The 139,522-nt window shown below is 40.9% G+C and overlaps 24 protein-coding genes across 24 annotated transcripts; 10 read left to right on the forward strand and 14 right to left on the reverse strand.

Moving 5' to 3' along the window:
* Positions 1-5,478: 5,478 nt before the first annotated feature.
* Positions 5,479-6,020, forward strand: K441DRAFT_703622 (60S ribosomal protein eL39; the record flags this gene model as incomplete). The annotated part of the gene is made up of 3 exons (XM_067653487.1): positions 5,479-5,484; positions 5,550-5,650; positions 5,785-6,020. 3 exons carry the CDS (start codon positions 5,479-5,481, stop codon positions 5,831-5,833), a joined length of 156 nt encoding a protein of 51 aa, XP_067507601.1. The 3' UTR covers positions 5,834-6,020.
* Positions 5,563-6,400, reverse strand: K441DRAFT_655052 (uncharacterized protein). Its single transcript, XM_067647777.1, has 2 exons — positions 6,328-6,400; positions 5,563-6,269 (listed from the first exon to the last, which is right to left on the reverse strand). The coding sequence occupies exon 2, from the start codon at positions 6,114-6,116 to the stop codon at positions 5,850-5,852; it is 267 nt and encodes an 88-aa protein (XP_067507602.1). The 5' UTR covers positions 6,117-6,269; positions 6,328-6,400; the 3' UTR covers positions 5,563-5,849.
* On the reverse strand, positions 6,237-7,239 carry K441DRAFT_685100 (N-terminal asparagine amidohydrolase-like protein; the record flags this gene model as incomplete). The annotated part of the gene is made up of 3 exons (XM_067651848.1): positions 6,237-6,269; positions 6,328-7,037; positions 7,101-7,239. 3 exons carry the CDS (start codon positions 7,237-7,239, stop codon positions 6,237-6,239), a joined length of 882 nt encoding a protein of 293 aa, XP_067507603.1.
* A 458-nt stretch (positions 7,240-7,697) lies between these two features.
* On the forward strand, positions 7,698-10,460 carry K441DRAFT_545113 (ubiquinone biosynthesis protein-like protein coq-8; the record flags this gene model as incomplete). Its single annotated transcript, XM_067642796.1, has 3 exons — positions 7,698-8,939; positions 9,007-9,286; positions 9,337-10,460. The coding sequence occupies 3 exons, from the start codon at positions 7,698-7,700 to the stop codon at positions 10,458-10,460; spliced, it is 2,646 nt and encodes an 881-aa protein (XP_067507604.1).
* Positions 10,461-13,705: 3,245 nt separating this feature from the next.
* Positions 13,706-15,094, reverse strand: K441DRAFT_343761 (uncharacterized protein). Its single transcript, XM_067641279.1, has 3 exons — positions 14,201-15,094; positions 14,064-14,147; positions 13,706-14,002 (listed from the first exon to the last, which is right to left on the reverse strand). Exons 1-2 carry the CDS (start codon positions 14,899-14,901, stop codon positions 14,132-14,134), a joined length of 717 nt encoding a protein of 238 aa, XP_067507605.1. The 5' UTR covers positions 14,902-15,094; the 3' UTR covers positions 13,706-14,002; positions 14,064-14,131.
* Positions 15,095-16,839: 1,745 nt separating this feature from the next.
* On the forward strand, positions 16,840-18,672 carry K441DRAFT_741089 (uncharacterized protein; the record flags this gene model as incomplete). The annotated part of the gene is made up of 4 exons (XM_067654371.1): positions 16,840-17,782; positions 17,835-17,897; positions 17,962-18,048; positions 18,098-18,672. The coding sequence occupies 4 exons, from the start codon at positions 16,840-16,842 to the stop codon at positions 18,571-18,573; spliced, it is 1,569 nt and encodes a 522-aa protein (XP_067507606.1). The 3' UTR covers positions 18,574-18,672.
* Positions 18,673-20,260: 1,588 nt separating this feature from the next.
* On the reverse strand, positions 20,261-22,177 carry K441DRAFT_604932 (DUF89-domain-containing protein; the record flags this gene model as incomplete). Its single annotated transcript, XM_067645358.1, has 6 exons — positions 20,261-20,700; positions 20,761-21,628; positions 21,686-21,802; positions 21,852-21,982; positions 22,035-22,105; positions 22,156-22,177. The coding sequence occupies 6 exons, from the start codon at positions 22,175-22,177 to the stop codon at positions 20,467-20,469; spliced, it is 1,443 nt and encodes a 480-aa protein (XP_067507607.1). The 3' UTR covers positions 20,261-20,466.
* Positions 22,178-22,991: 814 nt separating this feature from the next.
* On the reverse strand, positions 22,992-26,454 carry K441DRAFT_655059 (uncharacterized protein). The gene is made up of 5 exons (XM_067647778.1): positions 26,110-26,454; positions 24,304-26,048; positions 23,505-24,249; positions 23,249-23,366; positions 22,992-23,181 (listed from the first exon to the last, which is right to left on the reverse strand). The coding sequence occupies exons 1-5, from the start codon at positions 26,321-26,323 to the stop codon at positions 23,097-23,099; spliced, it is 2,907 nt and encodes a 968-aa protein (XP_067507608.1). The 5' UTR covers positions 26,324-26,454; the 3' UTR covers positions 22,992-23,096.
* Positions 26,455-27,133: 679 nt separating this feature from the next.
* Positions 27,134-27,418, forward strand: K441DRAFT_545388 (uncharacterized protein; the record flags this gene model as incomplete). Its single annotated transcript, XM_067642811.1, has 1 exon — positions 27,134-27,418. A coding segment is annotated over one exon (285 nt), but the record flags the coding sequence as incomplete, so codon positions are not given.
* Positions 27,419-30,647: 3,229 nt separating this feature from the next.
* K441DRAFT_545012 (benzoate 4-monooxygenase cytochrome P450) lies at positions 30,648-32,369 on the forward strand (the record flags this gene model as incomplete). Its single annotated transcript, XM_067642789.1, has 3 exons — positions 30,648-30,795; positions 30,948-31,399; positions 31,464-32,369. 3 exons carry the CDS (start codon positions 30,648-30,650, stop codon positions 32,367-32,369), a joined length of 1,506 nt encoding a protein of 501 aa, XP_067507610.1.
* Positions 32,370-32,626: 257 nt separating this feature from the next.
* On the reverse strand, positions 32,627-37,039 carry K441DRAFT_693928 (uncharacterized protein; the record flags this gene model as incomplete). The annotated part of the gene is made up of 8 exons (XM_067652682.1): positions 36,690-37,039; positions 36,615-36,638; positions 36,371-36,563; positions 35,944-36,324; positions 35,277-35,858; positions 35,111-35,222; positions 34,789-35,049; positions 32,627-34,724 (listed from the first exon to the last, which is right to left on the reverse strand). Exons 1-8 carry the CDS (start codon positions 36,957-36,959, stop codon positions 32,627-32,629), a joined length of 3,921 nt encoding a protein of 1,306 aa, XP_067507611.1. The 5' UTR covers positions 36,960-37,039.
* Positions 37,040-37,179: 140 nt separating this feature from the next.
* K441DRAFT_693929 (uncharacterized protein) lies at positions 37,180-41,601 on the forward strand. The gene is made up of 11 exons (XM_067652683.1): positions 37,180-38,021; positions 38,093-38,697; positions 38,757-38,861; positions 38,924-39,144; positions 39,440-39,473; positions 39,523-39,701; positions 39,754-40,594; positions 40,666-40,851; positions 40,910-41,060; positions 41,116-41,214; positions 41,274-41,601. Exons 1-11 carry the CDS (start codon positions 37,263-37,265, stop codon positions 41,298-41,300), a joined length of 3,207 nt encoding a protein of 1,068 aa, XP_067507612.1. The 5' UTR covers positions 37,180-37,262; the 3' UTR covers positions 41,301-41,601.
* A 1,712-nt stretch (positions 41,602-43,313) lies between these two features.
* Positions 43,314-44,749, reverse strand: K441DRAFT_703630 (NAD(P)-binding protein; the record flags this gene model as incomplete). The annotated part of the gene is made up of 5 exons (XM_067653488.1): positions 43,314-43,449; positions 43,485-43,607; positions 43,680-44,024; positions 44,108-44,360; positions 44,700-44,749. 5 exons carry the CDS (start codon positions 44,747-44,749, stop codon positions 43,339-43,341), a joined length of 882 nt encoding a protein of 293 aa, XP_067507613.1. The 3' UTR covers positions 43,314-43,338.
* Positions 44,750-46,341: 1,592 nt separating this feature from the next.
* On the forward strand, positions 46,342-48,873 carry K441DRAFT_630096 (vacuolar protein sorting-associated protein 45). The gene is made up of 6 exons (XM_067646258.1): positions 46,342-46,540; positions 46,599-46,663; positions 46,717-46,847; positions 46,905-47,413; positions 47,464-47,784; positions 47,835-48,873. Exons 1-6 carry the CDS (start codon positions 46,427-46,429, stop codon positions 48,474-48,476), a joined length of 1,782 nt encoding a protein of 593 aa, XP_067507614.1. The 5' UTR covers positions 46,342-46,426; the 3' UTR covers positions 48,477-48,873.
* A 1,158-nt stretch (positions 48,874-50,031) lies between these two features.
* On the reverse strand, positions 50,032-50,986 carry K441DRAFT_655065 (uncharacterized protein). Its single transcript, XM_067647779.1, has one exon. It carries the CDS (start codon positions 50,789-50,791, stop codon positions 50,183-50,185), a length of 609 nt encoding a protein of 202 aa, XP_067507615.1. The 5' UTR covers positions 50,792-50,986; the 3' UTR covers positions 50,032-50,182.
* A 475-nt stretch (positions 50,987-51,461) lies between these two features.
* Positions 51,462-52,582, reverse strand: K441DRAFT_674757 (uncharacterized protein; the record flags this gene model as incomplete). Its single annotated transcript, XM_067650790.1, has 2 exons — positions 51,462-51,629; positions 51,764-52,582. The coding sequence occupies 2 exons, from the start codon at positions 52,580-52,582 to the stop codon at positions 51,462-51,464; spliced, it is 987 nt and encodes a 328-aa protein (XP_067507616.1).
* Positions 52,583-52,785: 203 nt separating this feature from the next.
* Positions 52,786-57,030, reverse strand: K441DRAFT_343996 (filamentation protein-like protein). The gene is made up of 6 exons (XM_067641280.1): positions 56,919-57,030; positions 56,715-56,838; positions 56,334-56,660; positions 55,625-56,271; positions 53,562-55,550; positions 52,786-53,504 (listed from the first exon to the last, which is right to left on the reverse strand). Exons 1-6 carry the CDS (start codon positions 56,922-56,924, stop codon positions 52,989-52,991), a joined length of 3,609 nt encoding a protein of 1,202 aa, XP_067507617.1. The 5' UTR covers positions 56,925-57,030; the 3' UTR covers positions 52,786-52,988.
* Positions 57,031-57,211: 181 nt separating this feature from the next.
* On the forward strand, positions 57,212-59,665 carry K441DRAFT_546251 (uncharacterized protein; the record flags this gene model as incomplete). Its single annotated transcript, XM_067642849.1, has 2 exons — positions 57,212-59,471; positions 59,541-59,665. The coding sequence occupies 2 exons, from the start codon at positions 57,212-57,214 to the stop codon at positions 59,663-59,665; spliced, it is 2,385 nt and encodes a 794-aa protein (XP_067507618.1).
* On the reverse strand, positions 59,624-61,320 carry K441DRAFT_655068 (uncharacterized protein). Its single transcript, XM_067647780.1, has one exon. It carries the CDS (start codon positions 61,246-61,248, stop codon positions 60,070-60,072), a length of 1,179 nt encoding a protein of 392 aa, XP_067507619.1. The 5' UTR covers positions 61,249-61,320; the 3' UTR covers positions 59,624-60,069.
* Positions 61,321-62,819: 1,499 nt separating this feature from the next.
* On the forward strand, positions 62,820-65,637 carry K441DRAFT_655069 (sodium/hydrogen exchanger 8 /H(+) exchanger 8). The gene is made up of 6 exons (XM_067647781.1): positions 62,820-63,140; positions 63,210-63,239; positions 63,301-63,447; positions 63,498-63,631; positions 63,682-64,210; positions 64,264-65,637. The coding sequence occupies exons 1-6, from the start codon at positions 63,101-63,103 to the stop codon at positions 65,370-65,372; spliced, it is 1,989 nt and encodes a 662-aa protein (XP_067507620.1). The 5' UTR covers positions 62,820-63,100; the 3' UTR covers positions 65,373-65,637.
* Positions 65,638-66,563: 926 nt separating this feature from the next.
* Positions 66,564-67,057, forward strand: K441DRAFT_344095 (uncharacterized protein). Its single transcript, XM_067641281.1, has one exon. The coding sequence runs from the start codon at positions 66,778-66,780 to the stop codon at positions 67,024-67,026; it is 249 nt and encodes an 82-aa protein (XP_067507621.1). The 5' UTR covers positions 66,564-66,777; the 3' UTR covers positions 67,027-67,057.
* Positions 67,058-67,742, reverse strand: K441DRAFT_741139 (uncharacterized protein). The gene has a single exon (XM_067654372.1). It carries the CDS (start codon positions 67,446-67,448, stop codon positions 67,089-67,091), a length of 360 nt encoding a protein of 119 aa, XP_067507622.1. The 5' UTR covers positions 67,449-67,742; the 3' UTR covers positions 67,058-67,088.
* Positions 67,246-67,752, reverse strand: K441DRAFT_655070 (uncharacterized protein). The gene has a single exon (XM_067647782.1). The coding sequence runs from the start codon at positions 67,722-67,724 to the stop codon at positions 67,461-67,463; it is 264 nt and encodes an 87-aa protein (XP_067507623.1). The 5' UTR covers positions 67,725-67,752; the 3' UTR covers positions 67,246-67,460.
* Positions 67,753-87,806: 20,054 nt separating this feature from the next.
* K441DRAFT_655071 (acyl-CoA N-acyltransferase) lies at positions 87,807-88,616 on the reverse strand. Its single transcript, XM_067647783.1, has one exon. It carries the CDS (start codon positions 88,388-88,390, stop codon positions 87,854-87,856), a length of 537 nt encoding a protein of 178 aa, XP_067507624.1. The 5' UTR covers positions 88,391-88,616; the 3' UTR covers positions 87,807-87,853.
* Between the last annotated feature and the right edge of the window lie 50,906 nt (positions 88,617-139,522).

Raw genomic sequence — 139,522 nt, forward strand, 5'->3', positions numbered from 1 at the left:
GGATTTAATTAAGGGTTTACTAGAGGGGCGCCTAAGGTTTACTAGACTAGCGGAGCCATTTTACTAACTATATTAGTTTGTTATAGCTAACAGTTACTCCCCTATAATTCTAGATACTAGATATGTCTAATAGGCTTTATATTTTATTAGATGCCTTCTTAATAAAGGTATTTCCGCTTTATAGTGTAGTATTCGCCTATCTTTATTATAGAGGGCCATTACTAGGCATAGTTCTAGCGGTCACGCGCGAGTGCAAGCCACCGTCGTTTAACGTGTGCCTCCCCTGCGATGCATATATCTTAGGGGGATTCTCTAGGTGTTTTTTAGGGTTCTTTTAGTTGGTTTTAGTCTTTTTGGGCCGGGTGCAGCAAGAGCTCCTTTTGACGTTTGTTAATATAAATACTCTATATATAGTAGAATCTAACGTATCTAATCCTACGGTTATAAAACGAGTAGTAGCTCTTATAGCTATATATATACTTAATATTTCTATACTATTACTTATCTAGCGCCTAATATATCCTTATAGAGTATTTCCAATTCTTCTCTTTTGGATTCTTATATATTTTATATATATTATCTACATATATAATCTATAATAGCGTATAGTATACTAGGTGCTTTAGGTTAACTTTTAACTTATCTTTATTTTTAAGTTTAAACCTCTGCCATATTAATCTAAACGTTATAACTTTATTTATAGGTACTAAAATATATTTCTTACTTCTCTAGTCCTCTAATTATTCTTCTAAATCCTTTAATATTATAATTAAGGCTCCTTTAATATAAGTTATAGCCTTCTCTATAATTAGGTGGTCCTAAATAACTTATTTATCTAACTATATATAGAAATCTTCCTACTTATTATTATATCGTTGTCTATACTACTTTTAGTATAGCTATTAGAGTATATACGGCTTATCCGTAAGAAAGTATCTTCTTATTACTATATTATAATAGCCCTTTATATATTATTCTTTAAACCTAGTAAAGATTCCTAGATCCTCTTTATTTTCCAGTTTAGTAAGCTATTTAGCTCTTAGTATACCTGCCCTAAGCCTATTAGTAATTCTTTATACTAGTGCTCTATCCCTTATATAACTTATTATACTAAATCTCTTATCTAGTTTCTATTCTTACTATATAATAATTCTTTACCTAAATTCTTTTATAGTTTCTTTTAGTTCGCGTTTTATAAATAGATCCTTAAAGTCTTCTTACTTCTTAATTTTAGTATTAATATTTTAATCCTATTACTAAGCCTTACTCGCAATTTCTTTAATAATCCTTATTCTATTGCTAAAATCTTAGTCCTATAAGATTCTTAATCCTAAGCTTACTTCTATCTTAAGCTTAGCTCTAGCCTTAGTCCTATTAGGCTTACTTAGTATTCTTATCTTATCTTAAAAGTCTTAAATCTTACTTATCTTATTTTAAGAATCTTATACCTTTAGGAAACTTTATCCTAAGCTTATTTATATATTACTAAACTAAGCTATTACTCTGCTCTATTAGTTATCGTCTATTATAGGTCCTTAAGCTTACCTTATTTTATCTTAAAAGTCTTAGTTATCTTATATCTTATCTTAAGAGTCTTAAGCTTTTAGCCTTTTACCTTTATTAAGTGCCAAAGTAGTTCACTATTTTACTTCTCTTACGTCTTATAAAGCAATAGATATTATATCTAGTAGGGTCTTAATCCCTACTAATATTCCCTATTCTATAGTGGAATTATCCTCTACCTCTTATATAACATTTTTAAGGTCTATATATTCCTAGTAAACCGCCTTTATTACCTTATTATTATAAAATGTTTCGCCTTTATTAAATTTATTATCTTTAATATCCGATCTATAAACTAGTTTATTAGTTCCTTTATATTCCGCTAAATATAGCTTTTATAGCTAATAGCTTACGCTATACTTAGCGTCCTTATAAATTTGGTATATATTATTATAACAAAACGCAAAACTTTTAATTAAATATTCTTTTATTCCTTATAGTATATTATTATCCCTTTATATATATATATTGTCTACTAATTTTATCCCTTTTACTATATAGTAACTCTAACTACTTTTATAGTCTTTAATATAATAACCTTATTTCCCGCAATTTATATAAGCTCCCTTTTTAAACTATTTTTCTTATTATAGAGTCCGCCTAAACGTCTTCTACTACTAAGATCCCTAGTTTAGCCTCTGCTCCTTAGATCTTTAATTACTTAATCTTTACCCTCTAGGTTTCTATAATTTCTTATTTTATCTTTTAGATTCTTTAGTACTACTTAGGTTTATTAGCTCTACGCTATACTATAGTTTTTAACTTAGCTTTAGTTGTTATATACTCTATACCTTATATAACTATAGAACTCTATTCTAACCTCTTTTAGCCTATTCCCTTTAGTAAATCTAATTATTAATCTTAATCGCCTAATTTATTAAATTCCTTAGGGTTTCCGCATCTTCTATTAGGATAATTACGTCCTAGACTTTAGCCTTAAGTCCTTACTTATACTATGCTATAAGCGCCCTATTATTTTACTTAACTTATATTACTAGCGTCTAGAACTACGTTATATACTTAATTACTAAAGTTTATTATATAATATCTTAGAGCTTTCTTTCTGCTATAGTTACTACCTCTAGATCTCTAAATATTTATATAAGTTGCTCTATAAACCCTTTTTAACTTATAAATATAAACCATACCTCTTAATTAGTAGTTATTATTCTATTTACCTATATTTCCGTAAGGTAAGGTTTAAACTACTTAAGTGCTCTTCCTAATAGGAATAGTCCCGCGTATACTATTTAATCTATAAGTATTAGTAGCTTTACTCCTTCTTATATAACTTTAAAGTATATCTATATAAGGAATCCTTTAAGCTTTAACCTCTCTCCTAAGAACCTTTTAATTAATAGTAACTTAATCCTTACTATACTAACCCTATTAATCCTTTCTTCTAACGCTATATTATTTATTATTAACTAGTTAACTATCTCTTATAGTTGCCTAACTGTTATAGGTTGCTATAAGTTAGTATCTACTATACTAGTGTTACCTAACTTTAAAGTAGTTGCCGCCGTTAATAGTGTTATAGTAGCTGCTTTTAGCGGCATGTTATTTAACTTTCTATATTTAATACTGTAACTAGGTAGTAATTATATAATGGAACCTTATAATAGGGACTATAATAGGCTTATTAATAGGCTAGGTATATAGGTAATATAAATTAAAGTTAACAACGTAATAATAACTAGTGGAGTAGTTACCTAATAGATTAACTCTAATTATATTCTAAGAATTACTATAAGGAAGGAACTATCTAGGTAGGGACTAAGGGTCCTTAAATATATAACTATACTCCTATAAAATCCTTCTTATACGTAATATACGTATACTCTATTTACTTTATTACGGATTATATAGATCCTATAGATTATATAGATTACGTTACGTAACCTTAGTTACTATTCCTCGTTATATAGCTCTATCGGCTCCATCTTAGACCATGCTTATATTAACTAACTAGCTTTTTTTAACTCTTCTCTAAGTAGTTGTAATATTGTACTTAAAGCGTCTGTAATAATATAGCGCCATCCTATAACTAATAAGCGACTCTATCTACTAGGTAAGCATGTAGTTTAGCTTAATAATCTCTTTAGCAGCGTAAAGCTCTTTAAACGGCTATATAAACTTAGAATTGGGGTAGTAGGAATGGTTTAAATAATATATATATGTTAAAAGGAGCTAGAAGAGGAGGAATATAATATCTAAGAAGAGATAGTTAAGGTTAAGTAGCAAGCCCTAGAGCGGTTTAAGCTGTCTATAGCTTATACTAATCCTTTTAAGAAGTGTATAAAGATAAAATAGAAGGTGCCTATAGAGCCCTTTTTAGTATCGCTTTTAGACCTTAAGCTAAGCCATAATACCTAGATTCCATAGGGTACGCTCTATAGAGAGTTATTTAAGAGTTACTAGGTAATGGAGTTTGCCCAAAAGGATGCTATAATAGTTTTATTTATATCTACAGTCTATAATAGTAGGTGTTTTCCTTAACACCGTGTTATAGAGCCGCTAATATTATATATTACTAGGTTAAACCTACTTTATAAAGCTTTAAAAATGGCCCTCTATAATAGCTATAGGCTATAAATAGACAGTTAAGATGTTTAGAAATAAGCCTAGAGTAGAATTAGATATACTAGAGTTTATAAAGGAGTATAATTTATAGATATATAGCGTGGACATTACTAACTAGCTGCGGTTTTACTATAATACTAAGAGAGTCTATAAGAAGATATAGAAACCGCTCTTCTCCTTCCTACTTAATACTATTATAGGTAACAGCTATTTACTCTCTATGTACAAGGCCCCGCTCGGTAAGAGAGGGCTTTAAGTAATATTATATCTATAGTTCCGTCGCGACCTTTGAGACGCTCTCCTCTACGCCTTTATTAGAGCCCGTAAGCCAATTTATAGTAAGAAGAGGAAAGGGACAATGGATATAGTATAGCGCCCGGTTAAGAAACATTAGTATAAGAAACTGTGGAAGAAACAGGCCATCTGCTCTGGCTGTGTAGAGGTTAAGCGCGGGCCTAAAATACCACATACTGGCCTTTAAAAGCCACTGGCCGACTTATCTACGAACACTATAATAAAGAGGAGAGAGGATAGTACAGGCTGGAAGCGCCGTGTGAGGCCTTTAAGGACGAGTTGGGGCTATTCTGTGTGTAATATTCCGTTCTGTATAAAGGGACTATATTAGAGTAAATATCTGGCCAAGCTTAACACTAAGGACTAGCTCTATAGATAGATATATATATATTAATCACGAATTCGAATAACCTTAGGTCGCTGTAGCTCTTGTCACGGCCACTGGAACAAGAGCCTCCTATTGGCTAGAGCCTTATCGATAACAAGGCGCCAGAAACAACGGGTTAAGGGATATAGTCATAATCACTCTTTTTGAGCGATCGTATTGATTATGTGCATCCCCTGGCCGACTCTAGTTATCTGGTAAGTAGAAGAGGTGCAATCTTGGTTCAGCACTGCTACTTTTGGTAATAGGGAGGCTGTTTGGGGCGAGAGGAAAGGCGTAAGGTGCGGGGAAGTCAGGAGTGGAAGATTGATACCGCAGTGATAAATTTTGATCGGGTCAGAATCCTATATTATACTCACCGATCATTCTCATTAGGTTTCTCGACACTTAGGCTAGACATGCATCTTTTGACCGTGTTGAAATCTCTAATGATGTCAAAAGAGTGAACAAAGCCGTCGGTTGAGAGGTTAAGACAAGAAAAATATTTGGTCGGTATGGTGAGTGCGTGATTAAGTTAAGCCACCCACCAACGCCGAAAGCGGCTAGTGACCTCTCGTTTGCAGCCGCACACACATGCGAAATTCCTTGCCTACAACGACATTCCACACCACAACCAACCTCTCACGTCTTCACAGTCGACATAGACATTCACGATGCCGGTATGTCTTGTTACTCCTAGTATAATCTCACGAGGAGCAGGATGTTGTACTGACTCAGACCGCAGAGCCACAAGTCATTCCGAACCAAGCAAAAGCTTGCGAGAGCGCAGAAGCAGAACCGCCCAATTCCTCAGTGGATCAGGCTGCGAACGGGCAATACCATCAGGTGCGACATAACCCAGCCACCTAGCTTACCACTACACAATGGATTTGCGATTACCGAAGGCAGCTGAATATGCACTCTTCTCCGCAAACAGCTCGAAGGCGGTTTTACACAGAACCTGACATTGAATTCTTTAGATACAACGCTAAGAGGCGACATTGGCGCAAGACCCGCATCGGCATCTAGATCATTTGCTCTCTTCTCAATTTCGGTCTCTTACAAAGTCAAATGGTATGGAAATGAACTTCATGGCGGGCGAGTGGTCACGGAGCTGGGTTGTAGCGGAGAAAAAGGCGTGAGAGTGGAGCGGAGACAGTGGATGGAAGGCATTTTCTTCGGGCACACTAGCGCTTGGGCTGAATCGGATTGTACGCAGTGAACAAAACACTTGCCGATCCACACGATGAGCTGCTGCAACATAGTGTAATGTAAGGCACGAATAAGTTGTGATTGGAATTGGGAATACCATGGCTGTGGGTACTGGTATGACCTGATGCAAATGATGGGAATCTTCAAGGTGCCACAACGCCTGGAAAATTTTACTCCACAAGCCACTATACAGCAATTCCTTCCCGACAGTCCTAGCTCCTTAGCCCTCCGCCCTCACCATAAATCTCGGTCGCTGTGAACATTAGTCAACCTTTAGAATAGCCGGTATGGACTTTGAAACGACAACTTACCTCATTTAAATCCACAACCAAGCATCTTTCTTCCGCCCTCCCTGCAGTCTCATAAAGACTCACCCCACCCCCTTCAATCCTCAATACAGTACTACTGCCCGCATAGCAAACTTCACCCTCCATCCCAGACCTATTTGCTAACACTACGATCACCGGCCCCTTACCATCTCGTCCAGCCCTCTCCACCAGTGGCCGGAACCGCTCTACCCAATACGCGAGTGTCGTCGTATCAGGCTCATAGCAGTTCTGCGCCAGTTCATCGGGCTCAAGACGACTAATCCAGGCCATTGACACGCATACAATAGGCGAGTTAGCAGCCAGCGCGGTATTGGCAAATTCGTAGTCCGTCCACGACGCAAGGAATCTGTACGGATTGATATCCATGCAGATCCCCAGTGTCACATTGCCTAGCGTACCGAGCTGTCCGCTGAAGAACTTTGAAGGGCCTTCGGAGGCCCATGTCTCGTCCGTGTAGTACAGAAACGTTTTCCGGTAATTGGCTAGGATTTGGCCGGTGGGTGAGACGGTGACGGTCGAGTTGAAGTGCTGCGGTGGCTCATTGGGGTTGCTGGGACGGGCGATTTCTGGATAGCCGACTGTGACAGTGCATGAGAAACGAGCGGCAGTGCGGATGGCCCAGGAAGTACTGGGGCCGGCTGCGGTAGGCTCCAGGAAAGGGGCTATGGAGGTGAAAGATTGGAAATTGTAGCCTATAAACAAGTCAGCTCAAATGCAAAAAGATTGACAGGGCGAGCCCAATGGTCATAATATACCTGTAAAGGCGAGCTCAGGTAGAACAAGCCAGTCCAAATTCGGAGGCAGGTTTGATATAGCGATGACATCGTCTGCCCTTTTCATATTCCTGTCGAACTGGCCCACTTCTGGGGCAAATTGTAGACATGCAATTTTCATATTGGGAGCTCGTTGAATAAATAGAAGAATCACGAATGGAACGAGCGGAAAGATAGAGTTTGAAAGAAAATGAGATGTCTCTCATATAGAATACCTGAGCACGTACGTGATTGAAGCTTGAAAGCTGATAACAGGGGTTGAAGCAAACTTTAACGCAGAAAGTTTAGATCAAAAAGAAGCCATGATATGATACAGTACTAATAATCAAATCCGACAGCTGTGAGGTCTAAGAAAATATGAGATTTCGACTTACCAGGGAAGATAACGAAAGGTGGGTTAAGGATCAAATAAGGATGTCTATTCGCGATCACGTGTGCCAACAATATCGTGGCTGTGACGATGCTGAGGCTTTCGTATTAAGCTACTGTCCACCAGCGCCCGCCATTGTCCTCAATTCTTGATGCTTATACATAACCTACGATGAGAAATCGTATATTATAGCCATTGGCTTAACCTTAATGGCAGGAAGGCGGCTTATCGACGCCGCAAAACTCTTTGACGCCTCGCGCTCCGTCGCTAAACAACACATCATTCTTCGGTCGCAGCAGCTAGATGTCTATAGCAAAACCTCAACTCTCGCTAAGACAGTCAAAAACCAGACAGATCGTGTCACTCTGACTGCGAAAGCGGCGGTTGCGCTAGCCGAACGATTTAATGGATCTCCATTGTATACTAGGTCGGCGGGGAAGGAACAAACATCGAGGAGTCAAGATGAACCTATACCGAGTAAAGAGACAGTTAATAGTGAAGACACATATGGAAGGGTGAAGGTAGGCCTAGAACAGGATCATCATTATGATCGCTCTGAGCAGAATGCGCAGACAGAACCTTCATTTGATGAAGAGCTTGGCATCAAGCAAGAGAAGTCAAGACGACAGTCGCTACCTGATGGGACCATACCACCTCCTGGAACGATACTAGAGTCGACAAAGGAGCCATTGGCTCAAGAACGGCGGAGCATGGGCCAGGATGAAGGCGATGGCATAAAGCCAGTAGCCTCTAGAGCTTCGGCAATACCCACGCCGTCAAAAGCTTCAGAATTTTCTCCCGAAGAAGCAAGACGGCTGCAGCGACAGGCTGAGTCCCAGATACCTTCTATAGCGGCAGAACCTCAGCCGTCAGCACCACAACCTAAGGCAGAGAAACTCTCTGAGAGACGCGACAGATATGTATTCTATACTCGATCTACAAATGCAAAGCCGGAGTACTCATCGTTGCCTCGAGCGAAGATACCAAAGAACACTGAAGGCAAACAAGGGAGCGATGAACACGTCGAGAATGGTCAAATTAATCCGGATGTCTTCTATTCCACACCAGAAGCTGGCCAGGGATCACGCCAAAAGGAGCAGATGCCGCATCAAGCAACTATTCCAGGACAGGAGCAAGTTCCCAAAGGCATCAACACAGACGTTTTCCGTACAGCTAGAGTAGCCCGGATGCTAGGTGGAAACCCCTACAAGGATAAAACACGTCTTGATTTGAAGGGTGCTGGTAGGACTCCCATTGACCACACCGAGCTTGCCGCACGTAAGAACCAGGATACCTTCAATGTTCTCCAGACAGCAGCAACCACTCCAGCGAAGCCGGAACAAATAGTATGGGAAGGACATCAAGAAACACCGTCTGCAGAGAATGAAATACGGGATTTTGTTTCGGATCTAGCTAAGGATGTCAAAGCCACCTCTGAACCTCTTTCAGCAGTAGGTTACAGCTTGCCAGATCCTATAGCGAGCAAAGCATGCTGATATGCTGACAGTTTCGACGTAGACACCCCCAGGATTAGGTCCATTCCCACAAAAGACACCTTACGAATTGCGTGAGTCTCGAGTGCCCGCTTCTCGTTTTAGCAGACTTTGGCAGTATGGTGGTCTAGCAACCAGCATAGCCTTTGGCGCCGTTGGGGAGAGTCTCCGTCGCGTTACCGGAAGTGCTGCATCAACTGGGGGCTCCTTAATGCTAAGTCCTGGGAACATGGAAATTCTGGTTGCAAAGCTTTCCCGGATGCGTGGAGCCGCTCTGAAATTGGGCCAAATGATCTCATTTCAAGGTCAGTCTATCAATTATTATATTGTCTTTCCACGTACTAACTTACTACAGATCTCAAAATGCTACCTCCGCCAATCCACGAAGTGCTGCAGCGGGTCCAAGATAGCGCAGATTACATGCCGGCATCCCAACGCAACAAAGTCCTTTCTGCCAATCTCGGTGCAGACTGGCGCGATCTCTTTACATTGTTCGAAGAAGTCCCTATCGCGGCCGCTTCCATCGGCCAAGTCCACAAGGCTGTCCTTCGTTCTAATGGCCAGCCTGTTGCAGTAAAAGTCCAGTATCCCGGCGTCGCCAACTCCATTGACTCTGATCTCAACAACCTCTCCATTCTCCTCACTGCCTCTCGCCTTCTCCCGAAAGGCCTGTATCTCGACAAAACCATTGCAAATGCCCGGACCGAACTTGGCTGGGAATGCGACTATCTCCGTGAAGCAGAGTGCCAAGAGCGCTTCCGTTCTCTCCTTGCTGACGACACGGCAGTTTTCACCGTACCCATAATATTCCCGGAAGCATCTGGGAAGGAAGTCCTAACAGCAGAGCTGATGGGAGGCATTGGCGTCACCAAGCTCCCCTCTCTAGATCAAGCCCAACGCGACTGGATTGGCATGCAAATCCTACGGCTCTGCCTCCGCGAAATCGCAGAGTTCAAGTTCATGCAGACGGATCCGAACTGGACCAATTTTCTGTATAACGAGAAACAGCACAAAATCGAGCTCTTGGACTTCGGCGCAAGCAGGGATTATCCGGACGAGTTCATTGACCCGTACATGAGGGTTTTGGTCGCCGCGGTGAAGAACGACCGTCGGGCCATCGGCGATCTTTCCATCCAGCTCGGGTACCTTACTGGCGCGGAGAGCAAGAGTATGCTGGAAGCGCACATCCAGTCCGTGCTTACGCTTGCCGAGCCGTTCAAGGAGTCAGGGCCGCTGGTATATGACTTTAGAGACCAGACCATTACGGATAGAGTCCGTGGATTGATTCCAGTGATGGTGAAAGAGAGATTGGCACCGCCGCCGGAGGAGACGTATAGTCTGCATCGGAAATTAAGCGGTGCGTTTTTGATGTGTGCGCGGTTGGGGAGCAGAGTACCCTGCAGGGAACTCTTTGAAAGCGCGGTGGAGAGGTATAGGAGAAAAGGGAAAATGGGTGGTGGCAAGGCTTGGGAAGGATAGAGCTTTTTTGGCGCACGTCAATGTATTATATATGTACAGCTAAATCTCGCCATGTGGAATAGCCTAGATGTAAGAAAGGAATACTGCTAAGATCTAATTCTTCGCACACATATCATCGGAACGTTCAAATACGGACTCTTCTCACCCATTAGCAGTACATCCTACACTACACCTTTCGCCCATACCTCTTTATTTAGCGTCAAATTGACACAAACTCTAACTGGGTCGTCCTCTTCTTCCAGAAAGCATAGCCCTCCCCGCAATGCTTTCACTCATTATGACTGCGTTAACGATATCATATGGAATGACTGGCATACTGTGGAAATGTGGCCTTGGCACGGGATAATTCATTGGGCTATGAATCGCATTTTTCTCCGGGGAGCTGACAGCGCATATCATTGGGAGGCCACATATAAGACATTCTTCGGCCTTGAGGCAAACTGAAACATACAAATTCAAGTTATAGTACCATATAGATATATCCTTCTAGTAATTGTAGAGTAGTTACATAGGATAAATCAACTGACGGAGCATCGCATACCGAAGTGGAGATATGGATGCGCGACCCTCACCCGACGTGAATCTCCATAGAAGCAAAATGTTTGGGTTAACTACAAATTGAACATTTAGACTTTTTCTACAAAAGGGATCGGATTTTATGGGTATCACAAGACTCCATCCATCTTCTTGCACCAAATGGAACGTGATTTACGGGCTACTGTCCTTAGCCGATCTCCCTCCGGGTATCAAGCGTTCCCCTACGCAAGCACTCCTTCTCTCATTATATGTAGGTAGATTTGAACATATCGAACTCGAGAACTGAATACTGTTGCCGGAAAGGATCCTACGGAGAAAGGCAGTCAGTATTTATCCACTAGTTCTTCGATAAGTACAATAAAAATAATGACTAACCAGCACTACGACTTTCTCTCAACCCTTCCATTGTCCAACGGTCTATGCCTGAACAGCTGTAGCGGGAGTGGCAGCGGGAGCTTCGATAGGAGCACCCCCACTCTCTGCAGGGGCACCATCGGTAGGAGCAGTACCATCAGCATGGGCAGCACCAGCCTTTGCCTTAGCTTCCTTCTGCTTCTTGCCAGTAACCTTTTTCACCCAAGCGCCGAGCTGCTTGCTGATGGAACCAAAGCCCATCTTCTTTGCAGTCATCTCGGCCGCAGCGCCAGACTGCTCGGCAGCGGCCTCTTGGGTGGTGATCTCTTCTTTGGTCGTAGACATATTGGCTGGGTGGGTTGATATTAAACTACGAGAAACCTAGGTTAGATTGATTGGTAGGGAAGCGGGTTCTGAATAAAGGAAGCAAAAAGTTAGAAATGGAACCATTTATTTACCTAAATGGAAGGTATTCAAGCCGAAGTTACAACTGGATATCGAACTCAAAATTTTAAAAGAATTGGGTGAAGCTGGCTCTGAAGAGAAGCTGCGAGCACCGCCATAATATATATTTCCCCTAGCTCTCCGACTCAGATCATTTAAGCTCTGCATCGGCCATCTGTCTGCACAAAAAGCGCCATTAAGCGCGTCGTCAGCCGATTCATATCTACACCATCTCGTCAATTCCAGTGGTTAGCGCAGCCACGTCTGCACGGCCTTTAAGTTTTGGTATTTTTACTGTTTAAGGAAAAGTAAGGCCGTGCAGACGTGGCTGCGCTAACCACCGGAATTGACGAGATGGTGTACATTCAACCTTCGCCTCTTCCCCGCTGCGACCTTTCCAGTCTATTGTCGTACGAGGCCCGTGATACGTCCCTTTTCTGACGTCGCCACCAAATTCGGTTAGTACAATATCTTGGGCACTTGCCGGCGAGGCTGGCGAGGCTGGCGAGTTGAGCAAAAAACTGATGATCGTCAGGGTTCGTTTCCGGGTCATAGGTCGGAATGCTCATCGATCCAAAATATACTTCCCTCAACTGCCAATAGTAGATGGGTAAGTGCGCCCCTACTCCACTCGATTAAGCCATGATGGCAACATACATAAGCTGGTGCTGCGGAACGTGGCGTCGAGCTTCGACTCAGGTTGTGAGGATACGAGTCGCGCTGGCACGCGTCTCGGCTACGGTAGGTATCGGCGGCTTGCTCCCCGCCAGCCGTGAGTGGAGAAAAGGAGGATGCCAAGTTTTTATGCATGCTCAACACCATTATGTCCATCTTCGTTGATCGCCCCTTTTGAAAGTAACCGTGTCGGAGCCTACGTGTTTGAGATTTGTCAATTACATACGGTGTCAAACTCCACCTCTCTATTTAGCTACAGAAACTGAGGTCTCGGGCATTGATCCCGCATATTGATAGTATTGGTGTGGCTATTATGAAACCTAACTTCCTAAGCGTCTAAATCTGAGCAATATGCTGGGACTAACTAGGCACATGAAAGATTTCCGAGCAGCATACAAATACCGTAGAAAGATTGGGATCAAGCCCTATCCAACTATGCACATTTTATTTCCCTAACCCAAGGCCTTTCCAGTTCCTCCTCGCGCGCACTAAGCCAGAGATACTTTCATCTTGTCGATATTCAATACTAGGTTCTATTTCCAGAGTCACTTCCGTCTTAATGACTACTAAATAGAGCTAACTGCTTGACACAGCACGGCTACAATGGCGCAGTACCAGTATATAGTGATTAAGGAGTTGAAGCATGGAGTTGTGCGTAAGAATCAAATAAGAAAGCCTCGAACCTCTTTTTACGCGGAATACATGGTTGGTGTTAGAAATAATCCCAAGAAGAGAAGGTCTCCAATGGTGAGTCAACGCATGGCCATTGGCCTCGATCTGTATTTCGCTCGCCAAGCCGGTCTTCAAATGTCTACCAAAATCGGGTTGTCTGTTCTAGTTGCCTACTACCCTGTCTCTGTTGCCTTATGAGATTTCAAAAAGTAAATACATAAGGTGTGGAAGAAATGGCAACAAGGTATTCTTATGAAAATACAGTGGCGGACTGCTCACGTTCCCTCCTTAGAAATTTCTTCTACTCCTCCTAGGCCCTTGGCTTTACTCGGTAGAGATGTGCTCATTCTTAAAATCATCGTTATCACCATTATCAGGCTCATCCCCCTCAATTTCATCCTCATCGTCGACATCAGATTCATACCGAGATGATGAGTTTTCGAGTGGGTCTATGGTGTTCTTGAACCGTGCAAAGTGTTTGAGATGCTCATCCTCCAAGGTATCACTATCCGGCTCGGAGTTCATGATCGAGTTTTTGATTTGATCTTCGGTGGTGCAATACTGATGATCTGGATGAACGGAGATCCTTATAGTCATTAGTTGCTCTTTGAGTTCGTTAACGCTCATATAAAGGTCTGATGAGTGCGGCTGTACGGGCCAAAGATTAAGGCCTTTGAGGCCTTTGAGGAAGCTACCAAGTGCTACTGAGTCGCAAATTGCATGCGCTCTTGGAAAATCGGGTTCCCAAGGAGGCTTCTTTTTGCAATAACGGTATGGACTACTGGACAACTCATCAATTCGTTCGTAGCAACTGGCAATGATAGCTGAGATATTTTCTGCCCGAACTCGGACCACATTATCTGTATGAGAAGAGTATAAGTAGCGAACTCATATTCCGTATTCGAAATTTTTGTTACTTACCGACAATAAACCTTGGCATGCGGTCGTTCGACAGAATCCCATCCGAAGTGAGACAGTCGCCTTCTGAATTACTCCGCGTTGTCGCTGCGAGATGGTCGGTGAGAGCTTCAAATGTGTCTTGGTATCCAAACACCCACGCGATAAAGAGCCATTGCTCGTATCCTGATTCCTGAAAGACTGGGGACCATGGCCAAGCCCATGATCGAAGAAAAGGCCCGACAAGCCGAACGACTTCGTATTTGTGGCAAGTGATGGCAAGGTTGAGAAGGTCGGTAAAATCTAAGGAAGTTGGTAGATCGTCAAAGCGAAGGTGTGCGATTTGGAGGATGATCTCTATAGTGCAAAGATCATCATCTGAGAATTCGATTTCCGCCAGTGATTGAGAATCCATCGAATTCAGAAGAGCTCGCCACTTAACGCTTGCCATTCGGAGCGCTGCGGAAGAGACTAAGAAGTTTTTTTTGTTATTGTCGGCAGAGCTGACAATTAGACGAATGTCGCCACCAACATCGAGTGTGGAATCCGTAATATCGTCGTGAACTGTCGCGCTCCCAGCGTCAGTAATCGACGTGGGAGATGATGTATCTACTGTGATTTCGTATTCGGGACATTCTTCGGCTGTGCTAGCATTTTCAGGATAACCATTAGCGGTAGAAACAGTATGACAATCTGCGAGCGCCGTGCTAGGTGGTGTGCCATCTCTTCCTTTAGCACTCTCTGTAACCACATGTCTCTCTTCAGCAGTAACGGATTTATTGACTTCCGTGTCTACGACAACACCATGGTTGCTTTTTCTTCCAGACTTGTAGTGTCCGTACGAGATAGCTGGTGGTTGCATAGTAATTTAAGAAGTCGTCGAGGAAAACGGTTCTGATGAATCTCGAGAGAAATAAGTCTAGTAATATGGGAAACGGCTCATTTAACCAAGAGGGCAGGTTCATGAGCCAGGAAGGTAGTGTTGGCTTGATAGGAGGCAAAAACTTTTCCGAAAGTGGGAGACGACTAGCAGTAGTTAAAGAAGTAGAGCCAATGGAATACCTTTGACATCACGCGATCGAAATTTTCTGAAGCAGGTATTGTCTCCAAGAACAAACTCAAAATAGCCAAGGCGCAGAAGACACGAGGGATGGTTGTCTCAATCTTGCCGGGAGATCTTAGAGCAACCCAACCTCCTGACAAGGCCGGCGCCTAGGCACGTGATTGCGCGGCAAAGTCAGTGGTAACTTCAAACGTGTGCTCTTGAACTGTACGGGAATAGAATGAAATATCCTGCTTGACTATTGGTCTTTGAAGTAGTATTATTGATCAATTTGCGCTTCTGAGAGCAATAAGGCTGGAGTTGAACTGTAGAACGATTAATGTGGGAATGGTATAGAAACATAAGGAAGGATCATTGCGGATTTCATTTCCCCATGAGCGGCTGCTGACACACCGATAACATGAGGAAAAGGTTGTCGAAATAGAGAATTGAGCTTTTGCGAAAGTAGTTGAGAGCACTTTAGGGAATGGGCAAAAATCTAAATAAAATTTAGGGTGTGAATATGACTTTTAAACAGTGCTGATAGAACATATCCTTAGCATGAGTTTTAAAATTTGTTGGTATTAACCCAACAAATATTAAAGTCGAGATACAGGACAGAGTCGCGGTGATAGGAATTTGAAAGTGGAAAAGGAGAACAACTGGAACAATTGAAAAATGATTGAGCGGGGTTGTCTGCGGGCTGTGGCTAGCACTTCCCTCCTTATCCCTTGCAACGTTGGGGTCCTACTGGAGGTGGTCCGTGCGGGAACACCAGAATCAAAAGTACGCGTATGGTCACGGAGCCTTGATCCTATTGATTCTATTGGCCAACCCTTATCGATAAAAATAGGACCCAAATCAACGTTGCAAGGGATAAGTCTTTCGGCAGCTTCGTAGTGGCAATCACGTGGCAATGTTATTACCGCAATCAACTACGTACTGCACACTGCGCATTGCGCTCCGTGTCAGAAGGTGTGGAGGAAGGCATTTTGCAATCTTCAATTCCGTTGTCCTACAGCCTGTAACAGCTCCAGTGGCCCCCTCCCTGTGTCGCGCGCGGGCACTGGAGCTGTTGCAGGCTGTAGCCATGTGTATCTCATCGCCAAATACAAGAGAGCAGACGCAATTGATAAATAGGATCTGCGTGTGCGCTTCTACAGACCCGCTTTAGTCCTGAATCCTTCCTCTCGATGAAGAAATGAACCCCGGTTTCTTCCGTGAAAGGGTAAAGAGGAAATTGTTTCTCTATTTTTAGCGAAGTAGTACCCTGTGAGTTCACAACTATTTTGCTTCTTAAGTAAACATCTCCGAGTCCTCAAATTGTAAAATTAACTAGGTTAGTGATCGTACAGCGTTTAATGGAACCTCCATTCACGTCGTGTTTGCCTCCAGAGTTGCGAGAAGATTACTAACGCGCTTCACTACATGGTTGTCGTCTTCTCTTGGTTTCCGGATGTCCCAATTACGCTTCATAATAGTAATTTGATGACAGTAAGGCGAAGGATCCGAGCCCCAGGACAATCGGTGGAACAAGTGCTAGCCACTTCGGCTTTGGGGCCAAACACAGGCAGCTAGTCTCCACTTTTTGCGTAAGCTTCGGACTCACATCCACTTGTAAAACACACGCGACTTTAGGCTGCGCCGCAAAGAGATGACACTAACAAGGTTTCAGCCGTACAACGGTACTTCATATCTTCGGCTCTGCTCCACATGTTCCCTTTAACTTTGTCTACTTTGCGCGATCGAACCGCGAGAATGGAGCAGAATTACAGCCGAATTGACCTTTTCAGGAACCGCAGGACAAGCTATTCTTCAACCTGGGACGAGGATGACCTGAAAAACGAGAAGTTGGAGAATGTGGACATTAAAACGGAACCTCCTGACGGGCCTTGGGCTCAGATATACCGAACATGGCGAGATCGCGCCGTACCGATGCTCAAGAACATTCCTCTTTTCTTCCGGAATGATTTCTTTCCCTTGACGAAGAGAGTAAGATTCCCGAAGACCCAGATATACGCATTTTTGCTCCTCCTCTCCTTCGGCGTTGCGCCATTCGCTGCTCTTTATGGATTATACGGACAACTTCGGTCGAACCCCTTTGGAATCAAAACTCGAGGCTGTGAAGGGTGGGTAACCCAGGACTCTAGAGTGTCAGGATTCCAGGGGCTTTTCGTCATCGACTTCACTTTTGGAAGCATGTCATTCTCTCTTGCGAAATTCATCGATATAGTCTGGGATCTCTGCATTGGAAGAGGTGCGCAAATGATCGCGTGGTTCTTTAGCTACGTTGTCTTTACAAACGCCTTACTTCGATCTATTGAGAGACATCCTGCGCCGTACCGGACTTTCACTCTTTTGGCTTTGGAAGGTGCTACTCTGTCCTCCATGGGCGCGCTCCTGGCCGACCTTTCGCGTCACCGTAGCAAGCGTAGCGTTCTCTTATTCAGCTTCATGGGGATCTCCATCTTGTATATCTTGTCTATGCCCACCATTTTGAGTGCTATGACTGGATACGTCGGTTCTTCCGTGGCATACGTATCTCTGAAGGATTCTAGCCAACAAATCGTCAGCGCTGATGACTTCTTCGCCGGAAGGATTATCTGGGACGGTGAAAAGATTGGGTTAGGAAATGGTACTTGCATTGACGATGCTCCTCTTAGGAATTATGAGGAGCTGAGCCGTGAAAGATATATCTCGTGTAAGTATTCCTAAAGCCATGGAGAGTTTTAACACCGATATCTGATGTATAGGCAATTGCTCTGCCCCTGATGGACGCAAAATGACTATACGCAAATTTGTGGGGACGTACCCTGGTTTGGAACTGAACCAATGTGATTCAACCCATTTCTATACTCATACATACGAGCCTCGAGATAGTTGTTAACATAATTTTGCAAGGCACATTCGACTACCCAAACAATACGCAAAAATTCCTTTATTACGAGGACAACAACTACTATAATTGTTTGCCTCCCATATTTTCTAAAAGTTTCCCACGCTAATTTAATCATAGGCAACACGACCTTCAATGTAACCATCGACCAGAAAACTTACAATGTCAGCACACTCAATACCACCTACGCCCATTGCTATAACGGTACCGGCTATGACGACTTATGGATTCAAGACAATTCGAGATGCATGCCAAACACAGATCACCCGACCTACCAATGGGGTTTTTCGACTATGCTATCAGCTGTCTTTGTTATCATACAATTCTCTTGGGCCATCTCCATGTACATCGTATGGCAGGATGCACAGTGGAATAGCAGTCTGGTGAAGAGTGGGTATTCAATGACGCAGTTGAGAGCTGCCTTTACACTAGCTGCGGCTACACAGGATGCCTTGGCCATGGGGATGGAGGAATTGATGGCTGCGAAGTCAAAAACGTTAGAGAAAGACCTATCTATGCAGAGGGTGGAAATCAATTACAAGATGTTCCAGAAAGAATTGCCGTCTGGGGACGCAGCCCTGCACGAAGAAATATAAAGCAAGCATTGTGGAATATGATTTGGGTTTTTCTCAGATCCAAAGAGCTTGGGGAAAGTTTTCGACCGTATGACTGATACCACTTGGTTGTAGTGGATCTCAAACGGATTTCGAAGAGTCAGGATACTTCGCGCTCAAGTCCGCCTAAATTCAACCAGAGCACGGCCACGTCTTTCACCAAATTGGAGGAGACTGTTATGCGTACGCTAATCCGGCGCGGTTCCTCACCGTCGCCCTCGCAAAATATACCTAAATCCGCCGCCCTCGCCTCCGAATTACCGCCATGCAAACTCATAGCGCTATTCCCGGCATCAACCACTCCCCTTCCCGCTAACGCCTTATTCTGTTTCTTCAATACTGTCACTATCACAAATGCTAAGACCGTCACAACCAATGCCACCGCCGCCGTTGCGCTCCCACCCGGAATATACCGAGGCGCATCACTTATTGGGTACACGTATGACCCGCATATATTTGCGCATTTCTCAATTACATTTACGATCTAATACATGCGGAACGCTTGACAAGTGGGCGCGGAAACGAATTTGCTAGGAGAGGATGATTTGGTATGCAGAGACTGCACCCATAGGCATCAAAAACATGGCGAAGAAGCGGGCTAGGATACTGGTAGTGGATACTACTATGATATTCCCAATGACAGAAATGAACATGAGGAGAATTATATGGATGCTGTGATCGCCAGTGCGCCCAGAGGTGTAGGTTACGAGAGAAATGAAAAAAGTGCCCATCCAGACTGGTGAGGTTATGAGGAGGGCCTCAATAGAGCCACACCCCAGTGTTTTAACTATAGAGGGGAAATAATATTGCAGAGATTGCGACAGTAAAGAAGCGTGTTGAAGGAGTGTAAAGAGCTAGAGGCGTGGGTCGCGGAGGGCGAGTTTCAGGCCTTCAAGCAAAGAAGACGACGAGGCAAGATCGGCTTCCCCAGTATCCTTTATGAGCCTCCACTGCGCGTAAGAACGTTCCTCTGATGTTAACCTTTAGTTGCAGCCGGGTAATTGGGTAGGACAATGGTCGAGAGCATGGCAAAGCCGATAGCCATGACTCCTATTATGAAGAGCCACCGCCCGTATACATGTTAATCAGCACAATCACTAGCATATACTCAAGCACTCCAGTTAGTAATATGTCTTACCATCCGGCAATTTCGTGTGCCCCGTTCAAACTTTCAAGCACTTCTGCTCCTATCAGCCCACCAAAGGCATTTGCCAATGAGCTTCCTGCATAGAACCAAGCCATTCGGCGCGTGAGCCCCGTTCGTGTATACCATGACGGCATGATCATGGTTGCACCAGGAAAGAAGGGGGCTTCTGCGAACCCGAGGGCAGAAACGGGTCTCTATTAGGGCGCCAATGGTGTGCGCACTAGCTTTGAGCTGCAAAAATGATGCCCCTATGCCTAAACAAAACATGCTGTAAATAAACGTAAGAGCTTATACCATATCGTCATTACAGCGCCAAGGTAGATGGAAGGGTGGACGTAGGTGATGATCAAGTTGGATGGGAGTTACATCAAGAGGTAACCCTAGTATCACAGTTAATCACCATAACTTGCAACTTCACAGTATGGATAAAGTAAAACATATGACGAATAAGATGCTGGTAGTTAGATTGAAATCTGTTCCGCGCATCCCTAAGTCTTTTTCCAATAGACCTTTAAGGTAGACCCCGGGGAGACCTCCAGGAAGAGCTTCGGGTATAAGCTTCGGGTATAAGCTTAGTAGAGTTCCTATCTATACGTGATAAACCGCGTGTAGATAACATCACGTGTGGGTTCGTGCTAAAAAGACATAATCAACGTAACTATACAATCAAGTCGCAATCGAACGGCTGATTATGATTCTATAGTTACTGCCATCACTAGTTTGCAGACTCAAGTTTTGCCATCACAAAATTGCACGACAGCCCACTTGCCGCTCCAAGCCCATTTTCGCGCTCCGCTATCTGCCCCACCGCCTTCTGTAGCCCTCAGTCTTTCATCCTCACCTTCCGGGAGGCCGACCACAACATCCGCCTTGCAGGTTCGAAGTGCAAGGGTGCGGATACCCGACTTAGGTCCTAGTGGACCGATTGCTTCAGCGAAGGGTGTAGTCGTGTCCCACATAGCCTAGAAGAAGGTTAACATCAATTCAACTAACTGCATAAGAACGAATATGGGGAGACGTACATCGCCGGTCAGCTTCCTGTAGTTTAGATCACCCTTGAAAATTACAAGCTCGCTCTCCTTGAGATCCTCGAATAAACTTGGCTCCGTCCCTGCCAACCGCCAGTAGCTACCTCCTTCCGTCCAGAAACGGTTTGACCGAATGACCAGTTGCCCTTCGCCGTGGAAAAGGCTCCATCGGCTGAACAGGAACTTCAGTTCCTCAACTTCTTTATCCGATAGAGGCTGAGACGTCTTTCCCGCGTGCTTCTCATCCTCCGATAGCGTACTGTAGAAAGTTTGCGGGTCCGCAAGTGCCATGATCAGATCGGCAAAGTCCTTGGGTAGGACGTCAGATACGAACCATGGTATAGATTTGGGATGGAGGACCATAGTGGTTGCGAGACCAGAGGAAAGGAGGTATCCTGCCAGGATGACATCGACGAAAAGTTCGAATCCAGCGTTGTCGAGGATAATATCCACTCTACGTTGGGATTTTCCAGATTTCCGAGCAGCATTCAGGATCTCAAAGGCAGCTCCTAAATCATTAACCACAATATTCTTCTCTGACGCCTTTCGTGCCTCGGAACCTTGAAGTTTTTGAATATCCTCATATGAAATATTTGTGAGGAGAGACAGATCAGTAGCATTTCCCCACAAACAAATCTCACACATCTCCGTAAAGAGAATCTTCTCCGCAGCTTCCAACTCTTCCTGAGTTTTTGACCCCTTGAGTGTATGGTTTGATTCCAGTTCAGTGACAATATCTTTGTATCTCGCTGCAAGTTCGAGAACAGCGGGCCGGGAGGACTTGAATGTGGACATTTTCTGGCGGACGAACAAATCGTAATTCTGCCATTTGGCTGAGAGGGTAAAGCAAGCGTTAATACGCCTATCTTGTGCTCATTAGCAGATATATTCGGTTATGAACTCTTTTGAGATAGCATACCTGTACAAGTAGCATTCGGAAAATAGCCATGGCACATTGAACCAGTTAGGATTCCTCAACTGCTCAAGGTCCTTATTGTATCCGGCTATATCTGGATATCCATCATCAGGTAGAGGGCTATTAGGTTATCGGCTTCTATTCCAGAAGGACTCAGACAGGGACTAACATTATTTGCCGGTCATGCTGTAGCTCATACTTGAGCTTTGCCAAATCTGCAATTATTTGCTTTCCCTCCTTCTCCATTTCCGGATCGTTCACGGCCATCGTAGCACGGTGAACATCGTCAATTCCTTGAGTCTAGCTCTTGTAAGTCTGCAGACAGACTTGTTGAAGCTATCCGGGAACTGACTAGTATGACGGGCCATCTGTCGCGGGCAGAGATATATGCAAAGGAGGTTTTGTCTGAGGTGCTGTAGGGTGCTACGCAGGTATTAGTATTTAGAAAAACTTCTAAATATTCAGCTACCCACGGGTCTTTGTGTCGTACTCCATCTTGAAGAATTACTTGTATGTTGAAACCCCACCCGCGAGCTTGGTGGGGGTTTTGACGTTAAATTAGCGCTAAGAGAATTGACGGAAAGGCGGCTGAGTTGCCGAAACAGGAACCATATCCGCACAAATTTTTCGAGGCGGCATGGGGGGCTGGAAGATACCTTTGCTAAAGCTCTAGGATTCAAATTGAGATTCCAACCGGGACAAATGTATCGGGCTTACAGCCCAGCGGAGGGCTCGTTTATGGCATCTTGATTTCTTAATAGTTTGCACTTTTACTTTATAAAACATTATAAGGGCCCTAAAAAAGGATTTCTAATAGACTATATAGTCTATATAGATAGAGGATAAGAAAGGGCTAAATAGATTAAGTAGTAATAATAATGTAATAGACGACTTTATAGAGTTAATTAATAAGTAATTAGCGTCTAAAATACTATAAAATATTAATATAGAGCCTCTTTTATAATAATAAGGCTTTATACTACCTTAATAATATTATAATACTATATAACGCTTTATACTAATATTTTACCTATAATCGGGCATTTGGTAGAATTTTAAGATTCTAAACCATTATAACTATGCCAACTGTTATAACCCTATCGCTTACGATATACGTTTTAAAGAAGTCTTTAAAGAAGTCTAGAGCTAGTTATAGAGAAGAAATATTTATATATTTAGATTAATTAATAAAGTATTCTAGGCACCCTTTGAGCAGACGCAGAGTGTCTAAAGTATCCCTAAAGGTGTGATTGTTTAGAAAGAGGGGCTGAATTTACGTTATCGATCCTCAAGGGAAACAGCATGAACACTTGCGTATATGACTTCTTTGATTACGTTACGAATATCGATATGGTATCTGGATAATCCGATATCGTCCAGCCTACTAATACAAATATTTAATCTTTATCAATTCCTACAATGCCCACTCATCCTTATTGTCAGCCTCCGAAACAAATGGTTCATCAATCAGCTTCACAGCCATCTCACTACAAAGAACGCTGTATGGAACAGAATGTGTTAGCTTAATCTCTTCTATAGTTCATAGTAATGGCTGAAAATACTCACCAAGCAGACCCAACTAAAGCATCTAACTCCCTGATTGCCTTCTCCCTTTTCGACCCCAAACTAACCCCTTTGCTTACCTCCATCTGCAATTCCGTGATCCTCCTTCCCTTCGTGATGCCTGCTAGCTCAATAACTCTCTTGCCCAAGCAGTCACTGTGAAACGCGTGCTGGCATGCTTTCGTGATGCCTGCTAGCTCAATAACTCTCTTGCCCAAGCAGTCACTGTGAAACGCGTGCTGGCATGCTTTCGTGATGCCTGCTAGCTCAATAACTCTCTTGCCCAAGCAGTCACTGTGAAACGCGTGCTGGCATGGGAACACGAAAAATTGCCGGGCGAGCAGTGGCAAAGAGCACACATAGCAGCGTTCGCCGGGCTCCACTATGGCGTATCGCTGTTCGAGCGCTTTGATGTCCGATTTGATATGTGCGGCTGTCTCCTCACTCTCGTCCATCTCTTTACGGAGGGCGTCGATTTGCCGAGAGTATTCTTCCAACGCAGCACAAATTTCTTCCTTGAAGTCGTCGATGACGACGAAATCTGGGAAGAAGGGGATTAGATCCTCAATCCGCAGCAGATCACATCGTTTTAAGAAGTCAATGGCTGTTTTGATTCCTGAGCTTTGCGAGATTACTTTCTTGGCAACTGCAAGCCACAGCTTCTTGCGTAACGCGGGATTGGTTTCGGAGCGGTCCGCGACATTGCTGGCAAGGTCCACTTCGTCATACTTCAAGGCTAGATCTACAGCTTGTACGTATTGCAGCATAGAGCTGTAAATGTGAACGCAGCTTTGGACGCGCTTATGCTGGATGCACAGACGAAGGGCGAAGTCAGCATCATAGTTTTGCTCGTTGGCATATGATTGAGCTTCAAGATAGGAGAGTAGAGCGGATTCGTCAGGTGTAGGATGTGACGCGTATATGGAAATGAGGGTATTGTGGACGGCTGCGTCAGTGGATTGGTGCTGATTGATTTCGAAAAGGAGATAACGGACTGCTTGGTTCTAAGAGTTTTGGTAAGCACGCCATCGAGTCTAGAAAATGTAGATCCTTCATACTTGGCTGAGATTTGCTTTCGTAATTTTATTGTAATTCAAAAGTGCTGGGATAAGTTTTCGTGCATCGAGATTGACTTGCCTCATCATAATCTCGACGAGGTCCACTGGAACAGCTGCCATTAGAACACTACTGTATTTGTAGAATATCTCTGGGTCGGTCTGCTTTTTGAGCACGGCAAGGGATTCTTGCCATCGCTCCCTTTGAATCCAATATGCCAAGACATAATTGTAATCGTTGACAATGGTGGCAAAGTATAGGAGCTCCTCTTCACGTCCATGTTTGCTGATGATCTCGTAGGTGGTTTTCCGATCCAAATCACCTTTGTACTTTGCAGCAAAATCTTGAAATTCGCGGCGAATGGTAGATAGCTGGTCTTGGCTCTCAGCGGCGTTCATACTTTCAGATAGTTCCGCTTTCGTGGTTATCGTGTCATCAAGTGTATTCAACTTGGCCATGTATATTTCGACAAGCCACGTTGCTAACATCACCCTCTGCATAACTGATGATTTCTTCATCATGGACAACTTCGTCAGAAGATACTTGCGGAGTGCATCTTGTTCGCCTTTGTCGATAAAAGTGAGAGCAACTTGCTCGAATGGTTTCGTGCTTCGCCCGTAAACTGCCGCGGCTTCCAAATATTGTCCTTTCCCCACTAGGTAATCCCCAGAAGCGGTTGCGACAGCGTCCTTCTGAGCAGAGGTTTTAGCGTACTGGGATGCGGCTTCAAAATGCTGTGATTTTAGCATAATCTTCCAAATATCCCTGCTTTCCTCTGTGACAACAATTTCAAATATTTCCTGCGTAGTGAATAACCAGAATGTGTTCTTCTTTACATCTGCCACCAAACCAAGGGCGTTTCGGCCAGGTTCAAGGACAACCTGATCAAGAACCACAGTATCATCTAACCTGTTGATAGCAACAATTCGCCCTTCCACTAGCTGTAGAATATGCCACTGACTAAGAATCATTGACGTTACAGGGTCGTGGATTAGCCGAGGACGACCTCCGGTAGTGTGTGACGGTGGGATCTGGGATCTAGGCAGCATCTTAGTCTCCGAAAATATTTTGCTGCCTAGATCGGAAAAGTCGGGTGAGGTAAGCAGTTTTCCGTGGAGTACACCTTGTGATGTCAACCAAGCAAATATCCTTTCCGAAGTTGCTGGATCTGACGGAAGAGTGTCTTGAGGCTCAGGAGAGATTGCTAGAGAAGACGGGCCAGTGGGTGACCCTTCAGAAACCTCATGGATTGTGGGAGATTCGCTCTCAAAGAGTTTGGAGAATATTGATCCGCTGCCCTCATGCCCATGCCGCCCAATCCTTCCAACAAAATGTAGTAACTTTGAGGGGGTTGCGACAACCACCCTGCGAACATCCGTCCTTCCAGGTATCAAGTCTGTCCAAACCCCGGCCACTGGCCCCTCAGGTACCTTGTATACACCCTTTAAATATCTCTCTTCTCGTCTGTAGAACTCTGTAGACGGCTCAATAAACACCTCGTAAACATTTCCATCAGAAGCCCCTAGTAATATTTCCCTCGTAGATGCGGTCGGTTGTGAAGGATTCCAAGATATACTCTCAATTGCAACGCCTTTTAGCCGAGATAGAGCTCTGGGTGTTCGGGAGTGGGTATGGAGGTAGTAGTTTTCGGCGAGGGTAGTGGTAATGATGAGATGCGACGCGGAGGGGTCCAGGAACAGTTTTCGAATTACACCGATTTCGCCAGGTCTCTTTGGAAGATCAATATCTATGCACAGTCAGAGATACGGTGACCCATACTCCGCTTCACCGGCATGAACTCTACGAACCATCGATATCCGCTGGACTGTCCAAGTCTATTCGCAGGATGCGCCCTGTCGAAAGAGCCAGAATGAGAACATTATTGGCAACCTCAGCAGCTACAAAGTCGGATGATATGGCAAACTGGAGTGAAACCCTTTCGATGTTGAACATGGGTAGGGACGCATCGACGTCTTGAAGGTTGCTTGGAGCAACATATCCGCTGGATGTGTCGAACGCCATGACGCAAGGTATGTGGTTTCCCGAGAATCTGATGTACCTATCATGATTGGGACTGTACGCTCCAGCTACGAGCAACACAGTGGGAGCTGTCGGTCTCCATCATGACAATATTATGCTTGAGACAGCTCGTGATGTCCGGCTGGGAGTGGAGCCTCATGATAGAAACCGGCTTAAACTAGGTCTTGGCATCCTTGGCATAGAATCGCCACTCGCTGCCATGCTTGAAAAAATAACTTCTGCGGTCAAGCTTTTGAGAAATTATTTCTTGCGCACTAGATAGCCGTATTGGCTGGATTTTCACGCCCCGATTGCCTAGCAATTCTGACTCCAATTGTCCCGTACGCTTCTTGCTTTACCCAATGTCCAGGCCCAAACTTCTTGTGGGTTCAACAACTTGCATCAAAAGATACGGTCACTCTAATTTTCTTTTAGGCCACTTGACCAAACCATTGTCACCGTGAAAATCGGCTTGGATCTTATCCCATTCCATATCTACAGAGAACTTCTATGTTATCATTCTGAATGCTTTGAGAATTGCTTTAATGTTGGATTCAAAGAAGCGGTAGAGCACACGACCTCCGTTATAGATGTGGATGAAAGAGTGTTTCGAATCCTTTTATAGTGGCTCTATTCCGCCTTTTAACAAAGGCAATGATTCCGATACTACCAATAACCTCGGAGATGAGGAATCAATAGATGGAATAATTACCCCGACACGAAATGCCTTCGACATGCATCTCCCGTTACTTCTACCTATACGAAATAAGTGGCAAATATTGGGAAAATAAAGAATAGCTTTCGAAGACTATCAAGCTCATCCGCACGCTTTTGGACGTTTATGTATTTGCCGATGAGTATGATGTACCTCAGCTCAAAAGAGACGTCATGACTGCGATACTTCGTTACTGCACCATGTTTCAATGGCACCCGGAACGTACGAAAGAGATCTATGCTGCGGCTTTTGAGAGTCATCCACCGAATTCGCAGTCTTGTCACTACCTAATCAATGCAACAGCGGTCACCTGGAATCCGAAGAAGGATGCTAAGAGAGTAGAACTAATTAAAAATCTTCCAAAGTATTTATATTTGAAGTGATGTAGCTTCAGTCGCAGAGAGTCTTTGATTACCCGGAATGGGATGGCATGAAAGGCGTACTAGACAACCCTTGCCTTTACCACAATCACAATGACTTTGAAGAAGAGGAAGAATGTCGCAAACGCACTATCAGCCAGGATTACATCTTTCGTGAACTAATCTGAACGTGCGAAGCCAAAACAGTCGATAGGGCGGGGATGCAGAAAAACGAAGCCTGAGATGCACACCTTTAGCATCGCACTACAGACTTTATTAAAAGCTTTGTAACTGGCATAAAACTTTAGGAAACCTGGTTATGATTCACGATTTTCCGTTGCTATTAATGGTTTTCCTAGACGTTGCAAGACCAGGAAGAGACTAAAACTATCACCAAATCCGCACATACTTATAGACCGGGGGGGTTCTGGCTTTGTAGTAGTTCGCTCAGGGACTAAGTTGGATCGAGAAGCCCGTGTATTAATACTACTCCACTCTATGTTTTTCGCTCGCTTTCTTGACTTGATTTCCAATAATGTCTCGTAGAGAATTCCGCGACCAGTTTGATGTTCCTTGCTTCTGCGTTGTTTTGTGAAGGTTTTCTTGCTTCTAACGTAGTTTGTCCATTTAAGCTGTCAATATTCCCAATCCTAGTGAACGGCCAACCTTTATTCCTCAAGCTCTGCCATTTTCTTCCCCTTACTCACCATCTGGTTGTCTTCGTCTTCTATTTCCATCATTGCTCTATCATACTGCGGACGCAGCATATACAGCAAGCCCTCACTCCCCCCTCTTCCCACTCCTAACAAATGCCACCTTCCACCTGCGAAGTCCGGAAACTCCTCTAATGCTGCCAGAATATCTTCTCTTCCAGCCGGAATAACCCAAATCTCGCCCCTCGGACCATCACTGAAATGGCAGAAGAGCTTGTTTTCAACCGCAATCTCAACAATTCTATCGGCGGGAAGATGTGATTTTTTCCGTCGCCGAGCAGCAGCACGCTCATACACATCCTGGGCCCGCAAAGCTACTTGTGGATGAGTGTTGCCGAGAGTGAGATCTAGGATGTGCGTTGCATATCTGTCAGAGCTGAAGAGAGTGGTTGGAACCTCTGTCGTGGTGTTGGATGCGGGAATTCGAATATCGTCTCCAGGGTCGGGGCGATATGCGGGGCGAGCATGTAGTTGCTGCCCTTGTGCTGGATATTCGTAGGGATAACGCTCGTAATGAAGATTCATATGCCTAGATTCCTCTATAGCCCTATTTTCCAGCCTGTCCAGTAGTTCTTGTATTTGGTCTTCATCCCATCGGTCATGTTGGTCTTGAACCCATTGGTCATGTTGGTCGCGGTCGAAGTTCATAGGTTGTAGTAAATGGTTCAGCGTTTCCATTTTCGATAACTGGCGCTCTATTTCGATCGTCCTTGTTATCTTGTTGAGCCAGCCCTTGCAATACTTGGGGTACTTCGTCTGCCGGTATTCCTTCAAAGTTCTCCCAACACCAGCTATCCATCGGAGCATACCGTTCGAGCTTGTCTCGCACAATAGCTTGTCTCCCGGAATTCTGTCTCCTGACTTCACGTCTGTCTAGTGTGTGCTCATGTTCCAGGTCGAGCTCATGTTTTAACACAGGTCCTCTTGGAGTAACCTGAGGAAGGGGCTCCACTGCCATTGGGTTACGTTGGTCTGATCTTTGAGCGTGCCTCCCTATCCCGACTGCGCTTAGTTGACGCCCTTCCACACTAAGATCTTCAAACATATAGATAGGACGGTGGGGAATCCTTGGGGCGAACGCGGCTGCCGAAGGGTTCAGGATTGTTCGGCCCCCGGTACAAACTCGCCGTGGGGTAGATCGGCGGTCGTGCGGAGGGTTTCGCTCAGATAGGGAACCTCGATCTATGTCTTCCATGGTGAGCTGGATTTGTCTCACTGATCAGCAGAGAAGAGCTGTGACGTGGGTGAAATCCTGGACAGATATTGCGATTGTTGGCGTTTTGGCGTACCTACGAAAGGGGAGAGAAAAAGAGACAAAATTCCTTGTGCTGATGAAGGGGTATGCTGATGCTAAGAAAAAGATGTGCTCGGCCGAGATAAACTATGGAACGGCCACTATGCCACCGGCGCATTCACAGGCGCCTAGTTGAGGGTGTGACTTAATGGTGCATGAAGTACATAGTTGCGATTATGAAAAGCCGCAAGAGGGTGATACTCATTTGCACACTAGAGTTCAGACGGGCCTAGTAAAGCCCCAAGATGATTGACTTTTTTATGTACCATTCCAACGTGTCTATTACCTTCTGACACCCTCCGTGTACCTCTGATAAACCATAATCCAACAGCTTGTTAGTCTGGGTGAAACCTTCCTGTGTTGTGACGTTTGATTTATTCGACGTCTTCCCATTTCCAACATAGCTTTAGGCCGGGCCCGTTAAAGTGGGGCTTATGGCTTGTGGAACGCGATCTCTGGGGTGACTTTCGACATCCCAGCCACACCCATCACTACCTGTCACCAACCAGCATCGCCGCGGAAGGAGACTTTGCGCTCCCGTGCTCTAGCACTCCTGTGCTCTAGCACTCCCTTCCACCATTAACTGGTATAACATGTGCAGGTTCTCGCTTAGATTGCAAGCTGTGTCCTCACTCCCTTCGTCTTAGGCGATGATTCAAGCGCCTGCATGTTTATCGGTAGTTTTTTGGGAATACTTTGACAAGCTTTGAAGTCCAAATAGACTATGAACATTGAAACTGTAAACACACCGCTTTAGTTATTGTGGAGCCTAATATGCATACGCTCCCTTTTCATACACGCGCATCGGTAGGGCGTTTACCCCGCTCATAGTGACCTGCACTGCGCCGCGCTCGCTGCGGCATCGAATCGACTGCTGGCACGAATGCAAGACCGAAGATTTTCCCCGCAGAGCGATAAGAGATTAGTGGCCTTAATCAATGGAGGTTCGCATCCTTCTCAAATCTCATCAATTCCTCAATTTGAACCAGCATCGTCCAAGAATATATTAATTACGATGGCAATATCAGATCTTACAGCTCGGCTCTCCACACTTCTACAGTCACTAAGCTATCTTGAGATTGTTATATTTTTCGGCCTTTTAATGGTCTTCTATGTGAGTTATGTGTAATTTTATTAGACAGGCTTTAGCATACTTCGCTTTTCCCAAGAGCACAAGGCTCAGAGAGAATGAGGTGATATAAGCAGTCATATTGGACGGGTGTTGACTTGCCAGTCGTAAAAGTATATGCTGGTCGTTATCTACCGCATTACCTTCCATCCACTTGCGAAATATCCCGGCAACTTCATTGACAGGCTTTCTGATTGGCCCTTGATCTACTACTGCTACAGCGGCAATAGACACCTGCACATAATAGAAGCACACAAAAAATATGGTATGACTTTGTTAAAATTTCTCTCGTAAACTGAAAGAAGTAGTTCTACATTTGTATTGCTAATCGACCTTTGTCTTGAATATATCTCTGCATGAAAGACCTTTCTAAGTAGCATTTATCTTCAATTGAATCAACTGACGTCCTTTCTGCAGGGCCAATTATACGCATAGGACCAGATACGCTTGATTTCAACACTGCTACTGCGCTCACAACAATTCATCGAGATCGCAACGCCAATGTCAAGAAGGCCGATTGGTATAAGACACTGGATGCTTCCTCCGGCGCGTTCAGTATTCAGACTGTCATTGACAAGAATGAGCACACCTTCCGGCGGCGTGTACTCTCACCGGCATTTTCCGAAAGTGCCTTGCGGGACCAAGAAAAATTTATTGACCAGAATGTGGTCATATTCCTGAAGAAGATGGGTGAGGATGTTCAAGAGGACGGATGGACTTCGCCAAAGGACTTTACGGAATGGATCACTTACTTTGGTTTTGATTTTATTAGTGACCTCGCATTTGGATCCCGATTTAAACTGCTGGAGGAGTCTGAACATCGGTATCTTCCTGATATGCTTAAATGGACGAACCAGTTCTTATACTATGTAAGTACCAACGGGAGTTCTTCTTCTCTGAAGGCGTAGTAACACTGATATACCACTCAACAAGGCCGGCTATCTCCCCTGGGCTCCGCTCTTACGCCTTATCTTGGGCACATCCATAATGAACTACTTGCCCAGCCAAGCCGCTCGCGATACATACAAGTACTTCCTCATGGCCGAGCGCAAACTCCTGGACCGCCAAACCGCCGAAGAAACCGCCAAAGCCAACGGCAAGGAAGTCCGCCGCGACATCTTCCACTACCTCTTCCGCAGCCGCGACCCCGTCACAGGCATCGAGCTGAGCAAAGAGCAGCTGCTAGCCGACGCCGGATTGCTGATCGCCGCGGGCTCCGACGGCGTCTCCCTCACCTGCGCCGCCGCCATGTTCTATCTGGTGCGGAACCCGGCCTGCCTCGAGAAACTGACGCGCGAGATCCGCTCGTCGTTTGCGACGCTCGACGATGTCCGCTTGCCCAAGCTGAACCAGTGCACGTATCTCTGTGCTGTTGTTGAAGAGGCGCTCCGCCTTGCGCCGTGCGTTGCGTCGGCTTTCCCGCGCGAGGTCCTGCGCGGTGGGCTGAATGTTGACGGTGAGCATATCCCGGCTGGCATGACGGTGGGCGTATCGGCGTATGCGCTGCACCACAATGAGACATACTTCCCGGACTCGTTCGCGTTCAAGCCGGAACGGTGGCTTGGGGACGAGGCAAGCGTTGCGGCAGCAAAAAGCGCGTTCTGCACCTTTAGTGTTGGACCGTATAATTGCATCGGGAAGAACGTCGCGTATCTGGCTTGTAAGCTTGTTTTGGCGAAGTTGGTTTATGCTTATGACGTCAAAGCGCCAGAGGGAAATGTGGTGGGGGGCGGGAGCGGGGATTTGGAGAAGGGAAGGCAGAGGGAGGGGGAATTTCAGATGCTGGATTATTTAGTGGCGTATAGATCGGGGCCAATGCTACAGTTTAAGGCTATGTAGTTGTAGATGAATTAGGAATTTTGATAGAGAGGTTTCAATCTGATGGACAGATAAGGTTGGGGATGAGGAAGGGCATTTCGTGCATTAGTGATATAGAATTGCAGGTGTTGGATTATGAACGTCATCGTGTTAATTATAACGCTAGTTACTAGTCCCTACCGCTGGTTAACCGTTATATGCTATTTAATCTGGTCCCATTATACAACCCCTTCCATTCACTCTTCTTCTAACAATTCCGACCCACTAAAGTGCCCGTGCTATTCGGATAATAGGTCGGAGAACTCCCCATCACTCAAATTTTCCGGCTCCTCCATGTCTGATGCTAATGGATCCTTAATCGGTTCAATGCCACTATGTGCACCTCGTTGATCTTGACTCCGAGATGGGCTCCCTGTAGTCTCGGTTTTGTGCTTGTGATTTTCGAGAAGTTGATAAATGTTTTCATAGCCTTTTAATTTTGCCACTGAGAATATATCCTGTTCTCCATTGAACCCTTTGGTACCTAAGCGAGGAATCCAGCCAGTCAATTTAATACCTGGACACTGAAGAAGTCGCTCAACAATCGAAGCATTTCCGTTGAACGTAGCCAGAATCAATGGTGTCTGAGTCTGAAAAGTTCTAGCCGTTACTTCTGAGCAATGACCGAAACGATTTACGTCAGCTCCCTTTTGGATAAGATATTCCACTGTATCTTCCAGGCCATTTAGCGCAGCGTACATTAACATAGAACAGCCACTACGATCGGGAAGGTCGTAATCTGACTCTACTAATGGTAGCAACTCTTGAACCAGCTGTTTTTGGCTAGAGCGCACAGAATTGTACAGTTTTGCCTTAACTCTACAGTCGTTTGCGACAGATTCGTCAACCCGATCTTTGCGATTGATGAGGTTCTCCAAAATTTCTTCGAGCCCACCGCTAGCAGCCACTCTCAGGAGAATTTCCCACTTCTCGGGTTTAGAGAAACGTTGGTCATCCCGGAATGTTAGGAGATATTTAACTGTGTTTTGATGGCCTGCCATGATTGCATTGTACAGAGCGCTATGATTACATGTTTCTCTTAGGTGCTGCCGCGCCGCGGCTAGCCTTGCATCGTAAGAGTTAAGTCGCCGGCTAGAGGCGAGACTTTTTCCAGGGTTCTGCTCCAGGTTATTGTGCTTGAAAGGATCCAGCCCGCATTCTGAAACAAGATATTCTACACATGGAAGTCTCGCAGATATGCAGCTATCAACTAGATGATGTCTCATCCGTTCGAGGCCCCCAGGGTTCAAGGTAGATAGTTGTTTATCCACGAGAATTCGTAACATATCCACGTTGTTGAGAGAGATTGACGCTGTTATGGCACCTTTCCATTCTGCCTCTCCCGCGGTGTATATTTGACGATATCTGTCGTGAACAAATTTGCGTACTTGGTCAACTTGCTTGGCTCTTACCGCGTACTGAAGTATTTTCCGCTGTGTACTGGTCTTCGAGAAATTGGTATAAGGAATTAGCAAACTGAGTACCTCGTCGTCGGGATGCTTCATCGCCAACCTCCACAACCACGGATTAAGAGGTTTTTTAATATATCCGGTGCTGTCTACCTTATTCTGGCAATAACTTTCTATGACGGGTATGTTGGCATCTTTGATTGCTTCTTCGATAGCCACATGGAGTCTTTCGAAATGTCGTTCAAGTTCTCTTGAGGAAGTAAATCCTGATTTAGCAGCTACACATCCCTCGAAAGTACAGTAGAATTGACGATCGTGCCTCTTCTGGTGCTGCTGGCACTCATCCCGCTCCGGAAACCCGTCGAAGAAGCCTCTGCAATTGATTCGAGGGCACTTGAAGATATTCGTACCATAGATTTTCAGTAAACTCTCTTTATTTCCCTCTGAGATGCTCATACTCTCCATAAGGGATCGAATTCGGCTCAAAATTTCTTCTAAACCTAGGTTGTTGATGACATTTTCCTTGTTTGGGTTCGAAAGTTTTCGGGCCTCTAACAGAGCAATAGCTTGACCTAGATCATTGTGGAACTCGTATGTTTGGTACTTATCTATAGTCTTCTCAATAGGTTTCGGGATGGTCTGTTTTGACGCTGTTGGGGAGAAATGTGCTTTCAAGAATCCCCTGATAGCAACTGCTAATAATTCCAGGCTCGGCACGTCAACCGAAGCCATGACACTCAGCAAATGCTCAGCCCAATAAACGATCGCATATTCTGCAAAAGAGTAATGACCGGTTTTAATGAATTCCTGCATGGGCTGCTCTGCAAGCCCGTAGTCAAACCAGTCCATACTTAGATACTGAAGACAGAGATGAGTGAGGTCAAGCTCTTCTTTCTCTAAGGATATGAATTTGTGATGAACAAGGTAGCTATAAATGAATTGTTGGGTTAGTATAATATCTAGGATGAGCTTAATATCTGGGATCGACATACTACTTTGCAGTCATATGGACTAACTCAACCGTTCCTCCTGGTCGAATTTCAACGAGAGAGCCACATAGCTCCTTTGAATCAACACGGAAGCTTCTCCCTTCTAGATCGACAGTCTTTGTATCAAGGTTGATGGATATGGCACCCTGGATTTCGGTCCATCTCAGCGACCGTTTTGCACACACTAGCAAACCAAGCAGCAGTCTAGCATCTTCACATTCGGTCGACTCATGGTCCAAGATTCGTTCCACGATTCTTCCATATCTAGCGTAAATTTCAGCTGAAATATCCATATTTCACTGCCAGTTACTTATCAGGGGCTCACGCTTGTTTGATGCCTTTGGGAAATTGACCGGGTTGCATTTCCTTTCTTAGGTTTGCGAGCCTTGTTTGACCAAGTAGATTTTTCATTACTAATTTTGCATACAGGAACATGTCTGTTGACTCCGTTAGCTTAAACACAGAACAAATTCTAGTTAGGAAGGATTTACCCTTCGCTTCATGTGACACTTTTTGAATAATCTCCCCTGTTTCAGAATCTGGTAGATCGAATTTTTGCTGGATCTTTTGAGCTTCAATTTTGCAGAAAGTTATAATGTCACTATTTAAATCTGCACTGCGTATCGGCACTAACAGTAGACCTTTGAATAGTTTACCTGTCTCTTTGTCACTCTGGCTGAAGAAGACGCATTTCATGGGTGCATGATCGTTCTCCGATAACGAACGAACCAAAGTCTGCAACCAGGGCGCAATTATCTTCTTTTCATTTGGCGGACATTCATCAAGCCCGTCAGTAATGAGATAGACTTTATCCAAGCTCTTTAGAGCAACCTCAAGAATTTCTTGGGAACGTTTGAGAGTATTCAAGGGTTTCTCGCCAGATGTGGCAGCTTCTTCGTAGACGTATGAAAGAAGGCTATCGTTTTGGGTAACGGCTTGACTGATAATTGCTCGGGCGAGTGCAACGAATGAGTTTCGATTCTTATCCTCGTGTTTGCAATAGAAGAATAGGACATGAGCGGAAGGTATTGTGCGCAAGTGTTCTATGAGAAATGACGCTAACGTTGTTTTTCCTGAAATGTACAATCTAAGTTAATGTACTGCTTCCGCTAGACGGCATGGTCTATGAGAAGTGAATATGGACATCGGTTTTCTTACCAGCTCCAGGGATACCGTTAACCCATAAAAGAGGCGATGAACGAGGTGCTGAATCGCGCCATGCTTGAACGTTCTTATGATCTAAGATCCAGCGGCAAACCCCAGGATAATCAGCACGAACACTCGCTTTTATTTCTTGGTCCAATTCTGTATTTGCTGCAGAAAGCCAATCTTGCACTGCGCTGCGCCGCCTTAGATCCTCCGCTTCTCGAAGGGCTTGAAATTCCGCTTCGGCAGTAACTCGCATTCGTTGAATCTCTTCAAATTGGCAGAGGCTTGCCTGCGTCTCAACAAGAGACTTGTGGCGGCGGAGATTTTCAAGAACTGGCCTGAATCGAGAGCGAAATGTTTTCCAACAAGCTCGGAACATTTGCTTCCATGCTTCTAAAGTGAGCCTAAATGGTTATATTGATGAAATTAGACTCACCACGCTGTTTGAAGTATTTGTATGCTTTGTGGTGGAATTCGAGGATATCGAAGTAGATCAATTCTAAGACTTTGCCCATGTATCCCTTCTCCTTAAAGAGCGATTCGTACTGAGAAAGCATCGGTAGGCTTTCCCCAATATCGTTATAAACATCTAATAGCTCATCGAATGCTTCAGTGAAAGTAGACGCAACCTAGATAAGTTAGCGAAGATTGCAGTTTTATCTTAGATGCACGCTAACTACCTGCAAGAGGAACTTTGCTGGGCCCTGCAGCATTCTAATCAGCTTGTCTTTGCGTATTGGGAAGTACACACTGACCCACACAAATGCGACGAACTCTGAGGCATTGAGGAATACTTCGATAACCTTGCCATACTGCTCCATAGCTTCTAGGAATGAGTTCAGGCGTGCCATGTTTTTCGTCTTTCTCTCTGATGCATGCTTTGCTTGAATTTCGAGTATGGACCTTTGGAGGTCTGCAAGCGTTGTATATTTGAACAGGTCTCGATCATTCTGGGCAAGGCTGAACTGGAAATCGTCAAGCGCCTTCCGAAAAGCTGGTGCATGTGCGCTGAGTAAGGACTCCATACTTTCGTTGAAGGTATCGTGGAATTCAAGTGATTAGCTAGACAGATATGATACGACCGAGTATAAGCAGACGTTTTTCAACGTCCGTGGCGGAGGGGCTGACATTCTATTCCGCCTGTTAAAACGAGCCGCGACTTGCGCCCGGCACGGGTGTAAGACAGCCTGGAAGGCTTTTTCCAACTGAGGCTGAGCTGGGGCTGTGGACTTCACGACGGTTGACGAACTTATTGTAATTGTTACAAATTCTGTCAGAGGATAACGTATCTGCTCTGTCACCCATGATACTCAGTGTGATTTTGCGGCATGACGTATTCGACCAACGGTTCAGCACCGTTGAAGCGCCCTTGGCCGTTCAATTCGCACCAAACCAACGGGCGGAAACCAACCTTCCACACTCCATCCTACACACCGTCCAGCAGCGAAACCAGCAGCGCGTTTGGAGAGTATGATACTACCAATAGTATCAATTGGAAGCAGGATTTCCACGTTCCAGCTTCTATCAGCGGCGGATGGGACGGCAATGGCCAAACTGCAACCAACCAGCATGACTTTCCGTCGAGCGATCCGAACTTGTCAAATAACGAGATGGAATTTCACAATTCGTATCTTACGCGGAAGGACTTCCAGAGCCCCGATCAAACAATTTATGATATGGCAACCCACTACCAGAGCAGGGAGTTGACAGGGCCATCCATGGAGCCATTGAATCGAAGTATCTGGAATACCCAGGATGCGGCTCAAGTCTTTATTCCACTTGAGCACTCACCTTTGGCTTCTGCTCAGACAGCCGCACAGCCACAATTTCTGAGCGCACCCAGCAATGGTGGGCTGACGATGGATTATGGCGTGTCGGAACCTCCTAATCTTGATGCGCATAATCCTGATGGTTGGCATTGGAATGGAACCGGAGATGAAAATCAATCACCTTTTTTTGAGCCTATGGAAAATCCCCTGCAAACCCCCAGTTCGCGGTCCGTCCGTGCGAGCTCGGAAGCTTCTCCGACTAGCCATGAGACTTCTCCCCAGGTGCTAGCCCGTATTGAGGGAGTAAGCGAGCTAACCGTATGTTTCGGAACGGTAAGCGGTATCTGGACCATCCTACCTCTGCATGAAATTAACAATAGTTTCTACAGATTTGCGACATTAGCGTGCGGCTTCTTGACGATCCTCTTAAGAAATCTGACCCTTCGTCAATTTCCTCTAAAGAGCAAAATATCCAGAAATTGGCAATTGTCAAACGCGATCATTATTACGCTGTCCAATGTAAGGCGGATACAGATATCGGTGTCATAGACACAAAGACGACCAAGGTTCTCCAAGGCCTGGATCAGATTGATTCAGTGACCTACGAAGCAATAGCTGATGCAAAGGATCTTGATCGATGCATTAAAACATGGAAGAAAAAGGCCAAAGCGACTGATGGAAGTATAGAAATAAATATATACGGCGCCCAAATTGCGAAGGAAAAGGCCGGAAAGTTATTGTCAGCAGCGCGCCATTATCTACAGCAGCCACGATGGCTGGCTAGCGGTGTGCCGGTGGACAATCCGCATACTATCTCGTTCCCAAACCTGGCTATCAAACCTGAGATAGTCCAGTTCCCAACTCCTTTGTCAAAAACTGAGCGCTCATCTGCTCCGTCAAGAAGGGTTCTCTACGAGGTTCTCAAAGGACTAGATCAGGTCGAGCATCTCAAGCTAATAGATATCGACTCTCGTATAACTACTAGGCTACTGAAGTAAGCAAGATACCGAAATGTACTGAAATATTTGTACTGATTACTACATTTTCTTTTAGTCACCAACGAAAAGGCGTAGACTTCCTTCTGCAGAGAGAATCTCCCATTCTGCAACCCGTATTTTCGCTTTGGAAGGCTTCCGAAGCTCAGGAGTACAGCGACTTGTATTTCTTCCCTTTTATTAACCTGATTTACTTCTTGCAGCATTTAATAACCGCTGTTACAGATATCAACACAAAATCACAGGAAGGCGGAAACCGAAACCTATTGAGGATGTTTGTGGGGGTATTCTTGCGGATGAAATGGGTCTCGGAAAGACCCTGACGATGCTATCGGCAGTATTGGCAACCCTAAGCCAGTCTTATGTTTTCCGCGAGACTTTTTGTGCGTATGGAAATTCCCATAAGCGACCTTCAGGTGCAACGCTTGTTATTGCGCCCTCAGCTTGTCAGTATATTTTCATATTCAAAAGTATCGAGGGATTTATAGGAGATTTACCTGCATTCACTCGAAAAGCAAGCATTTATCTCCTATGAATAGAATCCACCTTCACACTCTATTTAGCGGCTTAGAATTATTGGGTAAATATTCTATCTGCAATATTGTGGAGTGTAGGAACGACTGGATTCGAGTAGGTGGATATCGGCTTTTACGAGAAATGTAGGCGCATTTTGGATGGGTTTCTATCTCGCCTTCGGGAGATTTTATTCCACATTACTGTTGAAATAGCTAACGACCGCAGTGCTCTTGGATGGCTGGATAGCTGAAGTACAAAGGTATGGATGAGCTTTAATCTGTGCCCACCTTTCCTGACTCACATTATAGGCATGTTGGCTCCGATAAATTGCGGGTTCATAAATATCATGGCAGCCGTAAAGAAACCGACAGTACTAAGCTTGCGGAATTTGACATCGTACTCACCACGTATGCTACAGTTGCTGCAGAGTGCCCTAGTCAGGGTCGTTTGCATGGCATCGCTTGGTTTCGTATTGTCCTTGACGAAGGTAAGCTTAGCTCTATGCCCAGTTTCACATAACAACAAACTAACAGACCTAGCCCATACGATTCGCAACCAGACCACAACATTTTTCCACGCTGTGGCATCGCTTTCAGCGAAAATCCGTTGGTGTCTCACGGGTACACCGATTCAAAACCAACTAGAGGACCTCGGAGCGCTCGTCCAATTTTTACGAGTCCCCTTCGTAAGCACCCCTCAGGAATTCAGGAAAAATTTTGTGCAGCCCATCGAAGCCGGTAGTAGTCGAGGGTTTGAGAATCTGCGTACCTTGCTAAAGTGTATCTGCATCCGGCGAACCAAGGATCTGCTCCGACTGCCGGATCACCAGGTTGTCCAGTACGAGTTACAGCTTTCGCCTGCTGAGAAATCGCGCTATTCCCAGATTCTCGCCTCCCACAAAAAGGCAATTGATGATACGGTCTGCGGAAGGAAACCATCGGAAGCATATCGAACCATCTTTCAGGCTTTGCTCAAACTCCGCATGCTCTGCAACCATGGAACCTTTCAGACAGACGACCGTGATGGAACTGACAAAACTCTAGCAATATTACAGGAAGGTACGGCATCCTGTGCATATTGTAGTGAAGATATCATTTCCGATGGTGCCGGGGAAGATTCTGTAGCCGGTCAGCTTCCAGGATGCTCTCATGTCGTGTGCCAAGGGTGTATTCGACAGTATGAAGATGATCTTGAGAGGCTGAATGAAGGCTTTGAGGTTGCATGCCCGCTCTGCAAGGTTCCGCTAGAAGAAGATTTGGAGAGGTCAAAAATAGGAACTGCTGTGTTCGGCCCTCAAGTCTGCCGCCTTGAGGACGGCACATCGACGAAACTGTCTAAGCTCCTAGAAGATGTTAAAAAGCATAGATTCACGGAAAAGTGGTACGTGCTACCAGATATCCACCATTTGCAAAGGCTTCTTGTAGAGTCGAGACTGAATAATTATATCTTAGCATCATATTTTCCTTTTGGAAGAAAACTCTTCATATTATCTCCATGCTCCTCTCAAATCAGAATATCCGCTTTGTGCAACTAGACGGTTCGGTTCCTCTGAACGACCGGCGCGAACGCCTATCTGCATTCCAAAAGGACAAGCAAACATCCATTCTCCTCATGACTCTCGGAACTGGCGCCGTAGGGTATGTTTACTACCAAATCAACAAGTTTTTGAAGCCGGATTATTGACTGACAAATAAGCCTTAACCTTACCGTCGCGACCCGAATACATATTGTTGAGCCCCAGTGGAACCCATCCATCGAATCTCAGGCCATCGGTCGCGCCATTCGCCTCGGGCAGCAAAAACAGGTCACTGTCATCCGCTATGTGATGCAGAATACTGTCGAACAGGTGTGTGTCTCTAGAACAACATACACGCTAAATAGTAGAGCTGACATTTTGGCAGATTATCCAATCGCGACAGACCCACAAACTGCAGCTGGCGGAGTTAGGTTTCGACGCCGCGGATGAAGAGCCAGAAGAAGATAAACTGAAGAAGTCTATGGTGCGTCATGCCTATTTATCTTATAATCTTTTCCTTAACGTGCCTAACTGCCTGAACAGGATCTACGCGAGTTACTCGGAATATGAGAGAAGCGTACTGAGATGGCGCCGCTAGCATTTCAGAGGTGATGGCCTCACTCAGCCAGAACAATTTAGCGCTGAAGCTAGTTTTAGAAAACTTATTATGCCTAGCGTTAGAAGTAGCATATGGGTCTTCACTACTTATCGAAGCGGGCGATGCCGGTAATGTTGCAATTGATAAGCTAGAAAATGACCATACCCTATTGCTCCACCCGGAGACTCAAGGATTAGATTTTTCTAACATAAGAATATTGTACAAATCATAGATTCCCTACTATAAATACAAAGCTTACCGCATCTCTCGTGGATCAAATGGCAGACATTTCCGTGTACTTTTTGCTCGAATGTTTCTTATGCCTTCGTCCGCCAATGTTGGCCACCCTTGTAGAGCGGAGCCTCACAGTTGTAGGGAGTATGATGTCGAGGCTTGACGCCTATCCCAGACAACCCCCGCACGCACAACTGCAACACACATATCTCAGATTTGGTTCCGTTTAAAACCATGTATAGTTGCAGCAGAAGTCTCTTCGTAATTTCGAATACCCTTATGGAAGAGATGATGCCACAAAACTGCCAGAGCTTGCGGGTTACCCTGGTTTCCATAAAGGTCGTTACGGAAAGATTCGATTTGTTGTGTGGTTGAGACAGAATAAATGACATCAAGCTTGACTAATGGCATACTAATTGACTGGAGTTGTCTGACACGAGTGACTTGAGGGGAAGCGAGAACTCCGCTTGGGCAGGGATGAGGTAGAACGGATATATCAGTTTGGGTTGAGTACGTCAAAAGTCAGTACGGTCAACGAAACATGAATCTTCCCAGGTCAGAAGTAGTAGTCACCACAGAGAAGGCATCAAGCAAAGACCATAGCTGAGTGGGTCTGAAAACCTCCCAAAGAATGAGTGATTGAATTTCTTGGTCATCGGAACCCGATGCTAATATTGAAGGGTTCATGCTGATAACCAAGGCTTTAGAAAACATAGGGGCTTAAGCCCTTTTGAAGCATGTCATCTGTGGTATCAAGATGTTAATTCCCTTTTCCCCTCTCATCAAGCTGCGCAAGGTCGACAAACAATTGAAGATCATATTGTTCAAAAAAAAATTCTTGAAAATGAATTATATAAATTACAAGATACTTATGACAACTACCAAAAATCTGGTTTTCGCTCAAAATTCACTACTTCCATTTAAATCGACATATGTCCTGATTCCTGAAAATAACATGAACATTACTACTCGACTATGAAATACGGTCTCCGAGGCTTTACTCTTTCCCCACGTCTGCTGATGGCTCCTCACTTTGAATTAATTAGAAAGGATCTCTCAAGTCTGATTTGACCCAGTCTTCCAATTTTTCCGTTGCTATAATTTTAGCGAATTTAGCATAGTCGATGAGGAGTTGCCTGTTGTTGTTGGCAGTGTAGAGTAAGCCAACCTGCCTGCTTTGTACATGTTCCTCTGAAGCATGGGTATCCTCCAAATAGGTGATCCATTTGCAGTATTCATTGAAGTAGGCGCAGTATCGTTGCCATTCTTCGGCCAATGATTCTAGTGTGATGTTACCGCGGATGATAGGAGTGTAAGTTGGCTGTTTCACGATCTCCCCCACGTTGACATAGAGGAGAATTATTCTCGGAGCAGGCTGGCTAGCTGAATGAGTTGAGTTCGTTGGTAGTAGGAAGGGGGCGAATTCTTGAGATATTCCTTCTAGATATAGCCAACAGGTTTCAGGAAGAGTGTACGTGATACTAGACTTTGGTAATTCGAATTTGTGACTCGCTGCTCCGATGAATTTCTAGCTTAATCAATGTGTCAGATACGTAGAAGCTTAGGATCATGTATGCTTTTATATTCTCTGTGGACCCATCACACATGACTAACAATCATGTAATCAGAGACCACCTAGTTCCGCCTTCATTTGCCGCTATGACTGCAACTGCATGGCTTGCGCCATTTGCAAATCGTCAAGTAGAATTTTTACTGCATGGTGCATTTTGGATTTATTTTTTCGTATCTATCCGGTCTCGATTTCATCACTGGCAACTATACGCCATCCAGCAGCCTGTGCAGCCCTAAGCTTCTAGCTTCTCTACCGACAATGTCAGGAAGCAGATCGAACATGGACTTTTGTGTGGGGTTCCACCCGAACAAGTTCTTCGCCACAATCGCCCTGGCCCTCGAATTCATACCCCAAAGAATGAGCCATGGGATACTAGCTTATCCGCCTCTTCTAGCGTGACATTTTCAATCTCAGCTATGGGCGTGAGTTTCTTCTTGTGCGCATTCTTCGCAATGGCCTTAGCCAGATCTCCCTAGACAAAGTCCCCGTTCTCCGCAGAGTAATGCCCCTCAGGCCCCCATGTTGCGTTCCCGCCACCATTCACAGCCTCCTCAACAAGGCGCAGGTATACATTGCTGAGGTCCTGCACATGCACCATGGTCCACAAATTCTGCCCTCCCTCAACCTGGAACCCCTGCCCACGCTTCAGCGTCACCTTCGCCAACTCATACACCTGGATGCTCCTCTGGTTATCCGGCCCGGGCCCAGGCCCATAGATCGTCGGCGGGCATACAATCGCTGTCTTGACCCTCGCGCCCTGCTCCGTCCCCGCCGCCGGCGCAATCTTATCCACATTGCGATGCGGCGCCGCATCCGGCGGGCTGGTGACCTCCTTCACGCCGTCCCAGTCATCAAACACCTTCTCCGCCCTCACGCCATACGTCCCTCTCTCCATATCCGCGAACCCTAGAATCCCCGTGCCGGACGTGTGGATTAGCAGTCCGGGCGCGCATCCTGCCGCTTTGCTAGCACAGCGACGGGTGCGTTGGCGCCAGTTTCGTGGTCGGCATTTGCCCAGTGGCACACGATGTCGGCTTTGGCGGCCTCCTCGGTCAGTAGGGTGGCGCTGTCGGGGTCGCCGTAGACGAGGCGGATCGGGGGGTATTGTGAGGCTACTTTCGCGCCTTTGTCCCTTTTACGCACCAGGGCCGTGATTTCATATTCGGGATGGGTGTGGGCGAGAACATGGAGCGCATCGCTGCCTATGTAGCCGGTCGTGCCAGTACTGGAGAGGAGGGTTAGTCGGGAGTCATGGTGGTGTTAGTGGAATTTTGGGTGAGGGGAGAGGGACATACACGAAGATTTAGGTCTTGCGGTGGCGTAGGTGGCGTTTAGCCACAAATGACGGGCTTAGAGGATTGTAGAGCGAAATGGGTGGATTCTGAGCGCAAGTAGATCGGCCAATTGGACTGTATAGGGAGAATTGAGAAGACACGAGAATTGGGGAATGAGGAATTTTATGCTTGCGGGGGCGGCTTCTAATTACTTGACATCTTGTGACGTTGTGGTACGTTTGTCATCTCGGCCAATTTGATCAGGAAGTCTAGAGCCTTCATTTCCCTACGTGAGTGATTTGTATTCTTCCTCTTTCCCGCATAAGCTAGAGGAGCTCATAGTCTGAGAGTGGAAACTTCTCAGGCCATCTGTAGGGTAGCATAAAAAATTTGGTATCATATATTCCCGTATTTTCAATAATTGAAAGATGTTTCCAGTAAGTTAACTAGCTTAACAACGGCCGCCCAACCGCGAAGCGAGGCAGTTTGCAAGCCTCATGTGCTAGTAGCTAGATAACCTGATAAGCTTGGATAGATCGAAAAAGGCTAAAAACGTTCTATGGCGTATTCCATTAACAACCAAAGGGGAGGACGAAAGATAACTTTAACGTGACCTAGAAGGGTACTATTTTCCGTGAAACAACTTGGGATATAAGTAAATCCGTCTGGTTAATTGTAAAATTTTATAGTAATCTTGGCCATGGATTTGTACACCTCATCTGAGAAGAGTCTAAGAGGAAAGACCAAATTATCTAGGCTCCGTTATTCTCTGGTAATATTAAACCCGCGAGGTCATATGCCCATTCATCTTAATGGAAATTGGATAGGAGCTTCTAGGACTCCGTGTTGTTGTGTTCTGCAATCTGCTGGGAACTTGAGGTAGAAAATGTTCTGGAAAGTTTTCGATCCCAATTTTTAATCAACGATGGGAGGCTGGAGCGCTTCACGATCGGTGAAGATAAGATTTTCGGGATTCAGGCTAATCGCTAAGTATTTTAGGTCTGGAAGGAAGTTGCCTTAGGTGCCATGTCTGGTTTCCTCGGGGCTGTCGGGAGTTCTTATTTTAGGAATGAAGACGCTGGGCAGCTCTGAACTGGCTAATGGAAATAAAATTTTGTTGCGGATTTTTTCCAGCCGAAGACCCACTCAATCTCTGTGAATATGAAAACTGAGATTGGGCAAAACTTGAGTAAATTTTGTCGAAAATCAAGATCAAGAATGAGAACTCAGGTTGATTGAGAGCGGCTCTTGAGCCTCTATATATACAGTCAAGATCAGCTGCCAAGGCACCCCTGATCTATACCCAATATAGGAAAGCGAAGCTGACATGAGTAGTCATGATTATCTGACAAATTTAAAGAGCAGAGAGGTGTAAGCAGGTACTGAAGTTAAGACTGGGAGCGAGCAGGAAAAAGGAAAGGACTGTAAAATGTATACAATTGAAATTACGGCTGATATTGATAAGTGATGAGATTGCAACGTATCATAATTAGCGCAGTTAAGTTTTCTTACTTAAAGGTTTACATGGCTCTACGCTACTTGCTAAGTACTCAGCTATAGGAGTACATAAATCCGGTCCAACCCAGCGCAATTTCTGGTATGCACGAAATAACCATACGATATCCAATCAAGGCAGTAACAATCCTCAGTGGTCTTTCAAAGCGTTGGGGCAGATCTTTAGCATTTTGAAACACCTCGAATCGTAATCGGAAACGAAACGGTTATTATGAAATCAGGCAAAGTCGGTAAGCCACTTATACACGAGATTCAAAGTCAATGACGTGATTCAAAGGGCAGATAACACAGTTGATATTATTATCAACTGCGTAGTGGGGAAGAGAATCTAAGTGAGACCTCGCTTAGCAAAATAGCGCTAAAACGTAGCTTAATGGGAGCTCAAGCGAGGCGCAAGAGCCCCATTACGCATATCGTCATGGAGGTTGCAGCCTTCAAGGATATTGGCTGATCGCAGCTCCTTCACTATATTCTGGGATTGAAACTAGGCTCTATATTCACCATGGATATCGTTCAAGCCGTCTCCGGCTACATCACTAAGATAGTGTCTGCCGGAGACAGTACAGCAGGGACGTCGGCGGCGAAGATGAAGATACTATTACTAGACAATGAGACTGTGGGTTTGTCGTCTCTGTCAATTGGAGCATATAGTAATAATGCTTAATCTCTCCCAGGTCTCAATAGTCTCAACTGCGACCACCCAGTCCGCCCTGCTCAACCACGAAGTCTACCTTACTGAGTAGCTTCCCCCACCAACTGATGTATATCGCCCTCTCTGACCTTTGTGCCTAGTCGACTCGATAATCAAAAACGGGAGAAGATGCGCCACCTCCGCTGTCTGTGCTTTGTTCGGCCATCGCCTGAGTCCATTCAAAACCTGATTGAGGAGCTGCGGGAACCGAAATATGGAGAATACAACATTTGTGAGAGCTGCACATTGCGCTGGGCGCATTATGACGGATTTGCTCTGACAGACATAGATTTCAGTAACATAATACGAAAATCATCGCTAGAGCGACTGGCTGAAGCAGATGATCATGAAGTTGTTCGAGCAGTACAGGAATACTTTGCGGACTTTCTAGTTATCAATCCGGATTTGATGTCATTGAACCTAGGTTTTCCCCAACACAAAATATGGAGTACTAGTCCGGATCAGTGGAATCAAGATGCTTTACAACGTTCTACAGAAGGGGTCCTGGCATTGCTGTTAGCTCTTAAGAAGAAACCATTAATACGATACCAGAAGAACAGTCTACTTGCAAAGAAGCTTGCGACGGAAGTCCGCTATCATATGACGCAAGAAGAGCAACTATTCGAGTTCCGCAAAACTGATACTCCTCCTATCTTACTCATAATAGACCGCAGAGACGATCCTGTAACGCCGTTGTTGACTCAATGGACTTACCAAGCTATGGTCCACGAACTGCTAGGAATCAATAATGGGAGGGTCGACTTGAGAGACGTGCCTGACATTAGGCCTGAGCTCCAGGTAGGCAAGGACAGGTAGAATCACATTGGCAGTGCTCACACCTCGTATAGGAAATTGTCTTGTCACAGGATCAGGACCCATTTTTCAAAAAAAACATGTATCTCAACTTCGGAGATCTTGGCCAAAACGCAAAAGACTATGTCGAGCAATTCGCTTCAAAGAGTCAAGGTAGCCTGAAACTGGAATCCATTGCGGATATGAAGCGTTTCGTTGAAGACTATCCCGAATTCCGAAAGCTCTCTGGAAATGTGACAAAACACGTTACCCTTGTTGGCGAGTTAAGTCGGCGAGTAGGCGAAGAAAGCCTTCTAGATGTGAGCGAGCTAGAACAGAGCCTTGCCTGTACCGACAATCATTCTAATGATGTCAAAGTAACAATCCCATTCCTTTACCTGTAGTATTACAGCTAACAACATGCTAGAATCTCCAACGTATCATTCAAAACCCCACGGTCCCTGCCAACAATAAGCTGCGCCTAACGGCTATCTATGCTCTTCGATACTCAAAACATCCATCAAATTCAACACCGATGCTTTTAGATCTTCTCGCTGTAGCCGGGAACCTCTCTCGTCATCGTATCAATTTGATCACCAAACTTCTTACTTACCACAATTCCCTTCAAACCTCAACCGTAGCCGGTGGAGGAATACCTGATCTATTTCAACCAGGGTCTCTCTTTGGTGGCGCACGTGACCGCTTCAAAGGCCTAAAAGGTGTGGAGAACGTCTATACGCAGCACTCACCGAGGCTAGAAAATACGTTGCAGGACTTGATCAAAGGGAGGTTAAGCCAACAACTCTACCCATTCGTGGAGGGAGGAGGCGCTACTAAGGACAAGCCTCAAGACATTGTCATCTTTATGGCTGGTGGGACGACCTACGAGGAAGCAAAGATGGTGGCGCAGGTCAATGCTAGTTCGCCTGGTGTCAGGGTCGTGCTTTCTGGGACCACAGTACATAACAGCTCATCCTTTCTGGAAGAAGTTGAAGATGCAGTAGAATCATGGCCGGAGCCTACACCTAGCACCGCTGCAGGTAGACTCAGACGAGAAGTTACAAGGTGAAAGAAGTCTGGTAACGATGCCCTTCCGGTAGGTGATCCACGAATCTATGATCTTACATGTACTCCATTCCCCCCTTTTAAATTGAGCGTTTGGTAGCCTTTTGCAGTGCTACTTTTCTGTCAGGTAGGAAAATCAAACTTATTTTTAAGTTACCTATAAAGTATATCAAATATGTCAAGTACATCAGGTTAGCCAACGGCTAACTTGACGAATTTTGACCCTCTGGTTGAATCTTTGCATAAGTTTTTTTTTGCTGATGAGATCGATATAACCCTGTAATATTCTCAGACAAAATATTAGAGAATTTAAAATACTTTATCTATAGAGGAAAAACCATCTGGATGTCAGGAAATGTAGAGAGGTTCGTATTGGCTATTTATGATATCGAACGAGGTGGTTTTTAATTTTAATTTTTATATCCGTTGTATTATACTACGTACAATACTGCGCATGCAGCCTCTAGGCTATGGTGCTATAGCTCTATATACATGAATCCTTCCCAGGCAGCTTAACATGAACTAGTAGCTACGAACGAGGTGGTATTTATCCCTTGCAACGGTAAAATTTGTCCACGACTTATCGATAAGAATCAACCAACAGGGTCTGTTGATTGCAATACAATATTATTATATATACTCAACCTCTGGAGCTGAGCCGCTCTGAATAAGGCAGCTAACCTATCCTCTCCATAAAGCGGTATTTAGTAGGCACTGCTGCCGTATCGAGTTCTTCTAATTCTGGATGTTCCGCACGGACCGCCTTCTCTATGGACCCTACCGTTGCAAGGGATACGGAAAGAGGTGCAGGCTTCCAACCTATGAGGTGGAGGATGGCTGGGCAACCAAACAGGGCAAACAGAGATGGAACTGTGGTCGCCTGAGTTGAGTGCAAGTCCAAACTTCTTATAATTCTTGCTATACATATATACGTTAGTACGTGTGTAAATACTTGCACACTCGTGGTATATTATTACGTACTTCTTACGTGTTCCTAGAATTTGTGATCGCTTAGCTCCACAGGCTCTATCAGCGCTAGCTAAAGCAATAGTGTCCGGCTAATCCTCCCTAATTTCAGGGGTCTATCAGCCACCAGCCAGTCGCCTAGTCTCAACATCTTGTAGCAATGCTAGCCCAACTCAATCATCTTCCTATTGGATTTCGGCAGCCAGTAGAGTTGCGCTAAATCATCCGGAGTCACCGAGGCTTCACGAGGGACGATTCTAACTACAAGAAAAAGAGATGGCGCCAAGGATTTCCAGCTTCCCGGCTGTTTCAGCAACTTACTTACGACGTGGCGCGAGTGAGCGCAATAGTGGAGTCACTGGTTATCATAAATGGGAAAGGACTATCGTTCGATTGATACGACTTGCAAAAGAGACTTAGTGTTAATTGGAGAACATTGGGATGGTGGCTATGCATTCTCTATCAGAATTGGCTCCCTTCCTGTCCAAGTGCAGCGGGGTGGACTGGAGAAAGCGAAAAAGGAAGCGCCATTTGAGGGGTGGAAGGGCTTGCCGTAGGGAGAGCCTATCAAGTTGAACATCGTCAGCCTCAAAAGCCAACTCTAGCCTTCCCTCTGTAACCAACGAGCCTCTCACCCCAACTCCAAAGCAGCTTGAGCGACAGAATTAGAAATATTTTCTTCAATTCTGATATAGCTGAAAAGATGAGGCTCCGGATTCATCTCAGCCTTCTCGCCTCTCCTGCTCACTTCCCCTTCATAAAAACATTTTCATCTACCCTTGCCCTCCACACCTCCGCCGCAACCCTCCACGCCGACCTAAACTCCGTTTCCCCTTTCTGATACCTAATCGCCTCGCCCCGGCCCTCCGTCCCACTAATCGGACTTCGCAGCTGCTCGCGCACTCCCGGACTCTCAAGATCCGCATCGTTGCACGCCGTGAAGAACATCTCGGTATACCCATCGTTCTCGCCGCTGCCCTCGTCCCCATCCGCCTCGTTCACCGGCACGAAGAACCCCACCGCGTTCTGCTCGTTGGTGTAGAATTGCGGCAGTATGATGAAGACAACCGGGCTGGATGGGATGTGCTGCGTGGCGTAGGTGTAGTCAAGGCATTGCGGGTACTTGTTTGCTAGGGCGAGGAGGAGCTCGCAGATGGTGGTTGGGCATTCGTGATTTATGTAGATGGGCGAGTCGAATTGGCGCCAGGATTTTGGTATCGGACGCGCGGTGGTGTCGTTAGTTGCGGGTTCGGGGGCTGTGAGCTGCGTGGCTGCGGAACTAGAAATTAGAGCTTGGGTTTTGAGATGCTTGGGTGTGTTTATTTCCATGGCCTTTTTGAATTTGGAGTTCATGGTTTGCGAAAGTGCGGTGGTTTGGTCGGATTTGGTTGGATGGAAATTGAAATACTCTTTGCCAGAATACTGAATTTGATGTGACAAGACTGCTTTATTTTGGACGAGTTATTTTGGGCAGTTAGATTAGTGAATCTTTGCAAATAAAGAGGCTCTTGAAAATAAAGGAAATGAACTATAGAAGCATTTCATGCCCCAGTGTATCTTCACAAGCATATCAATGTCTTAGTGATCTCCGATATGCTTGTTGCTGAATATCATCACTAAAAGCAGTGGAGAAGATATTTGGTAATGCAGAACGCACGTTTATTGTGTTTTTATACAAAAAAAATCTGTATCATTGCATAGCCCTGCCGTGAGAACGCCTCTAACTAAGAGGATAGAATAGCAAGGCATCTTCAAATCGTGCCGTCATAGTCGAGCCTGCGATGTTCCCAAATTTTGGAGCTCGATAACTACAAGAGGTTCAAAGCCGGCTTGAAAGATAGCAAGACTAAAAGCTTCGAAACTCTAGGCATTTGTAAAACGTTGTTGTTTCAGTAGATCAAAGCATCCCAGATGCGGCCCTCTAACAAGGCCGTAGACTCGCCGTGCCTAAATGATAACGCGGAATGGTAGTGCTCCACTGAGCGGGAGAAACAAGAGCGCTTCTTCCCCACAGAAATCTTCGTTATGCCAAATTCACCATCAGAGGTGTAGCTCTTCCAATCCCTTCACCAGGGTGAGTAGGGACAAGGAGCCTCCGGTTTCCCCTTAGACGAAAGCCGCTAATGTTCCCGTCGTTGGAAGGCAATACCCAATTCTTCCGGTCCATGTCATATTGCCAGTTTTTAAGGAGCTGCCAGAAAGAGAGAAAGTTAGCTAGGACACTTCCTCAATTCAATTCAGATATCTAATATCCAAAAACCGCCATGGAGCAGTCATCGAGTTGACAAAGAGTGCAAAATTTGGGTGGAAACATTGTTTACTCACCTCAGCATTCAACGCCCTCTTTCTCTCGATGATCTCTCCATCCTGACCTTTCTCATGCAAGAGCACCGGTGTCATATTTCCGACTACGGCTCCTAGCACTCGCTCTGAATTAAGTTTGCGACGGTGAGGCAAGCACATGTCTCCGCACCCAACACGCACGCAGCGTGAGCAAGCGGGTACTGTGCGCGAGCAAGGCATCTTCGCCAGCGTGCATTGCAGGCATGATGTCACCCAGACGAGAGTGCGGCGTTCAGGTACCTTTTTAGGTTGAACAAGATGAACTTCTTCGGTCTTCCGGTGAATCACCGGGGCGTGTCTCTTGACTGACTTGATATTGTGAGCATTGGCAACTTCGACACCGGTGATATTCTGTGGTTCAGCCTCAGCGAGATTTTCTGAGCGGACAATTTGAGACTTGTAGGACGAATCAGTATCGCTGAAATCGGATGAAACGATGCTAGTTGCAGAACAATAGGAGAGTGCATCGTTGTGGGTGTCGAAATAGCGCGTGCCTGGCGCGAAAGGCTGGTCAAAGATGCTGTTATCGGTGAAGCCCGTATTTGTTGGAGACGGATATTCCCCCGCAGAAGTCTGTTGTGTGTCATGANGTTGTGGCGTACATGGAAGGGCATCGAAGCTGTTGATTTGGTGCTTGGGCGCGACAAAAGAGTGATCTTGATCTTCGACTAAATCTATCGTAGGGGGAGCGTCCCGAGGGTCTATTTTATCAAGCCATACGAGGATATCGTCTGGTGTTGAAGATATTGAGGCGTTAAACGGAGGCATATTGACGAGATCTTGGATTGAGATTCGCGCCATGTTTGATTAGAGGTCGAGAGATGGTCGTGTGAGGCAATGAAGATTGTTGCGGTCTGATGAAGACAGACGCTTCAACGGAGTTCGGTGAATGTGAAATTATCGTTGAAGGCTTGTTATTTCACTTCAAAGGGGTTGATGTGCTCCGAAGAACGCAGAGGGGTATAGAATGTACGAGAGATATCCTCGACGAATGCCACAAGGAACCCAATTGAATAGATTTGCCTAATACAACCGATCTGTAAATTTTCTGCTGCATCTGTTTATTGTAAATATATGGCAGATGGCATGATGAGTCCAGGAGGTGTGTTCTTATTACAACGGTAATATTTTTGAATTCATCCAAGCCATTGGCAGTGGGTATCTCTGGGTTTCCCGTAAAAGGAAATATGTACTCAGCTCAAGCGCTCTATAATACGAATCCTCCGACTCCTACACTACTCCATCCCCTCGTTGGGTGAGTATCTTCTAACTCAACGCACCACCACAAAACTTCCTTTGCTTTTTCAATCTGACCACATTCCTCGTAAGATCTTGCGAGAGCGAACCAAGCTTCTGAGTAATCCCACCCAGATCCAAGCTTGGTTAGAGATGACAGAAGGCCATGCGCCCGATCACGAGCTGCAAGACGATTGAGTTCAGGTGGAGAAACTTGGTTTTCAGCCGATGGAGCCGATGAGGCAAGATGAGGTTTCCTCGCGTCAGCTTCGGTGGTAGATAACAGAGTCGGCAAAGGAGTTGACAAGGTCGATGAAACACCGTGCTCGTGTAATGGCTCGGGTGGAATAACTTTACAGTATATATCGAGGAGGATGTTAGAAAGACCAACAATAGCTAGTGGATGGTCTGGAAAATGCGAGAGAGCCTTTTCAAAATCTGCCAGCGCTTCATGTGGCGACGACTGGCTTTGTAAGAGTTCACCTCGCTGTACACTGTCAGTAACTTGGGTCTCTATAGACACGGTAGAATTTTTTCAACTTACTCCTGACCAAACATCACCCCAGAGTTCCTCAACACTTTTACCTCCACCCCATCCTTGATCCGCGAATGCTTTGCTGGTAGAAGACTCTTGTGCTACTTCGAGTTCAAAACCTTCAACAAGCTTTGTTGCTTCTTCTATGGCGCCTTTGGCATCGTCAAACATTCCTGCTCTTGTATACAGTCCCGAAATAAAAAGCCACACTTTGACTAGCAAGGAGATTTTATGTCGCCGTTCTTGTAGAACGGTAAATTGAGGTTCAGGTGAGGTGTAGTTAACACCCGGATAAAGGGTTGGTAATCGAATATCTTGTTGAGGCGGCTGTTTAGGATGACCTGCTGGGGGAGGTTGGGCTTTATGTGAGATGTTGTGAGTTACAGGGTGTAAAGGCTGCTCAGGACCCTCCGTCGAGTTCCTGACCGACCCAGATATAGATTTGCGGTATGGTGATTTCTCTCGGGTAGAGCTGTGACGCGCGGGTTTACCATTTGTGTTATCTTTATCGAGCTCATTCTTTTCGGCTTCTATCACCTCACCATCAGCTTCTGATCTCCTTCGCAGGCTGTTAGCGCTCCGCTTTTGTAGCTTCACACTTCCGCTTCTTTTCTGGACGGGACTATCAAGATGATTTTTGTGGCGGAACGTATGGTGGTGCCCGTTCGGGTGATCGGGAGAATCCTCATCGGTGACTTGAATCGTTGGCGCGGCTGTAGCTTGGGTAGCAACTGTAGATGGCCTAGAGCTTGCTACTGATGCATTCATGGCGGCAGGAAAGGCATTTTCTGCACTCTTTCGTGAGGTTCTCGGTCGAAATATGCTGCCTTTGATCGTGCCTGCTGCACTTTTCGGGGGCGGCATAGGTATTGTCGGAAGTTGCAGTTTGATTTGACCTGCTACTGGATCCCCAAACAACCTGGCATATAGGGCGAGAAGCTCGTCGCTGACATCCACGGCAGCGTTTGTGCCTTCAAGTGTTTCGATCAATGCCAATTGTGTCATTTTGATCTCAACTATTCCGCTTTTCTCGAATGCTTCCATCCGATCCACAACTCCCTTCGACTGGCTCGACGCCTTTTCTTGTGACTCAGCCGACAGATGCCTGAGGTGATCGCTTCGGTATTCTTTAGAATTTTCGCTCTTGCCAAACAAGTTCGAAGGATCTTCAAACTGTTCGAACGCTGCTTCGCAGGACTTCTCAGCAGTATTGAAATCGGCCCTGGCACTCAGAAGTAATGCGAGTAAGTGCCATAGAGGTATTAATTTTCGCTCCCGAATAAACTCGATTGTTGAAAGGGGGCCTCCGTCAGATATGAGACCATCGGTGGTAACGGATGAGTCGAGGTTTGAGACCGGGGACAGGGCACGTTTGACAATTTTGATCGCTCCGGCGATATCTCTCATCTCTGCCAGAACAAGCCCAAGAGAATAGAGAGTCTCTAGGCTATTGGAATCTTCGAACCTAGGCTCAAGAGCTTTCCGCAGATAATGGACGGCTTGTGTCTGGATGCTAGCCCGTAACCCAGCATCATAAGTCACACGTGCCCATTGTGCTTGGCAGATTCCCAGTGCACGGTAAGCAACTGCTAGTGTCTGTGGCGAGATTCTGTACTTCGTAGGTTCTTCCGGGGCCTTTGCAGCGTCCTTGTCAGCAGGGATGGGGTTCAACAGAGAAATAGATGGAGTGTGTTGTTTCAGCCATCTTTCGATTATTTGGCCTATGTCTCTGGCTTTCTCTGCTTCTTTGCGAGAACCGAACCGGCAAAGAATTCGGATCGCCTCGGCGGCAGTACGTAAAATAGTATCGTCGTTGTCTAGGCTAAGATCCTCTTCACCTCTCCTTTCAGCACGGTCTTTGCCTCTTGAGACTATCTCCACGTAGGTATCATACGCTTTAAACGCAAGCTCAAATTCAGCCAAAGAAGCATGAACTGTGAACAGGTGCCGTAGGATTTTTGTTGAATGGAAAGACTTTGTTGCTGCGCGATAGAGAATCTATTACAAGAGTGTGAGACCTCGTTCTGGTATCCCGTATGATTTCTTATGAGCTTAAATAGATCAATGCTTACATCCAGAACGCCTCGTCCTACACCCCCTTTCCCACCTTCACCTAGTTCCTCATCTTGCCATGATGGCCCGCAGAGCACCCGCCAATTACTCATCACAGCATCTACCCAAAGCTCGATTACTATACTGCTTTCGTTTGCTTTTGGGAAACGAGTCTCTTTTAGTAACAGGCTTTCATAAGTCGTTTCTACGCGTTTTAGTTCCGCGCGTTGCTGTATTCTCGAGGCTAGGTGCTCGCCAGTAGGAAGTTTCTCTGAAGGATCCAGGAGTTGCGGTTCCAGGTTCGTCGAAGCAGGGCTATAACGCAAATCCCTCTGGAGAATAGTAGAAAGCGTATCGTAATAGGCTTTCCATACAAGGCGGCGGGTTTTTCCAGTCTCAGAGCTGTCAGTTGCAGTGGCTCCCACACCTGCTTCCCAGAATTGTGCCCACATACGAAATATCCGTAAAGCATGGCCTGACTCCACGGATTGTCCAGAAGATGCAGACTGATCTGATAATAGGCAAATCCGACCCAGGAGTTTCTCAGTCCATAGCCGAAATTGAAGGGATGTGGAGCTCAATGAATTATAGGAGGATAGGAATGGAAGAACAGTGTTGTATGTTCCGATAGCTTCCACCGTAGAAGCTGTCTTCTCTTGAGAGAAACCTAGCTACGGTTAATTGCGAGCTAACAATTTTTGCAGCAGTAAAAGCATTTGCATATCATACCCTTAAGATATACGCCCTTAATAAAGCACACCTGAGTCCAACCGCTTAACTTATTCTCACCGCTAGACAAGCCTGATATTGTCCCCGCGAAATTTTTAGGAAGGCTGGCCACAGCTAGCCCTGGCTCGTCAAGAACAAAATGTAACCATCCCAGGCATGTATTTGCTTGGAAAGCGTCTTGCACATGGTCTGTCTCTTCCTCGACAGCAGTGAGTAGAGAGGGTATTATCTTGGAGAGGCTGGTAGAACTAGTGGATGTAGCGGAAGAAGGCCTTTGGCTGCTGTATGCAGCCACTTGGGCTTCCGATCTTGCGGCAAGTGCAAGGCCTGGGAGAGGATAGACTCAGTAAGCCATCATGGTACGGAATGAGAGATTTGTACATCGGCGGTGAGGCGCATGCTTTTCAATCTTCCTTGCAAGCTCAGGTACATCCTGCCAACGCCCATTGCAGCGTGAGTCGTCTAATTGGGTTATGTAGCGCAAGGCCTTTTCGTTCTCTTGAATCTACTGGAACGTCAGCACATTTCTGCGGAGTGACGTTGCGTTGGAATTGATGTCTGAAATTTTAACACTGGAAAACTCACTCCCATTCTTACTGGAATGTGTGCTAGCGTAGCCTGGATGGCTTAGAGAGCTCGAAAAACATATTCGTCAGGTAAACGTGGGTATGCGGGCGTTGCACTGTGTCATGCTGTATGTCCCTCAAAAATGTTGGATCGAGGAGCTGGAGAATCCCGTGAGATCCCAGTCGGTCTTGGCAAACGGTTCGGGCCGAACAATCATCCATCTTGAATTTTCTTGATGCAAGGCTTTTGTTCAATGTCTGATACTATATTGACATCCACCCGTTATTAGGGCTTTTAAGTTTTATTAAAAAATGGCTCCTCAAGGAACTACTAGATCTGTTGCAACTTTAAGGGCAATGACTTTTCGCATATCTTCCACCCCTACATTGCAGCTTCCGCAGCAAATACCTGCCATTTCGGCTTCTTTACCCCATTGTAAAGACCTAATATCTTCGAGCCAACTTCCTAGCTCTAAAGATGCTTCTGAAAGTGCAGTTGCTATCCATAAATATAAAACTCAACTGTCAGCCCTCCTTCAAGACCGGACTGTCCAGGGGAGATGGACTGCGATTGTGTTAATCAAAGCCACTATTGAGATCGGTGGATGGGGAGTCCTTCAAAAGAGTGGCCCCTGGGTTCGCGGTCTTCTCTCAATCCTTACAAAGCCAGACCCGCCGACCACGAAAAAGCTATCCGTTATAACTCTGACCCGTATATTCATGCTCACGCGTGATTTTCCAACACTGGTTAGGGAAATCACCACGCCCTCACTGCCTACCTTCATTCAGTCCTGCTTGAATCTAGTCACTTCTAAGGCTTCAAATCCACTCTTGCATACGGTTTTAGAAAGCTTTAATCAACTACTTCCGCGGCATCCTACCATTTTCCGGTCATTCATGACCCAGATGCAGCAGATTTTCGTTCAAGTACTGGCTCCAACGCCCTCTAACGCAAGTAAACTAGGACCCGCCCAGGCACCTAATTTTTTTGTATCTTCCGAAGTCTCTCAAACCGCGCAACAGCTCTATGTTCAACTGCATCAATGTGCGCCAAAAGCGACCTCAGCTGAAGAGTGGGAGAGGTCGTTGAAAGGCACCGTTAACAACGTTCATTACGTTGCGGACAAAGTATTCCGGGCCGTTGTTGAGGATTGGCAGTCAGTATCAGGGGTTACTCCAACGGGCACCGGACAGACTATTGACGCTAATATGGAAGATATCGGACCGGATCTCATGGGTCTTTCAGGCTGGTCTGGCGTGTATGCTGGTAGCGAGAGAATGATAGGTCTGCTTCGACTATTAAGGGAATTTATGGCAACGCCCACAGCAACCGCTGTCAGCTTTCGACTTGGCTCTCTCATGGACCTCCTCAGCAGGATCTTCTCTCTTACAGTACCTATTTCTTCAAAAGTAAACGACTGGCAGAACACCATCAGGTTCAACAACCAAATTAGCCGAGAGGAACGCGAGCACCTTTGGGCAGTGCTCCCACATATCCATGTCACAGCTATGGAAATTGTTTTGACTCTTTTTGAGCGCTTTGAAAATACGCTCAATCCACTTGTTGCTGGTCTTCTAGACCAATTGACTTGGGTTTTTAACGCCGAAAAAGATGTTATTGAGGTTCGGACTGCAGTTTACTCAACAGTTTCCGGTCTTCTGAACTTATCGGGATCTACATTTCCGAAATCTTCTATCGATCCTCTTGGCAACATTATTCGCTCCTGCTGCAACGATATCCTTCCTCAAGAACCACCAATGTCGAAGTCCAAAGCAGCATCAACAACAACAAAAGGGAACGGAAACAGCGCAAGTCAATCAACAACCAACGCCGATACGTTTCTGGGCGCCTCAAACACCCCGAAAACTCCAGCAGCGAATTTTGCAGGCCTACATACAGCCGCTCACGCCTTACTTCCTATCCTTTTGTCTAAACTACCGACTCAGTACATCTCAGACTCTCTACGAACGCGGATGGATCGGACGGCAGTGCTTGCGCAGCATAAAGAGGCTATGGTAGCCAGTGTACTTAATCCACCGCCGACGAAGAAATCGGGTAGACCAGTGGCCAGTATAATGCCACTTCTCGCAAGATCTTGTCCCCACAACATAGATGTCGAAGGATTAATTAGGCCTCGAATGCCAGTGATACGGACAAGAAATGCGACTTCAGCGTTTGATGACGAGGAAGACGATCAGCAAGATGAAGAGGAAGACGATCAGCAAGAGGACGAAGAAGATCTTGATAATGCTGATGACGTTTCTAAGGAATCAGCCAAAGTAGATTTCGAGGACAAGGACATCACCATGGAAGAATCGACTCGCAGCAGGCTAGCTGCAGAGGAAGCAGGTCCTGTTACTCATCGAAGTTTTGGGCTCACACCTGCACAGCCAACGCTCAATGCTCTTACAACAATCACTTCAAATCTCACGCAAGACAATGTCACCGCGGAAAAGTCCGCGAAACGCATTCAATCCGACACCATACCAGCGCCACCATCACCCAAGCGGGCCCGGCTAGAGACCATCCCACAACCGAAAGTGCCTACACAGGAAGTAGGTTTGACAACAAGTATGGCATCTGCTACACTCGAAATCAGCAACGAGCCTAGGACGGTACTACAAAGCACCGCTTCCACAGTCGCAGGCCCAACCTCGCTTTCTGCACCACGCACAGAGCCCTCAGCAGATGATGCAGACAGCGGCGACGATGACGATGATTTTGGCGCTCTTGTCCTCGGGCAAGACAGCGACGACGAAGATTAGTAGTATATCCATATACTGCTCGTATGTTCCACATGTTGCTACAGTTCTACTCTAAATTCTTACACCTACCGAAATCCTCTCAATCACAAGCGCAAACACCGAACGCCCAGGTGCCTGTCTCGTTTCCCGGAGCCCGCTTCAGCGCGTCGCAGGTGCTAACGCCGTTCCACCATACCAAGCCGAAATCAGAAACAGGTCTACAGTCTGGACAAAACTCAGTCTTGGGAATACCTCGTCCAATCCTTAGTAAGAAAATGAGAAATAAGAAATGACAGCCAAAGTGGAGGCCGCAACCGTTCTCAAACACACCAAATCCTGATCTTGACCATAAACCCCTCCAATCCAAACGAAAACAACGCCTCTTCAACCATTCAACTATTCGCATGCCCTGACATGCGGGCCTCCTAACCCAACCTCTCCGCCTCTACAACAAGCACATCCTCCTTCTCCTCACCCACCCGCGTGGTCAGCCATGCCGCGATAATGGCACAGCACCCGCCAAACCGCAACACCCACGCAACACTCTCATCGCCCGGCGCGCCACGCGGCTTCTGCAGCGCGCGGAAAATCACCGAGCTAACCAGCGTCGCAATAACCTGCGGCGCCGCAATCGCGACATTATGAATCCCCAGCACAACGCCCGCCTGATCCGCGCTCTCTGCGCCGGCCTCGTCCTCGCCCGCAGCTACAAGCGCAGCCTCGCGTGTTGACGGGCGCAAGAGGCCGCGACGGATCGCGTCGCGCTTGCTGATTTCCGACGAGATGAGCGCGAACGGTGCCCAGTTGGTCAGCGCCCAGGGCACGCCGACCAGCGCGACGAGGACGGTGCCGAGCACGGTCGAGCGCACGATGAAGGTCAGCCACATGCACACGGCGAACATGAGGTGCGAGAGGAGCCACGCGCGCCGCAGCGTCAGGCTCTGGATCTGTAGGTGCGCGAGTAGCGCCGCGGCGCGCACGGATAGGCTGCGACGCGGTTTGCTGGCTGCTTTCAGCGAGAAGTAGCCCGATGCGGTCATGCTGCCCGGTGTAGTCGGAGTGAGGGGTGTGGCGGCGGGCGGGGCGGGCGGCTGGAAGGTCGGCGGGATGATTAGGGGTAGGAAGACGCTTGCGGCGAAGGTTGTGATGGCGAAGATGAGCAGCGCGAAGGTCCCGACGCGCGTAGCATCCTCCCAAGTTTCGTCGACTTCTTTGTCAGTCATGTGCGGGTTGGCTTCGAAGAATGGTTCCACGTAGATTTCACCGATGTAGGTTGTTATGTAAAATAGGAAGGGGAACCAGCCAATCCAGGCGAAGAACTGTACTTGGCAGATTCTACTAATCTGGAGTGGCAGTTTGCGTACGGAACGGTATAGGGACTTGAAAAATGAAATAAGGCCATCGTGCGTTTCTGGAATTGGTTCATGCCTTGGGTCCCGCTCGGGCACGGTGCTGCAGCTAATAGCAACGGTTAAGGCGAGGACGAAGCTGGCGATGGCGCAGAGGACTTTGAACTGCGTGTTGCCTAGCCACGGGAAGAGATTTGGGAGGTTCACGTAGCCGGAGAGATAGCCCAGAATGTTACCTACACCTGCTGAGCGCATGATCCAGGCGTTTGCGGATTCTTGCTGATGCGTTGGTGCACAGTCGACTACGTACGCGCGAACGCCAGCTTGTACTATGGAAGAGTGAGCCCGGGACTCGAGCAGGATTCGCGGGAAGCTGCCTATACTTACTAACGTTGATGGCAAAGTCTAGAACGTAAACAAAGAGCACAGCAAATAGTATAATACAGGTTTTCACGCCGTCTGACTCCCGGTTTGCGCCGAAGAGATGCAGAAATCCTCCTACCACTTCTTTTGTCCATGCCAGTATCATAAGCGATACAATTGTTGCTATCGCGCCTCCAACGATGAACGGCCTCCTCTTTCCCCATCTACTCCGGCAATTATCACTTTTGAGGCCAACGTAAGGTTGGACGAGGGTTCCTGAGAGAGGTCCGGCGATCCAGACGAGAGCTAGGAGGGATTTGCTGAGGCCTAGAGAGAGTAGATATGGCTATGAGAGCTTATAGTCAGAGTTGAGTTGACAAAAAGATAACGGATGCATTATTAAGGATGCCGGCTTACCGAGCCGTTTGACATCTCCACCGACCATGCTATCTGGAGCCTTCAGAAGCTGTCAGTGGTGTTCCTGGATATCCGTCCATCAATGATATAGAGCTTACCCCAAACCCGACAATGTCAGTAACAGCAGATACCAACTACTCTTTGTCTCCTCGTCATTACCCCCCTGCCAATCCTCATCACTCAGAGGAGAGACAACTTTAAGCCCGGAATCCTCTTCATCGGAGCTTCGCGGGCGTAGTAATGGAGATTGTTCGTTCATAGCGTCTATCGATCCCCGGTTATGCGAGAAACTGCTCCGAAAGGAAACTATTTTAGGATGAGTAGCTACACCAGCACCATCGGCGTCTAGAGGATACTCGGAGTTGTGTGGAGGATGGAGAGGAGAGGACGGAGGTGAAGTAGGACCTTGGGCCGCCATGATGGAGGTGCAAGGTGGTTCGTGTCTGGTGGATCACTCAGCTGCGCTACCGACTGGCCGGATGACGAATGGTTCGATTGGTGGTGTTCCTTGCGTGCTTCTTTTGGGGCTATGTAGGCGTCCCAAAGGAGCGAAGGGAGCTAAACTGGAGCCTGGAGGTTGTTCACAGGTCAAGCTTCGATTCTGGGTAAGCAATGCAGCTTCGAGAATGCCATACTCGAGATGAAAGTGCGTTGAATAGTGTATCGTGAGATGAGGCCGGCGTAGTCAGCAGGCGTTGCGCATGGTCTGATGGGCGCAAGATAATTGCAGGTCGGGCGGTGTTCAGTAGGAATAAAATCAATAGGCCCTCGGCAAGGAGTATGTATGCAAAGCAGCGGAGAGGTCCGAATAGGTGTGTCAAAGTATTGCGGGCAGGTGATGTATGTGTGGGTAGGGTGGGCATGCTCTCGTGCCTTGTCAAGTTTTCGTTGGTTCCTGGCGAGATTCATGCGTCACGTCTGCAACTTGCCGATCTGGGGCGCACGGTCGGGACACTGCCGCGGCTAAGGCACCCGGCCTTAGCCTTGGCCTAGCGCCTCCACACATTCCCTGCTGTGGAGAAGAGGCTCAAGCAACATACCGTAGCCTTCACCTTCGAAACGAACGCCAGCAACAGATCATACTTGCGCGAAGACACCCTGGCCAGCGAGAGGAAACCGTCGTATATCTCACCACTGTGCCGGCTGCGACTGCCTTGAATCTGACTTCGTGCGACGTCTGTCGGAGATATCCGGGCCACATTCAACACTTCACTCACTGCATCCCTTCGTCGCATCGCCATCAAACATCCGCCTTTTCATCTATAGACACCACGCGCTGCGCTTTCTGGGGTTGCTGCAGATGTTAACATTGTCCTGAAGCCCGAAAATGGCTTCCACAATGGGGTGGGCCGTGACCGAATTGATGAGTACGATACACCCTCCAAAACATCGAGTCTCCTCCAAAGAACGTCTTGACTGACCCAGATTTTCAACAGAGAGAGAAGCAAGCGATGCAGACCCAGATGGTCAGTTCGATAATCCCGAATCGTGAACCATCACCCCGCTTGATTTAACGCGACTACACAGAGCCTGAAGCGGGACAAAAGGAGATATTTGCCTCGTGGTCACTATTCATCCTCATCGTCCTGCTTATCGTAGCTCTTTTCACAAGCTACATTCTGCAGACTCGAAAAATACAGGCGGTACATGAAACGGTCTTATCGATATTTGCGGGTAATTACACAAGGCTCAAAGTGTTGAGGACTAGCTAATATGCCTCCCAGGTATGGTAGTAGGCTTGATACTACGATTGACCGCCGCAGAATTCGTCTTGGGCGCCGTCAGCTTCGACTACCAGTTCTTCTTCAACCTCCTTCTACCACCAATTATTCTTTCCTCAGGCTATGAACTCCACCAGGTGCGTCGCGAAATATACATTCGGTTACGACGTGTATCTAACTTCTACAGGGTAACTTCTTTAGGAACATTGGCACAATTCTTACTTTTGCCTTCGCCGGCACTTTCATTTCTGCCGTCGTCCTCGGTCTTATACTATTCGTATGGACGAGGATACCTCTCGATGGATTCAAAATATCCTTTATTGAGGCCATGTCAGTTGGCGCAACACTCTCAGCTACGGATCCTGTCACAATCCTCGCGATCTTTAATACATATAAAGTTGAGCCGAAGCTTTATACGGTCATTTTTGGCGAGTCTATACTCAATGACGCCATTGCCATTGTATTATTCGAGACAGCGCAAAAATACAAGGCCGGTGGAGCCGCAGAGGCATTGAGCATTTTGAGTTTATTCGAAGCTATCGGTATTTTCTTCGGCGTCTTCTTTGGAAGCTTAGCCATTGGTCTATTGGTAGGCATAGGAGCGTCATTACTGCTCAAGTTCACTCATGTGAGACGATTCCCCAAAACGGAAAGTTGTCTCATCATTCTGATTGCCTACGCCACTTACTTCTTTTCCAATGCCATTCATATGTCCGGTGAGCATTGTAAATCTGTTCCGGTCTTATTAAATACTAATACCCTCTTACAGGCATCGTGTCGCTTCTATTCTGCGGTATTTGTATGAAGCATTATGCATACCACAACATGTCACGGAGGACCCAGTTGACTACCAAGTTCGTCTTCCAGGTCACAGCACAGCTCTCCGAGAATTTCATCTTCATTTATCTCGGTCTATCCTTGTTCACCGACTCGAAACTAGAGTATAAACCACTCTTCATCCTCGTCACTGTTGTCGGTATCTGCGTTGCAAGATGGTGCGCAGTTTTTCCGCTTTCGCGTCTTATCAACGGCGTCATTCGGTACCGTGCCCATCGTCAAGGTCGGGAGGTTGCAGAAGAACTGCCCTACTCACACCAAGCCATGCTCTTCTGGGCTGGTCTCCGTGGTGCTGTAGGTGTTGCGCTTGCCGCAGGCTTGTCCGGGACCAATGGCGACATTCTCCGTGCCACAGTCCTTGTTGTTGTAGTCCTGACGGTGATCATATTCGGCGGAACGACAGCGCGTATGTTGGAGATTCTTGGCATCCGAACGGGTGTAGTCGAAGAGATCGACTCGGATGATGAGTTCGACATTGAGGTTGTTCCTGGAGGTACATACGCTCGTAAATCGGGCCAGGGCTTCGGCCACATTCCTCGACCAAGCGCAAATGGATTCGCTCTCGCGTCTGTGGATTCCCGTGACGGGATATACAGCAGTGGGACTGCGAATGGTGGTAGCCCTCCGATCAGGCCAAACGGGATTTCTGCCGCTCGAAGAAATTCAAACCGGGCTAGACGACAACAGGATGGAGCAGATCAGGGGTTACTCAGTCCAGCAGACAGTGGAAGCAATGGTGAAGACGACAATGATCTCGATCTTCCACCGTCGGTACGAAGATCACCTAACAGAATGCCCTCTCCTATCGGCAATACAGAGCCAGCTTCATATCCAACGTCAGGCACCACGAATGCAAGCAGTAGTACTGCGGGGGGAAGTAGTGAGCCATCCAGAGTTGCAAGCGCAACAGCCGCAGTCAAGCATCTTTTCTCAGACCTGTCTGAAGATCCGGCAGGCGCATTTCGGCAGATCGATGAAGGGTTTCTCAAACCACATTTGCTGCTAGATCCGGGAAAGGGCATAGGACCAAGTAATGTGTGACGGCCTTTTCTATACTCGTTGACAGTTTAGATGGGAAAGTAAAACGACATTTCATCACACCGTTTCTTCTGTTGGATTAATGCAACTGGCGGCGATTAAGTATCATTGCATTATTTTCACGTCCCTTCCTGTGCCTTTGTATATATAGGGTGTACATTAGGCGCATAGGTGAAGGAAATCTGGATAGTGCAGCCTTGGTAGTGCTGTTCAACCACAGAAGAAATCCATAGAGACTACTCGAATAATTTCCCTGGATATTGGGTGGGTGCTCCCTTTCGACCGCGCCACATGCGGTGCAGAAGTCAGGAGGAGCACATGATGTGGGTAAATTGTGATATACCCCCCACATGACTATATTTCGGCTGTCCTTGGCGGTTAACTAAAGGAGCACAGCAAAAGTGAGGATCATACAATTAGGTGAGAAATTGGGTTGCACAGCTGACTATATAAAAAAGCATACCAAGCCGCCATGCTAGGTTGGGAGCGGATTGGATTTAGCAGGCTGCAAGATAAATGGTGGGGAGCGAATACATCACATATCGGGGGGGCCATTTTGGCGCGGTTACGACCCGGGTTAGTGCGAGGTTAGGGGCCAGCCCCCCGATGTCGCCATTACCCCGCACGAGGTCGTACAGCGACCGCCCGAGAACCCTCGCCCTTATTATGCAGGGAAGCAGGCGCTTTTTCGTTTCGGTCATGGATCAAGGGAGTCAAGGGAAAACTCTAAATTCAAGGTAAGCCTTACTCCAAACACCGCCCGTCCTCTCCCAATCCAGCATCCAATCCATACTGTCATACATCTACTCCTTGCGCTCTGTTACTTGCTGTGTCCAAGTATCGTGCTGAGCTCTTCTCACACCCGTTCTCGGAAGCCTTGGCGGCGCAAGCTGCCCTTGTTGAAGGATCCAGCGGCCCTAATTAGATTCTTGGGAGTTCAAATGGTATCCTATCATGAGTCCACAACTCTTTGCCTCTAGCACTCTACTTCATCCTATCGTGTTCCTCTGCATTCGAGAATGTTACTCTACTCATCTCACCCAGGTCAACCGCACCGGCACCTCCCTTTTATCGCAGCGAGCTTCGAAGCTTGTCTTTTGAGACATTAACAATCTATAGCAAATAACTTTTCTAGATTAGACTCCCCCTTAACTATACGATCTCTTAATAGCCCACAGAAGAGCAGAGTGGCTCGCGTGAATGCTCTTCGTTACATTATCAACCGAGCAATTTGGCGTCAATGAAACATATATGAGGCCTTCTACGTCCTGATCGTCAAAACCCTTTTGCCGCTGCGTCCTGCAAATAATCTACGGATGCAGTCTTGAGACGGGTTTTGGAACGATTGTACGCCCAACTTCTCTTGGCAGGTCCCAGCAGGAGATACGGCTTCCATGCTACCAAGATCATGATAACAGGATCACTATCCAAAATCCCATCATGCTTTTACTCAGATGTATTCTGCATATTACTCGCTATCATCATCGTACTGTCATGGACCAGAGAAGACATTGTTTCGACCTCGAGAAGAATATTGAATATCTTTTATGCAGGAACAGTGATCACGCATAGTGGGGATCGCGGGGTAGATGTCCCGCGGGGAAGGCCACTCCGAAGATTCTATAGTAAGAGACGTGCCACAGATGTCTCAAGTTAACAGTGCTCCATTTACCCCTTAGAATCCATTTTGCTCTCTATGCCAGGCACGTCGGATGACTTCTAAGCCCCGCCACACCTCAATCTCGATAAACAATCAGTGGAGCCACCAGAATCATTTACAATCTCATATGGGCGAGGGAGGAACGCTCCGAAGCGCCACGAACGAGACCGTCTCGCCGCCGTCTCCGCCAATCCCCAGACTACCCGCAATGTGGAGCCCGCCACAATTCGAGCCGTCCATTCCGTCATGGAACATTCCCTAAGCGCCACTATGTCAAAGCGGGACATACATGGTTGGGGCGTCCGAAATCTACCACCAACCCCTGGCAAACCGTATAATGAATCCTTCCCTGCTGCAGCTATAATGGCAACCTCAGTATTACGGTACACTAGATCCATGTTTTGTAGTTGCTTATGCATATCGTTCTTATTTTATTTTGGAATGCAGTAACGATCTACCCAAAGGTAAGAGTACCCGATTTGAAGTGTGGCCTGGGTTGCGTCTTTAACGACCGCGTCCACGCCGTTCATTTGATTTTGATCTTCCATATTGGGAGCTCTTGAAGCAGAAGACCCCCACACATAACTTAGCGCCACGTACCCCACATTCTCAGGAGCAGGTATAACCCTTAATCTCTCGTAATCGATAAGCCGCAGGTTAGGTACTAGTTCGCGCTGAAAAAGATCACATGTCATATAGTGTTTATTGCGACAGCAATCCAGTCAAGTCTTCAGCAGCTTAAAGTTGATGGTGTCAGCATTCAATCTCCTCACTGCAGGGGCTATGGAGAGGTTGGGATAATCTGCTGCAGCGCGGCTCATGAACCCTGATTTTGCCGCCTCCCTTATATTCCAGTAGTCTATTTGGGGTTCGATAGTAGGTAAAATGCAGAGGAGGACGGTGCTATACCACTCGGTCCACGCGCGATCATCCCATATTTCGTTAAGACGGTTATTTCGAATAGTGACCAAAGTACAATCGACCGCTTCATCGAGAGAACTAATTCTATTAGATTCCTCCCGGGTACGTAGAGCTTCCATTAGTCGGCAAAGCGCGCATGGTTGTTTCCCCCAACTCTGGTCTACCGGGCCAAGGGAAAAGCGTGCTTCTTTGTATCCGGAAAATGTTTTGTCAAAGCCAATCTCTCTGCATTTGGAGCACAATTCTTCATCGCCGAAATCTTTGGCAACCTTTAATAGGTACCTTGCGTTTAATATAACCAACCTGCAGAGGGGGCAAGAATCTTGCCAGGTACCCATAGGGCACCAACTACTGCTTCCTAGTCGTCTTTTGGGGTCGGGATGTTTTCCGTCCAAGCTTGATTGCCACCATTGTAAAAGTAGTTCGTTAGAGTCAGTTGCCGCACATTCTTTGCATAGCTTTCTCTTGCTAGGATTTTCGAGAATTTTCAGGAGGCCTTTTGGATTATTGGGAAGAGGGTACAGTAAAATCTCTTTAGTACGATACCGTTTGTTCGGCCGAGCGTATCGTAATACCAATGGTATTGTTATATCAAGAGTCACGTGTTGGGTGAATAAGTAGGAAAAAGAGGAGCTTAATACCTAAAAAGGCTTAGGATGTCTCCCTCGCGGGCTAAATAGGCCCTCTCCATACAAATTCTCTACTGGTTATACCGATATTGGTGGTAGGTGCTTAACGATATTGCCAAAAGTCAGATTATCGTAATATTACACGAAAAAAGGCTTGATTAAGGGGTGTAGATCATAATGTAGAGGTTATCGTTATATACCCTATATCGTATTAAGGAGATTTTACTGTACGTGAAATCCGGCAGGAGTAGAAACGGGGAGGACAGGATCGCGTAATCTACCGGAAAGAAGAAAGGTATGCGAGAATTAATTACCTGGCGGAGGTATTGGGAAAGAATTTGTGTTAAAGATCATAGAGAAGATAGTCGCCCGTTTTTATCCTCGCCAACCTTTTGGGAAGGTTTTTTCGCTAGTTAGAGGATGGGTAAGAATAGCCGGGGAGAAGAAGAGCTGGAGAGAAATAGAGGTCGTTGATATCTGAGACATTTTGTTGACAAGTAGGATCCAATCCGCTTATCCCTTGTTACTCTTGCGGAAATGATTTGATAGTCCTTCGTGCCAGGTTAATAGGGTGACCAGTACGTCAGACACTTTACTCAAAGAACGGTGGGAAGGAAGGCTGGTGATTAATATGTAGAGAAGTTCGCCTTCCCTCTCAGTCCTGTAGCCACCCGACCCCTCCCCACATGCAACGGGTGAACTAGGTAAGTTAGAGAGGAGAGCCGGAAAACAAAATCATGATTTGAGGGCACGGAACGATGAAGGGTATTGTCGACCTGAATTGAAGTTCCTTACTACCATCGTAATACTGTCTGACGAACTATGTTTCAGTTTGTCTTGTATCTTGAGCTCGTATTTCTTATCGAACGTCTCATTACCTGTTTTCTCTTAACTATATGACCTACTACATAACGACGTCGTCGTCATTGATATTTGTTGGACCTACCTAATGTATATAAGAGAGCTTCTAGAGCCTCTTTAATAAACAGATGTTCTTATTTCTAATCATCCGTTCAAATAGTTATAAGCCTAGGGCCGTCTACTGCATTATCTTTAATTCTAAAAGCCTTTATTTCTATTAATTCTAATTATTATCTTAATTATAGACAACTACCCACAATAACTTCTTAATAAGAAATCCCACGACCACTATGCAATCGCCCGCCAGAAAGGAGAAACCTGCGAAACAAGCCTAACAGAGCTCCCACGAGCTCCAGAGGACTACAGAAACCCTTCCTATCAAAACCACACACCCTAATTCGGCGTTAGTGGAGGTATATATGGTGTTTTTCTAATATACAGCCCCTAAAACCAGATCACAATAAACAAACAAACCCCCAGCCCTAACCACCCCCAACCACCCCAATTGAATAGCGCGCCTTTTAAGAACTGGACGATGGTGCTGGAAGAGTCCTCCCACGTTCGTTGCCTGCTTACATAAGCAGATTCCCTTTGGTTCCTTTTTGGGACGACGTCCGTAAGCAACCACTTATAACTCCGTAGGTATTAGGCCTATATAAAGGCCTATATTCGTCGTAGATAGATTTAAGAGATTCATTTATTCTTTTATCCTCAGATCCAGTTCATTAGGTTATGAGCACTCGTTGCTACCAAGCTGCCGATGTTAGAAGATTAAACCACCCTTACCACAGGCTGCCATAAAGGGGTTATCCACACCCTTACCTCAGTGGACTCATACTAAGAAATCGATTGCGCTGGCGCGTTGATCTCCTTCGGGATATTTAATCGATTTCTTAGTCTGAGGGACTTTGGCGGAGATTTGTATGGAAGCACAAGCGTTTTTTGTATGGGAAAACTCACAATTTTCAACGAAATTGATTAAGATCCTACAACGTCTCTTAAGGTAAAAAATTATATCAAATTACTCAGGAGATCTAGCTCTATAGATTAGTGAGAGTTTACGCTTTTTATACCTTTATGTGGGGCCAATATAGGCCTGTTATATAAAAGTGCTTACGCTTTTAATAACGGGAATTTCAACTTTAACGAAATTAATCTTAGATTTGGGAGGGGATAATATAATTTAAAGGCATTTAATATATAAAGTAGCCCCCTAAAAAATTATTAACGAGTTTTAAAAGACTTTATTTTAATCCCCTTATAAAGTTGCTAAAACTAAGATTTTTGCTTACGCTTTTAACAAAACTCGCCAAAGGCTCTCAGACGTGATTTTGGTGGATGTTAGTTAGCTTGCTGACGGGCCGAAAGAACATCCGCTCCAATCAAATTCACGTCTGAGCTCGCTGAGGTAAATCACACCCGTGCTAGGTTATATCTTACTACTCTATATTTAACGCCTTACCATAGGCCGCATTAAGGGTTACCACACCTGCGTATAAAGTTATTCCTTATTATTAAAATTACGCGTTAAAATCGTTTATTTACACGTTTTAAAAATCCTTTTATTTACGCGTTAAATTAATTTATTTACGCGTCGCTATAGGTAAAGACTATCCAGGCATTCAACGCCTTAAGAAAGACGGTTTAAATTGGCATTAATATTGGACACAGCTTAGTACGTACCTATGTGGTAAGGGCCTTCTACATATTATTTAAGAAGATGCGGCCCCACTCTACCCAAAGCTTTAGAAAGAAAAACCTATAATATCTATTAATTAAGTACCAAAGGACGCTAGCAAGGAGGAGCGAGATAAGATCCTTAAGAGGTCTTAAATCATTGCGGATACTAATAACTTAATCCGCTTAACTAATAAAGCACTCTCTAATAAGTACTAAAAGGAGTTTAAATAGTTTAAAAAGGACGATGGTAAAGTCTATTTAGTTATCCTTGGTATAATTAATAATAAGATCCTTACTGCCTTAGAGCATAAGCAGACGGCAAAGGACTATATTAATTACCTTAAGCAGATATTTAAGGCCCGTAGCTTAATCTATGAGGCTAATATATAGGAGACTTTTATTAAGCTCCACTTTTAATTAGACTAAGCAGTTATTACTTTCTTAAGCCGTTACTAAGAAGCGGTTTAAGGAGTTAAGTAGGTAAAGCTTGCCCTAGATAATAAGATCATTAACTATTAATTTATTAACGCCGTTAACGAACACTTCCCTATATAGGCTTAAATCTAATATAATAAGATTCGCGACGGCTATATAATCTTACTACCCTAATTAATTACTAACCTTACTAACGAGGCCCGGCGGAAGGACTTACCTAAGAGCTTTACCTCGGTTAATAAGCCACTAGGTAACTTATATTTAAATAAGTAGTCCGGTTAAGGACGCGGCAATAGTTATAGTTATAGTAATAGTTACGGTGGAGGTAGGGGAGCTAGTTATAGTGCCTTATTAGGCAATTAAGGCTTTACTAAGGATGCTTTAAATAGGTATAAGTGGTGCAAGTAAGGTCATCTAGGTGGCGAGAAGGGCTACTAGATAAAGTACGCCTACCTAAGGCCCGAATGGTGGAGACCTAAAGAAAGGTAACCTTAGCGCTTAAGTAATAGAGCAGCCTTAAATACAAATAAGGCCTCTAAGGGGATATCTAATCGCCTATCTTAAGCTACCAATTTGGTAACTAGATCGATCTTTGCTATATAGGTTATTAGGCCAGCAGCTATAGCTTTAGAAACAAATATTAAGGACTCCTAGATAGCCAATAGTTGCTTAAATATTTACATATATAATAATATTAGGAGGTTTATATAATATAAGGAAATTAAACCTATCTAAATCTAGACGGGAGGAGGCCTAATAAAGGCTATTGGCGTTAGATTAGTCGAGCTTATAGTTGCCTAAACTAACCACTCTGCCTATATAATTATATTTACTAAAGTATATCACTATCCTAACTTCTTTATAAATATTATCTCGCTTAGCATTCTATAAGGGAAGGGAGCCTTCTTTAACGGTCTCTATAATACAATTAACTTTATTAAAGATTAGGCAGAAATAGCCTATACCCTATACATTAACGGACTTAGTACGTTTATACTAGTAGACAACCCCACAGAGGTTCTTTTTGCAATGGCTCTAGCTACCGCATAATCGCGCCTCTATAAAAAAGGCGTGCTTACTAAAGCTACTATAGAGACTTAGTATAAGAGACTACAACACCTTCCTCCTAACTAGATACGTCTCCTCGCCAGGAGCATAAAGGGGATCGTAGTTATTAAGGATAAGCCATTTCACTGCGAGGACTGTTACCTCGGAAAGGCTAAGAAATAAATATTAAAACGCCCTTAACGACGCAGCAATCGCATATTTGAAAAGGTATATATTAACGTAGTTGGGCTATTAAAACACGAAGGTCTCTATAGTAAGAAGTACTGGGTACTATTTACTAATAACTAAATACGCTTTAGATGGATCTACTATATATTAAATAGAGGCTCCGCGGCCTCTACCTTAAAGTAGTTCGTCTATATAATTAAGACTTAAATAGGGATAACGATTGGTTGCTTCCAATTAGATGGAGCTGCTAAGTGGTTTAGTAAGGACTTAACTGATTTCTTTAAGGACGAGGGTATACTTACTAAGGTCTCTACCCTATATACCACACACCAGAACGGAATAGTAGAGAAGGCTAACCACCTAGTTAAAGAAAGGGTTAGGGTGATGTTAATTAAGACTTAATTGCCACTAAAGCTCTAGCCTAAAGTTGCTAAGGTAGCTATATACGGGCTTAATATATTACCTATATTAGTTAATAAGGATAAAGCTCCGCCCGCTTAAGTAATAGCTTACGCCCTAAGTAACACCGACTCTATAATTACGTATAACAACTAGAAGATCTATAGCTGTCCCGCCTACGTCTACATTAGTGAAAAAGACCCTTAGCAGTAATAGGGTAATAAGTTCGTTGTAAGGGCTTAGAAGGGACGATTAGTTGGCTATAAAGGCTTATATATATATCGCGTCTATCTACCTTATAAGAATAGGGTTGTTCAATTAAGCAGCGTCACCTTTAATAAATTAGGAACCTTTCTTACCACACTAATTAGTAAAGAAGAAGGTAGCGACGACAATATCTACTAGATACCACTTAAAGAACTTTTTACTAAAGATACTGCACCAGAGGTCTCTCGGTTACTGTAGGAAGGAAGCGAAGTCTCTTAGTCACTATAGGAGGCAGATAAGGTCTCTTGGGCCTTATAGTCAGGGGGTAACTCTTAGTCGGGGGGTGCCTCTAATAATCACAATATCGCACCCCAGCCTAATTGACCTCCCCTTACTAACGATAAATAGGCAGGCCTTAACTAGCAAGAGCTACCTAATCTGGGAGGATACCTCCGTAAGGAAACGACTCCCCTAAAAGACATTTACTAGGAGAATCTGGAATAGATTCTAACTAAGTACTTAGAGGAAGAAGTTAAGATTAATATACGTAATACGGTGAATACGCGCACACAATTAAAGCCACGGCTTAACTATAGCGTACTCTATAGAACTAGAAGGAAGGAGCCAGCCATAAAGGCTACCTACCTTACCCTGTTCTTCGCCTATACGTTTATAAGTACTCTATTACAGCCTTAATAGATAAAAATAACTAAAGGACTACCTCCGGAGCCACGGAACTAGAAGGAAGCCATAAATTTAATATTTAAAAGGGAGTAGAAGGCTGCAGCGGATAAGAAATAGGAGTCTTAAATGGTTAATAACTTATTTAAGATTATTAAACTTCCACCCGGAGCTAAGGCTTTACCTATTAAATAGGTCTTTATATATAAATTTAATAAGAACAACGTCCTATTTAGATAGAAAGCATGGCTAGTATTACGTGGTAATAAGCAGCGCCTAGGGATTAACTATGGCGATATATTTATAGGCGTTGTTTAACCTAGTATATTTAAGCTACTAATAGCCCTGGTTGCCGTATACGATCTAAAGTACAAACACTTAGATGTAATTACGGCCTTCCCTAATAGGAAGCTTAACCGCAAAAATATCTACATTTAGCTGCTAGAAGGATACCGCTAGTATTAAAAGGACGGCGTTGCTCTTGTGGGCTTACTGCTTAAGGCTCTCTACGGTCTTAAGTAGGCGCCACATCTTTAGTATAAGGAGCTTAAGAGCTTTCTTATTACCCTTAAATATATGCTAATTCCAGCTAACCCATATGTTTTTGTTAGCCAGCAAAGCGGCTAAATTATTATCGTCTACGTTAATAATCTTATCTTAATTGGACGAGATATATAGATAATTAAACTACTTAAAGAAGCACTTAGGAACAAGTATAAAGTGAGAGACTTAGGCCTAATTGCGTACTACCTAGGTATTTAAATTATAAGGAACCGATAGGCGCGCTCAATTCGACTAGTACAGGACGCCTATATTAGGAAGATCCTACATATATTCTATATAGACGATTACGCACCAGCCTCTACACTAATTTACCCCTCTATAGTAGACTTTAAGCTACGCGAGGATTAAGCTCCGCCGGAGCTAATAAAATGGTATTAATCGCTAATAGGCTCTCTACTTTATCTATGCAATTAGACTTAGCCCAATATGGCCTAGGCCGTAGGAAAGCTCTGTTAGTTCCTATATAACCCTGCCAAACTATATATAGAAGCCGCAATGCAGATACTCGCCTACTATGCAGGAACGATCGACTTAGGTATAGAGTTCGGCTTCCCTTAAGGGCAATAACTACCTCCGAAAGCCTTCGCCGAGGTATTAGTTACGGACTATACTACCCCTAATTGTAATAGGGAATATAGCGGAAGCCTACTAGGTAATATACCTGACCTACAGCTATATGGCTATAGCGATGTAGCGTTCGTAGATGCGGTCGATAGGAAGTTAACTTCTGGCTATATTTATAAGCTAGTAGGTAGCCCAGTTTTATATAAATTAAGTAAGCAGTTAATTCTTACAACCTTAACTACGGAGGCTAAGTATATAGCGATGACGCATGCGGCTAAGGAAGCCTTATAGCTCCGTTAATTGCTTACTAACTTAGGCTATATCGGAAAGGATTTACTACCGATATATTTATATAGCAATAATTAACCAGCTATTAGCCTTGCTAAAAGCGATAACTACTACACGCGTACTAAGCACTTTAAGCTATACTAGCACTACATTCGTAATAAGGTTTAAAGCGGCGTAATTTACCTATAGCACGTTCCTACGAGCAGTATGGTGGCAGACGGTCTTATAAAGCCACTGTCAACGGCTTAGTTTAAGAACTTCGTTAAGCAGCTAGGCCTTATTTAATGCGATATAGACACTAAACCTAAGTAGGAAATTATACACAGGTCGGTAAAACCTCAGAGGGTACGCTATTTAACGATTCTAACCCACGCTAATAACTTTTAAATGGGGGATAAGAATAATATAGAGCTTAAGACGGGTAATTAATTATAGCTTAGAGAGAGGTTAAATAGGATCTATAATACACTTAGAGGATTATAAGGTGTTTTTTTTATATATTATTAAGTTTAATACCGATTTAGGAAGGATCTGCTTCTGTTTTGGTGGAGTACTAGGGGGTATAACGATGGTGCTAGAAGAGTCCTCCACGTTCGTTGCCTGCTTATATAAGCAGATTCCCTTTAGTACCTTTTTGGACGACGTCCGTAAGCAACCACTTATGACTCCGTAGGTATAGGCCTATATAAAGGCCTATATTCGTCATAGATAGATTTAAGAGATTTATTCATTCTTTTATCCTCAGATCCAGTTTATTAAGAACGCGTTCTATAGACTATATAAACCGCAGAATAAACCTAGTAGGCACTATAGAAACAATCTTTTGATGCAGATAAGGAGCGCTCCACTATGCTCTTCTTCCTTACCACCGCGATTATAACCCTCCGGACAGCCTTTACTACGTCGGCGGAGCTTATCTGGACCTAAGAAACCCAGGAGCAATATGCCTAGGATATAAAGGCAATCTGGACAGATATTGGCGCCCTTAGGAAGGCTGTAATAATAGCCACGAAGAGCGGACCGACGTCTATAGGCCCGCTATTGTACGTACACGTCGCTGCCACTATACCTATAATGCCCCAAGCTATGAGATAAGTTGCCTATAAACCTACAGAAGTATATAAGATTATAATCCGTATAGGCGACGCCGCTAACTATAAGGAAACCTTAAAGCAGAATAGCTAAGCCCTAGTATATAAACTCTAGGCCGTAGGACCCCTAGACACCTATAGGATATAGGCCGTAAAGAAGTTATAAAGTAGTAACGTTAGGGTGTATATTATGGATAAAGATGTAAAAGATAGGTTGCTATAAGAAACAGAGTAGACAAAGGTCCTTAGACGCTCTACTATACTAGCTGTTCCGCTAGTACTAATAAAGGTCTATACGGTACCTATAAGCCTTGCTATTTAAGGCCTAGAGGCTAAGTAGATAATAAAAGATATAATAAAGCAGAACTATAATATAGCGGGGCTTATAGTAGAAAGGCTGGTGTGAAAAAGGCTATAAAGAGTCCAAACGGGATAAAAGGTTAAATTGTTACTTATTATAGGTATATAGTTAGAAGAGTTAGTAAATACGCTATTTAATTAGGGCCTTTTCTTAGGAGGAGACTACTACCTAGTTATAAGGCACGAGATAATGTTTTTAGTAACGCAGTGCTTTAAATACTAAGGCTTTAACTATATAGCTAAGAGTTATAGGAGAGAAGCTAGATGTAGACGCTGCGCTGGGTAATATAATACTAGTAAATATACAGGAGACTTACCTAAAAAGTGTATTAACTGTAAAGTAGACTATAAGGCATAGAATAGGGCGTGTAGTGTTAAGCGGACATAGTAGGAGAAGGCTGCAGTAATTAGGGCCTATACGCTAACACACTATATAGGCACCCATAAGGCACCTATAAGCGGATAGTAATTATAATTATAGTACGAGATTACTACTAAGGAGGTCTTATAATAAGCTAAGAAAAGGAAGCTAAAGGAGATAGTTATATAAGAAAGCTTTATATAGGCAGAGGAAGCCCCCCAGAAGGTTGGCCGGCCGTAAACTTTTAATTATTTTAGAAAGGAAATAGGCTAGAGGACCCTCTAATTAACACTTTAAATAGTACTATATAGTAGTATATACGCCCTAATTTAAATCCTAGTAACCTAGGAGCCCCTACTAAATACGGAGTTTAATATAGAGGTAGAAGTAAAAGCCTAGATCCGGAGAGAGGTATTTAGAGGCTCCGAAACTGCGTTATAAGGAAGTAAATAGACGCTAAAGGGCACCGACTTAGCTAACTTAGAGGCTAGCATGGACCTCTTATATTAGGACACCGGAAAACACTTATAATTATATAGTATAATACCAACAACAGTAAGAACGGCGTACTGCTTTACTTCCTATAAGAGGTAGAGTAGGTAGACCCCTAGCTAGATATATTAGCTATTTAAGAGCTATAGTAGAGGGACTAAGGAAATATAATATATACTATAAAATCCTACTACCTAGTATATATGGGAGTAGGCAATATAAGGGTCTGCTTTTATATAAATAAGGCTATTAATATAAATAAGTAGGCGCCTATATACTACTTAGCGGATATATATATAATTAAGCTAGAGGGCTATAAGAGGACTATCTAGATTTATAATATTTATAACCCCTAATAGACGAATAGTAGTGTCTGTATGCTACCGGAGCTACTAAGGGCTAAAGAAGAATATATACTGTTAGGTGATTTTAATCTATACTACCCCTTTTAGGGGGGTGTAATAGTAATATACGCGGACAACGCGGTAGATAACCTTATCCGCGCTATAGAGGCAGCCGGCCTAAACCTAGCTACTAAGGCGGGCATGGAGATGTGGGTAAAGGGTATATTAAGGAGCACACTAGACCTAGTGTTTACCTCTCCCTAGATTACTAATAGGCTGTTATAGAGTTAAAGACAAGACCGCTGGTATATAGGGTTTAACTACTTTCCTATTATTATAAAGGTTAATATAGAGACGCTAGAGGGGCCCCCCTTACCTAGGAGACCGCTATAGAAGAAGGCTAATTAGAAGGTAGTGTAGAGTGAGCTAGAGGGCCGACTCTAGCCCCTATATAGACTCCCGTGCAATATAAGAGATAAACTAGATATACTAGCGGAGGCTATACACTAAGCAATTAAGAATACTATAGCAAAAATAGTACCTAATGCGCGGCCCTTGCTATAAGCCTCTAAAGCATAGTTAGAGGAATGTATAGAAGTAGTAAAGGAAACCCGATAGGCCTTTTAGGCGTGAAAGGTCTCTTAGTTAATACCTAACTAGATTAACTATAGAGTTATATAGAATAAGAAGAAAAGGGTAATCTAATAAGAGGTTAATAAGCTATAGAGGAGGACCGTTAAAAAGCTAATAAATAACCCTAAAGGGATGTGGAGGATGGTAAAATGGGCGCGTATAGTGGACGGGAAGCCGAAGGCCTTACTATAGTTTCCTCCTATTAGCAGACTAGGAGAGGAGACCCTATACTATAATAATAAGGAGAAGGCCACTATCCTTATAGAGCAGTTCTTTTTACTGCCGGTAGAGGCGGGCCTTAGTAATATACTAGGGTTTATATACCCAGAGCCGCGAATAGTAAAGAAAGTAGTTAAGGAGGAGGATATTATTATGGCCTTAAAGGGGCTTGCCCCTAATAAGGCCCTAGGTCTAAAGAAGATTACTAACTAATTCCTTAAGACGTGCGGAGAGCAGCTAGCCCTAGTGCTAGCTAAACTCTTTAGCAGTTATATAGTAATTAGATATTACCTAAAACCATTTAAAGACTCTATTATAGTAGTCCTCTGGAAACTATAGAAGCCATCCTATACTACGGTAAAGGCCTACCGGCCAATCGCGCTGTTTAACACTATTAGGAAGCTACTTAAGAGAATAGTAGCTAGCTAACTGTCTAAAATTGCGGAGGAGATAGGTATACTATTAGCCAGTTAGATAGAAGCAAGGCTGGGGCGCTTAACGCAGATAGTATTAGAGTTACTAACCTAATAGGTATATACGGTGTAAAGGAGTAACCTAAACCTAGTAGCCTTATTACTTAGCCTTAATATTTCCGGGGCCTTTAACTAAGTCTCCTATAAAAGAATAATCTATAATATAAAGGCCTAAGCCGTACCCTATTAGATAGTATAGTTTATAAAGTCCTTCCTTAAGGATTAAATAACGAGGCTCTTAATTGGAGGATATATAGTATAAACAATATAAACGAACACCGGTATACCCTAAGGCTTAGCGCTATCGCTAATCCTATTCCTTTTTTTTACCTATACACTCCTACTAGAGCTATAAGGGGGAACTACTACGGTATTTAGATTTGTTGACAACTCTAATATACTAACGTATAGTAAGACTATAGAGGAAAACTATAGAACTATAGAAAGGGCGTATAAGGTATACACAGCGTAGGCACGCCGGTATAGGGTAGTGTTTGCCCCTAAAAAGTACTACCTTATCCATTTTATAAGGAGCTATAAGAAGTTTAATATAAAGGCTATAGCTAATATATATAGCTTTACGGAAGGCCTAGTTAGTAACCTATATATATTAGGGGTATAGGTTAACTTAAAGCTTAAATAGGGACTATACGTTAATATCGTTAAGATAAAGGCAATTACCTAAATGGCCGCACTAACCCGGCTTACGGCCTCTATATAGGGCGCCTCCTTCTAGAAGGCGCGGATAATATACTCCGCTATAGTCCGGCTAGTAATCTTATATAAATATAGTACCTAGTACTTACCACTAGAGTAGATAAAGCCTAAGGAAATAAGTAAAACTAAGCTGCGCTAGCTGGGCGTAGTATAAAACCTATACCTCCGCACCATTACGGGGGCGTATAAATTAATGCTAATAGTAGTACTGGAGTATAAGACGGGGTTTCTACCGCTATAGATATACCTTAAAGAGCTAGCTATAGCCTACGCGGAAAGGATATAGGAAGGACTAGTAAGAGAGCATATTAAGAGGGAGTGCAATACTATACGGACTATAATAGCCTACTAACTCCGGCCTAGAATAAAGCTATTAATGCGGCCCACTAGACGGGATAAGCTTAAGAGAATAGCGGCCGCTATTTTAGGGACAGATATATAGCTAATAGACTTATCTAAAGCGTAGTATAAGAGAAGTAGAAGGGCTAGGGTATAAGAGGCGTTTAAGAAGCGGTGGAAAAGGGAATAGGAAAAGTATTAAAGTACGCTTACCTACTATATAACGGCCTAGGCCGAGCTATAAAATAAGGAAGTCTTTAAACGCTACGCGAGGCTTATAAAGGTAGAGAGTATAATTAATACGCTGCTTAGAACCGAGTATATAGGGCTTAATAGATATCTCTACTACTAAAAAGTACTAGGGTACCCAACTCTGGCCTGCCTATGCGGCCATAGCTAATAATTAACAATGTATGTAGTGGTGTTCTGCCCTAGGTACGCTACTGGCCGGGCGGAAATATATTACTATACTAGAATATCCTTATATAAAGAGCTCCTAACTAACCTAAAAGCTGCTAAGGTAGTTACGGACTGGTTTATATAGATAAACCTCTTACTATACCTTTTATTTGCTAGAGAGCTAGCTAGAGTAAAGAGAGGAGGCTAAGAAGTGCGTTAAGAGGCGGAGGATAAATACTGCAGGGATAGCAGAATATAGTAGAATTTTGTAGATCGCAACCTAGCAGAAGTTGGCAGAACTCAAGTAACCCGGTAGAATTCGGCAGAACTTATTAACCTAGCAGAATTTAGTAGAATTTAATAACCTAATAGAAGTTGGTAGAATTTTGGCAACTTAATAGAATTTGGCAGAGTTCTAGCAACCTAATAGAATTTGGCAGAATCTTGGCAACCTAGCAGAATCTAATAACCTGATAGAAGTTGGCAGAACTTTGGCAACCTAGCAGAATTTAACAGAATTTAGTAACCTGGTAGAATTTAGCAGAGGTTAATATCCTAATAAAACTTAATAAAACTTAGCAAGGTATAGAGCTGTATATATTAACGTAGATATAAATAAAGGAACCTTCTATACCACTACTAGCCTTATAGGCTACCGGCCTATGCCCTACCTAGATAACTGGAGCAGCCAGGAACAGAACCTAGGCCCTAGCTATATACCCCACCGGATAGACCTAGAAGTACGCATTAAGATGGCTTTTCTATAGCGCCTTAAAGAGACGTCTACTCGTGCTTGGTAGTCACTAATTAGAAGAGAGGCTATATAGGCCGCATAATAAGCCATATAGGCCGTATAACAAGAGAAGGAGAGGTTTTATCCGGCCCCAGCGGTACGGTTCCCCTCTTATACATGTTATATATATATACCTATATAGACCCGCTACATGGACCCTAACGGGAGCCGTAATAGCGTAATTGAATATTATAACATAATAAGAAATCCCTCCCGTTATTATATTATCCGTTATCCTTATAAGCCTAAATAATTAGAACGAATAGATTAAGGTTATTAAGTTAAAAGTAAATAATAATTGTCTCTAGAAGTATATTAACTTATTAACACCTAAGACCGATCTGCTATAGCTTAAAAAACCTATTTATACCTTATCTAAGGATGCTAATAGCTAGGGGAAGACGAAGATTGTAAACCTAGATGAGGAGGAGAAGGAGAAGCTTTATACGCTTAAAGCCGACTATAGGGATAATATAAAGCTATATAGAAAACAGCTGTTAGCTCTTAATACGTTATATAGCTATATCCTAAGCTCTATCTTATATACTTACCTTATCTACACGTTTAAATGTACTACCACCTATAACGTTTTAGTATCTCTTAAGAAGAGAATTACTCCAACTAACTACGCCTAAAAGCTTTAAATAGCCACTTAATATATAAGGCTTAAGAAGGCGCCTTAAAACTAGAACTTTAAGGTCTAGTTATAAGAGTAGGAGAAGGTATACACTAAGTATAAGGAGCAAGCTCTACCTAAGGTAGATAGTAATCGTTTAGTGAAAGACTTTATATATATAGTTAAATTAATTATACTAAGCTAGTTAGAATATTAGAAGAACGAGCTTAATAAGCGTAAGTAGGAGAAGAAGACGCTTTCTACCTTCTTTAAACTAGTCGAAATATACCGTAACTACTATTGTATAGAGCTCGCCTAGAAAGGCAAAACCTTATAAGGATTCTTTAGAGTTACCTTTAAGGATAAGTTATTAAATTTAAAGCCTAAATTAAAGCCTTAATTATTAGTAGATAAGTAGAAGAAAGAAAGGCGACCGCTACTAGAGTGCCTATGCGGAAAACGTTACTACTTTAATAAGTGCTAGTTTATTATAGAGTTAATTTCTTACCTATTATGGTTTAAACTAAGTAATGAAATTTAGAAGAAGGTGGATAAGAAGATTACTAATGCGACGCCTAAAATTAAGGCTTATATTAAGCAAATTAAAAAGGACAATTAAGCTAATAAGAAGGACGATTAAGCTAATAAAAAGCTAAAGGATGGCAACTAGTAGAGCCCTTAAGAGCCCTATGGAAACTTTGTAGTTTATTATATAGGAGCTAATAATATAGCTTCTAATTACAAGCTTTATAATAGTATAATTTTTAACTTAGAAATAAGCCTATACGTCTTTAATAATAGAGCTAGGTTTATTAGTAATATTAAGCCTATATTAGAACGTATTTACATAGGCTTGTATATAGAGGAAATTATAGGCTATAATATAGCTATAGTTACAATTAATAACCTAAAAGGGAAGAGAAAGATATAGCTTTTAAAAGCAGCCTTTATACTAGGCTTTTATACTAACTTAGTATATCTTTATAAGCTTAATAATAAGGGAGTCTACTAAAACAATAAAGAGAACACTTTCTTTTATGGCGACGACGAGACGTACGCCTACTGTGGCCGCTACTGTGGTTAGAATACTATTAAATATAATAAGCTAAAAAGTAACTTACCTAAGGCTTTATTTGCGACTTAATTAAAGCTAATAAAGCATTTATTAAAGCCTCTACTAAATTAGGTAGAAGGCCATATATAGTACTAGTAATTAGGTTATATAGGAAAAGACGCAATTAAGTAACTACCTTAATTAGTAATAGGCGCGATTATAAAAGGCCTAATAACGGTAGAATATAAATTGTGTGGAGTAAGTAAAGCTTATAAGGTGGTATTTAGAAGACCTTTAACTTAGTTACTAGTTCTTTTCTATAGAATCCACCTTAATTTAATACCTAGAATAGTCGTATTTAATAGCGATAAGTATATAGTACACTTCTTTAATAACGTAACGCGAATAAATAAGGTAGAGACGATGGCTAAAAAGTCATCCCTTACCTAAATTATTATTAAATATTATAATATTATCAAACGATAATATGGCTTTAAGGTAGCCATTATTTATATAAATGGGGGGACATCTTTTATAGGCGAATTTAAGGAATGGGTAGCTAAATAAGGAATTAGTCTTAAAAGATTAGCACCTAATACTTAATTATAGAATGGTCTAGCAAAATAATCTGGGGGGGTAATTATATAAAAGGCTTAGTGTATAAGAATTAAGGCCTATCTACTAGAGAAGCTATATCCTAAGTTTATAAAGTAGCTGCCTATCCACTTAATTAAACGCCTAGTAAAAGACTTGGGTGGTAAACGCCTTTTAAAAGAATCTAGTTAGCTATAGGTATATTACCACTAAAACCAAATATAGGCCACCTATAAGTCTACGGCTATAGGGCCTATCCTCTTAAATATAATATTTTACGCCTAAATAAGCTTGCGCTAAGGGCCTATATAGGATATCTAGTAGGGTATAATTTAACGAATATATTCCGAATTTATATTCCTAGTTAAAAAAAGGTTATTAAAATAAGAGATATAAAGTTTAATAAGTAGTTGCTTTATAATAACTTATAGCTAGATTTAGCGAATATACTTTAAGTAAAAACTAACTAAATATTAGAAATTATTAATGTCTATTAAATATAGGATCTCCGAGATAAATTAGAATTGTTATTTAATAAAAGCAATAAGACTTAAGATAAGATTTAAGTTAATACTAAAGGGAGATAATAGGTAGAATCTGGTGGAAATAAGGAAGAGCCTAATATTAAGAGTAGTAAGTAATAAGATTTAAGCTTTAAAGATAACTTAGCTTTAGAGCTTTTTACTCTAAATAAGATACTAAAACCCAACTTACTAGAGCCTCTACTACCGTCCTTAAATACCTTAGTAAAAAAGCCGCACTATATTATAGTTCCGACTAATAAAGCTAAGCTAAAAAAAGAAGATTAATAGTGATATAGGAGAGTAAAACGTAGTTAAAGGAAAGAGACTTGAAGGATAATTAAAGATCTACGTAGGCTTTCTTGCTAATATTACTAACTAGAGCCTTCTAGCTTAAAGATTAGCCTTTAATATAGGGCTTATATTTTATAAAAAGCTATACCATAATTAGCTCCTACCGCCGCCTAGAAATTAGAAGGAGCCTTAAAGATATTAATATAAGGAAGAGTTTGCGGCTACTACCTAAAAGGAATATATAGACCTTTAAAATTAAGGAACATTTTAAGTCGTTAATAAGACAATCTATACTAAAATAGTGCCTATTATCTGGGTATTTATATATAAGACTGATATTAACGAATATCTAACGAGATTTAAAGCTTATTTTTACGCATAAGGTAATCTATAAGAGTTAGTTTATAAGGACACTTATACTATAACTTTAGCAGTAAAATCGTTTAGAGCCTTAATAGCTATTATTATAATATTTAACCTAGACTGCTAGTAAGGCGACGCTGTTAATATATTCGCAAATAGCGTAATTAATAAGGTTATATATATTAAGTATTTAGATAGATTTTTAATTAAGGGCAAGTGCCTACTTCTCTAAAGAGCGCTCTATAGATTAAGGCAATTACCTCTGCTATAGTATAGTGACTTAATAATAACGCTAAAAAAGGAAGGCTTAAAGCTAGTAGCGGAGGAGCCTTACCTATATTACAACGATTAGCTAATAGTCTTCTTTTACGTTAACGATATTATAGCTGCTTTTAGGAAGAAAGCCCTACTTAAGCTTTAAACCTTTAAGGAGTACTTTATAAGAAAGTATAAGATAAAAGACCTAGGTAATCTTACCTAGTTCTTAAATTATCCGTAATAAAAAGAATAGGAGGCTCTAGCTTAGCTAGGATTCCTATATTAATAAAATTATAATAAGCTTTAAAGTTAAAGATTATTGTAAGATATATACACTAATAGGTATTAAGGAACTTAGGCCTAATCTAGAGTAAGCCTCTAAGTAAAATACCTACGCCTATTAGAGGAAAGTCGGATCTATACTTTATATAAATAATATTACTTATTTAAATATAGCGAGAATAGTAAGTAAGCTATTAGAATTTTTATAAAATCTATTACTAATTTATAACGCAGCTGCTATAAGGGTAATTACCTACCTTAATTAAACTAAGACTCTTGCGATTAAGTACTTAAAGGAGAATATAATAAACTAGATCTTTATAAGGGCAAGTAATATATTATTTAGTAACAATCTAATAAGTAGGAAGAGTATAGAAGGCTATTTATTTACCTTATTTAGGGGACTAATTAACTAGCGATCTATAAAGTAGAAGTTAGTAATAAAATTAAGTACGGAAGTAGAGCTTCTAGCCCTATTATATACAGCTACTAAGTTAATTTAGTAGCAGTAATTCTTTAAAGAAATTAGATTTAACCTTAATAAGAAGTAAATAATATATTGCGATAACCTATAGACTATTTAACTACTAACTAAAAGCAACGCAGAGCTTAATACTAAGCTTTAATACGTTAATATCTATTACTACTAGCTCCGCTAGAAAGTTTATAAAGGAAGTATTAATATTAAATAGGTGCCTACTGCGGATATAACAGCAGACGGCCTAATAAAGGCTCTGCCTTGTTAAAAGCATAAAACGTTTATTTAGTAATTAAACCTCATTAATATTAAGGATCTAATTTAATTTAATTTAAATAATATTTAGGCAAGGTAAATATATGGAGGATTTCCTTTGACTTAACACCAAATTGCTATTATGACTTTTTAGTATTTCTATAGCAGCCTAGAAGGCTCTGTGCAGCTAGGGGGGTATGTCGACCTAAATCGAAGTTCCTTACTACCATCGTAATACTGTCTGACGACCTAGATCGTCTATACAAACTATGTCTTAGTTGTCTCGTATCTTAAGCTCGTATGTCTCATCGAACGTCTCATTACCTATTTCTCTTAACTATGACCTACTACATGACGACGTCGTCGTTATTGTATTTGGACCTACCTGATGTATATAAGAGAGCTTCTAGAGCCCTCTTTAATAAACAGAGTTCTTATTCCTGATCGTCCGTTCAACAGGTATTAAGCACGACGAAAAAAAGCTAGGGAAATAGATCGCCTGTGAAGATGTGAGAGAACTTGTTTGCATCTGTTTCAATATAAGTTAAACCTGGACTTTTGACCACAATAATAATAAAATTCTTATATAAAAATTCGATTTGTGAATTTTACGCTTAGTGGTATTAAAATAATAGGTTGTAAACCCCATATCTTAGTATTGTGGTCGAAAGGTGTACCTTTATGGTCCCAATTAAGCTACCTCGATCCGCCAAGGCATTGCGTCATGAACTTTGGCATTCTCGGAGACCTTGGGAGAGTTTAGGATGTTCAAATAGTGGCTTTAACCAACACGGCAACGCAGCCACATTCGACTAAGCATGGCAATGCCATCGTACTTCTTACCTCTTAGTACGTTTAAGTCTCTGCAAGCAAATTGGTATGCCTTTCAATGACCATGGAAAAGTAACGATTCGAAATACAATGTGTTGGGCTTGGTGCGGAATATTTTCTTCGTCCATACCGGTTTCGGATCGAATAATAAGGTTCTGTTCGATCGCAAAACCGTCGGATTGAATATGAACTGAAAGTCCGGCAAAAAGGACGCGTTCCTTCCCGACTTGACACGCTTCTGTGGCTCTACAGGTTGCACGGACGTTTGCAATCCAGCCTTTAGATTCTCAAGTGAGGAGCTTCGGGCTCAATATTGAAATGACGCCAAGAGCGTACCATTATGGCGGTCAGAGGAACATCAAAATTTTGAGGCTATGCAGACAAAATCACTCCGAATCAACAGATTATAAACTGAATCTGAGGCCTCCATTTTGGAACCGAACAACCTCTAAAGCAAAAGATTTTGAGAGGACCCAATGAGATGCGACAGCGGACTCAAGACCGTACGCAACCACTTAGAGCAGAGAAATCATCAAGTGTGAAATGGCACCTAGTAGTAATAATTGGTATGACTACGGCATTAGAACTCCACTCATGAGTCTGCCTCTTCCATAATGGTCTGTAATCCGTCCTGAAAAGCATACTTCTGGTAGACCAGTGAGTCCACCCATTCCCCTTTACACTCGAAATCCTTCTCCGTGAAGCGCACCTTTGTAAACCCCAGTCTTTCCGCCAACTTCCAACTCCCCGTATTCCGTGGATCGCACTCGATTTCCAATGTCACATCTCCTAGCAGCAAAATGAACGCCGCTACAGCCTCTGTCGCAAATCCTTTGCCTTGCGAGGCGGGCATGAAGGAATACCACAGTGAGGCCTGCCTATTTTTCACCTTCGCTCCCACGCTTCCTATAAATGTGCCATTGTGGGTGACGGCAAGCTCGAAATGCTTACGTGGCATACTATCCTGGTTCTCCACAATTTCCTGGACGACTGCTTCGGTTTGGGCGAGAGTGCGTGGCTCCCATGTTTGGTAGCGGGCGACGGAGGGCGTGGATAGGAGGACGTGTAGGGGTGGTATATCGTCGAGGGTATATTCGCGGAGTTCGAGACGAGGGGTCTGGATATGCATTCTTTGGGACACAATAGGAATCGTCCCTGAATCACAGTAATTTTCTGCTTGAATAAATAAGAGCAATTGTAGCTGTGATTTAGCCTGGTTCTCTGGACTGGAAAATTGGTTGAGCGATGTGGTTATTCGACGACATTTTTTGGTCTTTCGAGAAGCGATAGCTACGGGCTGTGCGAGTCATACAAAGGGTTGCCTTCGTATGTTTTGTTCTCCTTCTGAGCTGAGCTTGGGCTGAGGATGAAGACGAAAATTAATTGGTCCCTTGGCATTAGAAGTTTGGTCCCCCTCGTGCACGGTACAAAAAACATATCTTTTTAAAATACTTACAACTTAATAACTATAATAACTATTTATATATAATTCCAAATATGGTTTATTAGTTAGTAAATTAAACTTTTTATAAAATTAAAATTTTATATAAAATTTTAGGTCAACGATAATCATACACCCCCTAATTGATACGCATATATCCCCTACCCAAATAAGCTTAGATCTTTCCACTTTAGGTCAAAATATCACGTTTGTTTGACTTGTTTACACCCAAATCACGAAAATTAAAGTGTTAAAATACAATGCCTGTAATACTTTAAGATTATCCTAAGTTGAATGGTGTAAGGCAGATTGCCTAGGTATACGGTAGGGAGTAGGCAAGCCGAGCATAAGTCATAGGAGAGTCGATGGAAGAGGACGATATAATAAAGAGTATGGCAATAGCCTTGTAAGAGAGAGACGAACCGATAAGGGCTTGTAAGCCCGAGTAAGGGATAAAATACGTCTTACATTACTAGCGCTGCCGATCGTTCTGGGAATACCGCCTGTTTTACTAGGTAAAATGGGATCAATCTCTAACAGATTAGTATGCTTAAAAAACGCTTAATATTAAAATTAAATAAAGCTTTTTAAATTAAACAAATGTGCGGAATTTATAACGTAACTTTATAAGGTAAGAATATGGATATGGAGTCCAATTAATAGAATAATAAGGTATACTATATAGATAGACAAATCCTTAAGGAAAAGAAGGAGCCTATATATAAGGTAAAAAAGGGGTTTCCCTAGGTATATATAATGCACATACCTTATAGACGAGTTACTCCTAAGTTGCCCCTAGGTCGCCTATACCTTATAGCTATATAACTATTTACTTAGGGTTTACCTAATAATGCCCCCCCCCTTTAAAAGGATTGTCCCTAATCCTATATATACTTAAGCCTTAATAAAACCCTATAAAACCCTTAATAACTTGAAGGAAAAAAAATTAAAGGAAAAAGAGTATCCCAATTTTATATAAAGAGAGATAGGTAGTATATATATGCGGCGCGAGGATATTAAGGAACTTTAACCACTGGTTAAAGTTATCTAATTAGTTAGATTTGCCTTTGTTCGTACTAACTTAATAGCACGAGTGAGTCGTATCCCGGGGCACGAAATACGTATAGTATTGTATGCTCTTTAGGATGGTGGTGACTGTCGATTCTATTGAGGTAGACTACGTGGTCTATATACTGACGCGCCTCCCCCCTAATTAGTTAGCACGTAGGTAGTTGGTGCACGAACGCGTATTTACGCGTTTGTATACCAGGTGCTGTAATTATACACTAGCGGTACTTGGAAAATAAAACCACTTATATACAGCCTCCGTAATTGCCTTAATAGAACCATAAAACATATAAGAAAATACATAGGAAATCCCTCCTAAGGTGCCTTTTGGGTTGCCTTCCAAATGGTGCTCTAAGCTGGCCGTAAGTCCTGCTTACGGTCCGTAAAATGAACTATACGGCCTTTTGACGGGCCGTGAATGCACCGTACGGCCTTCTGACGGGCCGTAGCTGAACCATAAATGCTCCATTAGTCTCGCTCTACCTATTTTATAACCTTTAGGTTAAGCTTGTTTGTGTTAATTAGGGGTTTAAGAGCTTAACACGGCTTTGCCTTAGTTATAGCGTCTACTAGGTTGTCTTCGCTGCTAATCTATTTGACCTCTATAATCTTACGTCGTTTATAGGCCTAACGTAAGCACATTAGGTCGACCATAAGCCTCTTCTCTTGTGTTATACCTAGTTTAACTAGGCAGTCGTAAAGGGACTTTAAATTGGTGTATAAAACTAGGGGTAACTGCTCTAGTTATAGAATCTTCTAGACCGTTAATTTAATTACGGCTGCTATATTAAAGCTATGAGCTAGTGTATATAGTTTAGAGGCTAGTACACTGCGGGTTACTTATTTGCACTTAATTAAAGACTAGTACAGTATATTTGCGTCCTAATTGCGGTCCGTAAGTACAATTATAAAGCCGATTTGTAATAATAGGTCTTTATTATTGGCAAAGGAGGCGTCCATAAATGCTAGTAAGCTAAGGGAACTTAGGTCTAGTGGTACGAAAGTAAGTCCCCTTGCTGCATTATTAATTTGCCACTAAATGCGCTTATTAAGCTGCTTAATATTTTCTTCTTGCGGATTTACTACCTAGGCCGTAAAGGACAAGTCATAGGCAGATTCGGGTTGGCAAACTGTAGTAATGTAGGCGCCTCTTACACGCTATGCAGCGTATTAGTCCTTTATATTTATGGTCTTATAGGTCTCTCCGTGGGAACTAGTAAGGTCTATAGGCTTTGCTATAATAAGCTTTAGGTTTTAAGCTTAGCGTTCCTAGGTTAGCTGGATTAAGTTACCCTTTTATATAATTAAGCCTCCATTAAACTTAATTAGAGTTTACTTAGTTAACTACTCTCGCGGCTTTGCCAGGAACTTAGCTTCTTATAGTTTAGTCTCTTTAGCGTCCGCAAATGTCTGGTCTGCTAAGAAGAGGGTATTATCTATTTAGAGTCTAACAATACCAAGGCCGTTTAATGGGCTGTATAGGAGGTAGGGGTTGTAGGTTAACTATTCTATTTTAAGTTTACTAACGTAGTACTAGTAGTATGTCTTAAACTAATAGTTTCCGGCTTCTGGTACTCCGTAAAGAGGTTTTATAACCTATAAAATTATTCCTAGTTATAGGTTAAGCTTATAGGGTGGTCGTATAAAGATATCCCTACTTAGGTAGGTGTTAGACTGTATATAGGCTTATAAGATGTCCCGTAAGTAAAGGGCTACAGATTTGGTTTGCTATAGTTTAGGCATAAGTACGAGTATAATCCGTTAACTAACCCGTTAAATTGTAGGCGATTATATAAGGACTAGGTCCTTTCCCTAGTCGTTATAAGCTTATATAATAAGCCTTAATTTCTTAAAGGCTTTATTAATACTAGGGTGCTTAATCTTGTTAATAAAGTGTAAGTTAAATATATAGACGCCTTGCGGAATATCTCTCTCTATTATAATCGCAAAGGCACCCTTTTTAAGTAGTCCGTTAATCTCTTTACGCTATAAGTCCGTAAAAGGGGTTTCCTATATTAGAACTGATATATCTATAGGCGGAGATTGCTTTGCGGATGTGCCTGCGGAGGTTAGGTAGTTCTCCGTTACGGGATTTTTATAGGGGCGTCCTCGGCCACGCTTTACGGCAGGTTTAGTAGGTTTAGTGGGTTTCTGGGGGACCTCTAGGGTAGGTAAGGGTGCCTCCAGTTTATCTAATTTGGTAGTCGTTTCTAGTTTATCTAGTTCGGCGGTTGCTTCTAGTTCGTTTAGCTTAACGTTATAGGTGTTTTTAGGCCGAAAGTAGGGTTTTATAGACGTGCTTCTAAAGCTAGTTGGCCCGCTAGGAAGCTATATACAGCACGTCTCGTTTTCTACGGCTAGTAGACGGTAAGGTCTATTCTAACTACCGCTTTTACGTTATATAAGGACTTTAGAGTTAAGCGGGAGGTTGTATACTAAGGTTATATTAGGTCCGTTGCGGTAGTATAGGGCGTTATTAATAGTTTGTTTGGCCCGTAATTTGACTATTTTGGCTATTACCTTCCGTATTGTAGCTACTTGTTCCATAATAGATGGGGCAGGAGGGCCTAAGCTGCTTATCCTTAGGTAGGCTCCATAAACTAAGAGGGTAGGTACTAGTCCGTTAGGGCTAGCGGTGTTATTAACGGCTTTTACGGCCATCTATAAAGCTAGTTCCTTTTAGATGTCCTTATACTCGTCCGTAATAATCTAATAAGCTCTCTATAGAGCTAGGTAAGCTCGCTTAATAAGCCTAACGGACTAATGCGCCTTAACTAGAATAGCTTTTATTAATATAGCTATGGCCGTAGTATACTACTGAAATTCCTTACTAATAAAGTTCCTACTAGCGTCGTGGGTGATATACTTAGGAGGTCTAACGTACGTGTTAATCTAGCAGGTCCGTAAAATATCTTAAGTATACTTTGCGGATATATTTTGCAACTAACGGGCGGCTTAGTAGTGGGTTGCCTTATTAATTATATATAATACTAGGCTGCCGTTAATATATATAATATCTACGTATACTAAATGGTTAAAGTTAAGGTCCTTATAAAGGGTAAACTTAAATCGGCCTAAGGAACGTCCGTATTTCTGGCAAAAGGAGCAGTATTTAGTTAGGTAATTAACTGCCTTCCTATTAACGTTGTTATGTCTAGAGCGTTTAAGGACTCTATATAGCTTTTCGGCTNANNGNTNGCCGAAACGGCGGTGNAGNNGGTGGATNTNCGTACTNGTAAGGTAGNANGGGTTATANTNAAAAGATTNCTNAATNTAGGTCTGTAAAGTCTCTCCCTATATAAGGAACGGGTGTCCAAATTATTGTGTAATTAGTAGGGTAATATACTTACTTCCTAGGGCAGTTGCGGGGCCGATTAAGGTGTCCGTAATATTATTGTAGTAAACCTATAACCTGTCTATGTCCGTAAGGCAAAGTAAGAAAGGGGTGTCTGCTTTTACTATGTGGAAGTTAACTAGGCTAATTAGGGTCTTAACTGTAACTAATCTAATTAATGCAGTTAAGCTAATGCCGAATTGGACGTTTATGGCCCCAGTTTACGTAATATTAATGTCCGTATTATTATTTGCGGTGGTCCTATATACAAGGTATTGTCCGTAGCCTATAGTAGACTTCTTAGAGGCGCCTATATCGATCATAACACCGTAGAATTCCTTGGGGGTATAGCGTTCTATGGTGATATATGCAAATGGGTCCTGCTTATAATCTATAACATCTATAATAGGGGTGCTTACAGAATAGTTTTTGGGCGCAACTAAGTGTATAAAGGAACGGTTGGCTAATACGGTTATAATATTAAAGGCTTGGCTATCCGTAAAAGGTCTAAAAGTAGTTAGGAACGTCTCTAGGGTCTCCTATTCCTGGTTATCTAGGTTAAAGTCAATTATAAGGGCTTCTATTAACTTATTAGGGGGCTCCTCTTCTTCCTCTCCTTTATATTCTAAGATAAACTGGCTAATCCGTTTATTAAATCTCTTCTTAGACCTGTTACGTTCTTCCTAGGTATGCCTTATAGACTAACATCCTTCCTTACCACATATAAAGCATTTCTAGCTTATTTGTCTGTGGGGGTATGCTTTTATACGGGGGTTGCTATAGGGGTTACGGGTAGGACTTGGTCGGTATGGTTGCTGCTAGCGATAGCGGCGGTCCGTAAAGTAGACGTCTAAGTCTATTTGCGGATATTGAATATCCGTAATAAAGGCTTAAGTGCTGCCTAGTGGGTTTAAGACTTAATAGGTTATAATAGAGGAGCGTAAATTATTAATAAGGCTAGCTAAGGTATCTGTAGGCTTGTAGTAGGCGTACTTGCAGGGCTTTACTTCCTAGCAGGCCGTAATAAGTTTATTATGCAGGAAGTTGTCTATTTAAAGCTTAGCGTTAAGGCCGTGCTATAGGTGCTAGAGGTCTTTAATGAGAATTTACAGGTACTCTATAGTTGATTTTTCAGTGTTCTTATTAATTACGGTCCGTAGCTTAGTCGTATTCCATTAGGTAAGGATATTACGCCTATATTCTAGTCCTTTAAAGTAGTTATAGGTAGCTTCGCATAGCTTATTAAAGGGAACACTAAGGGGGTTACTCTTAAGGTTAGTATAGTAGTGGTCAAGTACTAGGCCGCGTAGTATGGTAGAGTAGGCTTAGCTGAACTCTTATTTAGGAATATCGGCCTTCTAGCAAAGGTCCGTAAAGATGGTTAGTTTAAAGTTAAAATTATTATTTTTACCGCTGTACTTAGATTTGTTGGTATAGAGCTTAGCTAGGTTAGCTAGCTCCTTACTATAGGTCTTTACTTAGGTGGGTTACGGATCTATAACTTACGGATCTATAACTTGCGGATATATAGCTTGCGGGTCTATGACTTAAATAGTGGGGGTAGTTTGGTCCGTATTTTGGTTTATAGGGGTGTTATAATCCGTAACTTAAGAGTAGGGTATATTTTAGCTAATGAGGTTAAGTCTAAAGCCGCTTAGGTTTATAGGACGAATTTGGTTAAGTGGGTTAGGTATAAGGCTAGCGATTATATTAAGTTTAGAAGAAGTAAAGAGTTCCTTAGTTTCTTGGAACTAGTCTAGAATTTCCTCTTTAGTCTATTCTATTTGGTCCTTCTTATATATTGTGTTGTATAAGGACTATATAATAGTAACTCGTTTATTCCTTTTAACCTATACACCTTAGTTATGTAAAAGGGTTTATAGTTTACGGATAGTAATAGGGTTGCAGGCCTTAAGAATAGCTTCCGTAAAGTCCGTAAAGTCTTCCTAGTATTACTCCCATAGGTCGTTATTTATAAGCTTAAAGTATTTGTATTTAAGGATTTTAAAACTAATATAGTCGTTAATATCGTTTGTAGACGTAACGTCGACTCCTTATCTTTACTTCTTTTAACCTTTACTAACTTGCTTGCTAATGTCTGCCATACTGTAGTGTAGTGTAGTGCGTAGTGGGTAGTAGCAGCTTATAACGGGTGGGGGAGGTCTTATAACGGTCCATAAAATCGATTAACGGGTCCGTAATAGTTTGTAGGAGGGTAGGGGTTTTCCGTAAAAGGTCCAAAGAGGTTTAAGGTTTAAGGGGTTTAAGGATAAGGGTTCCATATAGGTCTGTATTCGCGTCTATAACTTTTAGTAAACTATACTAAGACTTAAATAAGTATACAGAGTTAGTGATAGTCCGTAATCCCCAACTTCCGACCTTCTAGTAGGTCGTACTAGGAGTCTGAATGGTCGCTGTCGAGTATCGCTCGGGGGAGGTGTTGAGTAATTGCTGATCTGTGCGCGCTTACTGATCAGTGTTCGTACTAACTTAATAGCACGAGTGAGTCGTATCCCGGGGCACGAAATACGTATAGTATTATATGCTCTTTAGGATGGTAGTGACTGTCGATTCTATTGAGGTAGACTACGTGGTCTATATACTAACGCGCCTCCCCCCTAATTAGTCAGCACGTAGGTAGTTAGTGCACGAACGCGTATTTACGCGTTCGTATACTAGGTGCTGTAATTATACAGCCTTACTAAAACTCCCTAATTTAACTAAGCTAATAGTAATTTTTTATCCCTAGGATAGAAAATTCTAATTGGTCTATTTAGTGCTAGAGTTAGTAGGGCTTAATACTTGTTAGGAATAAAGGCAAATGGTCACCATATAAGGCATATTGCCGTCACGTGTGGCAAGTTGCCGTTACGTGCGGCAAGTTGCCATCACGTGCCGCCGCGGCACTAACGTGGTGAGGAACCTTAAGTTCCTTACCCCTTTCTTTAAGAAGAAAATAGAACAGAATAATTATTATACTATCTACAAACCGTAGCTACGTGATATCCCCCTTGTGAGTTCAACACTAATTAGTGGTTAACTTCACTATTATACCATAGAGCAGCTAGGTATTCTACTAAGAAGAGACGAGCCACTGTACCAGTGCTACTCGTGCTAAAGGAAGCTGTCTTTTAAGGTCAGAACTGGTCCTAAACCTTAAATAGAACTCTTCCACAAATCTAAGGATCTAAAGGCCAGAACTGGTCCTAAGCCTTTCTAAGATTACGGATTCTTACGTCTATTACGCAGAATAATACGCTTTACAAGTCTTCGCGATTTAAGGCTAGAACTAGTCCTAAGCCCTATAATCGCAAATATACGTCACGAACGCGTACTAAATGATAAATATATATCACGAACGCGTACTAAACGACAATCCCTACGCCAATAATACTTCCCTCCCTCCAAAAATATGGCTACGCCTACTTTAAACGACTGGGAAGACTCCTTATTACTAGGGGTAGCTTTATACGCGAAACTTATTAATAAAAATTAGGACGAATTTACCTTTAATATAATAACTTATATCATAAAATAAGTTAATAGCTTTCTCCTACACCGTATTATATTCTACTAAAGTAGATATTACGCCAATATATAGCTGTGGGAATATTTTAGGGAGGATTTTATAGGATGGACCGCTAATACCTAGGCACTTGGCAATATTAATATTGTTTAGGATTTTTAAGACTTCCTCTATAGGAATAGGGTATACGTTACTAAGAACGGTAACCCAATTGCTAGCAATATTTAGGCCGTTATTACTAGTATAGAAGAACTAGTATGGACGGAAGCTAAGATTATATATTAACTACGGAAACCCAGAACTAACCTATATTCTTTAAAAGGCAACTTTAATTTAGAACAAAACCCCTAGAACGCTACTCTCCTACCTAGAGGTACTTTCCCACCTAGAGGTACTCGTCCTCCACCTCCGCTACCTTTAGCTCCTTTACTCTAGCTAATCGGTGACCCTTTACTATAAGAAGTTACGAATCTAATAAAGGTATATTTGGACAAAAAGAAGAAGTTTAGAAGAGAATTATATAATATACTCGGAGCAAAACTATAGGTCTTCTATAACTGTTATAACAAGGTTAAAATTTAATGCTACTAGTACCACTACGCTTTCTCTATTATATTAAAGGGACAGGTAGTAATATTCTATTACGACTATATTACGGGTAAAAACTATAACTTTAATGTAATGCTTTAGCTTACTAGAGCCCACTTTAAGACTAATAAGAATTGCTAACTTTATATATCTAAATAGCGGGAGACTATATTCTAGAGAGTTATTACTTCTAACCTAATAAAGACTTATTTAGAGTGCCTTTAACTACTCTTTAATAAACTCTAGAAAATTTAATATGGCCTTACTAAAACTTACTAAAATAAGAACAGCCTAAGGGACCAGGTTAACTTAGCATGCTATAGCGTTTATAAGTGCAACTTAGCGCTATATAAACCTACGGATATATTTAAAGGAGTATATACTGAGCTATACTTTGCTGTAGATACTACGATGCAAATATAAGAATCTTAACAGTTCTATACTGAAAACCCTACCTAACTAAGTATTCCTGACTAACACGATTATAACTGGACTGATTAAATATATAGTAGCCGCGGTAGGGAATATAGAAGAGGGTATAATTAACGTTAACTATAAGGTAATTATAGAGGTCCTCGTAGAGGTTTATTTCAAAATAATTGCTAGAAAAAGTACTACGTTTATAAGAAGCCAAATTGCTAGTTAACTAGACACTCCCTTAATAAGCGAAAAGAGGTATATAATAAGTTCCGTTAAAGTATAAGAAATATTAGAAATTGCAAGATTACTACAGCCTACTTTTAAAGCTTTTTGGTTTAATATAAAGGCGTAAAAGACCTTAAGGGTAAGGTTAATAAGACTAAATAGCTCCTTATAGATATAGAAATTAAGGACTACTTACCTAACTAATACTTTACTAAGTATGGTAAGGTAAATAGTATACAAACCGTTGCTGTTCTTAATAACCAATCTACGCTCTATTTTATTATGAAGTTAGATATCTTTAATAAGCTAAAGAAGAGCTCCGCGTTTTCCTTTAATAATAGATACTTAGCGAACGTCTTCTATAGTATTATGCCGGATACTAGAGCTGCAGGAGTATCTATAGTAAAAAAACCTTAAGTTTAAGCCCTTTAGCAGCTTAATAGCTCTGTTTAGATTAACTATTTAATGGCAGACTAATACACGATTTGTTTTAGCAAAGGTACTACAATCTCTTTTAGCACAATTAGGGTTTAAACCCCTTTAGGGTATATTACTTTTTATATTATTCCTACAAATACCCCATTTCTATTTTGTATTAGAGATATAGGTAAACTAGGCGTTAAGCTTAATAACCTTAAGAATATACTTGTATAGGGAGATAATCGGGTGCCTATTATACGTAAGTAGGGTTACCCTTAGCTGCTCCTTTAATAACTAGAAAAGAGTGTTACTTAAAGCCATTTAACTAAGTTAGAGTTACGCTAACTATACCATTGTTTTGGTTACCTATTAGTTTACTAATTACTTAGGGTTCTTTAGTAAGTAGGCCATAAAGTTAAGGTTAAGGTAATTAAGTATCTTATAAAATACTATTACTACTGCCAAATAAACCAGAGGTCCCCTAGCTAATTTAAGTTTACCCTTAAAGATGACTATGACTTCAACTTCTATATTATTGTCGACGTTATATACCTTAGCGGCAAGCCAGTACTCTAAGTTGTTGACTTCTTAACCTCCTTCTAAGCCGCACGATTCTTAAAGGATATATTAGCTAGGAACGTATAGAATACCCTTTAGTTATACTAGATTAATGTCTACCTAGGACCCCCTAATTAAATTATCTATAATATAGGAAAGAACTTCTTATCTATAGAGTTCCGATAATAAATAAAGGCAATAGCAATTAAGGTTAAGGAAGTCCCTATTAAGGCATATAATAATATTAGAAAAGTGGAGCAATATCACGCGCTATTACGCCGCGTATATAAGATTATCTCTTTAGAACTAAAAGACGCTAGTAAAGAACTTACCTTATAAATGGCTGTTAAAGCTATTAACAATTCCGCTGGCCCGGATGGACTTATACCTACGTTACTAGTTTTTAGCGCCTACCCACAAATAACTAATAATTCTTTACTATCTCCCTCCGTTATATAATAAGCTAAGGCAATTCGCAAGGCAATAAAGGAGGTGCGACGCCTCTATGCTATATGCTAGGTTAATAATATATTAGGAATAAGAAATGGCCTAAATACCTTAACTATGCTTAATCTGCCACTCTAGTCTAAAGTACACGTATAGCGTGAAAGGGGAGGATGGTTAGGCCTATATTAACTTATTATAATTAATGGTTAAACTTGTACTATTTAGATGCCTTACAGACCTACCTAATTTTGTTTAACTATTATTAAGCCTTATTATAAAGATAATAATTCTAAGCCTTTATAGGATGCCCTAAAAGATGCCCTAGAAGAGAATTATAATTAATATACTCTAAAAGGCGACTATAATCCTAATATAATTGTAGTAGATGCGCTATAACTATAACGCGGTAGAGGTCGCCTAAAGGGATTACAAAATCGCCAACACCTTATTAATTTTAAAGAATAATTTGTTGCCGCTATTAAGAATAAAGTTAAGTTATTAATAGCCTTTATAACAGCTAAAGAGAAGACTAACTTTAAGCTCGCAAAATAGCTCTAAAAGGAAGGTTGTATTATAACCCTAGGAGCTCCTTTCTAAGTATCCGATAAGTAGGAGATCGATGGTCTTATTATAAGAGGAGTCTTTAAATTTAAGAAATATAACCCTACTAAGTTCGATGGAGTTCGCATCTTTAAGTTAAGAATGGTTAATAAGATTAAGGGTAAAGCTACTAACGCCCTATTTAAGAAATTAAGGCTTGTTATCTAAGGTTACAATAATAATGGTAAAGAGATAATTCTTATATAATCTTCTATGATTTAACGAGCTAGTTAGCGAGTTATTATTATATTAGCTCCCTCCTTAATAAAGAATAGAATGGTAGTTTATTTATAAGATATTACTTAAGCCTATACCTAATTAGAGACGCACCTTTAGCGCTTAATATTGGTATACCTTCCGGAGTAAATTCGCCACTAATATCCTAAAGACACGATTATGGTTATGCTTAAGCTATTATATAAAATTGCAGAGGTAGGAACTTACTGGTAGGCTACCTATAGCAAGCACCATAAAGAAAAGCTTTTAATAACTACTTCTATATTTAATCCCTGCTTCCTTATTATAACTATAGGAACCCTATTTGGAATTATCGGTATATAAACTAATAATATAATTATCTTAGGAGACGACCAATTCTTAGCTCTTAAAGAGGATAAGCTAGTAAAGATAAATCTTATAGCAAAGCTAAAGAAAAAGCTTAACTTAATAACACTATTACTCTTTAATAGATACATCCTCTCCCTAAATAAGGATTCCATTACTTTACGCCAGAAGGGTTAAGGTAAGAAGATTAACGTTATTGACGTTAATTCTCTAAAGTAAGGATATATAGAGCAACGTGCTCGCGGAGCTTATATTACTTTTATCTATTAACCCAAGGCTTTATTTAATCTCTCTATTGCGGCTTAATACTAGGAACTAATTAAGGATAATATCCTTGCCCTAAATAAGCGTCTTTTCTGGTAAATAAACTATCTCAATCGGGGACTACTCTACGTGCCTATTAATCTTCCTACCGCCAAGCTCTTTATATTTATTAATAGATTATTTATAAATAATAAAGATTTTAGCTTCTAGTTGGGATATAAGATTATTATCGCAAATAAATTTACTAGAGAGAATGACTTTATAATCTATAGCAATCTTATTTATTAGAGCTTAACTAAGAGCAAGCGCGTTACCTAAAGTGTTTTAGCGTTAGAGATATATAGAATAGTTAGTGAAGTTAATATAGTAATTGCAATTAGAACTACCCTAAAGATAATTATAGATTAACTTAAACTTCTTATTATCCCTATAATCGTATACACCGATTTATTTTCCCTTTACGAGTGTTTAGTTAAGCTTAGTACCATGAAGGAGAAGCGCCTTATAATTAATATTATGGCACTTTAGCAATCCTATAAGCGTTAAAAACTCTTTAAGATTTAATGGATTAATGGCTAAGATAACCTAGCTAATATAATAATAAAGGCGAACCTAAACAAGGCACTAGAGACGTTTATTAATATAAATACTCTGCGTGTACGAGTTAAAGGTTAGGTTAAAAGGGAGTCCCTAGAAATTTCTTAGTTATGTAAGGTCTTAAGATATCTAGGAACTTTAACCAGCGGTTAAAGTTGTTTAATTAGTTAGATTCTGCAGACCCTAACTTAAACTAGCCAATTAGGATTTTCTATCCCTGGGATAGAAAATCGCTATTAGCTCACTTACCGCTAGCGCCTTGGCGGCCCTACTAACAAGATACCTACCTATAACTTATAAGTAAGAAAGCACTACGTGCTAAAAGGCAAATTTTGGGATAGCGAGACTTATATTATAATGGTAATAGTAAGTAAGGAGGATTGATTTTTATTCCGCTAGTTAAGCGGTATATATATATAGATGGCAACTATAAAAGAAGAGTTGCTAGTGTTGGGAATAAAGGCAAATGGTTACCATATAAGGTATATTGCCGTCACGTGTAACAAGTTACCGTTATGTGCGGCAAGTTGCCATCACGTGCCGCCGCGGCACTAGCGTGGTGAGGAACCTTAAGTTCCTCACCCCTTTCTTTAAAAAGAAAACAGAATAGAACAATTATTATACTATCTACGAACCGTAGCTACGTGATATCCCCCTTATGAGTCCAACAATACTATTACCTAAATTTAGTAGATTATTAAAAATATTTTAAAAGCTTCTTTATATAGGTAGGTCGCTAGTACCTCGTGGGTAGGTTATAGGTTATTTATATATAGCTAAACTTATAGGTAGTAAGTATTACAGAGTAAGTATAAGCGGTGATAATATATAATAAGGTAGATATTATTATTATTTATTCTTGCTTAATATCTAATACGGTTCTCTACTAAGTCCATACAAATAAATACCATTAAGTTAGGTATAAAAAACCTCTAAGGGAGACGTAAGAGGTAATACAGTATGCACCCCCTAGGTAACACCTATACTACATTAACGGGAGGAAAAATACCATTAGGTTACCGCTCTAGAACTCCTGTATAGGAGTGCCTAATTACCTATCTTACCCTATCTGCCGTTCGTACTATACTTCTGTATAATTATAATCGCTATAAGGTTTTATACGCCCGTCCTTTCTGCTATATATATATATATATATATACGTCGCCTACGGTCCCCCTGCTTATAATATAATTTCCACTCTAAAGAAATAGCGGGACGAATTTAAACTAAATATAAAACTAGATGTTTTATCCTAGGGCCCTAACCTAGGTCCCCTATATATATCCCTAGCTAAAGATATAAAGGAAGATAAAATGCCGCGTGGGTAAGTCTAAGCTATTAGGTAGGGAATAAGAGGCTTATTATAGGCCTTTCGCCTATAAGGTATATATGGTTCAAGGCCGTCAAAAACGGACTCTGCACCTGTACGTGGTGACGGCTACAAACCTAAGTCTTTAAAGTTTAGACTTAAAGCCAACGCAGAGACGTCGCATAGCATGCGATACGACCTAGTAGTAGTAGTTATAGGTATTATGGGCGGTAGTGAAAAGTTTTCACATAGGATGGTAAGATCTCGAAAACAACCACTAAGTGCCCCTTACAGCAATAACAACAACACTATTCTCCTATTAAGGCACCTATATAATCTAACATGGATACGCGGTATTTAATAACATCCCCTAACCCCTAGTAGAGAGCATTAACGACCTTTTATATTAACGAATAAGCAATTATAAATAAGTAACGAGTAAATATACGGCCCCTTCTAACCCCTAGGGCAATCGCCCGCGGAGCATATAGTTACTCACTATTAACTATTAAATACTACCTAGCAGCCTAGATAACACCGTACGGTTTTTCTATCTCCTCTTAAGGAGTGGTAACCCTTGGCGAGGGCCTAGTGACTAGGGCCTAGGTATAAAAGATACTTAGGTATACACGTCCCGCTCGCCTTTTAGTATAGTAGTTTATAGATAAATCCCCCTTACGCCTTTAATAGGCCTTAGGGGGGGGGAGGCATGGCGTATATGGTAATAGTTAACAAGAGATAGTATATAGGGGGTAGTTAAAATACGGAATATAACTATAAGTGTACAGCAATCGAACGGCAAGGCCTAGCTAGGACGTAGTAAACCCTAGCTGGGATAAGCTAAAGAAGGAAGTAGTAGTTCCTAAGGAGTTTAAACATCTAAGGAGGACAGGACGTAGCTGTAGGCCCGCAGGGCTGCCGCTACGGACGGACATAGTAAACTGGGGTTTTTTATCCTACTGAGGTGGCTTATAGGGTTTTTCCTCCCCCAAACTGCAGGGTTTTCTTCCTGTAAATTACAAGTTTTCCCCCTGTGACGGAGTAGTCTACGTGGGCCTAGATAGGATCCGTATTAGACGTTAATTAAGAATTACTACTACTATATATGGTTCGATTATGCGTATAATATAGATATACCTTATATAAGGAAGGGGTCGTTAGAGGTAGGTTGCCGTGGTTTAATAGCTTAAAATCGTACGTTAAGAGACGTAGTAGCTATGTTCGTAAGTCTCTGCTAGGGCTTACCCTCCCAGTAAGAAAATTTTTCCCATCGCCACCACGTCGCAGCGCCCGCGATGCGCTGCCGTATATACGTCTCTGCGTTTGCTCTAATAGTCTATTGGCACGATCCTAATAGAACACTAATAGTACTACTAGGTTCCTGGGCTCTACCGCGTAGAGGTATAAAGGCCGATTTTATAGAGCCCTAAGGTAGATATTATTAAGCTATATATATAAACTATATAAGAAAGTTAAGACGTTATATAAGGAAAGAAGGTAGGAAAATGGGAAGAAAGGGTATATATTATAGACTTAGTTACTTAGTTAATATGTGCACGGAGCAGAATAGGATTTAGGTAGTAGTCCTAGTAGAACTTAACAGGATTTAGTAAAACTTAGCGGAATATAATAGAATATAGTAGATTGCCGTTAGATTGCCGTAGATTGCTTTTAGATTACTATTTTATGGTTAGTCTCTAGTTACTAAGTTAGTAGAAATAGGTAGAAATATATAAGGTATTACAGAGATATCCTATAATAGCACTCCCCCTTTAAACTTAAGCTTTTGCAAGATAGGGCTATAGTAGTTCTAGGTAGAGTTTATAAAAGTCTTCTACGGCTTATATAAGTCCTATAGAGTTAATAGGTTCTTATAAGGGCTTAGTAAAGCCTCTTTATTTTATAAGAGATATATATTAGCGTTTCCGTTTATTATACTTAATATCGTTAATTCTTTTAATAAAATACTTGTTTTTACTATCCACTTTAACTAGTAGGGGAGAGTTCTATATTTATTTAGGTAGGGCGTCTAATATAGGGGTAGTAGGGTAGAGAACTAATATATAGAATATAGGGTGGATTCTAACCATATTAGGGAGCTTTAGTTAGTCGGCGTAAGAGAAGATAATCTTCTTAACCTTATAAGGGCCAGCGTTCTTCCAATTAAGGTTTTTAATAAGGCGTTTTATATTTAGATTTCTTATATCTAGTTAGATAAAGTTACTAATCTAGTAGGGTAGTACTAGGGTCTATATTACGGCTTGTATAAATGCCTCTAAACCGAAGCTTATAGAATGCTGTATTATAAAGATACTAAGCTAAAGAGAAGGAAAAGGGGTCGCTAGGACCGATGTAAACAAATATATAAGGTAAGCCGCTAAGGCGCTAGCTTTAGGTGGGTCAATTATAGGTCGGCAGAATATAGCAGAATTTAGCAGGTAATGTGCAATAGCGCCGTTATATCACCCCCCTCTTTAAAAGAAAGTCTACCTTTAGGTTTAGTTAGAAATAGGGTAGTACTAGGCTTATAAATATAGGATTATAAAATAAGATAAGGAGATAAAGGGGACGTAAGTATGTCTAGACTAAGTATAAAAGGCAATTATAGGCTAAGTGGAAGCGCTAGGCTAGAAAGAGTAGCTATTAAAAGTCTTAGCATAGATCTAACTAATTAGATAACTTTAACCGGCGGTTTGTCACGGCTAACTTCCCGTAGAAGCAATCCGATAGATTAAGCAACAATAAGGGGCTATATTATGAATAGACTAAGGTAAGGAGCTTAAAAGGGGTGCGGGCAGACGACTATGTACATGTCCGGTGGTCGGAACAACGTTGATCTATGACCGATGACGCCTTCTAGTAGCTATGTAGACGAACCGTTACATCACCCCCCTTTAAGCCGGGAGGATCGCCCTCGATCCTCGTAGTTAGGCTCTCCTTGTCCGTCTTGTCCCTCTATCCTTCTTTACTTTATTGTCTTCCTCTAAAGGCTCTAGATCTACACCCTTATAATACGCCTCTAGCTATTGCAATAGCCGTATAGGTAGCCCGGCGTCGTGGGGTCTCTTATTGTGGAACGCTTTAATCTTATAGGGAGCGCCAATGAAGCCGTCTGCGTTATACCAAGTGTCGTCTAGGTTATAGCCTACCCAGCTAGCTTTATACTATAGTCTCCCATAGTAGATTCTACTAGTAAGGATCTTATTAATTTCGTACTCCGGCTCGCTATTAATTAGGATTGGCTCCTTTGGCTCCCTGTTTTAACCTAGTAGGGGGTTCTCTAGGTCCTTTTATAGTCGATCGGCGTGGAAGACATTTAATATCTTTATGTTTGGGGGTAGGTCGATGACATATAAGTGTTCTTTTATGCCTAGAATTTTATAGGGCCCTGCGAGCTATCTGTCTAGCTTAATACTTAGTCGGTTGGTAGCCCAGCCCTTTCTAGTAACGTATACTTGATCACCTACTCTAAAGTCTAGTTCGCGACGGTGCCTATTAGCTTGCCTTGTCTGCCGCTCTTAGGCCTTTACTAGGTTGTCTTTTGCCTATTTGACTGCGTCCTAGGTCCTACGTATAAAAGCTTAAGCTTTTTGTCGTGTTAGCTTCTTATAAGGTGTTAAGGTTGCTTATATACATTCCTCCTAGTTAAAGTGGAGCCTTGGCTTAAATCCTAGCTCTAGCTTATATGGTGCGAAGCTAGTAAACTTATGCGGTAAGATTGCCTATGCGAAGTCTATATAGGGGAGGAGCTCTAACTAATTGTCCTAGTAGTGGTTGATAAAGGGCCTTAAGCGTTGGTTAATATACTGGTTTAGTACCTCCGTATTACTATTAGTTTGCGGGTAACCAAATATAGAGAGCTTTTGCTTAACGCCGGTTAGTTTATATAGCTTGTCAATAAAGGCTGAGATAAATTAGGGTCCTTAATCTGATATAACTGTCTCTAGGAGGCCGTATACGCGCTAGACGTGTTAGTAGTACAGGTTTACTACGTTAGCTATAGTGGCAGTTTTATAGCAGGGTAGTAAGAAGGCTCTCTTGCCTAGTTAATTAACGACCACAAAGACGTTATTAAAGCCCTTTTTATCCGTTGGAAAGGACTTAAAATTAAAAGAGATATACTGCTAGCAGCGTTTACTAATTAGTAGGGGGTGCAGCAGGCCTAGGGTTTTGTTATGGGGTATATAGGTCCTCCTACAGGTCCTGCAGTTTCTTATATAGGTGTCGCAGTCTAAGGGTAGTCCTGGCTAATAGTACTAGTCTGCCACAAGCTTCCTAGTCTTTGTCTTGCCTGGGTAAGCGGTTACCTAGCGAGAGTATACCTCTGTAATAAGGTAGGTATGGAGGCAGTCTGTATTAGGGACTATTAGCTTACCAAAGTAGGTAAGTAGTCCTCCTTAGAGTTTCTAGCCCTTTTGGTCTTGCTTAGCTAGCTAACGTAGCCCTATTAGCGACTCACTAGTTTAATTAGCCTGGAGGATCTGATTAACTAGCTCGTACGGTTCCTATTTGCGGTTTACTGCAGCTAAGGGGTCCCTAGAGGTTGCCTCTAGTATAGCGATTATAAGGGTAGGGTTAATTAAGTATATAGTGCGTGCCACTACGTCCTTTTCTTTCTGCGTCTTTAGGACCTCTTGCTTATATAATAGGGTATTAGCTACTATATTCGCCGTACCTAGCCTATATATAATCCGCATGTGGAAATCCGCTAGTAGGTCTGCCTAGTAGGCCTGCCGTGGATTTAGTAGCCTCTTGGTTATAAAGTACTTAAGGGCTTAGTGGTCCGTAATAGCCGTAAAGGGAGTACGCTAAAGACCAATAAGGTGGCCTCGCTATTCCTATAGGCCTCTTATTACTGCTAGTATCTCTTTATTATAGATCTTATACCGCATCTCTTTAGGGGATATTATTTTAGAGAAGAAGGCTACTGGCTTCTAGGTCCTATTGTCTTACAGCTGGTTTAATACCCTAGCTACTACTCTATCACTCACGTTAGTCTTTATATAGGTGTTTTGGAACGGTAAGTAGTGCTTTATTACACTTCCTAATAGTATAAGGGCCTTAACTCGCTTAAAGGCTTTAAGCTCTTTCTCCCCTAGCGGGTGCCATGCTTCCTTCTTTGTAAGCTTACTAAGTAGTTATACAACTCGGCCGTAATCCTTTAAGAAGGCCTGGTAGAAGTTGTAGAATCCTAGAAAGGATTGCACCCCTTTTATAGAGGTAGGGGGCTCCTAATCCTTAATTGTAGCTAGCTTATTAGTATCTATAGCGATCCCGTTAGTACTGATAATAAAACCTAGAAACTTTGTCTTAGTAACGTTAAACTTGCTCTTCTTAATATCCGCCTATAGGCCTGCCTTTTAAAGCCTCTATAGGACCTTCTTAACGTGGACTTCGTGCTCTAGCGGGTTATCTAAGTAGATAAGGATGTTGTCTATGTAGGCTGTATAGAAATCGTCTAGGTAGTTGAAAAGGACGTTGTTAATAAATCTTTAGAAGGACGTAGGGCCGTTATACAGTCTAAAGGGTATGACGCGATACTTATACGATCTGTACCTTATACGGAAGGTAGTTAACTCCTCTACCTCTTCCTTTAGCTGTATATAGTAGAAAGCCTACTAAACGTCTAGCTTAGTGAAGATCTTAGCTCTTAATAGCCTGGTTAACGTCTCCTCAATTAACGGCAGTGGGTAGCGGTTCTTCTTGGTAATTATATTAAGCTTTTAAAAGTTAACGTAGAATCGCTACCCCCCTTTAGGCTTCTTAGCAAATAGGACCGGAGCTATAAAGGGTGCGTTGCTTAGTACTATAAACCCCTTCTATAAGTGCTCCTATAGGTAAACCTTAATAAGCTCTAGCTGCTCTAGCGATATATTATATAGCGGGCTAGGAGCTAGATCGCGGCTATTGCCTTTAAGAATAATATCGTAGTTTACCCCCTCGTAATGCGGTAGTAGCGTATTAGATATAGCTTTCGAGAAGCTGTCCGTATATTCTTGGTAGGGCTGTAGTAGCTTTTTATAGATAAGCCGGCGAAGTTCTTCCTTATTATTAGGTAGGGCGTCTTGTCCCTTTCTATCCTCTATTAGCTGGTCTATCTTATAGAGGCTAGTATACCCAATTACTACGTCCTTACGCTTCGCCCCTTATAGGAAGTTCCTTACCTTAGGTAGCGTGATGTCTGCTATCTTAAACTCCCTAGTAGATGAAGGCCTCCTTACTTTCGGCTTTGACGGTAAAGCTAGCCTAAGGTAGAGCTGGTCCTCTATTTTCCTAATTATATCTTAGGTATTAATCTTTTAAGTATGCTTGTAGTTATATAAGGTCCGTTTAATTTGCTTCGGCCTAGCTCGCCCCTCCGGTTTGATTTTAGTAGGGGGCTTCTTCTCTTAAAGCTCTCTAATTGCGACTATATATTTAAGAATACGTTAGGGGGTAGGCCTAGGCTCTTGGTCTAGTAATACGTCTCTTTAATCTGCGTCTCTCTAGTGATCCTTATTAATCGGCGGGGGTAGGAGTTCTTTCCTCAGTATAATTACGTCCTGCCTACTATAGTAGTTCCTCTTAGTTCGCCATACTAAGACCTAGTGTTTGCAGTTAATAAGGGCCCTAGTCTTCTTAAACTACCTATAGCTAATAAGAAGATTATAGCGGCTAGTGTTATAGAATAGGAACCACGTAGGGACTCGTCGGCTATCTATAACTAGGTTAGCCTTAAAGAGCTATCTAATTATATCCGTCTGCTAATTATTATGGCCTAATACGGCAGCTCCTTATCCTTTAATCTTATAGAGCTTTGGCTGCAGTCGTTACTTAATAATTAGTAGTAGCTTATAGTGTATAAAGGCCTCTCCGCCTGCACTAAAGTTAAGTAGGCTTACTATATTAAGAGCCACGCCGCCTAGCGCGATCCTGTATAGTATTATAAGGGCTATGCCTTCTAAGATCTCCTTTAGCTGTATAGGCGCTATATTAATTGCTCCGATCTACTCTAGGTAGGAGACTTCTCCTAAAGCTGCTTATTTTCTAACTCTGTTAAGTTAGTAACTATCTTATACTCTTTACTTTGGTTAATTGCTTTAGCTTTTATCTTCTTCGGCGCTATATAGTTATTAGAATAGTATCCTTACTTGCTATAGTTAAAGCAGGTAACTAGCGCTTTTGCGGCTAGTGCTGGAGTTAGAGATTGCTAGGAAGGGGGGGGACCCTTAATCTCTTTAGCGTACTTAGTGGGAGCTCTCTTAATAGCCTGGGCTGCTCTATAGTCACTTTGTTCCTTATCTATCTGCTTTAGACCTTAGGCGTACTATTAAGCAGTCTTATAATAGGCCTAGAAGCTATAGTCTTCGTCTACCACCTTAACTTCTATTTAGACGCATAGGCTATTGTAAAGCTTATTATAAAGCTCCTCTTTTTACTAATCTTGTGGCATCCTTAAGATATTTACTAGCCGTATGAAGTTGGATTGGAAATCGTTGAAGTCTCCTAGGTATGGCATCTTTAGGCTTTTAAGATTCTGTTAAGCTTTAATTTGGCGGTCTAGGTCCTTAAAGACGTTCTCTAAGAACTCGAGTACCTCCTTACTAGTAGGGTTATGTCCTATATCGCGCTCTGCCTCTAAGTAGGGTAAGAGGTAGTTATAAGCTTTACCACCTACACGTATTTTAATGTACGCTACTTTTACATCTTCTTTCTAATCCGGGTTGTCTTAATAGAACCAGTCTGTATTAGATCGAAGCTTGTTTTATATATAGCCGTTCCAGGCATAATAGGTAGGCTCTTTTCTATCTGTCAGCGTAGGTGGGTCTAGAAACTTTGCCGTGCGTCCTGAGCCCGTAACACTGCTCGTCTAAGAGAGTAGTGTCCCTTCTTATATCGTCCGTGACGGTATACTTTCTCACTCACTATCTTCCCGATCTGGGGCTTGTATAGTAACCTTACGGCCTATCCTTAATATCTTCCAATTGGCCTCGCGGAGCTCGTCCGTTCTATTATCTAGGTGCTCCTTAAGCTCTGCTATCTTCACTTAAGCTTCTTCTTTTGTATTAAGAGCTTTGTACACATAGTTATTTATAAGACGCTATAGCATAGCAATCTATTATTCTATTGCCTTCCTTTGTATTCCCTAGAGCCTTAGTTCCTCTATAAGTTCGGTTATAGGAATCGCGGCTAGGCTTTAGGTGGTTACAGCTGTATATTCTCTCTTTATCTCTATTTTGAAGTATATAGGGTTCTTATCGTCTTCCGATTACGCTATAAGACGGTCCTATTTGCTCTTTATATCGTCTGAAAGCTCTATCTCGCCATAGTACGGTTAAAGCTCTGGCGGCTCAAGTGGCGCGTCTACAGGCTCCTCGCGTCCTACTAGCGTTGGGCCAGTAGCTATCTCTAGCGCACTAGGCCTTAATACACTCTTTTTTACTATAGTGTCTCTTTTGCTTTCTTAGGCAATTCCTTTTGCTACTAAGATTATAATTAGGGTAATCCTTTTAATCTAATTGCCGCAGTCTCTTCTTTTAGCTGCTTAATCTACTATCGCAATTGCCTACTCGTTGCAGGGCTTTGGTGGGTTAATTGGTCTGTAGTTATGGTGGTAGAATAGCTCTCCGTCTGGCTATGCGTTTGACCGTTAGATCTAGTATTGTGTCGCCTCTATAGGCCAGTTAAGGTTGACCTTAGTCTAATGTTACGGCTAACTTCCCGTGGGAGCGATCTGATAGATTAAGTAATAATAAGGGGCTATATTATGAATAGACTAAGGTAAAGAGCTTAAAAGGGGTGTGGGTAGACGACTATATATATGTCCGGTAGTCGGAACAACGTTAATTTATAACCGACGACGCCTTCTAGTAGCCATGTAGACGAACCGTCACATGGTTAAAGTTTCGAAATATCTGAAATTTTACGGTATTGGTAGAAAACGGTAGAATATAGCAGAATTTGGTAGATAGCTATATTAGGGCTTTAGGGCGTTTTTGTCCCTATATTCTTCTAGTAACTTATTATCTTTATTATATTAGTATTCCATCTATTTATCTAGGTACTTTAGGGGTCTAGGCGTATTAGGGTATTAGTTATAAAACTCTTTAAGCTTCTAGGGGCAGCCTATAAAGTTCTACGTAGAGTACTAGGTTAGGTTAGGATTATAGCCCTTCTATTAAATATAGTATTTTAGCGTTCCCTATACTATTTTATAGGCCAGTATTTTATTAACCTCCTATTTATCGTCACCGTTTACTTAAACTAGTAGGGGAGGCTTATTCTTTTATTTAGGCAATAGGTTGTTTATAGCTTTCTATAACTTATCTAGTAGGGGGATAGGGTAAACCCTAATTAAATCTAGGGGCTTTATTTTGTATAAGTTGCCTATCTTTTTAAAAACCTTATATGGTCCTGCTATCTAGTAGTCTAGCTTATAGCTAGGTTATTTAGTTTTCCAATTCCTTATTATAACCTAGACTATATTACTAGGGGCAAAGTTAGGCTCTTACTAGTGTTTATTCGCCTGCTATTTTATTAACCTTTAAGCTTTTTCTAGGTTCTTGCGGGTTACCATCTAGGCTTCCTCCAATTATTTGGCGTACTATTAGGCCTTAATATAGGATAGCTTCTTTTATACAGTTTAGGGTTCTTCTAGCCTTTTCCAGTTAAAGCTTATATAGGGTAAGTATCCTATTTTTAGCTAAATTGGGGTAAACCCTGTGGAGTTATAGGATAGGGTTGCTTGCGCGTAGTTTATTAAGGGTAGCAGTTTAAACTAGTTGTTTTAGAAATAGTTAATAAAGGGCCTAAGCCTCTAGTTTAGGTACTAATTTATAATCTCCGTCTAACCGTCTATTTAGGGGTAATAAGCCGTAGAAAGCTTTAGCTTAATACTTAGGATTTAGGTAAACTTATTCTAAAAGGCTAATATAAACTATAGCTTATAATTAGATATAATAGTATCTAGTAGTCTATAGATTTAGTAGATATAATAGACATATAGCTAGGCTACCTCTTTAGCATTAATGTTTTTATAATAGGGGATTAAAAACGGGCGTTTACTAAAGCGGTTAACTATAACTATAACTATATTATATCCATTACGGTCCCTAAATAGTTTATAAAAGTCTATAAAGATATACTGCTAAAGGCGCTCTAGTATTAGGAGTGGCTTAAGTAGTCCTAGGGTCTTATTCTATGGGACTATAGCTCTCTAGTAGTCTTTGTAGTTCCATATATATTAATTAATATTTATAACTATTCTTAGCTAGTAGTAGCGGTAGTTAATAATCTTATAGGTCCTATTCTTGCTAGGGTATACTATAGAGACTTAGTAATAAGCTTTACAGATTAGTTTAGTCCGTAAATTATTAACGTTAGGGACTATAAGCCGCTCCTAGTATAAGAGCAATCCTTCCTCTATCTTAAAATTGGGGTTTTTTTTATAGCTTATTTACGGAGGGCCCTTAGGGTATTAGCCGTGCGGTTTACGGTTAGAAGGTAGTTAATTAGCCCTATTAGCTTATCTAAGGACTCCTTTATTAGTGCTAGCTTATTTTACTAGGAGTCTAGCTCCTTAAGGATTTATAGGTTAAGCTATTCTAGATAAAGGAGGGCACGCGTCTAATATTAGGTCTTTAGCTTATCCTAGGGTCCTATATCTTATTCTCTTTAGGTTAGGGTATTAGCCTTAAAGTTTTACTTATTAGAATAATATATAATTATAAAAAAGAATTAGGAGAGTATTTTAGCTTATTAGGCTTATTATTTAATAAGCTGCTCTATAGCTATAAAGTACTCTAGGGCTTTATAATTTATATATATCTTAATCTGGGAGTTTGTACCTTTAAGCTCTATATATTATTAGAAAAGTAATTAAATAATAGCTAGTATTTCTTTATTATATACTTTATAGTTACACTTAGCTAGGTTTATTATTTTTAAGAAGAAAGTAATAGGGTACTATTTACTGTCTAGATATAACTATAATAGGATTCCCGCTATAACCCTATTAAAGGTATCCGTTTCTAGCATTAATTTAAGGTCTAGGTTATAGTAATAAAGAATTAAAGAAGAGATAAGCCAATCCTTTATCTCTTTAAAGGCTTTTATATAGCTATTATTAAAGATAAAAGGCGTATCCTTCCTAGTTAGTCGTATAAGAGGTTTTATTATAATTTTATAGTTATAGATAAACTAGTAGTAGAAGTTATAAGAGCTAAGAAAGGATTAGATTCCTTTTACTATATAAGGGGGCCTCTAGTTATAAATTACCTTTACCTTCTTAAGGTTAACCTTAATTCCTTTTATAGTTATAATAAACCCGAGGTATTTTATACGTTTTACCCTAAACTTGCATTTCTTAATATTAACTTATAAGCCTGCGTTTTATAGTCTCTTTAGGACCTTCTTAATATAAACTTAATATTTAAGTTTATTATCTAAGTATATAAAAATGTCGTCTAGGTATACTATATAGAATTTATTAAGATAATTAAAAAGAACGTTATTTATATACCTTTGGTATATAGCTAGTCTATTTATTAGTCTAAAAGGAAAAACTTTATATTTATAGAAACTGTTACAGTACTATAATGAAGTAGACTAAATAACTACGTTATAGTATAAAGAGGAGAAGAAGGTAGAAAGGGGGTATTGTATATAAATAGTAGGGCCGGCCGCTAAGGTACTAGTAGTAGGCTAGCTAATAGTAGGAAACAGTACGAGATAGTATAGAATAGTATGCGTTAGGTTAGTGCCGTAACAGTACTCCTCTCCCTTAGATAGTTTGGTCCCTAAATTAAATAAATAACTCTAAAATAGGTAGTATTTAGGGTCGCCTGTTTTTTACCACAAAGATATTAGTTTTATTTACCGCCCTTAACTAAGCTAATAGCGATTTTCTATACCGGGTATAGAAAATCATAATTAGTTAGTTTAGTAAGTAAGGTTAGTAGAACTCCACACTACTACCTAAATTAGTTTGCGTAGCGTTTCTTAGCAAGAATCTAGCTAATTAAACAACTTTAACCGCTAGTTAAAGTTTTATAATATTTTAACCACTATAAATTTTAATACAGTAGTCGGCTATAACCTTAGCGTGACTTTTTTTTATCTTATACCTAGTCTGGGGGTCCTAGCTTCTTAAGGTATTACTTATAAAAGCGCTATATAGCCTATTCGCAACCCTTTAGGTCTTCTTTTAGCTACTAGGTTATATTCTTATAATATTTCCATTTAATTTTATAAGTTAGGCCTTAGGGGTCTTTATTATATACATTAAGGATTTTCTTAAACTCCCATTTATCTTCTATATTACCGTCGTTATCTCTCTCTACTACTTGTCCTTGTATATTGCGGCGCTCTATAGTATTAATATTTACTTAGCTAGAGATCTCTTTAGCAACCTAGAGGCGGACCTTAGATATATAAAAGGATTTATTTACTTAGATATAGTCCGGGAGATCTACTATAACTACCCCTTAGTATACTATAAGTACGGGGTATAGGCCGTCCTATTTATCGTCCTATTTCTTTTAAGTTTATTTATCTTTATATTTTTTAAGCTAACTATAACTATATCGCCTTTATAAAATAACGCGCTCTTATCCCTACGGGTATTAGCATTATCTTTATAGCGTTACTATAAAATCCGGGCTAGGGCCTTAAGCTATATTAATATCTGCTTAAAGCAGTTAGCTATAAAGTCTGCGCAAAAGAACTCCTTCTTTACTTGTACTAATAGTATTAGTAGGTAAGAGCCAGTAGGCTTAATTCTAAGGCGAGGTTTAAAGCTATAGTTTATAAAAAACGGGGAGATGCCTATACTCTTATTAACTTAGTTATTTATAGTAAACTTAGTAAGCGGCAGGTAGTTAACCTAGTTATCCTATATAAAGCTAATAAAAATATAGAGGTACTTATTTATAGCAGCGTTAATAATTTTAGTTTAGCCGTCTGTTTCTAGGTGTTAGGCTAAGCTTAGTTTTAAGGTTGTCTTAAGGCGTTTATTTAGTCGTTACTAGAAGTCGCTAATAAATTATATACTATAATTAGAGATAATTATGCTTAGTATACCGTAGAGCTTATATACATTATTAATAAAGCCATTAACTAGCTCCTCTATTAAGAGTCCTATTACTAAAACAAGGTATTATATTTTATTTAGGCGGTCTATAATAATAAGGATATATTTATATACCTTGCTATAGCGTTAGTATACCAGTAGCGTTATAATATAGTTAATTGAAATATTAGTCTATAGGCGAGCGGGTAGTTTTAGTAGCTTTAGAAAACCGGGTAAAGCAGAATAGGGGGTTTTAGTGCGAAAGTATAGGGCACAGTCTTTAATAAAGGTAGCCGTAAATTAGGAGATTTCTAGCTACTAGTATATTTGGTTTAAAAAGTTAAGGGTTTTAATCTAGCCGGGGTAATTAGCGGGGCCGCTACTATAAGAGTAATGGATAACTTCTAGGTGGAGGTCTAGAGCGTTAGGGATAAAGAGACGTTAGCGGAAGTAGATCTGTCCGTTAATAATACTATATTTTAACTTATTATAATAAAGTAATCTCCTAATCTTCTTTAGCTAACGGTAAGCTTTCTAATTATATAGGGCCGCTACTATATTTCTTATAAGTTTGTTCTCCTAGTATCCTAATTAAATTAACTTATCTAGTAACCTTTTAGCTATTTTAGGGTCTAGAGCGGCTATAAACTCTATATTATTAAAGTTACGGGACTTATATAGCAATTCTTCTAAGATTATAGGGTTAACTTTCTAGGGTGGTATAATAACTTAGGCTTAGTAGCGGAGGTATTTATTATTAGCGTCCTTAGGCCTTATTTCTAGTAGCTAATTTAGGGTATTAGGGAGCGTAGCTTTGTTACTGGGTCTATATATAATTATAAAGTTAAACTATAAAAAGGAACTCTGCCTACTAGACTTGGCGTTAATTTAGCTACTTAGTAGTTATAAACATCTATAGGTTTTTATAGTCGGTAATAATTTTAAACGGCTCCTTAGTCCCTTATAGCTTAGGACGTTATTCCTCTAAAGCCTTAATAATAGCTAAGAGTTCTTTATTATAGATTTTATAGTTATACTTTAGCATAGAGTGCTTTACGGAGAAGAATGCGATCAGTCTTAATTTACCGTTATTATTATACTGGGAAAGGACTCCGCCAGAAGCCTAATTTAATGCGTTTATCTTTGCCACTGTCTTCTTTATATAGTTATAGTATGCTAGTACTAGTACTAAGGTAAAGGCTCTCTTAAGGCCTTAAACGATTTAGCTTATTTTAGTCCCTATAGCCATCTAATATCCTTCTTTAGGAGTTTTATTATAGGTATAGCGACGGCAGAGTAGCCTTAAATAAATTATTAGTAGAAGTTCGCAAAGCTAAGAAATTGTTATAGTTCTTTAATTAATATTGGGTCCTTTTATTCCTATAAGGCCTGTACCTTCTTAGGGTCTATAATTATGCTATTAGTTAAAATAATTAAGCCAAGGTATTTCGTTTTAGTAAAGTAGAACTTAGACTTATTAATATTAATCTAAAGTCTAGCATTACCGAGTCTTTAGATAACTTTATTTATATACTTAGTATACTTAGTACGTGTTTTAGAAAAGATAAGGACGTTATTAAGGTAGGCAGTATAGTAGTTATTAAGGGCGTTATATAAGATATAATTAATATAGTTTTAGAATATAGTGGGTACGTTATAGAGGCTAAATAGTATAACTAGTATCTTATAGAGTCCAAACCAGGTAATAAATGCTATAAGCTACTTATAGCCCTCCGTAATCCGGATTCGGTTAAACGCAGCGATTATATTAAGTTTAGTAAAGTACTTAGCACTATAAAGTGCGTTAAGTATCTTACGGATTAGTAGCAGTGGGTACCAATTTTCAATAGTAACTATATTTAGGCCTTAGTAGTTATAATAAATTTGCACACCGCTACCAGGCTTAGTAGTGAGAAGGAGTAGTACGGTAGCTAGTAAGGTTAATTTGCGGATAAAACCCTTATCTAGTATCTTATTAATCCACTTTTTTATATACCTAAGTTTAGTAGGTAAGAGTGGTCTATTTTTATAGTATAGGGCCTAGTTTCTAGAAATAATCTTAATTTTATAGTCCCATAGTCGGTAAGGGGGTAGCTTATTTATATTTTTAGGGAGAAAGTGCTTAATATATTTGCGGAACTCCTTTAGTAAATATTATAAAATATCTTTATAGGTTAATCCTAGTTTGCCTTTTAGGAATTTTTTAATATTAGTATTAACTATTTTCCGGCATAGAGACTTAGGCTTGGTTTTTAGGTTTGTCTTAAGGAAATTATAAAAATAAGGGGGTAGCGCTTTACGGGCTTCTTCTATTATATAGTCGCCCTCTACTAGCTAGCGGAAAGACTTTTTTAATAGGTTTAGTACTTCTATTAGGCTTATAGGCAGCTCTTTAAGCAGCTATTAGTGTTCTTTTTATTTAACTAGTTCTACTAGCTCCGCTATATAAATCCTTATTAGCTTTACGCCTTTTTATTTATAAAACTAGGTAAAATTAATAGTATAAGTATATTTAATGTTATCTAGTTTGGGGCATGTTTAGTTCTCTAGTGCTATAGCTAGGCTAGCGCGGCTTAGTCGGCCCTAGGGGGTAGAAATACGGCGGCGGCCCTATATAGTATACGCGGGAGATAGGTATAAGGTTAGGCGTTATAGGGGGAAGGTCTTAATTACTTTGGTTTTAGTCTTAGCTATAACACCTTTAGCTGTTATACACGCGGTTATATATATATATAGTAAATAACTTAGAGTTAGGTATTTTATTAGCTAGCTTCGGTTAAGCGGGTATATATAGGGGGCTTATAGTTCTAGCGGTATTTATATTCTTAGGGGTAGGGTAGTAGTCCAGTCTTCTAGAATCTCTGTTTTATTTACTATATATATTAGCTTACTAGTATTAGATACCTCTTTTACTATTAACTAATAGTATCTAAGCGTTAGCCGTATAATATATCCGTATAGTGCTACTCGGTTATAATTAGGGATATACTATAAGGTACAGTTATAGGCATAGTAATTAAAGTTAAACTTAAGCCCTAAAACGGGGAAGTTTATATTTAGGTTATGCTTTTTAAGCTAGGGCATTTTAAGGATTACTAGTATTAAGGGTAATAACTTTATAACGTAGAAAAGTATAGATTCTATATAGTAGCCGATTATTATTTTTACTATAAAGTAATAGGTAATAAAGCTAGATTAGAGTCCGTTAATAAGGCGGAGTAGTTTTAGGACTAGAAGTCTTTTTATTATAATATTATACTTCTTTATAAGTAAGCCTTTATCTATAAACGCTAGTGCTATACTACTACTATTAATAAGGCTTACTGTTTTAATAAGAACTTTTAAGAGTAGGTTATATAGTAAGGAGAGGTAAGTCTAAATAAGGATGGAATTTCTATTATTGTTTATTATTTTAAAATTAAATAGTAGTTAGCTTAAAATAAGGTTTAACTAATCTAGTAATATAGATCTAATTCTTTTATTTTCCTTTCTATATAGTTTTAACCCTTAAAGGCAACTTAGTCTAAGGGTTAGCTTTTTAATAGCTGCGTTATAGGGCTTAGCTAGTGGCTGTAGTCTTAGCTAGTATATCCTAATATATTGGTCTCTAACGGTATATATATACTAGGGGGTACTTCGCCAATAATATAGCCGGTTTTATAGTTGGTAATAACACGGAGTACTTATCCGTAGTTTGCGTATAGGACTATTAGCTAGGGCTATATTAGGGAAAGGAATTACAGGGGTAGGTTTCTGTATCTAAACCTATATCCTTATCCACAGTTACCGCCTTAATTACTATCCCCTCTATTAAAGAATCCGCCGCGGCTAGGGGGGGGGGGTTAGCGCGGTGGTATTAAAAGGGGATTTAGGTTTTACTAGGGGTTGTAAGTATCTTTCTAGTAGCTAAGTTAACCACACGCTATATAAAGTCTGTTATTTATACAATGTCTTTAAATATTATTAGGGAGGCTATTACTACCGCTACTAAACTTAATGGCGTCTAGGTCTATTAGGTTATTCTATAGTAATATAGGTTAATAGCCGCTAGCGGCACTTAGCTTAGTGGTATTTAACTTAGTATAATAGGTATAGTTCTATAGGTTATAAGCAAATACATCTATCTACTTACTCTAGCCTTTATAGTTAATATCGCCGATTTTACAGCTAAGGGTAAAGGCTAGGTCCTTTATTTTAGAGGAAATATTCTTCTTAAGCAAATCCACTTTTTGTTCCTCGGTCTTGTTTGCTTTAATTATTAACTTATTAAGCTTTACTTTCTAAGACCAGTAGTTACGCTTGCCTTAGCTTAAGGTATCTAACTTATTTTTAGCCACTTAGGTTATATCTATAGTCTTATAGTGTCCTCTTATATATATAAACATAGACTCTCAGTTAGAAAAGGTCTATTTATTTAGGTTATTTGGGTATATACATAGCGTATTAAGGCTATATTTAATATAGTTATAAGCCTTATTTATTAGTATGTCTGATATATAGAGGATTTCGTCTATTAGGGTTTTAAAGCACTTTATATCCCTCCGGAAAACGCCTTAAATTTTTATTTTCTATATTTTAAAATTTTCTTATTTTTTAATTAGTGATCCCTTACTATTAAATGGGGTTAGATCTTTTACTTTACGCTTTTTTCTATAGGGCTTAGTTAAAAGAAGGGAGCTAGTAGTAGGGTTCTTGTCGGTAATAGTCTTGGTAAGTGTAGTAATTTAAGAGCTTAGGTTTTATATAGTCTTAGTATATACAAGGGCTTACTGTTTATATTATTTAATATATAGTTTAAGTGGCCGTCAAAAACGGACTCTGTACCTATACGTGGTGACGGCTACGAACCTAAGTCTTCGAAGTTCAGACTTAAAGCTAACGTAGAGACGTCGTATAGCGTGCGATATAACCTAGTGGTGGTAGTTATAGGTATTATGGGCGGTAGTGAAAAGTTTTTATATAGGATGGTGAGATCTTAAAAATAACTACTAAGTGCCCCTTACAGCAATAATAACAACACTATTCTCCTATTAAGGCACCTATACGATCCAACATAGATATATAACATTCGATAATATCCCCTAACCCCCAGTAAAGAGTATTAACGACCTCTTATATTAACGAATAAGCGATTGCGAATAAGCAACGAGCAAATATACGGCCCCTCCTAACCCTTAGGGCAATCGCCTGCGGAGCATGCGGTTACTTACTATTAACTATTAAATACTACCTAGCAGCCTAGATAATACCGTACGGTTTTCCTGTCTTCTCTTAAGGAGTGGTAACCCTTAGTAAGGGCCTAGTGACTAGGGCCTAGGTATAAAAGATACTTAGGCACACACGTCCCGCTCGCCTTTTAGTATAGTGGTTTATAAATAAATCCCCCTTACGCCTTTAATAGGCCTTAGGGGGGGGGAGGTATAGCGTATATAGTAATGGTTAATAAGAGATAGTATATAGGGGGTAGTTAAAATACGGAATATAACTATAAGTATATAGTAATCGAACGGCAAGGCCTAGCTAGGACGTAGTGTGGGAGGGTACGACCACTCTCAGATAGGAAAGTCACAGTGCCGTCTGTCTGTCGGTCGGTCGGTCGGTCGGTCGGTCGTCAGTCGTAAATCAATCAGTAGGAAAGCAGTCAGTAAGAAGAAAGGAAAGAATGTATTCCGGTAGGTCGTGATGTCTAAGAAGGAGGGAAAGCCGAAGGCTCTATAAATAGCAAGAAAATGCCAGGTACTAGGCGTGAGCCATTTTTAACCCCACCACAGTAGTAAAACCCTAGCTAGGATAAGCTAGAGAAGGAGTAGTGGTTCCTAAGGAGTTTAAATATCTAAGGAGGATAGGACGTAGCCGTAGGCCCGTAGGGCCGCCGCTATAGACAAACATAGCAAACTAGGGTTTTTTATCCTACTAAGGTGGCTTATAAGGTTTTTTCCTCCCCCAAACTGCAGGGTTTTCTTCCTGTAAATTATAAGTTTTCCCCCTATAACGGAGTAGTCCAGCTGCGTGGACCCTAAATAGGATCCGTATCCAGGAACGTTAATTAAGAATTACTACTATATAGTTTAAGTGTCTTAAGGGAGTTAATTCTATAATTAAGCTTTTTTAAGTTAGGACTTTATAGCTTAGCCTTTACTATAAACGGCTTAAAGGCCGCTCTTAATACTGGTTAAGAAGGCTATATATATAAGAGGGTTGCTAAAAGGTTCCTGCTATATTAAGGTTCTTTAGGTATTTAGGGACCGTTTCCTAATTGCCTAGGCCGATATTTAATATAGAGGTATTAAGGAGGACCGGGCAAGCACTTCGCGAGGGTTCGTCGGTAGGACGTCGTTTATATTATAGTCGCCCATTCTAGGAGATCTAGTGAGGCAATCGGAATCTATAAGGCTGACTATAATCCTAAGATTACTAAGACTATAACTAAGGCTATTGCTAAGACTGTGCTAAGAATTATCTAGGACTATAGTATAGTGTTATCGGTCGCGCTAGGTCGCCGATTATACTGGGAAAACGAAGATTAGTAGACTAGGAAAAATAAAGATCGGCGACGGGGTGCAATTAAAGATACTATAAACTGGTTATAGTGCTGTAATAAAGTAGACTAAATAACTACGTTATAGTATAAAGAGGAGAAGAAGGTAAGAAAGGGGGTATTGTATATAAATAGTAGGGCCGGCCGCTAAGGTACTTATGGTGGGCCAGCTAATAGTAGGGAATAGTACAAGACAGTATAAAACAGTATACGTTAGGTCAGTGCTGTAATAGAAACTTATAATAGATACGGAATATTATTAAATCTTTAGATATAGGGTTTATCCTAATTTAGTAGAAAGCTTGGCGGATATTAAGTTTAATAAAGATCTTTACCTAGCTTAGACGGTGTAAGGGTTTTATTAATTAAAGGAATAGGATACTGGTCCTTTTAAGTAATAGCGTTTAGCTTTTAATAGTCGATATAAAAATTAAGGCCTTTATTAGGCTGTTTTTATAAATAGAATAGGAGAAATAAAAGGGGCTTAACTTGGCTCGATAAACCCTTTATCCAGGTTATTAATTAAGTACTTACTTTATTACTTTTAGCTTATCTATTAATTAATAGTAGAGGGGGCCTATAGCCTAGCGAGTTATTAGCTTCTAATTTAAATCTTATAATTATATAATCTAGTAAAGGGGGGTAACTTATTTATACCGGCTTTTAAAAATATATCCTTATAATCTATATAAATAGGTAAAAAGGAGGGCGTTTAACTTAGTTCCTTGTTAGTTTTCCTTAGCTAGCCTTTCCTCTTTATTATTAATAAATTCGGTTTATCTTATATAGGCTTATTATAAAGACCTTATTATCCTTTTAGTATAATATTTAAAATAGAAACGCTACAGCGGCTAATTACAGCGATATTTACGGTAGGGGGGTTGCCCAATAATAGGGGCGTATATAACTTTAGGGACTTCTAGGGTACTAGCGTTATTATTACTCCTTTTAGCTCCTATTATATCTTTTAGAGGTTATCCCTTATATCCTACTAATACGTTCTTTTCTATACCGGTTAAATCTATATAATTTAGACGTTATCTATATTACTATCTGTCCTACTTTTATATATAGAGTCCTCTTTAAATATAGCGCTTTAGAAGAGTATCTTTATTAATATAGAGTTTTTTTTAGCTTTACGGTAGGCGTCTTCTTAGGTAAAGACTAGGTTATAGGCCCGGATATCTTACTAGTAGGTAAAGTTAGCCCTTACGGCTAGTATCTTGTAGTTAGTTCGGATCTCCCTAATAAAGGAGGGTAACCTTAGTCTATTCTCTAGCTAGATAAACTATCTTTATTATACGTTTAACTAAATATTAAAATAGGATATCTATTTTCGTCTAAGGATTATATTATAGGACCCTAGGTTTAGGATGCAAAAGGAGATACTATATTAGCGTTATCCGTTAAGAGCGATATATAACTTTAAAATATAGGTAATAGGCTAACTAGCTTAGCCGTTATAGCCTTTTATCTAGATAGGCTTCTCTAGTTAGATAGCTTCTGTATTTAAAAACTTAGCAATATTATTTATATAAGCAGTATTTATAAAGGCGAAGCTATTTGCTTTAGTATTAATAAGGGTAGTTATATTAACTCTATATCTATTTCAAAATACTATATATAGAACTATAAAATGCTTTCCACCTATTAACTAACTAAGATTAATCTCTTTAAGATTAATAGGGTACTTTAGGGGGGAGTCTTTCCCTAGGGTTCTTCTTTTCCTAACTTATTAGACGTTTCTCCTTCCTCTATCTCCTTAATATTGCCTATATCCTTTAGCTCCGGGTAAAATAAGGTAAAGTAACCCTATTTATTACAGTTGTAGTATATAGCTAAGGTAGGGTTAATTAAAGTATTACGGCGAATACTAGTTAATAGCGTAGTATATAACTAGTTAGGCGAGGCTTACTAGTATATAGTTATAACTGCTTTTAGTATAAGAGTAGTTATAACTTATCTTTCTACTCTAGGACCTATAGGTGTGGCTAGCGAGTTTTAATTATTATAGAGTTACTTCTACTAATTAGGGCGGGCGTTAATCTACTTTAGTTCTAAGTCTAATAATAGGTAATAAGCTATAAGTCTTTTATAGGTTAGTAGGTTATCTAAGGTTATAGTAATCTTTTTTTATAGCTGGATTATTAGCTTATTATATAGGTCTAATTAGTAGTTCTTAAGGAGAACCTAGCCTTCTCCTATAAGGTATAGGAATTAAGTTTAAAATTTAGCAAAGGGTTAGTTTAGTTTTATTATTAAGCAATTATAGTTATAACGGGCATCCTATACTTTATTTAGGTTAATATAAATAGCCGCTAAGTACTGTATTATCTTATTAACAGATATAAATCGGATAGGGGAATTGTCCTTAAACTTAGCTTAAAGGTATCGCTAGGCGTCCCTAATAGTTCGGCCAAAGAGGTAGAGTATTTTAGCTTCTTTAGGAAGAAAATAGTTATAGTTAACGCGGAGCTTTCCTTATACTTAAATCCTTTAATTCTTAAAGGTAGGGTCTATCTTATTAGATAGTGGTTAAGGGTTAAAAAGCTTAACGGACTTTAATTACTTTATTATTATATCTATACTCCCTAGTATATTATATTTAGTAAAGTAAATAGGTTAGCTAGGGCTTTAGGAAGGGGAAGCTAGGCTATTTTATAGGGCCGTAAGGCTCTCTAGAATCTTTTATAAGGTCTCTTATATATTTCTTACTTTAAGATAATTGGCTTTTTAGCTAGCCGTAAGGGCGTAAATCTGCTCGCGTACGTCTATAACGTTATTATTATCTTTAATTTCTAATCCTAATTAGGTCTTAGGTTCCTCTTAGGTAAAGGCAACTCTCTTAAATAAGCTTGCTTTAGGTACCATCGTTAGCTTTTTAGGGTTTGTTGGTATTATACGCTTTAGTTTTAATTCTAGGGGTATAGGGCTAGTCCTATCTAGCTTATAAAGTGAGATATTATCTAGGCCTTCCTAGGTAGTATAGAGTTGTTTTTTTTGTGTCTAAGTATAGCGCGTTAATGCGTTGTTGTAGACGAAGTTTCTTTTAGGGTAAGATATTATTAAGGCCTTCCTAGGCAGGGTAGAGTGAGCTTAGTATAATGTTACGGCTTATATAAATGCCTATTAGTAGGGGGGGGGAGGTACGTAAACATCCACAGGAGCTTCCTAAGATCACGTAATTGCTTTCGCCTGTTGTATATATTCTTATCCTTTGTAACTGCTCCACCTTACAGAGTCCTTACACTACTATATACCTGCATTTCTATATAACAATACCTCTAAACCAAAGCTTATAGAATACTATATTACGAAGATACTAAGCTAAAGAGAAGAAAAAGGAGTCGCTAGGACTGATGTAAACAAATATATAGGGTAAGCCGCTAAGGCGCTAGCTTTGGGCGGGTTAATTATAGGTCAGTAAAATATGGCAGAATTTAGTAGGTAATATGCGATAGCGCCGTTACAGTCTAGTTCTTATTCGCTGCGGCTTTATAAATTAAGCCCATATAATCTTATTAGTAAGAAACTATTATAGTTCCTCTATCTTCTTTATAATTTTATTTACTTTTATAATTTATAAGGCGTAATAAGTAGGGTAAGGAATATTACTAAAGAGTTTAAACTCTATTTATAGATGCTATCTAGATCTTAAAATCTTATAACTCCTATATTAATTATTTAACTTTAAGGCTAAATATCTTATTTACCTATTATAGGTACTATTAACCTATAAGAGGCCAGCCTAACTAGAACGTATAATTATCTAATTAATAGTGTCACTAGTAAGTAGAAGGTAGAATAAGTTTTTATATATTAAAGGACAAATGCTTCTAACGACTTCTATTTAGAGACTAATTGCTAGTTCTTCTCTAGAGGAGAACCAGCTCCCTATATAATCCTTCTAAGACGCTAGTAAAACCCTTTACCCCTTATTTGTCTAACTATATCTTTTAGAATATAGATAGAATATAGATAAGACCTCCTTTTATCTTATCTAATATATACCTTCTAGGGAATTCTATTACAATTGCCTCCCTTTTAAGGGTCTTAGTCCTCTAAGACTTCGCCTCTACTAAGCTTTTATAGAGTTTTAGCTAAAACTACTAGGGAAATTCTTAGTAGAAAGGTACTCTATAATGCGGCTTATAGCTAGTTCTTTACTAGCATAGAACTTTACTTTGTCCTTAGTTCCTCTACTTTTCTCCTACTATAGTTCCTTATAATGCCTTTATAATAGAACTAAAATAATAATAATAAAATTTAGATGGGATTTACCTTTCTTATTATAAGAGTTTGTTATAAGTTAATCTAGAGGTTATCCTATACAACGCGTCTACGAGCCACTATCCCCATTTACTTAAAATGGGTTCTAATAATGACGTCTTTATTTTAATTTTCTTCTAGTTTATAAGCTGTCGCCTCTTACGCGTCTTTTTATTAATAACACCATTTGTCTTATCTCTTAGCAGACTATTTTCTCTATACCTCCGCTTTTAGCTTCTATATCTCCAGCTATTCTTTTATAGCTGCTTTATTCTCTTCTTATAATACGTCTATAAGTAATAGGATCCCTACCTTATCTCTTATAACGATACTAACTTCTTAGAGTATTCTCTTATAATGGCTTATGGTCCTTCTACACGTCCCTAAACCGGCGGCAGTGTCGTTCCTCTCCCGGTAACGCCCTAGATAGCGTTTATTACTTCTACAGCAGTTTCCCTAAAATACTATCGTTACTACGTTTATGCTCTTACGTAAGATCCTTCCCACGTCTATAAGATGCCTTACTCCAGCAAAAATAAATCTAAGTGCTCCTATTATTATAGTAGGAGAAAGACCTACGTCCTAGTATTCCTATTCCGTCCTATTCTAAATTTCGCTAATTATACTAGATCCCTACTATTTATGCGCATAAGACTTATAAGCTCTAACGCGCCATCTAGGATTTCCGCTAATATCCTAATAGTAATAGGCGGGGACAGAAGGTATCTTCCCTTACTTATAGACTCTTTAATTTAATAAAGGTTTCTACTACTATAGAGACGTAATAATCTTAAATATATAGTGTCTAGGAGCGTATATACAAACAGCTCGTCCTTATTAATAATAACATTTATACTTTTACGCGGGCTACTTTAGCTAGGTAAGTTTCTCTAGTAACTTACTTAGGAACTGTACTAACTTCTTTAGCTAACGTCTCTCTAATTCCTATTTAGACGCCGATTTAGAACCTAGGGATACTAAAAATAGCAACAAAGGTTAAGATAAACGTTTTCCTTGCTAGTCTCCCGCCTATGCTAGTCCTTCTAGTACCTATTATTCTAAGAAGAATATTAGTAGAAGTACTAATACTTCTAGGGATAGAGAAGCCGATAATACCGTTAATAATAACGTTAAAATAGAAGAGGAGGCTTCTATTACTGCTGCTAGTATTTAAGTTATTACCTAGCTCTTTCCTTCTTCTTATAAAATAGCTTTATATAGTGCCTCTCGGATGCCTCTAGAATGCCCTATTATTAGGAATTAACTTTATACTTTAGGGATACCTTTATTTTAAGCTTTAGTAACAATCTATATAAACGTAGTGCACTACTATAATCCCTATATATAATAAACGGGTAGTATTCCTATAGGTATCTTATAATTCCTTAAAATTTCTAATTCTTTATAGGCTGTTCTTTTGCTTCTCTTCGTACTATTAAATTTACTGCGTATCTCTAATGCCAGGCCAGATACTCTCCTTTTATCCCTAGGGGATCTTTCTAAATCCCTAAGGCCACTTCTTATAGTACTACTACTTTTTCTTAAATAGCGTCTTTTTTAAATAGTATCCCTAGTAGTTCTCCTATAAATCCCTATAGGCTTCCTCTTATAGGATTCTAGGATCCCTATTATAATAGTAAAACATTTCCGTTCTTAATGCCTATACTTAATCCTATAGTTTTAATTTACGGGGTCTTCCCTATTACTTTACTTATAGTATATCCAGAACCATTTCTAAATTTTTACCTTTAGTTCTTAAGAAGGTTTTAATTACGGTATTATATCCCGGCTAAAGGTACTCCTTAGGTTCCTAACTATTATACGCCTAAGAGTATCCTTTCTAACGAACTAAAAATTCGCGCTTCTTCTAGCGCTATTTTTGGTCTAAAATATCTTCTATATTCCATTTTAGTTCCCTATTAATTTTGCTAGGTAGGGGCGGTTCCGCACTATCTCTTCTCTAATATAGCTCTAATAAGGAAATATAAAATATGGGATATATTAAATAAGATTTCGGTAATTCTAATTTATAAGCTTAGTTTCCTTTAGTTTTCCTAACTATCTTAAAGGGTCCGAGCCACTAGTAATCCAGCTTCTTCTTAATGCGTTTTATTTGGATATTTTTTATAAATAGTAAGACTTCGTCTCCTATCTTAAATTCTTTTAGTATATATTTTTTGTTATAGTACCTTTTTTATACAGCCTAGGCGTCTAGCAAGTGCTTTTTAAGTTCTTCTCTATAAATTCTTATTTGCTTAATTCTTTTAAACGCCACCGGTGCCTCTCTTTTAGAAACGATATCCTTAACATTCTAGGGGTTATTTGCTTTTACCCCAAACAATACTTTATAAAGGGTCATTTTTATACTGCTGTAGATGCTTATATTATACACGTGCTACGCTAGCGCTAACTATAATATCTAATTATCCTGTTAATAATTAATATAGTAGCGGAGGTAGTATTCCAATAACGCATTTAGACGCTTTATTAGCCCGTCTATTTACGGGTAAAAGGCAGTGCTTATTTTTTACCGTATTTTTAATAAGAGATAGAATAAAGACTAAAATATACTGTTAAATATAGTACCTCTATTAAACACGATTCCCTTTAGCGTGCTAAATAAGAGCCACCGTTTTAAAAACAGGTCTGCTAGTTCTGCTGCCGTAATTGTTATTATAATAGTAAAGTATCCTAAAAACTTTGTATACCTATTAACGATTACTAAAATAGCGTTAGTAACCTCTTTAGTTCTTATCTTAGTAGGGGGTAAGCTTATAATAAAATCTATTATTAATTCTAATATAGGTCCCTACGGAATAGAAAGCACTAATAACTCGCCGTATAGGCGATGCCTAAATATCTATATCCTTTGGCACGTATTATACCTTAATATATAGTCCTTAACCTCTTTAGACATTCCGTCCCAAAAGTATTTCCTTTAAACGGCCTTAAGGGTTCTGTTAGCACTATAGTAACCCCTAAAAGGGTCGTTATAGAAGACCTTTAGAATTTCATCTTAAATCGCTTAGTCCTTTAGGATATATATAGCACCCTTAAAGCGTAATAGACCCTTTTAGTCTTGCTACTATAGCTTCTTAATAACTCCGGCCAAGTTAGTCTCCACTATATCTTTCTACCTCTCCCTAAAGGCGAAGGCGTCCCTTTATTAAGCTTAAAGAAGAAGATCTGGAAAGGTTTTATATAGATTACTTACTTCTATTTCGCCTGCCACTATTACAGACTTAAGGTGTAGCATAAGACGTTTTAAACCATTAGTGCTAGTAAATTCTCCTACTATTATATAGTGTGCTACGCTGCGGATAGGTATCTTACCTATCCCCCTTAGATCCGAAAACTTGTAGCTAATACGCCGTTAAGTTAAAGGTGCCGCGATACCTCTAGCACATCCTATAGAATTCTCGCTAATTCTAGGGTACGCTAACTTTATAATGTCTGCTTAGTCTATAACCTAGTTTATAACTATATCCTACGGCTTTACAATTATATTGCTTTGTAGCTATATCGCTAGGACCTCTGCCCTACTACGAAATTCTATAGTTCTAGAAAAAGAGTCTTTTTTTCTTTTTAAGCAAATTTTGCAATATGGGGATTATTTCCCCTATACTGTTCTAGATCCTCCCTATCTTATAATCTAGACGTCTTAATAACCTATTAGCAGGATTTATCTTTCCTAGGCGGTACGTAATTTTAAAGTTATACTATAATAGTGCCTCTACCTATCTTGCTTATCGACTGCTTAATACCTTTATAGTTATAAAGTATTTTAGGTTATTATAGTCTATAAGGACTTTAATAAGATAATTGCTTCCTATATAATAATGTCGCTAGTGCTTTATTACTATAATTATCGCGAGTAGCTCCTAGTTGTGCGTTATATAACGCTGCTCTATAGGGGTTATTTTCCTTAACTAAAACACTACAGGATGCTATTCTCCGTCTTTTAATTAAGATATAATTGCCCCTAGGGTAAAGTTAGATATATTTGTTTTAAGGTATATATATAGCTCCTAGTAAAAGTATATTAAAATAGGCGCTAACGTAAATAAATCCTTTAACCGGTCTATTACCTACTTAGTAGCTTCTCTAAATATAAAGGGTCCTAACTTCTTGCTATTCTTAGATCCTTTTAGTAAATTGGTAATTAGGAGTATTACTTATAAATAGTAAACAATAAACCTTTAGTAGAAGTTCGCCGTGCCTAAAAAAACCTATACTTCTCTAAATATTATGGGGTATAGCTATTCTCTAATAGCGTCTACCTAGCTTTTCTCTATTAATACTCCGTTAACGTTAACGATAAAGCCTAAAAAATTAATGCTAGTAATATAGAAAAAACATTTTTTTAGGTTTATATAAAGTTTATATTCCCGCAGTCTTTCTAGTACTATTTATACATAGTACATATATACTTTATAGTTATTAGAGTAGACTATAATATTATTAAGGTAGACTATATATATCGTACCTAATAGGTCTAATAATGCTTTATTAATATAGGCCTAAAATATTACTAGTGCGTTAGTAAGCCCGAATAGCATTACTAGGTACTTAAAGTAGCCGTACTATATTTAAAACGCCGTTTTTTACTTATCGCCGGCTTTAATCCGGATTCGATAGTATATATCTTTTAGACCTAGTTTTATAAATATCTTTGCGCCCAATAGCCTGTTAATAAGCTCCCCTATTAAGGGTAGTAGGTAGCAATTCTTTATAGTAATCCTATTAAGCGCCTAATAGTCAACATAGAGGCGAAGGGTCCCGTCCTTCTTTAGTATAAATATAATTAGTACCCCTACTAGGCTTATAGAGGGCCAAATCTATCCTTTTTAAAGATTGTCTACTATATACTAACGTAATATAGCCAGCTTGTTTTCTAATAAGTTATATAGTAGTCCAAAAGGAGGTTGCTTATCCCCTATATCTATCTTATACTTAACTAATATAGGGTTAGGTAAGGTTTATGCAGCCTCTTTATTAGAAACCTTTTCTAGGTCTATATATTCCTACGGAATCTCTAGTTCCTTAACTGCGTATAGCCGGATATCCAAAAATAAATACCCTATGTCTTTATTCTTGGGGTTAAAAGTGGCATATATAGTATATGCCTACCCTTCTTCTTATATATAGCTTAGGAAAGTCTCTTAATCCTTAACTATAATACGCGATTAAGACTTCCGGTGTTAATACAAGGCTAAAGGCCAATTAATGTCTGGGTTAATTTGGCAAAGCTATAGGTATCCCAAAACAAGGTTATACCCCTTAATTTCTACGGCGTAGAGGCGTATCTCCTACGTGTTCTATAGACCGTCGCGGTCCTAGCTAGTAATAGGAAATATCTATTCCCCATAGTACAAAATCTAGTAGCCTCTAATACTTTAAACAGTATATACCTATAAGCCGCTAAGGTCCAAATCTAATTCTTTTACTAGTAATTAAGAAATAAACCCTATACTTACGCCGCTGTCTATAAGGCAGTCTCGCGTTACCTATTTATTATTAACTTAAATGGAAATAGGAATAACTATATAGTAGTTTACTCCCTCCTTTTCTTACTGGCCTAGTATAAGGGAGTAAAGATCTACTAGGCTGTCTCTTTTCCTAATTAGGCTGACTCTTACTTCTTTTACCAGCAGAAGCGGCTTATATAGCCCTTCTTACCGCAGTTATAACAGGTACGTGTCTCCCGGTTCCCCTTCTGCGAATTAGGTCTTTACCTATTATTATTTTAGAGTTAACTAGCGTTGCTCTAGGGCTGCGAGGCCTACTTACGTTATCCTTTTATAGAGCGGTTAGGTTGGAATCTGCCCCTATTATTAAAGCTAGGTTTAGTCCTACGCTCTTTATTATTAGCGTCTCGTTCCTTTTACTTACCTAAATAATCTCTTTTAGCATTCTTAATCCAAGTAGCTTTAGAGATAAGCTTTTCTTAAGAGGTAGAAATTTCGCCCTTCTCTTATATGGCCTATTAAATCTTAGGTTATAGCTTAGTAAGTAGCTAATAAAGTTATATAGCGTTATTCTATAGATCTAAGTAGGGTATATTATCTTCTAGTTTTTTTAAGTAGTTTATAAACTAGACCACAGTCTAACTATCCCGCTATTTGGCGTTATAGTATCGCTGGTTATAGTCTATCCCTTAATTAGTAGGGTCTTAGACCTAATTAACTAACCAAGTCTTAAGTTCGCTAAATTTAAGGGGTATAGTAAGTTTTTTCTCGTAGCGTATCTATAAACTCTTAACGGTACCACGTAGGAAGGTAGAAGCAATTAATGTCTAATTATACTCATTAGAGTAACGTTTCGGATCTAGCTAAAACTTAGTTTCGCATTAACGGATAAAATAATTATAGTTCCGGAGACTATTACTATAGTACTTATTAGGTTCCTTTATGCGAAATTTAAGTTTTTCTAACGTTATAGCGTAGTATAGCGTTACCCCTTTAAGTCCGCTTCGTGTCTAGGGTGTCTATACTTCCCCTAATTGTCCTTATAATTATTCTTAGTAGTCTTAATATACTTATCTTAATTATATCTCTAACTCCTTAATTTTTTTATAGGGTCTTATATAGCAACCTCTCTAATAATTTCCTAGCGGTAATTGTTCCTAAGGGTTTTATAAAGTTAGATAAACTAGCTGTGGCTTTCTAGTCTACTCTTTTATAAGTAGAGGGAATGCGCTCCTCTAAGGAGACTCTCTAAGCCTCCTGCGGTAAGGGCGTTGCTTTATAAAGTATAGGAGTATGGTCCGTTATTATTAATTAATAGCCGTACATTCCTAACGGATTGTAAGTAATTAGAATTATAAGAGGCCAGCTTAACTAGAACGTATAATTATCTAATTAACAGTATTACCGGTAAGTAGAAGGTAAGTTAAAGGTACGTTAAAGGTAAGTAGAAGGTAGAATAAGTGTTACAGACGCTTTAAATACAATGTTATGACTACTTGGAGAAGAGTTAAAAGAAGCTAGTTGGTTAATTTAGGCACGGTCCAAGATAGAGCTAGTAGAACTATATGACGAGGAATAGTAACTAAGGTTATATAATATAATCTATATAATCTATATAATCTATAGGATCCGTAACAGAGTAGATAGAATACACGTATATTACGTATAAGAAGGATTTTATANGAGTACGGTTATGTATTTAAGGACCCTTAGTCCCTACCTAGATAGTTCCTTCCTTATAGTAATTCTTAGAATATAATTAGAGTTAATCTATTAGGCAACTACTCCACCAGTTGTTATTATATTGTTTGGTTTCTATACTTGCATTACCTATATACCTAGCCCAATAACGAGCCTATCGTAGTTCCTGCTATAAGGTTCCGTTACACAATTACTACCTAGTTACAGTATTAATATAAAAAGGCGAATAACATGCTACTAAAAGCAGCCACTATAACACCATTAACGGCAGCAACTACTTTAAGGTTAGGTAATAACACTAGTATAGCAGACACTAACTTATAGCAACCTATAACGGTTGGACAGTTATAAGAAATAGTTGACCAGTTAATAGAAAATAATATAGTACTTAAAACTAGGATTAACGGGATAGGCGCAGCAAAGGTTAAGTTACTATTAATTAAAAGATTTTTAGGAGAGAGATTGAAGCTTAAGGGATTCCTTATGTAGATGCATTTTAAGGTTGTGTAGGAAGGAGCTAAGCTGGTAACATCTATAGATTAAATAGCGTATACAGGATTGTTCTTATTAAGAAGAGCACTTAAATAGTTTAAGCCTTACCTTACAGAGATATAAGTAAATAGAATGACAACTACGAACCAAGAGGTATAGTTTATGTTCTTATGCTAAAACGGATTTATAAAACGACTTATATAAATGTTTAGAGACCCAGAGGCAGTAACTACGGCAGAAAGAAAACTTTAAGATATTACGTAACGAACCTTAGTAATTAAGTACACAACGTAGTTTTAGACGCTAGTAATATAAGTTAAGTAGAATAATAGGGCGCTTATAGCACAGTATAAATAAAGACTTAAGGCTAAAGTCTAGGACGTAATTATCCTAATAGAAGATGCGGATACCCTAAGGGAACTAATAAATTAAGCGATTAAGATTAACAATTGGATCTACTAAAGGGAATAGACTAAGAGAGGTTAGGATAGAGTTCTATAGTTATATAAGGCGCAGAGTACGTAACGACTAAAGCTAAGTTAGAAACTATGGTATGGCGCAGAGCTAATAGACCTAAGTAGTACTAAAGAAGCCTATAAAAGATAGAGCAAAAAACTATAGAAACCTAGAAGTTAAGGATTTAGTAATTATAGGACTAAGGAGTAGAGGCTAAACCAGGGATTTTAGCAGTAGAAAACGTTTAGGCGGACTCTATAGCAAAGTTAATGGTTTAAAGATAGAGCTTATATAAATTGCGGGAAATAAGGTTACTTTATAAGGGATTATAAAGATGGTTAGAGTTACTATGTAATAAAGGGAACCAGACTAGTAGTAGAAGACATATACGTATAGAGGGATAATAGTATACTGCGAGGAACAAAAGAGTGTTTAATTAGAAGTTTCGCGTTTTGTTATAATAATGCATACCAAATTTATAAAGACGCTAAGTATGGCGTAAGCTATTAGCTATAAAAGCTAAACCTTATAGTATATAGAGGAACCAACGAACCAGTTCGTAGATCGGATATTAAGGATAATAAATTTGATATAGGCGAAACATTTTATAATAATGAGGTAATAAGGGCGGCTTACTAGAAGTACGCAGACCTTAAAGATATTATACTAAAGGTAGAGGATAATTCCATTATAGAATAGGGAATATTAGTAGGGATTAAGACCCTACTAGACACGATATCTATCGCTTTATAAAACGAAAGGAAGAGTATTTTACGCAGACTAAGCAAGCAGACGACTACTAGTGCTACTTTATTACTTAATAAAGATAAAAGGCCAAAGGCTTAAGATTTTTAAAATAAGATAAGAGATGACCAAGATTCTCAAGACGAGATAAGGTAAGCTTAAAGACCTATAACGGACGATAACTAATAGAGCAGAGTAGTAGCTTAGTTTAAGGATATACGAATAAGCTTGGGATAAGAATTCCTATAGGCATAAGACTCTTAAGACGAGATAAGTGAGATTTAAGACTTTTAAGATAAGATAAGAACACCTAAGCCTAGTTAGACTAAGGTAGGAGCAAAGCTTAAGTTAGGAACAAGCTTAGGATTAAAAATCCTATAGAACCAAAATTTTAAGACACGAATAAGGACCACTAACGAGATTAGAGAATCTGCGGTATAAACAGCAACTAGACTAGGAGATAGATATATAAACCTAAAGGACTTACTAGGGGAATATAGTGTTTAGCCTAAAAATTAAAGAATTAATACTAAGATCAAGAAGTAAGAAGACTTTAGAGATCTATTTAGAAGATAAAAGAAGAAAGAAACCATAGAGGAATTTAGGGCAAGAATTACCTTATAGCAAGAACAGAAACTAGATAAGAGATTTAGTATATTAGAACGTATAAGGGATAGAGCGCTAGTATAAAAGATCACTAATAGGCCTAGGACAGGTATATTAAGAGCTAAGTGGCTTACTAAACTAAAATAAGAAGAGGATTTAGGGATTCTAACCAGGTTCAAGGAACGACACACTAAAGGTTATTACGATATAGTAATAAAAAGATACTTCCTTACGGATGAGCTGTATACACTCTAGTAGCTATACCAAAAGTGGTATAAGTAAAGGCATAACGATAAGTGGGAGGATTTCTATATATAGCTGGACGAAAAAGTTGTTTAAGACTACCCGATTACAGAAAAGGCTATAAATTACATTAAAGGAGCCTTAATTATAACATTAAAAAATCTAGAGAAGCGATTAGAGGACTGGAAAAGCAAGAGGTATATCTTAGTACCTGTGAATAAAGTCGCGACGCTCAAATTAATATAAGAAAGGTTTAAACTTAGGGACGAAGACGAGCTAAGAGTTAACCTAAGATACTAAGCATATTATACACTATCGTGGATAGTATGCGTAGATGATGCGTGTAACATACATAAAGCACCTAAAGAAAAGCATTAAAAGTACCCGGTAAGGATATATTAGTTATTAAATAAGGCGAAATATCAAAACGCTAAGTATATATATAGTTGGCACCCCATAAAAGTTTAAAAACTAGGGGACTTAATACTTTAACTAGGAAGATTCCTTACGGAAGAATACCTAAATAGACGATAGTGGTGGGAATGCCCAGAGAATACGTATCTATAGTATATTAAAGATAAAAAGCAAACTAAGTATTAGCTAAAAGTAAACTAAGTATAAATAGGATTAAGTAGCTAATAGTTAGGAAAAGTAGAGGCCTATAGGACTAGAGGGAGCTAGTAGTAGAGCCTTAGACCCTTAAAGGAATTTAAAAATAACACCTAAATTTATAAGCTAAATGGCAAGATTAGCAGTTTAAAGTATTAATAGATAGTGGAGTAATAAGGAACTATATATTACTAGTAGCAGTTAAAAAAATAGGTTTACCTTATAGACAGAAGGAGCAACCTTACCTATTAGTTACGATTTTAGGAGATTTAATAGCCTATAGAGGAGGGATTATTAATCTTAAAACAGGACCTATTTAGTTAACTATTAAAGGGAGATAAATTAAGATGTCGTTTAATATATTACCATTAGGGAATAATAAGGTAGTATTAGGAATGCCTTAGTTATAGGAATACAATTTAAAGATTAATTGGATTATAGGTTAAGTTAATATTAGGGATACTTAACGCCGTAAGATATAATAATAGGCTAAGTTAGTATGGTACTAAGTTGGAGTAATATATAAAGAGACTAAGCGAGGCTTAAGTTATATATTAAAGAGATACTATAAGTACGGTAAGAAACTATAGTCGCTAGAGAGTAAGAAGCTATTAGAGTATATAGTATAAGACTCTAAGATAGAATTAGAACTAGGAATAAGTCTAAGGTTTTTTCTAATCTATAAGCTTACTAAAGAAGAAGGTAGAGCACTAAAAGAGTTTGTCTAAGAAAACCTATAAAAGGGATATATTAGACTATCGTAGTTATTAGTAGGATATCCAGTACTATTTATACTAAAGAAAAATAGCAAACTAAGGCTGTGCATTAACTATAGATAGTTAAACAGCATTACTAAAAAGGATAGGTATCCTTTACCCTTAATTAGCGAAATCTAAGATTGGATAGGCAATATATAAATCTTTATAAAAATAAATCTAAAATGGGCGTACCATTAAATTAGGATTAAGGAAGGCGACAAATAAAAGGCAGCCTTTAGGTTAAAGGAAGGACTATATAAGCTATTAGTTATACAATTTAGGCTTATAAACGCACTAGCAACGTTTTAAAAGTATATTAATAATATATTAGGAGAATACTTAGATAAATTTATTATAGTATATCTCGATAATATTATTATCTATTTAATAACTAAGGAAGAATATAGGGAATACGTTAAATGGGTTTTAAAGAGACTATAAGAAAAACAGATGCCAGTAGCAATTAAAAAATGCGAGTTTTTTACTAGGAAGACCAATTTTATCGGATTTATTATTAAACTAGGCCAACTTAATATAGATCTAAAGAAGATTAAGGCTATAGTGAATTGGTAAGAACTAGAGAACGTTATATAGTTAAGATTATTTCTAGGGTTTTGCAATTACTATAGAAGGTTTATAGCGCAGTAGTTAAAGGACATTAAGCTACTTACGCGATTAACGAAAAAAGAAGAACTATAGGTATGGGGAGAGAGATAGTAGGAGCTCTTTAGGAAAATTAAAGAATTGTTTACCTAAGAGCCAGTTCTTAAGATCTATTAACTAAAACTAGAGACGGTTGTAAAGATAGACGTATTAGACTATATACTAAGGGCATACTTTATATAAAAATATTAAGATAGATAGCACCTAGTGGTATACTATAGTCGAAAGATAATACTACTAGAGTTAAACTATAATATCTATAATAAAGAGTTATTAGGTATAGTTACAGTATTAAAGGAATAAAAAGCATTCTTATAAGGTATAGAGAAACTATTTATAGTAAAGATAGACTATAAGAACCTAATAGGATTCCTAATAATAAAGGAACTTAACTAAAGATAGGTTAGATGGGTAGAGATGCTTACAGAATACTATTTTAAGATTTAGTATATTAAGGGTATAGATAATATATAAGCAGACGCTTTAAGTTAAAAGGCTAAACTATAAAATAATAAAAAGCCATTAGGGGCTTTACTGCGAAAAGATATAGACGGATTAATTAGGTATAATTATCTAAAAAATTATAGCAACTTAAAAAGAACTAGAGAAAGTTTATAAGTTACTAGGGAGCTTTTAGGTATAAAGGATTCTAAAGGTATAGCTAAAAGATCTATAGATAGAAATATATAAAAATTAAGAAGCTAAGTATATCCTAAAAGGCATAGTAGAATAATTTATAGAAGAATTCTATAAAGGATTAACTTAAGGATATAATAGAGCCACGAGCTTAGTGTTAAGACTTTAAAAGGAGTATATTATTAATGGAATCTAGGGCTTAGCACAAAAAATTATAAAGGAATGTCTAGATTGCTAAAGAAATAAACTAATAAGGCATAAGCTATATGGAGGGCTATAACCTATTAAAATACTAGAAAGACTATAGGAGGTTATATTATAGGACTTTATTATTAAATTACTAAAGTTAAGAGATTTTATTACCGGATAAGATTATAACGCAATCTTAGTAATAGTAGATAAGCTTATAAAGTAGGGATACTTTATAGCATATATAAAAGAGATATTAGTAGAAGATATCGCTAGAATTTATATAAAAGAAGTGTTTATAAGATACGGAGTATTAAGTAAGATTATATCGGATAGAGATCTAAGATTTATANTAGCATTTTAGGAGGTATTTTTAGCGGAATAAGGAGTTAAAGCAGTAACTTCTACCGCATATTATCTGCAGACAGACGGTTAAATAGAAAGATTAAATTAGACACTAAAGTAGTATTTAAGGCACTA

Source organism: Cenococcum geophilum, assembly GCF_001692895.1.
Source record: "Cenococcum geophilum 1.58 unplaced genomic scaffold K441scaffold_8, whole genome shotgun sequence".
In the NCBI taxonomy this organism is placed as follows: Eukaryota; Fungi; Ascomycota; class Dothideomycetes; order Gloniales; family Gloniaceae; genus Cenococcum; species Cenococcum geophilum.

What these genes read in the sequence shown, in the direction of transcription:
- K441DRAFT_655052 (XM_067647777.1), bottom strand. Translation starts at nt 6,116, where the DNA reads ATGGTATTCCCAATTCCAATCACAACTTATTCGTGCCTTACATTACAC.
- K441DRAFT_655065 (XM_067647779.1), bottom strand. Translation starts at nt 50,791, where the DNA reads ATGAACTCCAAATTCAAAAAGGCCATGGAAATAAACACACCCAAGCAT.
- K441DRAFT_655071 (XM_067647783.1), bottom strand. Translation starts at nt 88,390, where the DNA reads ATGCATATCCAGACCCCTCGTCTCGAACTCCGCGAATATACCCTCGAC.
- K441DRAFT_655070 (XM_067647782.1), bottom strand. Translation starts at nt 67,724, where the DNA reads ATGACATGTGATCTTTTTCAGCGCGAACTAGTACCTAACCTGCGGCTT.
- K441DRAFT_344095 (XM_067641281.1), top strand. Translation starts at nt 66,778, where the DNA reads ATGATAACAGGATCACTATCCAAAATCCCATCATGCTTTTACTCAGAT.
- K441DRAFT_343996 (XM_067641280.1), bottom strand. An exon ending in GCATGCGCCTCACCGCCGAT is followed by an intron (nt 56,661 to 56,714) that starts GTACAAATCTCT and finishes ATCCTCTCCCAG; the next exon opens with GCCTTGCACTTGCCGCAAGA. An exon ending in TAGGACGAGGCGTTCTGGAT is followed by an intron (nt 55,551 to 55,624) that starts GTAAGCATTGAT and finishes CTCTTGTAATAG; the next exon opens with ATTCTCTATCGCGCAGCAAC.
- K441DRAFT_630096 (XM_067646258.1), top strand. Translation starts at nt 46,427, where the DNA reads ATGGATATCGTTCAAGCCGTCTCCGGCTACATCACTAAGATAGTGTCT. An exon ending in TATTACTAGACAATGAGACT is followed by an intron (nt 46,541 to 46,598) that starts GTGGGTTTGTCG and finishes AATCTCTCCCAG; the next exon opens with GTCTCAATAGTCTCAACTGC. An exon ending in CACGAAGTCTACCTTACTGA is followed by an intron (nt 46,664 to 46,716) that starts GTAGCTTCCCCC and finishes CTTTGTGCCTAG; the next exon opens with TCGACTCGATAATCAAAAAC.
- K441DRAFT_741139 (XM_067654372.1), bottom strand. Translation starts at nt 67,448, where the DNA reads ATGCATAAGCAACTACAAAACATGGATCTAGTGTACCGTAATACTGAG.
- K441DRAFT_693929 (XM_067652683.1), top strand. Translation starts at nt 37,263, where the DNA reads ATGACGTATTCGACCAACGGTTCAGCACCGTTGAAGCGCCCTTGGCCG. An exon ending in GCTCAGGAGTACAGCGACTT is followed by an intron (nt 38,862 to 38,923) that starts GTATTTCTTCCC and finishes CCGCTGTTACAG; the next exon opens with ATATCAACACAAAATCACAG. An exon ending in TGCAGAATACTGTCGAACAG is followed by an intron (nt 41,061 to 41,115) that starts GTGTGTGTCTCT and finishes ACATTTTGGCAG; the next exon opens with ATTATCCAATCGCGACAGAC.
- K441DRAFT_655069 (XM_067647781.1), top strand. Translation starts at nt 63,101, where the DNA reads ATGGCTTCCACAATGGGGTGGGCCGTGACCGAATTGATGA. An exon ending in GGTCTTATCGATATTTGCGG is followed by an intron (nt 63,448 to 63,497) that starts GTAATTACACAA and finishes TATGCCTCCCAG; the next exon opens with GTATGGTAGTAGGCTTGATA. An exon ending in CAATGCCATTCATATGTCCG is followed by an intron (nt 64,211 to 64,263) that starts GTGAGCATTGTA and finishes ACCCTCTTACAG; the next exon opens with GCATCGTGTCGCTTCTATTC.
- K441DRAFT_655059 (XM_067647778.1), bottom strand. Translation starts at nt 26,323, where the DNA reads ATGGCGTTCGACACATCCAGCGGATATGTTGCTCCAAGCAACCTTCAA. An exon ending in CAGTCCAGCGGATATCGATG is followed by an intron (nt 26,049 to 26,109) that starts GTTCGTAGAGTT and finishes GACTGTGCATAG; the next exon opens with ATATTGATCTTCCAAAGAGA. An exon ending in GCTTTAGTTGGGTCTGCTTG is followed by an intron (nt 23,182 to 23,248) that starts GTGAGTATTTTC and finishes TGTTCCATACAG; the next exon opens with CGTTCTTTGTAGTGAGATGG.
- K441DRAFT_655068 (XM_067647780.1), bottom strand. Translation starts at nt 61,248, where the DNA reads ATGCGCTCAGCAGGTGTAGGTAACATTCTGGGCTATCTCTCCGGCTAC.
- K441DRAFT_343761 (XM_067641279.1), bottom strand. Translation starts at nt 14,901, where the DNA reads ATGCAACCACCAGCTATCTCGTACGGACACTACAAGTCTGGAAGAAAA.